We start from the raw sequence: 121,896 nt of genomic DNA, 5'->3' as shown, positions 1-121,896 counted from the left end.
ACTGAGAATGTACAAGACTACACTACACTACTTCATTTACACTCATCATCCTCTGAAGAATTATCTAAACGGTAGTGTTACCGGAGGCCTAAACAGGAAAAAGAAAGGAAAGGAATAATTAGAGACGTTGTAAAATGTGTTACGCAGAAGCATCTAAGATGGACTGCCATAAATAAATAACTGAATTTATTTTAAGTACAAACGTAAGAGACAATCTTATTTAATAAGATAAGCAAAAATAAAATATTTGTGAATAAACACCGGTGATCTCAAGACCTTGCGATTATTTAGTATTATTGTCTGAGGGGCCATGAGGAGGATCACAGATTCAGATCTCATATTTTGATGTAATAACATACATACACACATCTATTAGTAACAGCCCCTAGGGAATAATTCATCTGGTAATAATTTTGAACTATGAGTATTTAACTAATTAATTACATATCCCGTAGTTAATCAGGTATAGATATAAATGATGTTAATTTTAGATTAGGTGGGCCGGTCCCGGCGGTACTGCAATACCGGGTCAACCCGCGACAGAGGTGGAGCAAGCCCCTAGCACTCCGTCATTTTCCAAAAATCAGTTTAATATTCTGGCCCAGCGATGCCGGGCGTATCAGATATTAAGCTGATAAGAACAGATACTACACTTTGATCTTAGCCAAGAGGCCGAGAAGCGATAACGTTAACTTTAACCACCGACAAACCCGTCTCAAAAGTTTACAAACTAAGATTCGAGTAGTTACAATATTTTTAATGTTATTTTGATTTTAATTTAATAAAAATAATTTTTAAATAAAAAAAACTACAGGAAATTATTTTATCGTTATAATAATTTAAAAGAATTAGATTAAAACATTAAAAATACAATAAAAATATATGATTTTTAATAAATAATGAAATGTACAGCAGTGCGATCTGTATTGATTTTACAAACTAAGTTCTAAAACCTATTATACAAAGTACTACTACTTATAATTCTGCTTTTAAAAATTTTATTACCTCATAAATAGAAATATCCTTCACTGACCTTTTTTAAATTTTTATTATTCTTTTACTTACATTGAATTCAACAAAATTATTATTTCACAACTTTCTGCGTTAAATACAAATTTATTTAAAAAATTTAACAAAAATGTTAGTATTTCACAGATTAATCCAATTTATAAAAGATACACATTACGATTTTATTTTATTGTTAATTTTTTTTCTCAATTTGGATTATATAATTGAAAACAAATTATGTTTATTACTTATAGGTGATTAGTCTGTTCACTCATTCTTTTCTTTATTTCTTAGAATTTGTTACTAAAATTTATTCTATTATGATAACTGCAGTAATACATTAAAAAACTAAATCATTTCTTTTTATTACTGATAAAAAATAAACGTTGTTTAGTTTTGGCAGGATGTTAGTATGTATGTAACAGCAATATGTGAGAAACAGAAAGATTTTAAATTCATAAATATAAATAAAAAGTAAAACAATATTTTTAATTATTCTAAATATTCTACATGACTGATAAATTTTGATTTACCATATATCATTATAATGTAAGTAAAATTATACTTAATTAATATCTTATAACTGATTTTAAAAAAACATTAGTTTATTAATATAAACAATTTTTTATGCTTAATTAAGAAAAACAAAATATTACGACGCCTAGTTTATTTAGTCAACGCCTAACTTTATTAGTTAAAAAAAAAAAACTATTAAAACAAAAAAGCAGGTCTTGGGGTTGAATACCAGTCAGGCATTTTTCATACGCTACAAAAATTACATTTCATATTTCTGTACACAAGCTTTGAGTTTCTGTATTGAATCTCATCAAGCAAAAAATGGCCCACACTCTTACCGAATTGTTTATTTGATTTTAAATATTTAAATATGTAATATAATTATTTTAAAAATTTCTTTTATGTTAAATAAAAATTGAAAAAGAAACTATAATACTTACTTCCAGTTTTGTTACAACAAGGATTAGGCATAACGAATCAAATGCTGTACTGTATTCCAATTAAATAGAATAATGTAGTTCGATTAAATATAACCTAACTAAGCAGAACAATGTCTAGTTTTCTTCCTATGGTTTTATATTTTTATATTGAATTTAAAATTTAAGTAGTGGAGATAATAATAACATTATTGTCACCCGAAACTACAACAAGAAAACGTGAGCACTGACGTTGCACACGGTATTGTTATCACAAGCTTTCTATAATTTAATGCATCATTACCTATATTATTAAATACTTATCTTCTTGTCAAATTTATGCTGATAAACCACATTTTATTCTTATTATTTTCACCTAATGTTGCACACAAATTATTTTCAAGTAGAAAAAATCTTTTAATAACTGTGTAATTATAAATGTTATCTATTTAAATATATTTTTTATTTCAATCTCAAATTAATAATTTTGTTTATTAATTAATTAAAATTTAATTTTTACTATTCCATATTTAAAAAAAATAATATAATGATATTTTAAAGATAAATTAGGGTGTTCTTTTTTTTATTGTGATACAATTTTTGATGCACTGTCATTTCTAAATTATGGTTTGTGCAATTTTACCGCCTCTTTCCACAAACATGGATGGCATCTATAAAAAGTCTGTCACAAATTCTTTTGTACAGTACATAAAAAATTGTTACTATTACATATTAGATGTATTATAAAAATAATAAATATAGTAAAAATTATATACTGAAATTATAAAATATTTAAGAGATTCTATAAAATGTACAGTAACAAATAAAATATTAAATATGAACTCTAATATAACAAAAAGAAGAAATAAAACAAAGTTAATACCGTATTAAAAGCATAGAACTGGTGCTGATGAACTAGTGCGTGGACACTCAAGTCCATGCTTCAAGTGTCTCAGAAGTAATAACGCTCAAAATATGTGGCAAAATATGTAACCACATGTTCTTGTATGCATGCTTGACATATACCTTTCCAAACTAGCACACAAACATCAGTGCTAGCGGTTTGTTATTATCAACAAAACTGAGAATTTATAAAACCATGTTATATGCTGCCAAAACTAAAGTACTCTTTCAAAAACGAACATTTAAAAATACTTTACTGTATAAGAGTTTGCAAACATTTTTTAGACTGGTAAGAGGAGGCGGATACATGGAAAAAAAACAGGAAATTAGAGCTTATAGATTTTGAAATTATTGCCAAAATCAAGCATAGAATGTTGATTTGGACAGGACATGTCTCTTCTATACAGAAGTGAGGGAAATAAAAAGGAGATATGCTGAAGCAAAGTAACTACACTATTGGTTGAAGTGAACAAATATGAGGTGGAATGACCGAATGAAGAAGTATATATATGAACTTATATGAGAAAATATAGTCTCAAACATTTATTCTGTTACAACAATATATAATGCTATAAAATTTACACCTATTTTTCTTTTGACTTGAGATTTGTTCTGGAGTTGAAATATATGCTATTAAAACAACATAGTTGTTGTTATGTTTAAAGATTTAAGATTTTAAGTTTTATACACGTACATCTATGTTTTAACATTTATGGTGTGGGCATTGTAGTAGTTTGAAAATTAATGCATTAACCATAATTCACAAAGTAAAATTGTACTTGTATGTTTTCTACATCTACTTTATTATAATACAATAATATTCAGTGTTAGAAAATAAATAGTCTAATAAAAAAACCAGAAATACAAATGTACATACCACCAATAACAGTATAGTTTGAAATTTCTTGGCATAATCATAAATTCAACTTTAATCTGTAATCAATTTTTTATGCAATAAATGTACATTTATTGACCAGTTCATATGAAAAATAGCATCATTATAAATATATGTAACATGACAAAACCAAAACGATTCTTGGAAATCTAACATGAGATACAAGTCATTCCTGAAATTGGCATTCCCAATACAATATAATTTAATAGTAACATGTATTACCATTTAAGTAAAGAATATGTACATAAATCTCTGGATCTTCTATATTATAATAAACTTTTATAATTATTTTCTGGCACGAGAAATCAATTTAAATATATAAATAATTTGATGAAAGGGGTAAATTAGTAAAAATTATAAAGTATAACAGAACCGTTCTAGCAAGGTGCTTTTTCCTCTACCTAGAGCTGTACACTAATATTGGCCACAGGTAAAAAGGAACTATATCTGTAAATGGATTTCTATAATCTGTGAATAAAATAATTCAAACTCTGTAAAATAAATTAACTAAAAAAATTTTTTTAAATCATTCTTTTTGACTCAAGTTTCAAATAGATTTCCTGCATTTATATTTTTGACTAGCATAATTTTTGTACAGTGATACTACAATTTAAGAATTTTTTTTTCATATGCAGTTTTCTGTATTTAGTTTTCCTAGTACAAATACTTTTTTTACTTGTGGGTAAATAGGAAAGCTAAATGCAACAAAATTGTGAACTTGCATTTTTTATGACATTTAAGTAAAAATATCATTGTTTTAAATAGTTTAGTAATTTTTAAATAAAAATAATTACACATCTTTTCACATTTGTCTGTCTCTTTATCAAATCTATTTTATTCAAACATCTTGAATGCTAAATTTAACTGAGGTAGCCTAATAAATTTAAGTTTAAATTTTAATAATTGTAATAAGAGCTGTAATGAGAACCTTGAATTATGAATAGTTAAAAATCGTTATGTATAAACATCTTTTAATGAATTCAAAAATTAATCAGTAGATGCAATAAATAGACGTAGGGGCTAATATATTTTTAGCACAGGGTCATTAAAAAAAATTATGTGTTTAACACATGAAGTAAATAAAAACAAAAAACTTGTTACAGTTATATTGTTTTATTTGCTTATTCTTCAACTTAAATAGTTTTACTAAAACTATTTTGAAATATTTTAATATGTGTGCCATTCGTCACTTGGCAAATGTCCAGTTGATATTAACTTTATTATGCCCATACAGCTTTGATTTTTATTATAGCAGACCACAAGAATCTACAGCCTATAGGTGGCTGACTACATGAATATTTTATGAAAAATGCACATTCATTTTGATGTTTTCATTGATGAGAAGAAAACCTTATGTTGTTTTTCACATCAAAACAAATTTCATGTGAAAGGATCATTTTTTGATTTCTCCCAAAAAGCAGTACTGGTTCAACGTTCCAGCACCAATGTATTCCTGATGATGTATCAAATGTTCTGTTATAGTTATAACAATTTTCGTAATTTTTCCTTTTAATGATTCAAATCATGTAATATTTGTTAGTAAACAATGTTTTTAATGTGTCTCCACAAAAAAAAAAAATCACAATGAATTACGTTTGGCATTTTGGAAGCCAGAGTAATAAGGAGGCTTTAAAAATTTTTTAGGTTTATCATAAGAATAGCATGACAGTTTGAGTTAAATTATTTATTACCAGTGGGTTTCATAGTTCTAGGAACACCCTGGGGAAAATGTGTGAGATTAGGAATGTCAACATGCAGAAATGCATTTAGTAAACTTATTTTCTGTATATAAATACACTCAAACAATATTAAATACAATTTTCCTGGATGCTGTTGTTATGAACAATCGGCTAATCACTAAAACCAATGCTATTTAAATGCTTAAACTAAAAATACTAATATTTTAGCTTAATAGAATTATTTGAAGTTACTTATGTATAAATAGTTTAATAAGAATATTAAGTATGTACGGATAAAATAAATGTTAAGTTATAATTCAACTTTTTTTTTCATTGTAAATATTTGTATTTATTTTTTCCACTATGCAAGATTACCACAGTTGTTTCTACTTCATTTTAAAATATTTTTAATTCTGAATAAACATTTTGGTTTAATAATTCAATATATTAAGTCAACAATAGGTAAAAAAATACATTTATTTGGTAGTTCCTTCCTGTACGAAAACTTTTTCAAATGTTATTTACCTATGGTGATCTACTGCAATGGTGACTGACCCTTTTGTTTCCTTTGATGTTTTTTCTAACATTTTCTTGGTTTAGTAGAGAAAAGTATGCAGTTTTTTACTGTTTTGCCAAGGATGATATTATTTCTATATTTTATGTAAATTTTATTCTAAACAATTTTTTTTTGTAACCCTTCTTCAACAGTATTATTCAGATGTCTGATAAACTTTCTATATTAATTCACAGAGGAAAACCTACAGTTTCTATTAAACCACAGATCTACAGTTTTGATTATTGTATGATTTATTGGCATATTACTCAACATCTTTTTTATCAGGCTATTTAGTACATTCAATATGCATAATGACTGGCTGAGAAGTAGTTTCATAACATGACTGTTCAGGTATGTCTAACCATTATACATTATAAATTATAACTTACAAGTACTTTGACATGACCTCTCTGATTGTAGTAGTAGTAAATATTTTTTTCAAACTTCTTAAACCACGAATCAATAATTAATTTATATAAATCTACAATAACAACTAGTTGGGTTCAGAAAAAACGAGTACTACTATTTATAGTATTCACATGGTAATTTCCACATTTGCTAATAATTTTACCAATTATACGTTTTGTGAGTTATATTTTTTGTCAAATTTATTTAAAACTTCATTATTAACATGATACATTATTATTTTTATTTATAGAAAAAAAAAACAACAACAATATAATAGAAATAGACATATTAAAAAACACATTACAATTATATAAAAATACAAATAGTAAACAACAAACAAAATAATGACAGTGATATAATTAAAAATTGGCAGAACTGCACATTAGGAAAAAAACAATAAATTTTGAATTTCAGTCGAAATAATACTGTATAATATTCGTACTCTTTAAAATTTTCATATCATTTAAATCCATTTATTACACATAATACATGTACATTATCGACACTACAGTCTGTATAGGACTCTAGCCTCCTTAACAACACCTCTCCAAATGTCTTTAACATCTGGTCCATTCCAAGACTGTTGTTTATACTGGACACTGTAAAATGCAGTATACAGTTGTCAACACATTATGTCTAATCTTCAACCTGGAAGACAAATGATTTTTTATGTTTTCTCTCCTTTGCAAAACAAACTACTAATATAAGGCAACAGTACCACTTTTCATCAGCCCCTTGTATTTTGTTTCCCTATTAATAAAATTTTGTTTAGTATGTTATTTCAAAATTTTATATTTTTAATTAATTTTTTATGCATTATTTCAGAGAAAAGGTTTTAAATAAATTTGACGAAAGAAAAATTAAAATGATTGTTAACTAATAATAATATATAAATATGCCTAAGCATCTGTTTCTTTTTTAATTCATATAAATTAATTTTATTAGAAATTTGTGATAATTATCAAGTATTAGAATATTATAAAGAAGCCAGAACCACATCTGTTTAATAAGTAAATTATATTTAATTACAATATTTTAAGTATTTTTGGAAAAAAAAATAAAAAATATATATATATATATATGTGTGTGTAGAGTAGCAGTATAAATAAAGTAAATAAACATTCTGTGTAATTTTTTCTTTTATTGAAATTACCTTTACAAAAAAAAAATCCTACAAATTTTAAGTATAATATAAAAACTAAAATGAACTTTAAAAAAATTACAACATAAAATAATTACAAACCATTAACTTAACATATAAGAAATATTTTAATGATTTCTACTAATAAATATGTAAAATAATTTATTTTAAAATAAATATATCAGTTAAGAAGTCAACAAAGGTAAATATCACATATTTCCAGATAATGAAAGCAGACAAAGCTTAAAAAAATACTTCTAAGCAAACTATTTATCTCAACTTCTAGCGATATTTTAATTATAGAAATTGTATTTGCAGCTTAACTCAATGGAAATCTTTATCACCTAATATTAAAGTACCAATTTTTATATTTTCACAGTTGTATAAAATGTTGCTGAATCTTTTTGTAATGCAGTAAATATAGTAATCCTAATTGATGTAATTTCAAACTAATCTTCACTGTATCTGCTAAATATATGAGGTAATGATCTTAATTATTGGCTCTTAAGGATCTATCTAAACGATGAAAAACATTTACTTTTTCTAATTTAGAAAATTAAGATAAGAATAGTCATTTATTATCAGCTCCATTTTAAAAAAAACTATTTCAGTAATTATTTATAGTTTTTCTAATCCTGCATTGTTTGTATCAAACATAAGATCATTCATTCATACATTAATAAACATAGAGTAATATCAAAGAAGACATAATGTTCCATCTACTATTCAATCTTAAATTTGATTTATAAACATCCCTTTTTTACTACGTTTTCCTATGACATTTAACGGTAAGTATTATTTAACCTAACCAAACGATAAAACCAAACTTTTAAAAATAATGTTTTTAGCTTTATGATCATTTTCAGTGATTCCTTATTGGTATATCAATCACTCTTTACTTTAGTCACCGAAAAAATCTTTTGAAGTTATTAACAAAATATATTATAAAATTTGGTGCAGTTTAATAAAAGTTTATATTTTAAAATAAAATGTATTTACGTTTACTCAGTAATGATTTGTATCAAGATAACTTTATTATCTGTTACAATACACATGAAACAAGCTGAAACATTAATAATTTAGTATAATAAGGGATGTATAACGAGGGATGACAAAATGTGAGGGAACTCAGAATAAATAATCTTGTGAGGGACTGCATATGTGATTACTTCCAATGTAAAAGATAAACATAAAAAAGTATTAAAAGTAAGAAAAAAGTAATTATTTGCAGCTTATTGATCCAATTATTTGTAAATTTAAAATCCAAATCAGTTGGAGAAAACAAGAAAACCAGTCGGAAAAATTTAATTCAAATAAAAACTATAATAATTAAAAAATCTGAAATGACGTTGACAAGTTCATCATTTTTACTAAAATTGCTATCAGAAAAAAAACACAAATTATTATTTTGATTTTATAAAAAAATATAAATAGGATAGATTGGGTTAATATATTTAAATATGTTTTGACAGTGAAAAGCAAGTGCTGTTGTTTTGACATACATAACAATAAATTGGTGTACTTACATCATCAATAAATTTTATTTAAATATGAATTTGGTAGCTATAAATCTAAAGTAAAATAATTTACCAAAAACCACAGAATACAATTTAATTTGGCAACTTGAGGCAATAGAAAATAACCTGTAAATAAAAATTGTTAAAATTCTAGTTTGATTATTATTACAGTTTGGATAAATAACTAAAATATAGAAAATTGTTACCAATGTTCAATTTTGAAAATGTTTTCTTGAAAAAAAGCAATCTCTAAATCGAATGTATAAAAATCTAAAATGATCAATAAAGAATGGATTTTTAGATGCTAACAAATACAATATACTCATATATATTCTAAAATCTAAACCATATTTATTAAAAAATTAAAAATATAATTTAAATATCAAACTGCTAGTTTTTTCTTTGAATGTAAATCAGTGTCATTCACTTGTTGATCACATCTCATTGCTTCTTGATAATTTTTTTGATATTCCAAAGCACATTAATAATAATTCCATGTTTTCTGAAGTAAAATTTCAGTCGTTACAATATTGAGAAAAGGATCACCATACATCACAAGATCCCAGTCTAATACATTTTAGAAGGTTTATAAAATAGTCATAATACTAATAACACTCAGTGACAACAAGTGAAAACTTTACATTTGTTTTGTTTTGAAAGTAATACAACATAAAAATTTTAAGCAGTAGATAAAAAACCAGTCCACAATTCTATGAAATATGAATTCAACTTAAGGTATAACTTAAAAAAACCCAAAAGAGTGATGAAAAACTTTGCAAATGATTCTTTTTGTTACCTTCCACTGAGCTGAACGTATTTTATTATACAAGTGCGATCCAAAAAATAACCAGAATGGTATTGTGAAGGGTGGAGGAAGGTCATAGTTCATAATTCTACTGCTGGAAGAGTTTAAGTTCTTGATTCAATATGCAAGAATCCCTTCTGAGTCAATAAGAAAGACGACACTGTCCTGAGAGATTCTGTGTTAGTGTAGTGAATTTTTAATGCAGAGTTATTTTCTAACTGGGCAAAAATATAATGGCTGAAAATAATGAATAACATGCAAACATCAAGTTTTGTTTCCTTTTAGGAAAAACGTGGTGGAAACACCTCAAATGATTAAGAAAGCTTACAAAGAACCTGCGATGAGCAAAAAATGTGTTAATGAGTGCTTTTAACTCTTTAAAATAGGAGAAATGTCAATTGAAGATCATCAATTTTCTGGGCGTCCTATAAAGTTTGAACCATCATAAATGTACAAAAAAAATTCATGACACTATTCACAAAGATCATGGATGAATCAATAATTTTACTCAGAAGTTCTCAAAAGATTGCATGTTTCTGTATGGAAAAAATGACCAGAATAGTCACAAACAGGTTTTCCTTTTGGTTTTTCCATCACAACAATGCCCCTGTTCACGCAAAGTTCACTGTGCAGCAGTTTTTGATAAGAAATGGAATGATCTCTCTGCTCCAACCTCCATATTCACCCATCTCATACCTTGTAACTTCTTTTTATTTAAAAAGTTGAAAAGGGATCTCAAGCAAAACCAATTTAGCACGACAGAAGAAGTGAGACAAAGAACAGTCGATGCCTTGAAATGCATAAACAAGTGAGGAATTCAAAAATTATTTTAAGTAATTGAAAAAACATTTGGAGAAGTGTATTGGATGCAATGGAGAGTTCTTTAGGGGTGATTATTGAATTTTCAAAATATAAATATAAATACATGATTTTTAAAAAAATAATTCCTATTATTCTTGGGTACCCCCGTTGTTTACTGTCAAGTTGTGTTAATGTACCTGGAAGGAATGGTGATATCATGATTTGATAAATAACCAGGGTGTATTATACTGCAAGAATACTAGTAACGGCATTCTTTTGATTAAAATTAGTTTTTTTGCCTCCTATTTTCCATGAAAGACATCCGTGAATTAAACAATATTTTTAATACAAACCAACAAAATTTTTGAAAATATTTATGAACAAAAATTTGCATAATATGTGTTTATACTACAAAATATTTTAATAGCAGCAGTAGTTTCAAACAGTACTCAATAAAGTAGTTCATTAATTTATGCAGGAATTCCATACCAGTAAAACTCCAGATAGATGAAAAGTAAAAAAATTCAGGCTTAAATTCTGACTAAAAAATTGCTGTTTAAACAAACTTTAAGAATATACTTTATTGCTATCCTTTAATTTAAAATAAGTAGGTATAACTGAAAAAAAACCTAAAAGAGAAGCTTTATACCACATTAGGAACCAAAGAAGTACTCACATTTAAATTTACTTTTTCACACAACAAAAACTGGTAACTGTATGTTTTATAAAAATTATCTTTCTTTTTTGTATGGTAACAAAGCAACTACTACCATTTCCAAGTTCTAAATTTTTTACATTGCTCACATTTTGGATCTTGAATGGAAATGATTCCAGTGAACTTCTAAGTTACTGAAAACTTTATAATGACTTTAAGATAATGCTGGCATAAAACAGTCAGTTTCTTCATTTATTTTGTCTCATTTTCACTGATGGATTTCTTTTCTGTTAGTTCTAAAACATCTTCATCGTCCATTTTAATCCCATCTTGCAATAACAATTCATCTTCTATCTCTTCTGTTTGTAAATTACAAAACTTATCTCTTGATAATTTGTTTTTCTATCTCATACATTTTTTCAAAGGGAATCTTTACGTAGAAGATTCGTAATTGATAAAACAAGATTTTTCTTTTTTAATCACATCTAGCCCAATTTTTTTCCAATATGCTGTAAATATTTGTAGCATTTTATTTCTACAATGTTATCAGCTATTGAAAAATTCTTTCCATACTTGCTTAATGTTAAATTTTTATAATTATCTGCACTGTTGAACAATCTGCATGAAAATAAAAAATAAATTTACTGTAAGGAAGAAAATAATACACAAATAAACTTCCTTTTGCTTAAAACATTAAAAAAATATTACAGTATAAATTTCCTATTTTGTATAAGAAAATTTTATCCACACATACTAAATAAATACTGTGACCTAATAAACGTGGGTAATAAAATTATATCACACCCAATAAATTTTATATCATGTAAAATAAAGCTGCACAAATTAATCGACATGTAATATTCATTGCATAAATAACAAAATGTTTACACTATACATGATAGTAATTCACCAATTACTGAACTTCTGTTTCCCTACTATTTCTTAATTCACTTGTTTCATCAATTCCATTGTTACGTTCAGGTATGGTACTGGATTTCTTGAGCTCTACTGGTCTTGTACTTCTGTAATACACATAAATAAATAAATAAAGATTTTTTTTAACTGTAAGAAGTATAACCAGAAAAAAATAAAATTAAAGCTGATATTAATTTATTTTAATTTTGTATTATTAATCCTAGAACATTAATTTATGTACTTTTTCTAAGAATTACATCCATTAATTTGCATATCTAATTCCATGAGTTATGAGTACTACCTTAACACTTTTGCTTGAACAGCAGTAGCTCAAACCTATTATATCTGCATAGACTCATTGACAGCTTGTTTGCACTGGTCTCCAAGGTCAACTGATCCAACCTATAAAGATTTTTCCCTTTGGGATTTTATAAAGGATCTTGTGTATATGCTTCTGCTACCTACTGATCTATCCGATTTGAGGCACAGGATTGAAGCAGTTATCGTTTCCAGTATTCCAGACATGCTGGTTAAAGTACAGTATGAACTCTCCTCTCGATTGGATGTATCCTACATGACGAAAGATCCTCACATTGAATGCTTGTAGGAAAAACTGTAAGAGTTAATCGTTCATTTTATTTGTGATTCATCACTGTAAGTCAAAATTAATTGATATTAAATTGGTTTAAAACTTCAATATTTTTTTTGTACAACCTGTAGAAAAATTTATAAAGGCCCAGTTTTAAAAACTGTAGCTGATTTCAGTACTGGAAGAAATAAGAGAAGAAAAGCAATGAATATTTTGTTGATTTAACAAGTGGAATAAGTACTTCATTAAAAAATTAAAGCAAGAAAGCCAAGTCAGGCTTGATCCTCAAAACATATGGGAACTGGTGTATACATGTTATTCTGGGAAAAATTTCTAGAAAAAAATACATAATACATAAAAGATCATCATGCAGGGAACATTGGGGAAAGTGAATGACAAATTTAAAAATAAAACTTCAACTATTATTTTCTAGGGTCTACACTATTTTTAGTAATTATTTAAAATTAAATAAAAAATTTCTATTTGAATTTTTGTATTTTAGAGCTGTATTTTTATTGGTTACTAAGAAAAGAAAATTTATCAGCCTAAATGAATTTTAATAAATACACTGAATAAAAATCAGAAGTAGCCAAATAAAAAAATATCCACTACTATAACACAAACATCACATAAAAATTTACTTATCGGTAATAATTTCCACATTACCAACCATGTTAACATTCTATGAATAATATAAAAATTACAGTATTAATAATAATGAATACGATTACACACATGATTAGAAATGTATATTTATTAAAATATTTAGTTTCACCTGTTTGGAACAACAAATACACCACTTTCTTTACGACTAGCTACAACCAGTCTATAAGCAACACATATAAGAATCAACAATATTGGTAAAATGAACAAAAGAATAATCGCCCAGGTTACTCCAGCTGACCTCATTGAGTATTCCTCTTCACCTAAAAGAAAAAAAATTAAACAAAAGAGATATATTATTCAAGTAAATCAAATTCTTTTGAAAAACTTATGGGAAATAAGAAAATAAATAAATGGAGCTGAGGAAAATTTGTATATAGTTAAAAATCATTGGTTACAAGTACGTAAGTTTTTGTTTGAAAGATTATGTTGTTCATAGTACAAAAGCAAATGGTTCTCATAAATTTAAATAAACACAGGAAATAATATAGTCATCAAACAAAACATAAACAAAGCACAATGTTCCTAGAATATATAAACTGAACTGGACAATGTCCTTTATGGCATGAATGAAAAACAGCTTGAAATGAAGAATAACATCTTACAACACAGACCTTACAATTTCTACCCACCTCGTAGAAACAAATCACAAATTTACCGACAACATTGTGATATAAACAATGAAAGGATCATATCTTACATTTGAATAATATCAATTCTACAAACATCCAATACTGATAAACTGTAAGGGACATAAACCATTAAAATCTAAAATACTTTTCAACCACTTCCTAAAATTATGCATTCCCCAAAATCCAAAAAAAAAAATTGTAATTACATCAGTTGATATTAGAGTAAGCTGTAGTAGCACCTGACAATGAAGATAACTATGAGAGCAATTGTTAGTATTATGATAAAAAACCTTACAATGCCATTACAAGTATAGAAAACAATATAAAAATAAATTTTCATTACGCTATTTCAGATTTAGATAACTATTTTTTTTTCTTGCTATGAAAAACTAAAAAAAAAAAACAGAAAGAAAAAGATTTTCAAAATACTTAAAATTTATGAGCTGATAAATTTGAAATGAAAAGGTAAAGACAAGTGGAAGAAGAGAAAGACTTGTGGCAGAATCTAGTTAAAGTGTAGGTTGGCCATTACGATATCAATAGTTACTAAATTTGGTAAAGTAGGGATGTATAAAAGATAAAAATTATAGAGGAAAATAAAGATTGAAATATCTAAAACAGATAACTTAGGACATACTATATTGTACTTAGTAACTATATTGAAGTTCAAAGAGAAGCACAGAACAAAATGGAATGAGAAATAACATCAACTGATTAATGACTCAAAAGAAAAAAATAATAAACAGAAACAAAAAAGCTTACAAGATGTTTTGCTGTTATTCATTTTTCTTTTAGTCTTAAAGAAAAAAAAAACTAATGATGATTGGAAATTAAAGAAGAATGACAAACTTTACCAGAAGATGAATAGAATGACGGAAGCAGCAATACATGAGCAAAAACTGGCATTCCACAGACATCTGACAAGAATGGATTTGAGCAGGCTAACGAAGAGAATTTTTGACAAATGTAATGGTGACAAGACAAACATAAAGTGGTTCAAGCAAGTTAGAGAGGATCTAAGGGTAGCAAAAATAAATGTGACAGATTTAAAATCAGAAGGGTGCTAATCTAAAGTGGTTAGAAAAAAAGAAGGAAACACCACAGTGAAAGAATGAAGGCGTATTGGAAAGCAAAAAAACTAGCCAGACATTAAATATTCTATGTGGTCCTATACAGTGATTGGTTTCAAAAAAAGATCCAAATTGAAAAACAAAAAATTTTACACACCATTTTTAAAACAATAATCTTATTGTTCTATAATTTTAGTCACTCATATTATATCACTTTTTAAACTACAGTACTTAGAAAGACTACAATTATTTTGCTTGCCATTCTTCTAGGAAATTGGCCATATATTTTGTAAGCTTTTCTATACCACTTAATTACCATTTAAGTTATAAATAAGTAACCTTGTAGCATTTATTTTTTTAGTTTGTCTACTGAATAAAACTGAGACAGATTGAAATCTGAGAAAAAATTAATTTTAACATTACATGTTTAGAGTTAACACATTTTAATTAATTTGTTTTTGTTATCAATTCTCAATTCTTTATTCAACAAGAAGTAAAATCTGAGTAAAGCCACTGATAAATATAACAAATGAGGGACATTATGGCACGGTACTGGCATATACATGATACTTGATGGCTGATATTATACTGCAACAGATTCTAGAGAGGATATGATTGAATAGTTTATATATAGTTTACCTGGATGATACTCTGACATGCTACATAATTCTGGGAATTGGAGAAAGTATTTCAAATGGAAAACTTAGCCTTACTTCAGGAGACTATTATCTAGAGTAGAAGTAGTTTCTTGCAGCATATATTTAAGCTGATTTATGCAAATTCATATCAGTAAATTGATGTTCCTCCTGGATAAACATATTCTGATTTCCTTATGGACTGTGGGTGGAATGGATGTGCACTACCTAAACAAGATTGACAAACTTCTTTACAACATGTTATTAGTTATGTTTTGTGATGAGTGTATAGAAAAATAAATTGTTCCTTCTTATCTTTGATCCTTTCTTCTTTAGTGGTTTTCTGAAGTATTTTTTTTTCTACCCACTGTATCAGTATAAAGGATGTGAGCTTTTGTGTTACATCCTTTATATTTCAGTGATTAGATTGAGATAGTCTCTGTTGATGTATCTATCTAAAGACTGTTTGCTATCTGGTTATTGTACAAAAAGCCCAACCTGGGACTAAGGTGCTTATCAAACTAAACCAAGCCTCCTAATCATTCCTAAAACTAGTGAAGCTCCACTGATATGGGATAACTAATATTTTTATCTGATATATTTAATATTATTACAGAACACATATTTGTATTCCAAGTTTGAACAATCTTTTTGTTGGAGCAGGGAAATACTAATTTTTGTCAGATCAAGCATATATGATAATCCTATCAATAAATTATACATATAAAGTATGAATCATCTACTAATACTATATGATATATGCAATACAGATGTAATGTTAAAAGTTCTGAATCTGACTAGCAACCAAAATGTAATAATAAAACATGACGTTTGAAGTAATACAGATATGAGTTGGAATCACCTTTAAAAAAGAATACAGTATCTTCATATTGCTCCATAATAAAATATTTGTATAAATAAGTCTGTAATACAATAATAACTTTTAATTGAAATTATAATGTTTTTTAGATATGTTTGTTAATTGAAATAATGAAATATACATATACCATAATAGTATAATTAAAATTATACTATCAATTAAAATTGATTATTACTAAACAATTTTTGTTTTTGTCATAATTCTATAGATTTTTTCAAATAAATCACAACTATCGACCATAAAGAATACAAAAAACCAGTTTTAATATATGGTTAAAACTTCATTTTTTCAGTCGTAAGATATAAATATTCAAACCAAACTTTTGCTTCCCTGTTTTTTGCAACATTGACAGCAGTGATTAAAAAAAAAATATATTATAAATATATCAACTCAAAAGTAATACTTAATAAAATAACCATACAAGATGGTAAAACCGTTGTGTAAGCTTGAATCAAAACATAACATTAATAAAGAAAGATTAAGGTTATAATAATAAGAATAAAAAAATAATCATTTTGTGGAATGGACATTTATTTACAATAACATATAAACAAAAAATAACTTTAAGATTATTAATTAAAAACAGTAATTCCTTAATTTTTATACATTTTAAAAAACATTATAATTATTTTTTTTTAAATAAAATAAAAACAATAAAACTGTTAACATTATTGAAATAAAATATCCATTCCACAAGATAATAATATATAAGTTAACAGTACAAAAAAATTATACAAGTATGATTTTGTTGCCATTAAATAAATTAACTACTTAATAAAAAAATATGTCAAAAAATAAATATTAACAGATCACCACTAAAAAAAGTATATTTAATTAAATATACTAGTATATTAAAATAATATACTAAGTTTAAATTTGTAAGTGTAAGTTTAAAATAAGAGAAAATAAAATAAAAAAAATAGAAAATAGAAACAATTCTTGTGGAATAGAAATTATTCATTTTATAAAAGAAATTTCAACATAATATATATATATATAAAATTACATCATCTTTTTCTATTCTTCATAAAGAAATTATAATGAATGAAAATAAGATGAAACTTTAGAATTCAACAATAATATAAGACAAGACACAATAATTATTTATTAATCATATAATTTTTTATCAATCAAACACAACAGAACCTTTTACATTCAAAATATTTTTTTTACAAAAAAAAAATTATTCAAAAATCAAAATCTATTCTTTAATAAGAAATAAATAATAAAATCACAAATTTAATACTATATCCCTCAAAAAAATAAAATAAAGTAAAAAAAATTAAATTAATTGTATGAAATTTTCTGAAAAATAGTTTTTTTTAAAAAAATCAGTCCTATTACAGAAATGCAAGCAAGTGTTTGTAAAATAATACAGATTTAAAAATATGGCAGTGTAAGATGAAAATAAATTTTATCATCAGTACCTGCAAATGTTGGACAAGTAACAAGAAAAAATGGTTTCGTCTTGATTATAGTACCTGAGCAAAATAAAACTTAATATATTATGTAATCATAAAATATCTTAATATAAAATATTTGGCTTACTTAAGAACAATTAAATTTTAAAAATAAATTTTCTCTGGCAACAACTGATAAGGTCATACTTGCAGTTGATAAATGTCAACAATATATAATTAAACTGCATCCAATGATTTTAATTTTGATAATCAAAAGTTTATTAAAATCTGGCTTTGGTTATGTGCATTTTATTCTTATATCAGGAACATCAATTCCAGAACTGTAATTTCTGAGATATCCAAGGAGTTACAGAACCATTAAGTTCCAAGGTGAAATTTACAAAGAGCTGCTGTTTATTATTATTTTCTTTTATCCAAATATCTTTGAAAATTCTCTTTTATCAAAAGAAGAAAATGCATTTATAAACATACATGTATTTATATGAAATTATCATTAAGTAAACAAAATATCACTTCAAGAGTGTAAATAAAAATAATATTTAAAATATATGATACTAAAATGGATAAATGATACACCTGAGCACTTTTAAGTATTACACCATCAGGAGAATAAAAAACACTCTTTGTTAATAATTAAATATTTTAGTCTGTCTTTATTAGAGTTATCAAACATAGTAAGAGATACTAAAATGTTTAAATAATAATAATATACATAAAAATTTCTTTTTGTTTTTTGTTTATCGTTCTCCAGGGAACTACATTATACTGAAAGTAGTAGACAGATTTTTTGCCCGACTATGTCCATAGGAGGAAAGGTAATGTATTTAACTGCTTAGTTGTTCTCTTCTGTAACTTCATAGATCAACCAATTACAAACAACGTTTGGTTAGTAACAGGTGTTCAGTCTGGAAGTAACACAAGCTATTCTTAAATTGTCTTTTTTAAAGGAGGGGGCACTATACAGATACAAAATTAAAAAATTATGTTATTTTCAAATTTAATCATGGTATTCCATAAAACAATAAAAAAGAAATGCTTTTTGCTTCTTGTGATTTTTCAAAAATTCATAGTTTTCAAAATATAACCAAATATGCTCAAAAAAGGAAATGAATACATTGCGGCTAGCACATACCTAGATTACATACATGTACTTTAGCATTCAAATTTTTATTTATATAACACATTCTAAAAAAAAAAAAAATAATATAACAGTATCGCATCTAAATGACTACTGTATTGAATGCTGAAGTTATGGAAACAACAAAAAAGCGCTAAACAGAATAATTATTAAAAAAACCAACAATTGTACACATCTACCAAGAATAATTATAAAAAACAAACAAAATATTGTTAAACAAGTTTTTCTTTCTTTTCTTACAGGCATTTTTACAGGATACAGTAATTTTAGGCAGCAATATAAAATATAATATTACTTCTATATTTTATGTTGTAGTCAAGTAGGCCACATGAGGTAGACTTTAATGGCCTCCACTTTGCTTAAAAGAATAACAGGCACCTGAATACAAAAAAAATGTAGATGTAATATTAAATTTCACATTAAATCTAACTTAATCTATCCCCAAAAAAAATGCCAGTAAGAAAAGAAAGAAAAACCTTTTTACAAACTTTTGTTCATTTTTCATAGTTATTTTAGGTAGATGTATATAATTAGTAGTTGGGTTTTTTGTTTTATAATAATTATTTTATTTTATGAGTTTCATAAAGAGGTCAGTTTAAATCTATTTTTATAAATAGAAATAAGTTCAATTAATAATTTACAATAAATAACCAGACCCGAAAAACTAGTCATTTGTTTTAGTATTTTTGTAACTGTGAATTACATTTGAAGTATAATATTTTTTTTTTTTAATTTTATTTTATGCATAATCCTCTGCACTGTTATATATGTGAATATGTTATACTTTGCTGTCAGTAATTGTTTTCAAACTGATAAAAATTATTATTTACATTTACTCATAAATAATATTAATATAACTTAGTAATTTCATTTTAGTACAATGAATTAATTAGTTGAAAATCATAACAAAGAAAATTTTTTATGTAACAATTAATTGTAGTTAATTAAATAGATACAGAGAAAGAGCAAATAATTATTGAAATAAAATAAAAAATAACCAAAAATTGAATTATACATATGTTTTAGCAACACTTAAACTAAAAAAAAATATAAAAGAAATATTGACAAAAGAAAAAAGAAAAATAGATATTGAGTAAAGTGTACAAAAAATGTTTTAGACAGAACTAACTTACGAGTGGAAAATTCATTTAAAAATGATTTGACTACTTAAACTCCCACTTTGGGCAGTCCAACATTCAAACTGACAAAAATATCAGGGTCAAAATCTCAATATTGAATATTTTTTACAATTATTGAAAGAGCATGTGTATCATAAAAACAAAATTAACAAGAATGAATATGAGCTAATTATAAATTGGGAGATAGACAAATCTAGGGCGATGGATTTATTTTAGATATAATAAATTAAGCTATGAGTTAAAGGAAATGAATAGGAAAAAGACAAATTCAAAAAGAAAACCATTCCATAAGAATAACTGGATTTCATAGAAATGTAATTTATATCAAAGCTGAACTTACACAACCTTATCAACTGATTGTTATTTACTTTCTTTTGATTATTATTGGCATTTAAACAAAAAAAAAAGAAAAGATTAATGTTATATATCTTTTAATACTCTGGACTATAAATGTAAATAGCCAATTAAAATAACATAACTAAAAGAACTTCTCTAGCCATTATAAATGTCTTTTCCAGGTCAACAAATTAGACTCCATTCCTAATACCTTTTCTTCCCCTCTCAACAGCCTCAGTTACCCATTCTGTTATGACTGATTAAATAACCTAATAAAAATTATTCAAAAAATATCAGTTTCAACACTCTGAGAACCAGGTCTCCTTTTCACTGGTTCTAAATAATCATGGGAATTATTCCTACCTTGTGGCGGCGATGTATTTTGTTTTTTAAATTTGTTTGGTTTTGAATATAATTGTTCAATGTTTTTTGAATGTGCATTCTGTGTAACAGATGAAGGTGATGATAATTTACTCTGACTTGAAAATACATCATCTTCTGTGATATCCCAAACTTTTGGTTCAAATTCAACCATCGGTTTGTTCGCTAATGGTTCATGGGTAAAATATACACCATCATAAACCAACGGTATACGATTATCAGATGGTACTGAACTAGTCGGGCTGCTGGCACCAGAAAGTACATGTCTTTCAGTTTCATTTTTGTTAGACTTTAATGGTGCTGCTAATCCAGCGGAGTCTAATCTCAATAAAGAAGCTCTCCTACTGTTTGTTGTGTAATTCCAAGAAGGTGGAGAACCATTTTTACGTATTCTTCGTAATACATGACCTCCGATACAAAAAACTAACAATAATAATGGCAACAAAATCAATAATATAACTAAAAATGTACTTCCAATCGCTCTCATGTCATATTCTTCTTCACCTGTTAAAAACATTACAAAAAATGATATTAATGTATGCAAAATTAATTAAAACAAAAAACTAACAGTATTTAGGTTTTTGTAAAAATAAACTGTTCATGCATCCTAAATGAACTGATGTGTAAACATACATTTTGTAGTTTTTATCAGTACAATTTATTGAATAGACTAGAAACTATTAATTTATACATATTTAGTCATCCCCTTCAACATACACCCCTCCTCTATCCCTACAATGCTACATGCAAATTTTCCATTGTTCGAAGCTGTGCTGGAATACTTCTTCCATGAGCTCTTTCATGATGTGTGCCACTTTTGCTTCACAGCTTCAAAGGTCTGAAATCTTGTTCCTTTTAATGCAATTTTGACCTTGAAACAGATAAAAATCACATGGTGCCAGGTCAGGCGAATAAGGCGAATGGTCTAACACTGGGATGTTATACTTGGCTAGAAAAGTCTTGACAAACAATGCAGTGTGAGCTGGTGTGTTATCCTGATAAAGAACCCATGACTTGTTCTTCCACAATTTGATGTTTTTTTATTTTTTCATGGAGTTGAGCAAGGACCTTAAATAAAGACAAGAATAATTAACCGACGGTCAGAGATCAGATCAGATTATCAATTTTTTCAATATTTTTATCCGTTTTTGATGTGGAAAGGCCACCTGGACGAACATCTTCTTGCTCACCTTGGAAATGTTTAAACCACTCAAAAACCCACGCATGTAATAGACATTCATTACCATATACTTTTAATAAAAGATAAGTTTCAAAAGCGGTTTTTCCAGGTTTCATATGAAATTTCACAACACTTCTTTACTCTAATAAATCACTTATCATTTTTTCAGCAAAAAACAGATGTTATCCAAACAAAGGCCACGTCCAGACTAATATGTCTACAGAAGCTGGAGTGGCAACAATCGAAAGAGAAGGCTTCACACTACACAGCTGTTGGTCATACGAATTTGGGGCATGCACAGTTCTTCTGTAGCAGCATTAGTCTCGTTCTTTAATACCTCGTATATGGGAAAGTACTTACGACAAATGGGTGAGGAGAAGGATACGTCAATAAAGTGTTTTCTTTTTGCATGACTTATATCAAGAAAATAAAAAAAAAACAAGGGCGAAAAAACCACTGAAAAAAGAAAGGTTGACAGTTATGACACATTCAGTTCCATTTTTTCATCAAATTCAAAGTACTTTAAAAAGAAAAAAAATTAATGGGAAATTGTGAATGAAAGAATTATTAACTGACTGAAGATCTTAGACAAGGCAGTAGATAACTCCGATCTATTCTGAACAGAGGTCCTCTATGACTGATCATCTTCTTCCTCTTCCCTAACGATAATTTTCATTTCTTCTTCCTAGAATTAGTTAAATGAAATTGGGTTAACAGCTATCCTGTTTCCACCTGAATATTTTCTTGTACTTTCTAGCAGAAAGTCATCATCATCTGATATTCTGCTTGGTGACAGACCTCTTATGACATCATACTATTTCCATCCATTTCTCTCCCATGCCTTCACCTTCATCCCCATGCAGTTTCCAATCTTTAACTCATGTATTAGTTTTATCCTTCTTCTTTCTTGTTTTCTTTCTTTTCTACTGATCCTTCCAACACAATTGTCAAGATTACATTCCCTCTAACTACACGTCCTCACCGGCTTTCTTTTCTTTTTTTTGTACTTCTGCATAAAAGCTCTTTCTTTTTTAAACCTTTTCATTACTTCATCATTTCTTTCTTTATATGTCCATCTTACTTTCTCTATAACCATATCTTGAAAATCTCCAGTCCCTCTTCCCTCATCATCCATGCTTCACTTTTATCTTCACCTCTACTACAACATTTGACTAACCTCCAATTAACAGCCCAGACTTTAACTACATAATAATTTCCTCTGTAAGAGTAGTAGTTTCTTTATTGGCGCTCAGCATGAAACTAACCTCTGCGCATGTGAAACTGTTCAAAACTATAATGTTGCAATAAGTTGTCATTAAAACTTCAGGTAAGATCCATGGTTTTATTTTATTTGTTAATAAAAAAAAAAAAAAAAAACTATTTCTTATATTAAGAGAGTTTGAACAATACTTAACTTTTAACAATTACTTAATAAGGTAAACTTTCTAAAAGCATTTTTGAAAATTAATTAAAGTTGTTTTTTTTTTAACATTTTTATTAAATTATTATTAATGACACTTAAGTTTTTTAATTAAAAAATTATACTAATTTGTTTTAAAAAAATTATTTTTTAAGTGTATGTCTCACTCAGCTCCTTTGTTTTTGGTAATGAAAAGTTTGTTAATGGGAGTAATTATTTATTTCATATATTGAATAAATCTGTGCAATGTTATTCAACAAAACTAAAAATATTTGGGTAATGTGATCCACCTTATCTGCTGGAGTCAAAAATCAAGCCAAAGCTGGGACATATAGGCCCAAATATTTATGTAAATTTTTGAGATAATTTTTTTTTTTTTTTTTTTAAATAATGTTGAACATCCCCCACCACTAAATCTGATTGACTTAAAACTTTTGATTTTAAATAACTTAATATATTTCAAATAACTTCATCATGGTAATGCTCATTTTTCTAACGCCACTATATGAAAAGTCAAAAATTAAAAATGGCGAAAGTTACTCCTCCTCCTTTTTTAATTTTGTTCAAAAGTTAATATCATCAATGTTCCTAAACGTAGAAATTATTTGAGCATTTTCAAAGAATTTATGGTGAGCCATTTTAATATTAATCAAAATACAGGCCATTATAGATATGTGGATAAGAACATCTTTTCAAAATTTCTATAACTAATTTATTGTTTTTTGGACTAACAGCATTTTTTTGAAATGTTAACATTTGTAAATGATGTAAGTGATGCCCAAAATTTTGGTCAATTGCTGTACTATAAATTTTTTGTACTGCTGCAGCAGCAATAGAGCTATAGTTGGCAAAGTAAAAGCCCATTTTCTAGAAACTGAACAGTTTATGTTGTCAGATTTTTTAGCATGCTTTAATATATATGAGAAGAATCTAACGATTAAGATGGATAAAAAAATTGTTAACTGCAGGAAAAATATTTTCTCTTTTATTTTCATTTATTTGCAATAAATCTTTGAAAAAAAAACTTTTTAAAATATTTATTTTTTACTCAATTAAAATAATCCTGTTTTTTTAAAAATCATTCCGTATGAATAAATGTAATACATTTCAGTTTTATACAATTCAAGCAATTTTTAGAGAAATTTATATAAAATAATTAAAAATTTATAATACAAGGTCTTCAACTCCGAAACAACCCAATATGTAATAAAATAAATTAGAAAAAAATACATATCCCTTCCAACAGTTTTTTTATTATAAAACAGTCATGTAATAAAACCAGGTTTCTGTTCTATTTTGTTCTGTATAATGTAATTTAATCATATCATACATTTCAAATTATAATTATCATAGTCAGCAGATTAATAGTATTATTACAGATGCTGCTTAAATAACTACTGTAGGGCGGCAAATATATAATTAAATGAGTTAACGATGTTAACAAGTTAACAATCCGGGAAAAATGTGCACAAAAGTGAAAGAAGATTAATCTAAGCTACATACTTATCATCATGAAAAACAATTATAATACCTTTTCTCTTGAACTAGAAAACAAAATTAACAATACTAAAATAAATACCATTTCTCACCAATGTAAAAAATAAAACAAAACATAAATAGATTTCATTAAAATTATTTATTTATTAACAATCAACAACTCGCCAAGTCGTGAAAAGTCCAGCACAATTTTCTAAAAAAAAAAATTCAATCTGCATTGGTTAATATAAATAGGAAAGATATAAACTCTAAAAGAAAACTATAACAGAAATTTTTATTCACAATTACAGTGTTGAAATAATGAAAGAAACAACTGCTGTTTAGTAGTTTAAGATTAAGATAACAAAGGAAAAATAAAAATAATAAAAATTATATAGGAAAAAAGTGCTGTTAACATATCATTGAAAACAATACGGAATTAATCATTTAAGAACTTGGGAAGTTTGATGACTCAGAACAAAAGCAAAAGTTAGCTAAGAAATAATAGCAAATATTAGGAGGGATGGGAAAGAACTTTTGAAAATGTGAAAAGTTTACTGATTAGCAATAAGGATTCTGATTGAACTAGTAACAATAAGGTTTATCAAATGCTTTACGTTGAGTGTTTTTTAACAGTTTATTTTTTTAAAATTTTTCTTTAAAAATAAACTTTATAAAATTTTCTCCTATTCTAGCCTATCTTTTAGCTATTTGTATATATTATTTTAATACTAATTATTTGGAGTATATTTTATCATTATTCTGGTTAACATTGAAATTAATAAAAATCTAAAATTTTAAAAATTAAAAAAAAATAGCACTTTTTTTCTTTTCAAAAAAAGAGAGCACACATTACTTGTCTTTACAGGTATAAAAAGTATCAGTTAAATGTGGGGCTAATGTTTAACACCTACATTTACTTTTATAGAGGGTTAAAATATCTGAAATCAAATAATAAAAAAAAATCTTTATGAGCTCCAATTTATCAGAATATTTTAGAATTAAAAAACATAAATTCAGCCATTTATAGCGTTAACAATGGGAAAATTTTTAATTTAAAATAATGAAGAAGAGAGATTAAGATTTTATAAATGCAATATAAAAACTAAATAAATCTCTAATAAACAACCTAAACATTAAATGACATAATTAAGTACACAAGTCAATACATGGATAAATCTATATGTGACTGTTGTAGAAAATTCCTCTCTATATCTGTAAAGTAATTAATTAAGAACTAATAAATAGATTTAATAAAACCAAATGAAAAACCTACGTAAACATTCAGTGTATCCATGTTCAGGGATGTCCCATCTACCGCTGGAAGTGCATGTTCGCCTCTGGTCACCAACTAAGATGAATCCTTGATTACATTCAAATGTTACTTTAGTACCAGGTACGAACAGGAAATTACTTTTCCTACCAAATCTTGGCGTTTCCAACACACCACACGTAATAACTGAAATTAAATATAATGTAAATTAGATATATGAAATTTAGCATTAAATTTAACACTACTGATTAAAAGATAACTATAATTTCATTCTTAAGAGATCGGTAATGCGACTAAATACATTTTTTTTTTTAAATTTATTCATACCAAAAGCACTGAAGTAATTTATTTTTAAAGTAATTACATCAGAATACTTAATGGAATTATTTTTTAAGATTTTTTGTAACTAACTTTTCAAAAATTGTTAGGGTTATATGTTTACATACTCTAGATCAACTGTTATTCATTTCAGTTCAATTTTAAAATTTGTTGGCAGTTGTTTTTCAGAACTATTCTACTGATTACTCTGAAAAAATCTTTGTTTAAAAACAATTCTATTTCCTTCTAATTTCTTTTACGATAATCAGGAAAAAAAGGAGTTTAATTTTATGTTTTGTAAAATACTTGCATAATTAATTTTATTTTAAGCCAATTGACACAGAAGTATTTGCTTATTGCTTAATGTAAGATATGTTTAAAACAACATTTAAAAACAGTAATCATTTCTCTATTTGAATGCCTTTTTGTTTACAATCAATCATCCTTTGTTGCATAATTTTATACAACCAATTAATTTCCAATCCTTGTAAATTAGATGGATCATAAATGTAAAACATTTTAGAATAAATAAAAAATTATGTAATGGAACTATACCCTACGTCTAAATTTATAGGTTTGATACAAAACAAATCAAATACTTCTTAAAAAGATATAGTCAATGATGGAAGCCAGCGTAATTTCATCCAGTAACTGATTTGATGTTACATGAAATTTCATATACCTTAGTTTAATACTTAATTTTTCTTTTTTTTTCAGAGTTAAATATTTCTTTTTATTATATTTTTTAAATTATTAATTTGTCTTTTTAGTTTCAGTTTTTGTTCACATGTAGAGTTTTAAACTATAAATAATATTAAATTATTATTTTTATATTCCAAAAACACATTTACTTTAACGCATGGAATAAATATATTGGCTGCAATAACAGTTACATATGTCTTAAATAAGCATTTACAATGAAACTTTCTATTCACCTCTCGATTTACCTTATTTATGGAAGGTGTATTTTTCATCTCTTCACCTCATTTATTTTTTTATGCTGAACTAAGTAATTCTAAAGATTAAATCTGTAACAGATGTTGGTGACCAATCCCATAATTTGAGTATAAAATTCACAAAGAGTTCTATCAAAGACTGACAGATAGCATTAGAAGAGGTGGAAGCTTACAAGATACAGGCGTCCTAGGGGAAGAGATACTGGCCTTATGATGATTCCACTCTCCACACCATCCTCTCCATTCTTAGCCATGACGGGCTTTATTGGAGATCATCTTTCAGACACTGATTACACATTGCAGTCATCGGTTAGGTAATGCAGGTGTTCAGTAATCCACCGGTGGAAATATGAATATAAAACAACGGGGATTTGCAACACATGTAGATTACATGTATTAAGAAAATACCATGGCCATCGTGTTAATATTACTAAAAACCATTTGTTTGTTCTTATCTATAATATATTATGAGATATTAAATGTTTATATTTCATGAATATTTTTATTATACTTTGTTTATTATTCTTCATTTTAATGTTTATACTATTTATCAAAATAAACCCAAACAGAAATAAATAATCCCTAAATATAGTTTAGGAATTCTTTCCAGAACACCTACGTAAAATCAAAAATTTATTTTTTATACAAATTAAATAAAAATAGTAATACAGAAGTTAACTGATGAAATATAAATTCAAATATCCATTAAAAACAATGCATATGAAGTTACATGCATGTAAGGTATTACAAAAGTTTATTCTAAAATGATCTTTTAAAACCTGCATAAAAATGTAACTTTACATTACTTTAACAAGCACATGGAAATGATTTTACATAAATCGTAAAAAAAAAGAAAACAATATTAACGACCAAGATGGATATATTTCAAACAGAACGACTAAAGTACAGGTGTTCAAGATGACCAGTCAGAAACCACAACTTTTTAATCTCAGCATACACATGTATAATGTTTTGGGAGATTCTAGCATTTAAAGAATATTATTATTTATTTTTATGTAATATAAATTAAATAATTGGAAAAAATTAATTGGCACATACAAAAGTATTGTGTTAGATTTTGTTATCATCAAAAGTGTGAAAAATCAGTTTTTGAATTATTGGTAAAAATAATCTTAGCAACTTGTACCAAACATCTTGGCAAATCTGACTGAAATTACAGTTCGTTTTTGGCTTTTTTTTAACAAATGAAAACAACAAAATGTTCAAAATATAAATTCTTTATGATTACAGCACTTTATTTTTTATTGTACAAAAGTAAAATTAAAAACAACTCTAATTATTGATTAAGTAATCCCTTACCTCTTTCCTTTGTTTTGGCTTGGATGCTAGTAAATGAAGATAAATATTGTAAAGTATAAAATGCAAGATCCCTATTCAGTGAAACTGAGTAATCATACTGACACTGATATGATTCACCACACAAAGCATATGCAATTTGAATATCCTTAGTTCTGAAAAAAAAATAAAAAATAAAATAAAACCCAAACACACACACACACATCGTTTGTTTTAAATTAAGAGGGTTAAATTTTTTAACAAGGATGGATAGTGTGATATGGAAAAAAAGGCCAACTGATAAATTTTTGTTCCATCATGATTGTAATAAAATGATACAAGGAAAGATAAAAAGATATTGTTCAAATTATATTTGAAATTTGGTGTAATGAAGGTGGTTAAACCTTAACCAAAAAATCTGATGTGGAGACCACATTACTTCCTTGTACGCCTATTAAATTAGATAAACATATTTTTTTTAAATGAAAAGTACATAAAATTTTACTTCATTAATAACTTCTAATGTATTTTTTTATTGTTATTATTGAAATATTATTTATCATAAAACTTTTTACAATCAGAGGTTAATAATTATAAATAAATCAATATATTTAAATTAAAAAAAAAAAAGTTAAAAAAGGAGGCAAGGTCTGATTTGAAGCAATATGCTTATAAGCATTATAATCCTGATTCTTATAAGATCCAAATATTTCATTAACTAAAATCTCATTTGGCTATAACTCTGGAACCAATGAAAATAAGTATTACTTATGATATATCGTTGAAAAGATTTCAATGTGGGCATAATACTATGGTTGAAAAAAAGTCTAAAATCCAAATTTTTTTTGGATTTTGGACTTTTTTGGACACTGGTTCAGTCAACTGTAATCAAAAGGGGATGTGCACAACTAGATGCTACACCAGTCCTAAATCCAAAATTTCAACATCCTATGGCTAATCGTTTTTGAGTTATGTGAGATACATACATACATACATACAGACGTCATGCCGAAACTAGTCAAAATGGATTCAGGGATGGTCAAAATGGATATTTCCATTGAAATCTGAAAACCAACATTTTTCGCAACCACAATAATTCCTTTTTCTTTGTACAAGGAAATAAAAAGACATTTTCCATTACATTCAAAAATAAAACTCATGTAATTTACTTTCTGAAAATATTATTTTCCCATATATTTCCCCATATAGATTTAATTTCAAATGATATGATTATTAATTAATTTATTTTAACTCCCATCCATCTAACAATGGTAAATTTTCATACAACTAAAAATAATTAAAACCCAATATTTAATTCCCTTCACATGGAAGTGCGGTTACAAAAATATTATTGAATATTTACATCTCGCGTAGACTAGTCATATTCCAAACAAGCACAATAAAGGAATGCAACTGGGTAACAATGTTAATGATTAAAAATAAACACAAATTAAAAAACAATTAAAAATAATTACTAATCATAAACAAGGTTGATAAGATGATAATAATATGGTATGACAAAGAAATAAATCATATATTAATTTAAAAAACAATAATAATTGAAAAGTGTTTAGAAATGAAATACATACAGTGTAATTTATTTTAAGATAAAAGTTATAAAACTACTCTTGTCTGAGCTAGCTTGTTTTTGCTCCTAATTAAGCTTCTTCAGAGATTGCTGCTGAAAGTCCTGAGAGTTGTGACGCCCAACTATATCCAACGGATATAGAACTGATTTTTGAATGAGGTTTTGAGGGATGTTTGTAGTTCACAGCATTATCGAAAAAGTATATGTGATTTAAACTGCATTTTTTCATTCAGAAAATAGTTTTTATATATCCTTGCAAGTTTCTACATTTTAGAAAAACATAAAATCCAATGACCTTACAATATACAACCAGAGACAGTCTTTGAAGAAATTTGAAAGGATTAGAAAGGATTTTAGAAAGGATTTTTACAACTTTCACCTTAAAATAATATATACTTCATCAAATTTTAAAAACTTTTCAATTAAAAAAATAAACCTTGTAATACTCTAATCTGATGTCAGTACAAACCGATTGCAAATTTGAACAATTACTGTTGCAGATATTGAACTATTCTTAATAATATTAATAATTCAGCTCAGTAGTTTCCTTCAAAAATCAGGATTCAAGAATTGACTCTTGACTCACTGCGAGTAGTCAAATTTCTGATTCTTAAAGTCTTCTGATAACTGTAATTGCACATATCAATATTTCTCAATTTTATTATAAATAAAATATTAGGTTCTTCTGTCACAGCTTTACATGACAATACTAATGTAACAAAACAGAACAAACATTTTTGTTCCTGGTCGGTAACTGTACCCATATTATTAACGTATAAGCATCATTTTCAATAATGCAGTATATCAATTTTCAAAATTATGTCTACACATCATCATGTTAGGGTCATGAGTTAGTCTTTGAGGATTTAAAAAAAAGTTACAAAAATAAAACAATTTCTTCATTATAAAAATCTCTATCGTAAGTTATCAATTTGTTTAAAAATTAAGTTTACTGAACATCATTACCTATTCTTTGGTGTTAAAATATCTTCAGGAGTAGATTGCCATTCGGGTTGAAAAGTTTCATTGGCATAATAACTTGCCGTACGACCATATTCTCTGACAAATAGTGGAGAACCTAAGTTTTTCTTCACTTTATCTTCTAGAAGCCCTATATCACATCAAACTATTAACAACATATACCTAAGCTAAGAATAATTGAACGACCAATTATCTTAATAACACCAACAAATTTCACAGTAAAAAAAAAAATAAAAAAAAACTTTAAAAAACACTACAAAAAAAAACTTTCTTCCAAAAATAAATGTAATATTATGTTAACATATTCACCTTCTTTAACATAAATACATAAATTACATCTGAAAACAAGTCATTCCTAAAAACAGATAATGCATAATTATTATTGCTAAGAATTCATCTTAATTGTTTAACTGTTATTATAAATTAATTTTCCATAAGATATTTAGAATGATTAACAATATAAAAGTATTTTAATTGAATTTAGCCAATAATTCAATAGATCTATTCATGAGATTTATAATAACAGTATGAATTACTTGATTAAAAATAAATGTTATGAGTTGTATTAGGCTGATTTCATAGCCTAAATTAAGGTATTATAGTTAAAAAATTGTGAAAATAATTTATTACACACGATTGATGTGGTTTTATTTCTGCTTCATAATTTCTTTTTCATTTATAATTAGTGTTATTTATAACTCATTAGTTTAAAATAATTATTAATTAAAATTATCACTGATCTTTCTATTTTTATCAAAACATTAAGCATAAAATATGCTGAGTTTCTATTATAATAAATAAATATACAGATGAGTAAATAAATTAATAAATAATGAATCAAGAATCTAATCAAAACTGTGTAAATAGAATGAATTTAAGCTGAACAATACTGTATACTGTAAACAAAGTCAAATATGATTTATTCAAGACAGGTGTATACCTGTGACTGATAGCCCCATGATTAACAGGAAAAAAACCACTTCAATTATAGAAATAACAAAACAAATCATCTACTCATATACTTTGTGCTAATTGTCTTAAACATAGTAATAGGCAAGAAATAATCCTTAATAACCAGAAAACTTTTAAAAAAAAAATTAATGAATAACTTTTTTTAAGTTGTAAGTTACACCTCATTTACATATCATATATAACATTCTAATCTCATTGGTCCATAGGATTGATTATTGTTCACAAGTTGAACAGAGAGAAATGTACACATTAAAAATAGAAAATAAATAAGTTGCTGTCAAAAAATTAATGACAAAACAACATTTTTATCATTTTACTTCATTAGGTGATATATATGTGATGATTTGATAACAAAAACTCAAGGCAGATGTTGTTTTCTCTACGCCAAAAATCAAAACTTAAACAAATGGGGTTCTCAAACAAAAGACTTGAAAAAAAGATTTTAAAAACATGTAAAAGGATTGCATAACAATATTATCAGTGAAAAATAATCATATAAGTTTAAAATCAAGTAAAATAAACAAATAATGAGAATCGTAATTTTTTTCAAAAAGAATTTACTTATTTTTCGATATTGATATTGCCCCTTTAATATAGTCCTCAGAGGTGCAACACATTTATGCCAATGTTTTTTTCAGTCCTCAAAATTTGTGGAAAGCATTTTTTGGTAGAGTCTAAAATTTAGTCAGCAATTTTTTCTTTATTTCATCTGTCATCATAAATTGTTATCCTTTTAATGCTTGTTTAATCAGTGAGAACAAGAAAAGATTACAGGGTGCCATATCTGGAGAATATGGAGTCTCCTTAGAATAAAACAATTGATTTGAATCATTCAGTTCAAACCCAGCAACAAAGTTCAAACACAGAAATAAAGGCTCACAGTTCACAGTTCATTAATTAAATTCATTAAAGTTTGTGCTTCAACCAGCAAATCCCCATTACTACATATATGTATACTTATACATATTTATATAGCCTATGACACTTCTACAAACATAAGAATTCCAATGGAATGTCATACATCTAAATCGGTTCAGCCATTGAGCTGCTAAAGTGGAACATACTTACATACATACACCATAAAAACATTACACTTCTTTTTGGGTAGTCATATAAAAAATAAATATAAATATACAAAATTAAAATAGAATAGATTATTAATTAATGAATATTAAAGTGAATAATGTCATGGATATTAATATTATTAAATTATTACAATAACAGCTGATATAAAGCAGCCAATAGGGACTCATTAATTTTACCGATAATGTGAAATTTATCGAACAATAGCATCCACTTAGACTAACTATTACTCAAATCAATTCTGTGCACTAACTTTGCCAGTCACCCGTCTTTGCAATTCAAAAGTTATAAGAGAATATGCTTGCTGGCCAGACCAAGCCATTGTTGTAGAGACCCAGATGATATTATGGAAAGAAAAAAGAGGAACATAGATAAGACACTTAAAACTCAATGCAAAAGAGCTCGACTGCTTTATCATTTAGCACTGAAGACAAAACAGCCTGGTCTGACTTCCAACTCTAGTTGTTCTTTCTTTTTCTGTTTAACCTCCAGAACTACTGTAACGTATTACTTCAGAGGATGATACGTACAAATGTAAATGAAGTGAAGTCTTGTTCAGTCTCAGGTTGAAATTCTTGGGATGTGTGGTTAATTGAACCCCAACCACCAAAGAATACCAGTATCAATGATCTAGTATTCAAATCTATATAAAAGTAACTGCATGACAAGCCAAAATGTTTTTCTTAATAATCACTATGAGATTAATACCAATAGCTATCTTTTCAGAGCCAACTAAAGTTGATGCGGTATTACTGCTGACTGCCTAACAATCTAATACAGCCCTTTTCAGCACCAACAATAATTACTGTGACTCTAGTTACTTTCTGGTAAATAAATCATTATTCAATAACTTGAAAAAGAGAAATAGCTGAAAATTAATATTGAATAACTGCAAAAAAAAGAAGCATTTTATGTTATATTTTGAATAATAGTGTAAGTTTGAATGAATATTGATTAAAATAAAAAATCCTGAATTTTCACAAATAACAAATTGTTGTGAATGAATCCAAGCATAAACAAACTGAAAAAGAATTAACATAAAAAAATAATAATCCTGGCAAAGCCACTTCTGGTCTGGAAATAGTTGATCATCATTAATAATCTCATTGTTTTTTTTTTTCATAATACTGTTTTTACACTGAACACCCATATAGTGGAATGAATGATTGCTGGTCTGCCTTTCATCCAAAAGATCTGAATACAAATTCCAGCCAGGCTCAGCATTTATAAAATATTTAAAAAAACCACAATATTAAAAAAGAAAAGTAACATTACTGTAATTCAGTATCAGTCTATTTTTATTTTAGTATAATGACCTAAAAAAAAATAAAAATAGATCATTTTAAGCCCTGGGATAAGTAAAAATAAATAATAACTTACATTTAATTGCAAACGTTTGATGAATAGTTTGAAAATTATTTACAGAAGGAATATATGATACAGAACCATCTGGTGTTGTAAAATCATCGCTTAAATCGAAATTCCAAGTTCCAAGTAGGCCTTTAGTCTGATTCTATAAACAAGAACACACTATATGGAATGTACATGTTAACTAAACGAATAGCAAATAACAACAAATTTATTAAATTAAATTAGGTGGTTACAAGACTTGTTCAACAATACTTTGAAAATTATTTTATTGCACTGACATTTGTCTTAAACCATTCGGCTACACCAGCTTCATAAACTGACGTTTGTCTGCAGAAATCAAATAAAATAATTATTAATTAATTTTGAATAAATTTATGGAAAAAGAAAAGGAACTGCATGAAACAGGTCAAGGAAAGCCATAAAAAAATTTTGAGCAGCAGTTTCACATATTATTAAACTAATTAAAAATAAAAAGTAGTTAAGTATAAACAGTTTAAGGGTTTAAGTTTATTTAGTTGAATATTATAATTTTTTAAGAATAATTATTTGTTTTAGTAAAAAGGTTACACAATTGCATCCATTTCAATTCATTGTAGGGGTAGAAGCTTTTTTATGCTAAAAACTTGTTCTAAAGTTAACTTTCTAAAGTAGTCCTGAAAGATAATATGTTTTAGACAGAAGTATATGTACTGTAATGAATATTAAATAATGACAAATTTAAAGAATCATTGACATACTTTGAAGTGTAACAATGTCTAATTTTGTTGCAAATAAAATCGGTTTGATCACATAATGAAAAGTTATCCTCTAACATGACAAATATAGGGTATTTCTTTTACTCTATAAGCTCCAGAAATACTATTATTATTGTTAATGGAATATTACCAATGCATAGCTATGAGATCTAAATTACATGAGTTAAAAAGTTATATTTCACACTTTTATGAAAAATTCTAAGTAAACAGACTTTCAGTGAAAAAAATAATCACAGCCTGTTTTTTTGTGAAAAGTCAAAGTATATATAAAAAGATTAATTCTAAAAAGAGAAATTTATAGCTCAACTGTTTGTGTAATTTGTAAAAATCATGAATTTAAGTACATTTTTAAAATTATAGATTTTTTAAATTGTGAAATCAAGTAACATTATCTAATTATAAGCAAATTACATTCCCTCTTGCAATGAATTTGAACAAATACCAGCAATATTTGTTGGTCAGAATAAATAAACAAATTTTTTATTCTGATTATTACAAAATGAAATGTTATATAGGTCATGCCAGAAAAGGTACGTTAATTCATTATTAGCTAACCTAAGTCAATCTGTTAATTCAGAACAGACTTTTTAATTTGAATGATTCACTCAACATAGACTAATAATGCATACAAGTGGTGGTGGTGATGAAACTATCCCATATTCTATGTAACATACTTCTCTATAATATCTAATGATTTCATAATGTCTAACTGTGCCGCTAGATTAAAATAACATTCTGACTAATGAATATATATATATAAAACAAAACACACAGTGACATTTGTCACAAATTTTAATTTTAAATAAATGAGGTGAAAGATTTTTTACATGGTTAGGTAATTTATTAAAAACAGAGAGTGAAACAGAATAAGGTCTTTCTTGTAGACCAAAATATTACATTGTATAACATGATAAATCTTATGTTGTCTGCTTGATACATGTGAATACTGTTATTTTTTCTGGAATACATAATTCATTAAAAAAAAATTAGCAAGCATTGTAATTTGTAAATATAAACATGTAAAAATTTTGGAAATTCTAATTTACTAAAAATTGCTCTACATGAATTATATTTATTGGCACAAAAGATCTAACTCTCCATTTTTGTAATCTAGAAACTCATTTTGATTTTTTGTCCCAACTGTAACTCACATTTTAGATTAAAATATACATAGATATAATATGTTTTTAACAATAATGTCAAGCTTAGCAGTTGATAAGGTACTTCAAAGCAAAACAATGTAGTTTGATCTTGGTATAAACAAACTTAATTTGGCATTCCTATGACAATTCATTACCTAAAAACATGTCCAAAATGTTTATACTATTTGACAACAGAAATAATATTCATAGATTATTAATACTACTATGTCTATCTGAGAAGTACATTGAAATTGGTTCTATTCTTATTTAAAGTTAGATACTTGCAACCTATCATGTGAATGAATTGTTGGAACTGTTAATTTGTAATTTTTTAATCCTATTTGTAATTATATTTTAACAGAAAAAACCTATATTCACAGTAAAGAACTTAAAAATGAATGGTATCATATCTTGAGGTAAGTTCATTTATAAGCATTAAGGATAGCAAAATTGTTAGATTTTAATCTTAAATTGTTAAAAAACTATTTCAATATATATAAAACAGAATTATGGAATTAATAGCTTCAAATAATAATGTTAATATTTTAGATAAAGTAACTGGAAGGTAAAAAAAATGAATAGTTCAGCAATATTAAGATAGACTTACAATAAACTGCCACGGAAGGTAAACTCTTGCTGTCATATACCCTTCATTTTCAATTACTTGTACACCAGCACCAGATTCAAACATAATTATCACTTCAGACTGATTCAATATATATAATGGTGTATACACAGTAACTCCTGAAACATTTTCACAGTAACAGAAATAATAATTATAATGTAACAAATATTTTACACCGAAACAATTATATTTATCTAGCCATGAGTTATATGGAAGGGCATCCCAAAGAAGCAAACCTGGAATGCAATGCTGGAAAGGTGGCAAAAGAGATGAGATGAGACTAAATCTGGTCGTTGGATGTATGGGATCATCCCAGATGTATGTAGGTGGGTTTGTTGGGGACATGAGGAGGTCAACTTTTGGCTCACCCAGCTGTTGACAGTCCATGGAGCAGCCTACCTGGCTTTCCTTACATACCTGGTGAGCAGGAAAAGAAGAGAAGACGCCGGGTGTGTACACTGTGGCCTGGAGGATACATTCAGGCACACTTTTTTTGAGTGCAACAGGTGGGCAGAAAACAGACAGATGTCTGTCTGTATGGTCACTGGAAGCTTGGCTACTGACAATTTGGACTATTTACTTGTCTGTAATGAAGAAAACTGTAACGCTCCTGCAGAAATGGGCAGGGCAATACTGCAGCAGGAGATAATGGATAAGAGAGAAGAAGAAGATTGTAGAATATAACATTTTTGATATGCTATTTTCTATCTTCTTTATCGATTTTCTTTTTTTATGCTGTGTATTATGTGAAATATTATATATCATCATAAGTATATCTTGTTTACTACAGAGAGGAAGTATAAGCAAAGATGGGAGAGGCCTTGCATGTTAAGGTTGAATGGGGAGAGGACAGCCAGGGCAAAGATGCAGTTGGAGGCCCTTAGAGGTCATCCTACTGCTGATGTGTTCAAGACTCTTCGACCCACCAAAGGAGTCCCACAATACAGCATGCTCTGAGTAATGCCAAAACATGGGCATATTGTATAAGGGGGAAGGGTTCAATCGGTGAGAGCCCAACACTTGCCATTTGTACAGGGAGGCAGTGGCTGGGAAAGCCTTCTCCTCCTCCAATGTAAAAAACCATGATTATTATGGTGTGCAATTTTTAATTAGTATGGGGGAATACCCAAAAATAACCGAAATTGTTAAAAAAAGATGTTTTAATAATTTTCACTTACTGAAACTACAATCTCCTTCAACATACTCCATAGGATTGAATCCACTTGCCCTGATGGTTTTCCCCACAGCTGGAAAAGGAGTTTATCTTTTTCTTTAGCTCATATGTTAAGAAAAATTGCCTACTCCAAAAACCATCTGTTTCATGTCTGTTAGATGTCCAACATCTTTAAAACCCAAGCATTTATTTTCTTTGTAAGTACCCACAAAATCTTTCCAAGGCGCTTATACTTACTATATTACTAACTTATTATTTGATCCTTGATTTTCATTTTATGAAAATAATAATTACATTTTTTTATCAAGTTCTGTAATTATATATTTATATTTACATAAATATTTTTTGAAAGAAAAGGGAGAATTTGTTACTCTCTCTCTCTCTCTCTCTCTCTATTTTGTAGGTTTGATCATACTGTATTTAAGTACATAAAAAGGTATCAAATTCCCACAGGCTTTCTACACTATGTAAATAAATATATAATTACATACAATCAAAGAAACAATGGAACTCTGCCTTAATACTACATATTTCTATATTTAGTGTTAATTATATCCTAAATCTGTAACAACTGATATGTTTCGATCACTATCAACTTCTTATGGTTCTAAGTGCATGTAGAAGCTCTAACCAATTTAATAATTTTTTTAAGTTTAAAAAAAATATTAAAAATTGAATATTAGTAACATAAAAAAAGGTAAGTGTAATTATATTAACAATATTAGCATATCATTTAAAATTTTTAAAATAACATACCTGGAAAATGCTGGGTTCTTAGAGCTGGCCTATCAAAATAAATTCTTTTCTCATTGGCAAATACATCCAATCTGTATCTCCACTGAGCATAAGGTGGTCTTATTCGCACTTCAATAATTGCTGAAGTATTATCTCTAGCTGAAAATACAAATGATGAAAAATTTATGTTATTTTATTATATGCAAGTCATTTAAATAATAATATTTACTAAAATCTTTAATAAGTTAATTCTAAACCTGTAAGTAGTACATCAACTGGCCAGAAGACAAATGAGTAATTAATAAATTAAAATTATTTTTTTAAATAGTAATTTTATTGGAACCTATTTCAATCTGAATTTCTATGTGGAGTAATTTTTTTAGCTGTTGATGTTTTTGGCATTCCAGTTCTAAGGTGGATTAGCTTTGTTGAAATGGCGATAACAGATTTTTAGACTTCATCGTGAAACCTGTATTTTTGCATGTAAAAACCATTAATTACTTTTTTAATTTTATTTTAACTTCATTCATTATTGATCATGCTATTTATTAATATTACAAATTAGTTGGTTGATCATCTGTTCCATTATGTTAGTAAAATTATTTATGTTATTGACTGGCTTATTCTGTCTGCTTAAAAGGTCAGAACAAAAAAGTTCCTGAACTTTGCAAGCAGTGCATTAATACAAACTTGTAGCACTGACTAACAAGTGTTAATGCATAGTGATATCTTTCATCACTAATGACTGCATAATGCGTTGAGCTGTATGCTTTCTGTGATTAATCATAGAAAGATGAATCATACGAATTATTATGAATAATTAATTTAAGTGCTTTATACTTCATCAATCAAGAAATGATGAACCACATTCAAGAAGACTTTCAGTATAACATAACAACAAACATGTTACATGTATTTGTAAAACTGTACATCTTAATTATTAATTTGACTATTCAGGAATAAACAGAAGTAACAATAGTATTACATAACAATACTCTTACAAAAAAAAAATTAGAAATACATCGTGTAGATGTAAAGTTTATTCCACATCATGCGCGTCAATAACAAGAGCTCATGTGTTGCTCTTGTTTCATGTTTTTTTTTTTTTTAACAAACCTATGATAAATACCCTAATCCATCCTATTTAATTGATCTGGCTCCAACAGACCTTTTTCATTTCCCTGCCAGAACCTTTTAAATATACATAAATAACCATAATAACAAGAATTTCACAAACAAATATCATCATTTAATAGATCTAATTAGTAACAAAACAACAGCAATTATTTATTTTTTTGTAATTTTCAATAGATATTCCAATAAAGCAGATAAATCAGTAAAATAATGTTAAATATAAGTGGCAAGATCTAAATAATAATTAATCATCTAATGGAAACTGATCCTTATATGAATGTTGACTCTCCTTGCATAAAATGAAAATTACAGTTAGGATAATGATAAGACAGATAGATGACTTTGTAAAAATACTGCTGCAAAATTAGCACAGTTGATATGTTTAATTAAAATAGTAATAATTTAATAATTAGTTTAATAATAATTTATAAAATATTCAACAATAACACACACACATGCACATGCACAAACGTGATCATGTATACACATTTGCACAGAGAGAAATGGATAAACTAAATTACCTGCAACAGACGTTAGCTGAGTGGCTCTGACAGGTCCATCTGCATTATCCGACAACTGTTCAAAGCGTCCTTGAACATCAAATTTAAACTTTTCTGAATCTGCATGAACTAACACAAATTCTCCTTTTCCATTAAATGTATATGCCAAGTTATCAAATGTTATTACATGTGGATCCCCAAAAACAGTAGCTATAAACAACCAACAAACATTATTACAGTCTTTTAATAACTACTATTAAAAAGAGATAAGCGAATTAAACATTATTATTACTAACACATGCTTGTTGATTATTTTTAACAGTAAATTCTGGAACATTAAGTAATTTTTCAGTTCTTCAGATAACAAATTCTTTCCATTTTGCTTAAAAAAAAACATTCAAAAATCTTTGTTTTATATTTAATCTTGTTAATCTCCAGAAATTATTCTTGTTTTTTTTAAGAATTCCTTTAGTTACAATATATTTGTTGTTATGAAAAAGGCTTAATGTGACAATTTTACTATTAATAGGTATTTCATTTGTTATTTATTTTTATAGAAATAAAATCTATAAAGAAATGTTGTAAATTAAGTGACTAATTCAATCTGATTTATATCCATTTTTCTTCTTAAAAATAAGGCTTCAACCTTTATATTACACCATTATAAATTTATAAGAGATTTAGTATGAATTAAAGATGTAAATGCCAATAAATGTACATCCCTCTTTATTTTTCTTAATATAAATTTACTGATACTGTTTGGATACATACCTTCCTTTTATCTTTTCAGGGAATTCTAGAAAAGAGCCTTTTAATTATTCATGGAGTAACATATGTACTATTCCAAATGAAATTTACATTACATTTTTCTGATCCAAGTAAAGCCTCTATTTATTAGAAATGAACTCTATTATGTCTTAACCAATGTGATCATTTGTAAAACTTTTTGGGAGTGTTGGGTAGCTTTGTTTTTTAATCACAAATACCAAAAATTCAATCGGATAAAAACAGCATTTAATTCATAAACTTAACATTTATGCTCAGAATTATTAGAAAACAGAATGATGAATAGAAATAATGAAACAATTTCAATAAATAAACACAAGTTAATTAAAAATATAATCATAAGTAAATACTGAGAGACAGGAATTTGAATAATTATTTGTGGTGCAATTCAAAAATTCTAAAACTAGGTTGATAAAAAACCAAATTTAAATTTGGTAACTATCCTGTTTGAAGTAGTCCCATTATGAAATGAAACATTTTTTCTTATACTTCTCCCAAGATTGGAATGCTCTGAGGACATTTTGTTTGAAGTAAATTAATCATCTTGTTTGAAGTATGTTACTGTTACTGCAACTTAACTTGCATCTTCTACATAGTGTCAAAACAGTAAAACTTCAATTGTATCTTTATCTTGGAAAGAAGAAGAAGTTGCAGAGGGCCGAATATAACAAGTAGCAACAATAAAACATGTTGCAGCAGTCAGAAATCTCATTTTTTACGAAGTACAAGGTGACCAAAAATTATTAACATATTTTAGATGTTAATAAAAAAATAACAAACCAATGTTTTATAGTTGAACAAGATATTTCAAACAATTTTGTTTACAACACTTATTAACTTCAAAAACATTCCACAAAAACATCTTTTGTGGTGCATAAAATGTCTAGAAAACATTCAGTTTCATGCAACACATTATGAAAAATATCTGGAGTTATTCTATTAATTAAACCTTTGGCTGTTCTTTTTAGTTCATTGATGTTGACAACTTTCACTGTGTATACCCTGTCTTTGACAAACCCCCAAAGAAAGGAATAAAGTGGCATAATGTCAGGGATAGAGGTGGCCAGAGAACAGGTCCATCACCGCCAATTCAACATTGAGGAAATTTTTCATGTACGTAATCCCCAACATGTAAATCCCAGAGTGGTGGTGTGCTGTCTTATTGACAGTAAACGTAAGGTTGCCGAAGTTTAATTTGTAGTACTACAACTACTACTACTGTACTACTACTAGTACTACTACTTTGTAGTACTACTGTAACATGTCTAGATAAGTAGCACTCGTAACCACTGGCCCAGCAAAGAAGAATGATCACTTCAAAAAGAAGAAGTTATGATCACTTCATAAGCAGTCAACAAACACTAAACGATAATTTTTGGGCGAACACATTGTGTTTATTGAACTGCTGTTCAATAAACACAATTAATTGTGTTTAGTTAGATTTGGGGTAGTGAGAAACCTCTTGCTAGAGGTTTCTCACTACCCCAAATCTGAAAATTACTATGGTTAACATGGCCAAGATGGAAGGTAGCATTATAAGAGAAGATTACTTTTTAAAAAATGCATTACCTTTGTTTACTTTTTCAATAATGTTCACAGAAAAATTGTAATGTCATGGTTTATTGCCATCTTCAATTGCATGCACTCATTGAATTTTGCATGCAGGAAGTTTTAGGCACTTGGGTAGAACCTTCATAATTGTCCATTGTGGTATTCCCAGTTCTAAAGTTTATTTACCCGGAGTTCTCTGAAAAGTTTCTCTTGCTTGATTTGCATCTTTCTCAGAGACAGGAGGTCGGCCAGCACCTTTTTTGTGTTCTACACTTCCTGTATCCTTAAACTGCTGATACCAACATTTAATAGAGCCTTTATTAGGAGGATCATGGCCACACTCTAAACAAAAACGTCTACTAACAGTAATAACAGCTCCATCTTCATAAAACCATAATATGTACATTGCTTTCTCCTGCACATTAGCCACTGCTTAATTGACGATCCCCTGTTGTTAAATCTCACTGGTGTATTCATTCAATCATCAGTAATTTTAGTGCCTATACTAATATTTTAAAAAAATCAACATGCGCTACAATGTATTGTCCATTTTTATTAACCCTTAAAATGCGCTGAATAATTAATGTTCACCTTATATTTTGTAAGCTGTGTAATAGAATTACCATGATACTGAATCCAATTTTTCTTTTCTCAGAATCAGATTCTTTACATTAAATGTCCTTCCTCAGATTCATCAAAATATTTTAATAGAACTTGACATTAACAATCTGATCCTCAAGAAATAATTAAAGAATTCATGGTGTACAACCAATAAAATAAAAACCCAATAAAGAAATATTTGTTCACTCTTTTGCTCACTTTCTTTGATAACTACTAAAAATATGCTGCCCAGATTATTTTTTCATTAGCCTGCTCAGTCATTTCAACATTCACCAAAATAGATTTCCTGAATATGATGTAGAATTTGATGTTACCTCTCTGTTCAATCACCTTGCAGTCCATACTGAGATCAAGATATGCACATGAATGTGGTCACAAAAGTGGATGTAACAGATTCAGTACTGTTCAACTTAATAACTCATGAAGGTCACTGCTTACCTTGTACTCTTATATTTTTTGTAATAAATCTATTTATTACAATCTATTTATATTTTTTATAAATCTATTTAATCAGCTTTAAACATGATTTAACAATAAGTAAAAATAAAATGATAACAATTCAATTACTTAATGATGTGATATTATACACACCTACATAAGGAGGTTGGTAAGCTACACAATCTTGAGATGGACGTCTTTCAAATCTAAAAGTTTCACATCCGACTGCTTGTTCTTCTTGCCATAAACAACAAAAATAAAATGGACTAATATCATGAAACCACTGAGAAAGAGTTGGTACCTAAAACATAAAACTAAACATGTTAATACAATTGATGATTTTAAATAAATAAAAACAATATAGTTAATATATATATATATATATTACAATAATATTAATTAAAAAATATAACTTACGATATTCAATTGCTCTTTTTGTGCAATAATTTCATACTATGTACAGTATGGTATGTTTTGACAATCATTAAATCTGATCATTAAGTGACACTATTGTATTGCTGATACAAATCTTAATAGATTTATCAAACTTTCAGTTCTATGGTAGTTATGCACATATTTGACCTTACAATTAAAATAAATATAATTTCTTGTTCCCATCATTTATTATTTCTAAATATGGTAAAAATGCTCATGTCCATTTCTATGTTTTTATACATGCAAAGTTTATTGTTATCTAAAAATAAACAAGGAAGAAAAATTAAAGGAGTTATGGCATATTTTTTTTTTTTTAATGGTAACAAACCATAAGGAAAAGTTTCTTCCTTTTTCCTGTTTAGCCTCTGGTAATTACCATCAGGAATTACTGCAGAGGATGATATGTATGAGTATATGAGTATAAGTGAAGTGTAGTCTTGTACACTCTCAGGTCGACTATTTCTGAGATGTGTGGTTAATTTAAACCCAACCACCAAAAAAACACCGGTATCCACTATCTAGTATTCAATCCGTATAAAAGTAACTGCCTTTACTAGGACTTGAATGCTGGAACTCTTGACTTCGAAATCAGCTGATTTGGGAAGATGTGTTCACCACTAGACCAACCCAGAGGGTTCTAAGGAAAAGTTTAAATAGCAAATTATTAACAAGAAAAGAGAATGAAAAACCAATGTATTGATACAAATTAAATAAGGAATGTAGAGAAACAACATAAAAAGAAACTGTTACTGAACATGAGCACAGTCTCTGAAGTATAGGAATATGTTTTACTTTTTTACCCTTAAATTATCAATTCATTTTTCAAAATGTTTGCATAAAAATGCTTTGAGGATACCACTGTGCTTTATTAATCCAATACTATGTAATAATGATTAAATATACAGATTAACAAAAAAGGTTGCAACAATTTAAAAAAATCGTTATCTCAGAAACTACTACAGATAATTAAAGAAGTATTTTTTTTTAAATTCAAAAAGTTTTTTTACATTCCTCAGAATGTTTCAATATCAGCTTCTTATCTCTGACATAGTCAATAATTTCACTGGGTTGCTGAGATCCCCATATCCTACAATTATGCTGGTTGACACAACTACTGACATGGAAAATCATTTCATCCGTAAATACAACACGTTTTAAAAATGTTTTGTCATGTCAATGTTATTAAGAATTTTACTTGTGAATTTAACATGTTTGATGATCTATAGATTTAATTTGATGTTTAAGCTGAATTTTTTAAGTATGAAGTCGTAAACACTTATGCAACATTTTAAATAGTTATCTTTGGAATTCTTAACTGTAAACTTCACCCAGAAATTGATTTTTTAGGGCTTCTTAAACAACTTTGACATTATGCTCAACTGCTTCATCACTCATTTTGGGCCAACTGGGGGACTTTTTTCACTCCCACATTACCAGATTCCTTAAACTGCTCATACACCGTCTAATAATGTTTGCACAAGGGAGGATCACTGCTATAAACATGCCACAAAGTCTGTTAAACAAACTGATTTATATTTTGGTCACCACTAAAAGCACTGAGCTTTCTGCTGAACTGTCGCCATTGCATTGACTTATAGTTGGGCAGAAGTGTTGTGCGCATCCGCCCAAGGTCATGGCCAGTCACGTCTAAAAAAGCTTGATGATATCCCAATTATTTTGCAGTTCCAATTAATACTTTATCTCAATTACATAGGGATGTATGATTTTTTTTACTGCTGCAACCTTTTTTGATGGTCCTGTACATTCAAATTGTTTATGTAGATAATTTAATTTTGAAAAGGTTCACTTAAGTAACTAGAATTACTTAGAATAAAACTACCACAGTACTTCTTCAAATAAATTTAAAAGCAAACAAATAATCAAAATTAGTCCATCTGATTAAAATAAAGCAAAAGCACACCAAAAAAAAAAAAAAAAACTTATATATAAGTCAAATTGAGAATTTTCTTTTCTTAATGATTAAAATAAAAATCAGCAATATTGTCAGAAAAATTCAAGCAGGCAAAAATTAATAACTTGTCAATGTATGCCCCATTCCACTAATCTATATACAATTATATTGAAAAAATTGTGACTGAAAAATGGAGATAAAAATAAATTTACATCAGAGCAGAGTAAAAATTGTGGAAGTTAACCTCCACACAAGCTGAATATACATGTTTGCATTATTAAAAATGCTCCTTGTTAATAAAAAAAATCCTGGATTTCAAGTACAGCAAACAGTTGATAAATATTTCAATTTTTAATTACAACTTACCTTATTGGCTTCATTCCATGGTATGTAACCAAGATTATGCGATCTTCGTGGTCTTGAACCCCATTGCTGATCATATGACAACATGAGATAGTGATTTTTATCATAACAACATTGCTGTTCTGAGCCTTCCAAACTATAAAATAAACCACAAGAAAAACAATTTTTTTTAAAATTTATTCACTCAAGCTGATATACTATATACTATCACTCACACTACTGTATATAGAACTGATAAAAAAATATAATCTTGTACTTTCATGCAGTGCATATTAATTATTATTATTCATATTTAGAAATCACAATTTTTCAAAAAATAATTTAAATAATCTACTGAGAACATAAATTAAATAAAAATTTATCTACAATTTCTTTTCAATTACTTTAACTAATGAAGCTAAATGATTCATTGTTATTAAAATAGAGAAATAAAGAAAAGGTAATATCTGAATTAATAATTAAGCCTGGTAAACAATAATAATAAATCTCATACAATATGTTATTACATATACATAATTTTTTTTATTCGTTATTTTTAAGTTCGTAAGTGACTAAAATGAGATTGACTCTTAAATAAAATGATGATTCATGATTAAACTATTCTATTATAAACTATATTGGAAGACAGGTCCTGAAAATAATGACTAATTTACAAATCAATGCACTACTAGCTAACCACTTTAAAAAATTCAAACTTCCTTCATTACCTAGCAGTCTAACTCTTGTACCTAATGATTTCCACATCTCTCTAGCTCAAAGATGGGTTTGTATCTTAATATTCCAATACAAATTAAAAATAATAATGCTATATTATTAAATTTATATAGAAATGAATTTCTATATAAAAGGTATAAAAATGCTTTTTTTATATGAAAAATGCTTACAAAAACAATGCTACAATTTAAATGATTAAAAATCATAAATTACTAGTTTTCAAATTATTCAAATACTGTAGTTCAATTGGAATTTTAATACTAATTTTGGAATTCTTCCTTCTGTGAAATTGCTGGCAGCATTGCTGTTAATGACAATTAAAAAGGTTAGAAAAAACATCTCTAGTATATAAAATTGAATAATTTGTTTGATCTATGCTGTATTTTACGTTTTTCCTTTAAAATATATTTTAATATGTTACTAAATTTAATATCATTCAAGTAAATCTAGATCTTGATTTATTGTACTACGTATAATTTACATGTTCATTTACATTCTACAAAGTGATTTATAAAAGTTGATTCTCTTATGTTTAGAACCTGTTTTATGTAACTTGTATCTGAGGGTAAATACACATACAATTTCTCTGAGCCAGTATTTAGTCCAATTATTATACTTTAAATTGTATTCCCCTGAATTGTTGCTTTTGTATTTCATTAGTTTGCTGAATGACATTCAAGCATTTTGTTTTTTTTTTAATAATCTTCTTTCCAGAAAATGTGGATAATTTTACACAAATATAAGCTGATATATACTGATGCTACCTTTTTTTCTCTAGATGTGTTGTATTTTTACTTTGTATTGTATATTTAAATGGCATGTTGACTCTAAGCATGTAACCACTAACCTGTGTCAGATATTTTAAATTTTATTGTATTGAGTTCTTCAAAGGTAGTTTTTGGCTGACAAAGGAGTATACATTGTAATTATTATGTTATATATTGAATCTGGCTAATTTGTAAATTTTTTGTAAATTCAAAATTTTATTATTTTTTAATATTTTATTGTAGGGGCTAGGTTTTAGATTAATCATTTGTTTATATATTCTGTGTTTTTGTACAAATTATACAGTTATAAAAAGACACTGAAGATTCTTAAAATATTCTGTATTATATATGAAGCAAATATGGCAGTTAATTTAATCATTATTTAAAAATCTGTTTGTCAAGGTATATATGTAAGTTACTTAACTATTTATGATGAGTGTACATAAATTAATATAATTTAAATAAGTGAATAGAAAATAAATATTTTATTTGTTTACTCACCTCGGAGCTCCACTTCTAACACACTGAATAGCTCCTTTGTGATAATCACAATCAGGGTTTGAATCTCTATCACAATCGTAATCTGGCATAAATCTTCCTTTATCAATAAGCGCTTGTTCTAATGTACAAGGACATTGTGGAATTTCAGCGGCAAAATTTTTTAAATAACGATCATTCATAATCCAATCATCGCACATCTTATCTGCCCATTTACTTCCATATTTTCTTCCCCACTGTGGTGAAAAATACCAACCGAGTGGTATCGGTCGACTCCACAGCACACTACACAACATAAAAAATATAACTTAAGAAAACACAAATATATCCATATGAAAAACATTAAAATACTTTTCAGTGAAAGAATATCTTGCTTGTGAAAGATAACAAAAGAAAAAATATTTTTTTAATTACTATGCATTAGACATAATGATGTCAGTCATGTGCATAACAGTTTATATTTGAGCTTAACCTTACACAAAACATACTTGTCATTGTGATTTGGCATAGGCTACATATATTAAAATGATGGTGTTATTTTAAATTAACTTCTTAATTCTTGATATTTTTTTATGTAGCTATTCCATTCTAAACCTGTAAAGATAATCATGTTGCCATCAATTAATTAATATTATCCTTCCATATTTTTCTGAGATGGCATCATTTCATGACAACTGTCAGTAATTTATTTTACTTCATACAGCATACGTAGTTAAATCAAACAATACTTAAAATACCTCTACAATACATCTAAAATACCCACGTCTATCTTCATCCTCTCATGTATCAGAGAATTTCTTATTTTATTGTAGTATTTTGCAAATGTTAGCAAAAATAAATCGGTTTTTTACACCATCAAGTTATCTTTACAACAGTTACCCTTATCCTAAAGTCAAATAACCCTAAATAGCTTCACAAGGTCACACACATCCTTTTCTTTAACACGATCTTCATTCCTTTGCAATATTAAGAATGGGTTACCCCATTAAAAGCTACAGAATATTTTAGGATTTCCTAATATATCACACTGATTGCAAGATAGTAAGTACGCAATGGCCAGTACAGTTCCAACATTTTTAATGCAATCATCTATCAAGACAAAGTTTTAACGTAATATAGTCATTTAGAATAATCTAAAATATAAGCACTTTCTAACGTTCAAATCCTAATAAAAGTAGTTATTTTTATACAGATGAACCTATTTTATTAGAGTTTTCACGTCAAAAATCTTAAGAAATCACTAATTTCACCCCTTAATTAACGTCCTAAAGATTTCAGTATAACCTCATTTCACCAGAGAAGCTGAATTCCAGGTAAATCTTTCACTAGCTGTAACTCGCTAACGAAGCATTTCCAGACCTATGTTTAGTGAAATGTTTTGGTTGTGAAGTATATTGGTTTTCTCATGGGACTCCCTGTGTGTATGTATGTATGTATAAACACATACATATATACACATACACACACACACACACAAACTACTGTTATCAATGTAAAGACAAGCTTTTTCTTCATGTTAAACCATATTTTCATGAATTTCCTAGAAATAATTAATAAAATAAATTATCTATATTATTGAAAACATTTTCTTAGATTTTAATTTTTTTATATTTATTCTTTTTTTCTTTGATAATATTGTACTCTACTAGTTATTGTAACAATTGAAACAACATTTGTAAATAAATTTTATATTTTTAATAACTTTATAAATAACTATAAATTTGTTTTCCTTAAATCTAAGTAGTTACATCTATCCTAAACACAATTTTACAGGAGAAGGGTATATTTACCCAACATTTCTGTTACATTTCTGATCAAAAATATTTTGTTCATTCCTGCATCAAACTATTTTACACATACTGCTCACAGTACACAATACTAGTACCCTACATACTAGTCACTGAAAACATGCAGTGAATATCTAAGGAACATTCACACCAACAGTTAGAATTATAAAGTGTGTATATAAATGTACCACTGAACTACACACAATTCCACCAAATCCACAATGGAAGTTTTATAAGATTTCATAAATCAGTTAAGTTACTAAAAAAATTTTTTTTGTAATATAGCATTTCAGTTGAAGACAAGATTTATAATTTTATTGACTTCATAAATGATTTATATAAATATAACACAAAAGATGTTACTTACGGTGATACTGTTAAATCTCCAAACTGCACTGGATTCGTGAGATTAATTTGTATGAAGCCAACTCTCAGGTCATTAACTCGTTCATTATTTCGACTCTGATAAAAGCTTGGAATAATTTTGTATCTCCCAACATTATTTATACTATCCTAAAAATACAAATTTAAAAAAATAATAATAATTAACCCATTAAACATTAACATTAATCCTATTAAACTCTTAACATTAATTAACCTTAATCAAATCATAAATATTACTTTTATAAAAAAAATTATACTCATTTTGTAAAATACCTGAGAATATATTTCTAGATCTTTTAAAAATTATAATTTAGTCTCTTTTTCAGTATTATTATATGCCTTGTTTTTATTGATACGATAGAATATAATTTAACCAAATTTGATAAATCCTGATTTTTAGTAATAAGAAATTTTTTTGTATATCTCTCACGGCCCACAAGGCAACACTGATTAGTGAAATGCATAATTCACCTACTGCAGCAGTTCCATTCAGGGATATGGTATAGTTCTCTTATGTTAAAAAATAATACACAAAGGTAAAATATGAAAATTCATTTGGTTAACCAGTACATGAACACAAAAATATAATTATTACAATGACATTAAAAAAAATTTAGGACAAAACTACTTTGATGTTTTTCCTACTTTTCTTTCATTCACAAACGGGACAAAATTCTACCCTTATAATCAGCAATAATAGTTTCAATTTATCAATCTAAAAAAAACTCAGCCTTTTCTGTATGTTGATGCATTTTCTACAACCTTGATCTCTTTTATTGAAATTTCAATATGTTTCCCAAGTAAAAACAAACGTATCAAACAGAAATGAGACATATACAGAAGCAATTATAGAGACAACATATAAAATACAGAAATGAGGAATTATGTTAATCACCACATAAGTAGTAGGACTCATGCAACAGGTATAAATATGCACTAAAGATATTAACATAATTTATTCATTTCTTGTAAACAAAACACGTATTTTTAAATCCTTTTTAGTTCTGATGAATGCAATATAATGCTATATGATTACAAGAGTCAGTACTAGGGTCGTTTGGAAAGTTCTTAGCCTAACAAAGAAAACACAAGATTTCCCAGACTTTTTTTTATAATTCAACATTGTCACCTTACAATTCAATACATTTATATAATTTAAGAAAAGTGATGTATCTGTGGTGGAAATTAGTACCACCCACTGATTCTAGTCTCTACTATTAACTGAAAATAATACACCAAGCAATCAAGACTAAGCAAACAAAATCAAGTGATAGGAAACATGTCATTTTCCATCAAGACAATGCCAGACCCTACACATCTTTGGTGACCCATAAAAAATTGAGAGAGCTTGGTTGGAAAATTCTGATGCATCCACTGTACTTCCAGTGTCAGACTACCATTTGTTTCAGTCTCAGAAACAAAATTCTCTTAATGGCAAAAAGTTGGCTTCAAAAGAGGCCTATGAAAATCAATTATGAAAGGTTTTCTTCTAGAAAACATAGCAGTTCTACTTGATGGAATTATGATTTTACCTCAAAATTGCAAAGAAAGTCTACCAAAATGGCATATATTTCATTTAATAAACTTCATCTGAAATACAAAATCTTTATTTTAATTTTTCATGAAAATACAAAGAAATGTTTTCCCCAATCCTTTATTTTTCTGCTTGAATATGTTTTACTTCATGATGGGTTAAGGAAATAAAAAAGTTTGAATAATCATGATTTTCAAGTTAACAAAGTCTGAGTTAATAAGGTTTGACTGAAGTATAAATTAGATTATTATAATTATTTTATACAGTTCTATCAAAAATATGATATTCTAACTTTGAGGTCCTTCAAAAATCCAGAATGAGTCTTCACGATATGAAAATGGGTGGTTAAGTCAATCACTCGCTATGAGTAAGTATCACTCAAGTACTTTGATAGTTAATAAATAAAGTTCTAAAGTTTTAAGTTTTCTTAGTACTCAATTTGTACTAAGAAGAAACAAAATTCACTTTCATTCAACCACATTACAAAGCTGTTTTCATTTTAATCAATGTAATTTACTTTGACCTATGAGAAAGGGTCTTAATATATTTCCATTTAATAAATGCTAGTACCTAATAATCTAAAAGATGAAGCAGTCACAGTATTAAGAAATCATTATCAGATTGTATAAAATGAATGAACTTTGTCTTATAGGAATTGACTGTTACCCAGAGACTACCAGTCAAACAGATGTTAAAAATAATTATTGAATTTTACTTAATTATTACAATTTAATTATGTCATTTTACTTAATTATAAAAATAAAAAAAACTGAATATATAATTATAAATATTATTTGTTTTATAGCAAAATTGAATAATTATACATACGCATATAAGCAAATCTGATCATATAGCATGCGTTCATACATAGACATACTTCTAGACATTTTTAAGAAATTTTCTTAAGAGGTAACTAATTAAAAACATTGGTTTAACAACATTTCTTCAACTGCCAATTTTTTCAACCAAAACCCAGAATCTTTTCTATATAATGCTACTATTAATTTGTTAAATCAGTTTATAACATTAAATAAAATTAAAAAACAAACTAAAATTAAATTTGACGGTTGTTACAAGACCAATTAAATGTCTAAATGAAAAAATAATTTACTTTCTTAAAAAATTAAATGACAAATTATGAAAAAAATTAATAAAATTACAAATAAACAAGTAATTAGAAAACACAAATCAATTTACCTCTAACAAATCAATGTACATAAGTTGTGGCCTGATTGTGGTTTCCTTATAACCCCATAATGAAATTTGTATTGGTGCATTTGAAGAATTTGTCAAGTTGTATACATCCCAAGTCATAGCAATTTCTGGTGGAAATCTTTCATGTATTGCTTTTGATTCAAAGAATATTTTTTGTGCTGCTGTAGCTGGAGTTTCTATAAATAAAAAATATAAAAGAATATATAAAAATGGATTACAAAAATAAATCATTAAGAAAAAAAAATACTTATATATATATCTGAAGGAAATTGGCCTTACACCAGAAGATACCACAGATAAAATAAAATTAAACAAGAAAATCAAGAACAAAAACATTTACTTCACACTCACAAGAAAAAACTCACCAGATATAAATTTTTAACACTAGAAAGGGCACAAAGACTGGAATGTATAAAAAAGTACTGGGAGGATCGCAAGGCCCAAACACTTCCATCGAAGAGAGTTGGGTAATGGATTGATTAAAGTGATCCTGTGTGATCATAAAAGATAATAATGGATACTCATATATAAATTATTTAAAGGAAATTAATTTTTTAAGATTCATATTATTCCCTTTGACAGTTAAATTATGTTTACATTTTATTAAATAAACAATCTAGTACAGAATATTGAGATAAGCTGTATTTTACCTTAACTTTTCATGAATACTTTTGCAGGATCCCGCATCCTCAACCATGATTAAAATAATTTTGTATCACATAATAAAAATTTAAAAATAAAAATATTAAAACAATGAAAATTGCATATTAATTTATTATTAAGTGCTGTTGTTTGTTGCAATTTTTATAAGGCCGTCTCTCTCAAACACTGTATGATGGTTTATCAAAGTGAAATTATTTTTGTACTTATATATTTAATGTTTTTCTAATATATTTAATTTTATATCATCTTTATTAATTACTAATATATCTAAACTTATGTTAATATCAGAAATAGAATGTCTATCGTTTATTAGGTGGTCTGCCATATTAGATAACCTAATTTATTATTTTTGTAATTTATATAATGTTCAAGAAATCTAATTTTAAAGGATCTATTTGTTTTAGTATTTTTATTTTTAAATTTTTATTATGCAATAACAGAATTATTTCAATCATGACCGAGGATGTGAGATCCTGTGAAAGTACTCCCATTAAAAATTAAGGAATGATATGTGTATTTCAATATTTTGTACTAGTTGGTTTATTTAAAAGAATTTAAATTTATTGATTGGTGCATGGGTTAGAATAATTAGTGAATTGATTTCAAACTACTACTATATACTGATATAATTTTGTAGAAAATGTTCTGGCAGTCAAAGAAAAGCAAATTCACCAGACTCCTTACTCATCAGAAATGGCTCCTTGTGGTTTCTGGTTATTCCTGAAGCTGAAGATCTCTAAAAGGGTTCTGATTTGATAGCCAGGAGGATATAATGATGAAAGTAAGGAAATAAACAAAATATGTTATTTATTTTCATAAAATTTATTTAAATAATCACAACAGCTGTTTTGGTACACAGTACCTTCCTTAAGTGTTGTAAACAGAACACAAAAAAGTATTCTTTTTGAATTTTGATGTTTATCAACATGGTTTTCCACAGGCTATTTTCAAAGAAGTACTATTTCAGTCAGTAATATTCTTTGAATCTGTTTGCAATACCTGAGGAAGGTACTATATACCGAAACAGCTGTTGTGATCTTTTAAATAAATTTTGTGAAAATCAAATAACATATTTTTTATTATAAATATCTTCTTATGTTACTCGATTTTCATCAAGTAATGGCTTCATTTGTTGATTAGAGCGATAAATGTGACAGTACAAGTTGTATCCATTCTAAAGGGCTACAAAAACATTTTCCAACAATGGAAGGACTACTGGGTTAAATATGTGAAATCACAAGGGAACTGTTTAAAAGAAGACTAAAAGATTTCACAAAATAATAAATAATAAGATATCAACTTGAGAAAAAAAATTACATACCGACAAAATATTTTCCTTTCCAGTTATATGCTCCATCACCAATAGCTATATCAAATAAAACATAGCCTTCAGCCATCAGAAACGGTTGAACACAGATTGCTCTGTTTCTATCAACAACTGTTCCAACAACACTTTCTACATCAAACCTAGAAATGAACAATAAATAAAAGACGTTAAAAAAGGGTAAAAGTATTAACTTATTACAAATACGGTTTTAAATTTTTCACTAAAACCAATTACCATTTTAAATTTAATAAGCTTCATGTGAATCCATTAATGTGTGAAGAACACAATTAATCTGGAAATGTAATAGAAAATTTATAAGTATTATTAAGTTTTTATCTATACATTAATTATCGACAACATCGATTATACTTGTCATACTGCACCTTTGCCAATGCGTTTTAAATTTACTAACTTTCTTCATAACAGCAATAAAAAATTACAAATAGTATTACTTTACTTTCCAACACTTTTCTGTTAAGTTATACAAATTTTTCTTCATAAAGCTTTAGAAAAAATGAAGAAAAATATCCTTTTTTTAATTTGGATGTTTTTTACAGTGGTTTTCCACATACAGACCACTGTTCAAGAAGTATTATTTCAGTCAATAATATATTTTTTTAATTTAAAAAATTGATAATTTTATTTCCATGAACTCTCAGTAAGAAATTAAATAAATAAATTGTGTTTGGTGTATAGTAATACATTACATAGATCATATCAGTAATATATAGATATGCTATTCTATAAATAAAAAAAGAAACTGCTGCAGCATTTACTTGGATGGATCAAGTGAAACCATGATAAAACTTTGATCAGAGCAACATCACAAAATACACAATTAATTATAAAATAAAAAGTGTATGTGATTAAAGCTCATTTTAAATATAAACATATGAATTAATAAAAAGATAAATACAAGTGAAGATACTAAATATAAAAAAATAACCAAAAAATTCAAAAGAAGTTAATCAAAATTATTTGAGGACATATTATTTACTCAATGAATAGGATGCAGAAGATTTTTAATTAGTACTATTTAAAAATTCAAAAGAGTAATACTGTTTCTGTAAAAGAATAACTTATAATTGTATTTTTAAATAAATTGTTGAAAAAAATGTTTAAGTGGTTTGATAATTTATTAATAAAGGTCAATGGAAGCACAAGGTCCCTTTCTCATAAGCTGAAGTACATGAAAACAGTTCCATTGCCTGATTTACTTGAGATGGATATTATTATTTTTTTAAAGAATAAGTACTCTATTATTTTTAGCATTTATTGGGCATTCACAAGTAAAATTTTAATTAATATTTTGTGGTAAAATGGGTAACGTATATCAACTCTTGTAAAAATGTAATTAGTTAATGCTTTTCCTTACAAGCAACAAACAGTATGCGATAGCACTTACAAGACCATGCTACGGCATGATTGTTATACTTTATTCTCTACTATGTGGGAAGTCCTTTTACATTTTAATAAATCCAACTTAATACTGCTTCCAATAATTCCAATAATTTAATAATAATTCAATAATAAATACTCTACTGCTGCCAATTTTTCCACTAATATCGCTTAATGATGCTGGAAAAGATGAGAAAGATAAGCCGTGGTGGAGATCGTCTAGTGTGTCATGTTGGGATGACCTTAAGTCGTAGTCGAGTGTGGAATGATGAGGGATACAAGTGTGTTTACTGTCAAAGACGATTTGTTAGTTTATGTGTGGGTCCATGAACATCCACACCCTGGTAAAACATTAGAGAACATTACGAACGACTTCTTTGTACATTTGGTAAATCATCGCCAATACAGTAAATGCTGACATGAGAAAAAAAAGCTTTTGCAACAAGAAGCGTTATTGACGCGCCATGCAATGGGTGGCCAACCACATGAGCTAAGACATGTACTGCTGTGGAAGCATCAATTCAACAATACTCGTTTTCCGAGAGCAAATGATAAAAACGTCATGTTTTTAGATAAGTGTGCAATTTATCAAAGCTCTTGTAACCGAAATGTTTTTGTCTGGGTGAAAGACAGTCCTAATTTTTTGAGGAAATCGAACACCATCTGCCTCATGCTATGATTTTGACTAGGATGACAGCTGAACATCCCCTTGGTCCTTATTTTTTGATGGTGCAGTTAATCAACACAGTTATCTGAGAATGATCGACGAGTGATTGCTTCCATAATTATTAACTAAAGGGATGACTGATATCATTATGTTTCAGCAAGATAGTGCTCCAGCATGTTTGCTTTGAATATCCACAGATGCCTCAATGAGATTTTTCTGAATCGTTGGATCGGACGTGAGTCGGAAGAGTTACCAGCTCCATTATCTTAGCCAGCAAGAAACCCTGACCTCACCACACCTGACAATGTACTCTGGAGTTTTGTAAAAAAAGAAACTCGAAAAAACACATATACAACAATAACGAGCAGCTCCAAGATGTTGTTCAGTCAGCATTTGAAGTAAGATCGTTCATCACATGCTGTTGCAGATGAACAACTGGACATGAGAGAGCAAATGCTTTGAACATGGTGGAACCCACACAGATGTTTTAGATCCATAGAAAGTAAGAAGCTGCACCTATACTAATAATTTCATAACTAATAAAGGGACTTCCCACCCATCCAGTATAGCAGATAGTTAAAAAGGTTTTTTAAGTAATGTATCCTTTCTCTGTAGTAATAATGCTTACTTCTTATTAATTTACACAATTTTTATGTTGATTTTTAAAACTAACATAGAAATTCTTTTAATTTTTAAAATAAATATCCTTTATAACCTTATATATTATTGTTGAATATTTTTTAAAGAATGGAAAATCACTGATTGATAAATTCTCAAATAAGATTAAGACAGGGAGAAATTTTAGTTTAATGAAAAGTAATGTTAACTCATTAGTTCATGAGTGATAATAACTCATGAGTTACTTTTAATTTTTCTGATTTAATGAAAATTTTAGTTTTCAGTTTAATGAAAAGTAATCATTTTAATTATTCTTCGATTAAAAGGGCATATTTTAGCATTTTTGGCCGTAAAGTTGAGTGAAATAAAAAAAAGTAGTCTAGATGTAGTAAGCACTTTTCTTTACCTATCAGTTTTTTTTTAAGAAAAATTTCAATAATGAAATGAAACTGAATCATTAAGTGACTGTACACTAAAATAAGATCAACGTTAAATCTTACTGTTATTATAAAATTAGTTATCAGGTTTCAAACTCATCAGAGAAAACGCACACCTAATATAGGAGTTTTCTTGAAAACACTGTCTTCAAAATAATGTACTAAGATCCTAAGAGATCCTCATTGGCTTGTTTTTTTTTTTTTTTGTTTCAGTTTTTTTTGTTTTAATATAACTACAAATTATATAAGTATTACTTAAAGTGAAAATTAAATTTCACTTAAACTATAAAATAAAGCCAACTAATGAGCATTGGTAACGATACAAAATCTTACAGTACTTGATAAATATCTATGGATTCAATCAATTAACATTAGATTGTTACAGTACTTAAAAAAACAATTAATTTAATTTTTTTTTTTACTGTTTTAATTATTATTTTGTTTGTTACTATTATTTATAATACAGTCTTTTCAATTCCAATAATTATAAGGACTTAGATAAATAAATAGAAGAAACATTGATACATTATACATCATACCTGCATCTAACTTTCATGCTTTCATTGAAACATGGTCCTGTAATATTGACAACAGTTCCACCTAACATATTACCACTTTCTGGTGCAAATGATAACTGCAAATTAGCTCCAGCTGAAACATATAACGAGAATAAAACATACTGTAGCTCTTTTTATAGCAACAAAATTAACACAGTAATAAGTATGACTCTTTTTTCTGTTCAGCCTCCACAACCACCATATGGTATTACTTCAGAGCCTGAATGAGGATCATATCTATGAATGTAAATGAAGTTTAGTCTTGTACATTCTCAGGTCAACTATCCCTGAGATGTGTAATTAATTGAAATCCAACCATGAAAGAACACCAGTATCCATAATATAGTATTCAAATTCGTATAAAAGTAACTGCCTTTTCTAGGATTTGAACCTTAGAACTTTCCGCTTCAAAATCAGCTGATTTGCAATGACGAGTTCACTGCTAGACCAGCCCAGTGAGCAATTAATATGACTAGCTACAATACTGATCCCCGGTCCATATATAAGGACTCTTTTACATAACATACTATCATGAAAATTATTACTAATAAATTATTTACTTACTTATACAGCAATTTTATTTAAATATTTATACAGAAAGTTATTAATGTTAGCACAATAATAGTTACTGATGATTAATAAAGAATTTTATAGCAAGTGCCTAATCTGACCAGGTCTCAAACCTGGAAGCTCTAAATGAAAGGCGGAAATGTTACTACTCTGCCATGTTGATAGGCAATAATCTAGTACAATCATCTTACCTATATCTTTGTTACACGTTCCAAGAAGAATATTTTCATCTATACGGAATATATGTCGTCCAGGTAAACCATTTGCCCATCCACGACTAGTCAGATCACGTATAGTTGATGCTTGAGAATATGGCTTATATTCAAAACTTCTAGTACCATTTCCAGCATTAAAACCGACCTAAAAATAAGGAAATTTGTTAAAATGAAATAATTTTACCTATTATAGAAAATTTAAAACCTAAAACTACTGCATTAAAAGAAACATATAAATAATGTTCATTTCTGTGCAAAAAATATAAATTTGACTTTTAATTTAGCAAAAGCCAAAGCAGAATCATGTAACAATAAAAAAATAATATTTTTATGAAATTAAATTACATAAAACATATATAATACTGAACTTTTGGCTTCACTTTTTATAACGAAAAAAGACTAACCATCAATAATTTTGAGACATGAACCTTCTTTCATGAGCAAATAAAATGAAATAATTATTTATTTTGGGATGAAGAAGGATAAATCTACAGAACACTTCATCATAGGCCTTAATAAGCATTTCAAAAGGAACTAAGCTACTAATTCCTCCAGCTTCATATCTCATGTAAATTTTAAAACTTTTTCAACTACATTATAAATATCCATAATTTCCAAGAGATAGTTCTACTGAATGATATAGGAATGCTTCCTCCTAAGGGTACTCAAATTCAAGAACTATTGTTTTCTAGGAGTCTGAAGACAAACCCTACGTATTATGACAATCTGCAGTAAATCCATAAAGTATAGATAACTCCAGAATGTCCACATCCATTAATGAAAGTAGAACCTACTGTAAGCTACCCCAAAACCAACTGAAGTTTGAGAGGGACCTATTAGTTTGTAAATTAATATCTTCCCAAAATTTTATCCAAGATATTCTTACCAATACTAGGATGCTCATTGATTATTCACTGAAGAACAGCTATTCTTATTATCACAGTTCATTTATTCCGCAACCTAGCTTGGATTTTATAAATTTAAGAAATATTCCTTTTTTAATAGTGCATCAACTCTTTTGTTGCCATCTACATCCCAGTACCAAAGCATCTGTACTCTATTATGGGTAAATAGAGTACATAAAGCCTAAATTTTTATTCCAGCTCAGGATTAAATTAATGTAAGCCCATTGTTCCAAAAATATCCTGACTTAATATAGATGAAGATTCAACTGCCTCTGCAGGCCATCTGTATACAATAAGACTGCAATATGCTCTCCAAGGCTTAATTACAAGGAAGTCCTTGAATAGATGCCGCATACATAGATGCTACTTGTAATTCTTGCCTGGTCATTTAACATGGAATTGTGTACAAAAATAAAAGATATCACTTGTCCTGGCCACCTGATCACTTCAGTAGTAAAAACTTTCATTCCACCCACCCTCCAGTGGCAACAGTGAATGGACAAAGCCAAAGACTGTGATTTTTTGTCAGATCAGAAATAGTATTAAGTACAAAGGAAATAAATAAACAAAAGTAATAAATAAATAAAGAGAAAATGAAAATTTAAAATAGCAAAAATTAATTAATAAACAATATTAATAATTAAAGTAAGTAATAAGATAATTAAAAATTAATAAATAAAATAAGTAGATATTGATTTAGCATTACAAAATGCTTATAATGCTCACTCTTTCTGTTATTTGAAATAACGAGTGTACAAAAAAGTAAATCGGGGATTTAATTTGTTGTAATATTTCTTATATGATGTGTACAGCGTTCATTGAAAGCTAGGATCAAAAAACAAAAAGTGGACAAATTTCATTCTGCGCATGGCCATAGATAGATTGCTTATCTTTCTGCTTTATAGCACTACTAGCAAAGACAGTGAATTCCTGAACAAAAAAGCCTTCTGCGTTTTGCAGTTTGTTAAATGTGAATTTGTAGTTACAGTTCTATAAGGATTCCATAGAAAGTTTATTTGTGATCTTTCAAGTGACAATTACATTCATCTATTGCCTAATTGGTTTGAAATGACTGGATGTTGTGTAAAGGGAAGAGTACGGGATGACTAAAGTGGTATAAAGAAAATGTTGTATGTGTCAGAAGTCTTTCCTGTGTAATCCAAAAAAATCTGTTGGAAGACCAGCCATGAACTAGTAGTAATCCTGATGATGACAAAGTGGAATGTTTTAGGGGAATGCTTACATAAGCATCCATAATGTTTACAGCCAGGCTTTGAACCCTACCTAACAACTGCAACTGCACGTTTTTTTCGCGATCAAAATGTTGTACCATGAAGATGACTTTCTTAAATCGTATTGTATTTAGTGGTGAATTCAATATTTAATCTTTGTATAAAAGTTAAAATTAAGTTACAGTATATTAGTGTTAAAGTTAAAATTTAATTTGAACCGTTAAATTGTATTAAAGTTAAGTATTAAGTTAAATTAATGATTTAAAGTCCATATCTGGGGGTTGAAAAATCTCCATGAACTTTTATAATGTGAAAGGCAATCCCAAGATTAAATTTCCCTGTACAATATCCCACAGTAAGTTTACAGGCCATTCTTTTTCACAAAAGCAAGAACAACAGGAGTTGCTTAATTGGATAAACTGTGATTATTTCAACTGCAAGACAGACCAGAGAATTTTATTTGACAACAAGATGGTTTACCCCCTCACTGGCGTAACTCTATAGATGATCACTCTTGAATGATTTTTCCCTTACCACTGATCTGCATGGATAGAATAATGAAGCATGTTTGAGGTAGCCTGCAAGATCACCAAATCTTACCCAATGTGATTTTTTTTCTTTGGAGTTTTATAAAGGATCGTGTGTATGTGCCTCTGTTACCTACTGATCTACATAACAGCTGAAGCAGCTGTTATTTCTGTTATTCCAAATATGCTAGTTAAACTATGGAATGAACTCTCATATTAGGCTGGATGTGTGCAGCATAACAGAAGGTGCTCACATTAAACACTTATAAGAAAACTGAAAGAACTGTTCTTTGATTGTATTTGTAATTCATGGTGTAAGTCAGTTTTAAGAGATATTAAATAGTAAAACCCTGATTTTTCTTTTATACCCTGTACTTTGAATGCTACGGAAACAAAAGATTAAATACATAAAAATTCTAGATAAAAAAATAAATTGGACTTACAAATGCAGGTATACCACCCTCTCCACCAGTAGTATCCCCTCCAGCCTCAGTATGGGTTGTCCAAGTAATTGAAGCATAATTAAATATTGCATAAGTAAAAACTTCATCTGTCGCTAAAACTATTTGAAATGTATTTGTCTGCAATCCAAAAAGTACAAAAATTTAAAAATAATGATAACCAAACAATAGACCAGATATAATTCTTAAGTAAAGTAAAAAAATGAATCTATAAAATTATTTTTCTGTAAATAAAATTAGTATTAAAATAGTCAATATAGTACAATCAAAAATGCAAACAATCCAGCCTGCCTATACAATAAGACATCATACTTTCTGTATTCTGTTTATTCCCAATAACTAATAATAATAATATTAATAAATGATTCATCTAACTGTTTAATTTATATTCTCAATTCAAAAAATTTTGCCATCTTTAGCATCATTAAATACAGATGTTATATGTTAACGGTTTTCTTTTATTTCATATTAAAATGAGGAAAATTATTAATAAATTTCACTTTCAAATTACACTGTTCTTGTAAAGAACTTTTCAAAGCAAATTTTATAGCTAGTTTCTTTATCAATGGAGTTACTAATAATGTTTTATTAGTTCCCATCTTTAACTGATTTAAAAAGACTCATTAGTAAGTAATAAAACATTTTGTTATACAATGTGGGGATTGTTTAATGTTGTTTTTGTCAAATTTCATACTGTTCAAATGTATGGACACTAATTTTACTATTAGTCTAATACTACTTCAAAAATCAGGCAATTACATTTTTCTTTTGTTTTTTTAATTTTTCTGTAACTGTAATTAAATACCATAAATAATAATTACAATTTATTCAAAAGTTTTAGATATTAGAGGTAACTTATTCACTTCATAAGACAGTTCAACCACTCACATTCACTTTCGTGTAAACAGAAAATCTCAGAAGTAGTTGAAAGAAACAAGAATCAAAATAATAAGAAATTGCAGAACACAAAATAGGAACAAAAAAATGGTTACCATCCCAGAGAACTCCAATAAAGAAGTTGTTGCACCCTGCTTACTACTCGTAAGTACCAGCATGGATGGGAAACTGTAGTAAGAGCTAAAATAATTTTTCAATTGAAATCTGCAGATATCTGATTGCAAAATACCATTCAGTTGTGATAAAAATACTCAATATTATAATGGAAACAAAAAAAATAATAAATAAGGTAACAAATTTTATAAAGAAACAAGATAAAATGGTGCAATTTACATTAAAAAGGTCTTTCATAAAATTAGATTAAGTATTGTAATTATTTATAAAGAATATTCCTAAATGATAGTTTAAAAAATTTTAAAAAACAAGAAAACTCTTATCACCATTCACAAAAAAATTTACTTAATATCTAAAATCAGATTACCCTTTTGATTTGTTAACAATCATCATCAGTATACTGAAGGAAATATAAATAAAAAATTAATAAATAACAAAATTATAATGATGAATTAATAATAAATATTGATTAACAGTTAATTAATATTTACAACATACTAAAAAACTATTTTCTTTCACCAGTTTTTAATTAATTAATTTACAAATACCCACTCTTTCAACAAGTTTAGTTTTAAATTTTTAAGTAAATAGTTTTTGAGCATTTTCCTGTTTTCCAATTAGTGCTTTAAAAACCTCACTTTTACCTTATAAAGAGAATTATCAATTCCACCACCAAAAGACATATTTTTCCATGTTATAATAGCTACGTGCTTTGGATAAAATGTATCGGTTCCAACTACGCCTTCCCTCAAATCCCATTTAACACGTTCTCTGACTTCGACACCTAATCTATCTCTTCTTCTATGAAGATCTCTTTCTAATCTAAAAATAAAATCATTAATATCAATTAAAAATAATATAAATTAAACACAATATAGCTTCAAAATGTATATGTTTAGTTTACAAAATTATTTATACTAAATACATTTTTTCTATCAGTTTTCTTAAGGAACTAAAAACTTTGTCAGTTTTATAAATTTATTGTAAACATTTTTGGAATACATACTTAGAAACCCACTATAGCTCTTTCACATCAGAAATAACAATTTTTGTCATCCTTGTATCACTTTAATTTCAAGCAAAGAATAAAAATCAGCGTCGGAGGGTGCAGGGCCGGACAGGCATGCGATTGAGAGCCTAGGAGGTTCCCCATATGTGTGGGGATCACCTGGGTGCGATGAGGTCGTGGGCACTCTGCTCCTACGTCCCAATGGTGACCCGTGAGGTAAGTATACTATAGTGTTCGATTGTCTGTGAGGTGTTTGTTTATGTGAATGGATGTGACTGGCTTTGATGTGATGTGTGCGGCATGAGGTATGTTTTCTGAGTGATGACTGGATGTTGTGGAGTGTGTGGTGAGATTTAGTCTGATGTTTGGTATCCTGTGGGTGTGAGGTCCGTATCTATTCATTGTGGTGTCTGAATGTATGTGAGAGCGTACTCTCCCCTTACTGAAGTAATGCACACCAGCTGTACCAGGAAGGGTGGGTAGCCAGGGATGGAGGTTTAGTCAGTATTGCACAGGAACACATGCACATTTAATAACATCTTGCGAAACCTGTTAGTGAACCCGACACTGCTGCCCAGGCGCCTGTAAACTGAATACTAGATCGTGGATACCGGTGTTCTTTGGTGGTTGGGTTTCAATTAACCACACATCTCAGGAATGGTCGAACTGAGAATGTACAAGACTACACACTTCATTTACACTCATACATATCATCTTCATTCATCCTCTGAAGAATTATCTAAACGGTAGTTACCGGAGGCTAAACAGGAAAAAGAAGGCGCCTGTAAATGGAGTTCCTCCATCTCTTTAAAAAAAAGTTATAATGAACAGAATCAACATGCTTAAAAACAAGAAAAATTCCCATAGAAACAATTATTTCACTCATAAATAAAGGTTATTCTTTCACCATGTTTTTTCAAGCATTATTTATATCTCTGAGAATATTTAAAAAACTACACAAAAAAAATTGATAGTTCTCATCAATTCAGTGACAGATATTTTGAATTGTGATGTCACATCCATATTTTACAAATATATGGCTGTGGCTGTCATTGGGAAAAGTAATAAAAAAGAAATGTCAGCCTTATTACGCACGATGAACAATGCCATCTTACAAAACAATAACTTTCCTATAATAATTTCTTTTTCTAATGGAATGTAAATTCTGGTAACTTTTTGAAACTATCTCTGTAACTAACTAAAATTAATTTATCAGATTACTGCAAGCAAAAAACACAGAGATAAACAAACAATGAATATACAAGTACACAGAAATTAACTGTGTAAATTTAAAGGATTCATAAAATAAAAACCTTGATAAATATATGTAAATAATTATGTAATCAAACTGAAATTTTATACGATTTATAATAATATACTGATGTAATATTTTGCAAGTTCAAGTCATAAAAACATTTTTCTTCTACTCACATAGACAAAAATATAATAATATTTTAAGAAATTAGTGGAAGAAATTATGGTATATAACTTTAAAACTTATTAATCCATTAACAAAATATTTAACTTTATCTGAAGCTTACAGACTATTTGTATTAATGACAGTAAATTTCTCAAATGCCTCTCTACTCTTAGAGTAACATAATTTATAAATGGTTCATTACACCTCTTGTTTCTTATTGTTACTATTAAAAATAATTCCACAATATTTTTTTCTTTCACATGGCCTTCATTTCTTTCTTTATACTCTCAAAATTCAGTGAAGGAATAGTTTTTAGAAATAATTATACTAGGACAGTAAAATAATATTTTATATTTAATATAAAGGAAAAATAAATTTGATAAAAAGAATAACTGTTAACATGGTTTAAAATTATAAAATCGAAAATTTAAGTAATCTGTAATACATGTTATCACATATGCTTAATAACCTTGATTAATGCTCAATTTCATAGTTTTTACTGTGACTCATTAATTTTATATATATATATATATATATATACATATATTTAATATTCTTTATAAATTTATTATTATTATTTATTATTAAATTATCATTATTGTTATTATTTATTATTATTGCTTTCTTTAGTTGCCATTCACCATAGTCAACCTTGTTATCTTACTGCTCAAGCATCTCAGCAATGTAAATAATTATTTATTAATTTTTTTTAATTTGTTACTAAATAAATCAATATCCAATGCAATAATTTCATAGTTAATAATACTAATAATAAGGATAACCAGTTGAATTTGGATTAAATTAATTATTTATACTGATTTTAAAGAAAGAAATTAACAGCTGCAATTCTAAAACATATTGGAATAGTATTCATAACAATTATTCCAATAATAACCTTAAATATTACTTGTCAAAGTATTTAAAAAGCTCAGTTGATGCACAAGATGGGATAGATTTTTGGAACGGCAATTGGCTTTTTGCTATGTATCCAGTAAAGCTATAGTGTTGTGCACTAATCCCCTACTCTGTACTATTAATAATGCTAATACCCCAGGTAGAATTATTAGGTACCTATATGTATTTATACTTTATAAACTTTGACATATGATACTAATCTGACATTCTGTATGGCTTTTCCTCTTTTCAATGTTGCAAATTGCCACTGAAAGCTCTCTACTTCATAGCTCAAAAGTAAATGTGAACAAAAATAGTAATGAGGTTAGGAAATAATCTATATAAAAGGACTGAAAAAGTATAGCATAGGTATTTTAAAATCATTTCTTCTAAAAGCATATCGCAGTAAAAGGGAAAATGAAATAAAATTAAAATAGGAATGGCTAAGAAAGAAGTGATTGTTTTGGAAAAAATGTTTTGAGAATGGTATTATATTAGGAGAAGATTTCTATATGAATTTAAACATTAATACTTTGGAAAAGAATTAAAAAGCTGATGGCAATTGAAATTTAGGTAAACAAATGATTGTTAAGGCAGAATCAAAAATTGCTGAGGAAAGTGAGTAAGAACAAATGCTTTATCAAAACAAGAAAGTCAATTAGTTGGAATTTATCAAAAGAGAAGATTAAAATAATGCATGAAGGCACAACAAAGTAAGGAGGGAAAAAGGGAAGAATTAAGATGTTTGGAAAGGAAATGGACCTATAGAAACTGAAAACATTTATAAATAAAAAAGAATGGAGATAGATGTGAAGCAAGAGGTCTGCTTTGAAGCAAATATTTGAAGATGATGATGAGGGTCACCAGATCTCTCTCATATGTAACTATAAACTATTGTCATTTGAATTACCTCTATTTTCTGATCTGTGAATGCTTTCTTATGAATCCAAATTCTTTAGCAATAGTGTAAGATGGATAACACATTTGTTTGGTATACCTGCATAACTGATCTTACGAGTTGAAAATTGTACCTCGCATAATATCAAACTGCCTTGCCTTAGAGACTACATTATATGCAAGTATAGTGAAAAATTTCTGATTGGCTTCCTCATTAAAAAAAAGTACCATGATCACTTATAGTTTATTAATTTTTGTTCTACAAAGTAATTAATTTTCCTTCTATTGTCTTCACAGACAGTCGTCAGCAAAGTTGTTTTGTAAAGATTAAGTGGCACAAAGTTACTTACAGGCTATTCATAAGCAACCTCATAATCCATAAGTAGCATACCTTTATCCAAGTTACTTTGGCATAAATCACCAGCAAATTCAAGTATTCTGATTAGAATGTTCTTAAAAAATTAATTAAAAATATAATGACAAAGAAAGGTCTGTATTTCATATTCCTGTTACTTATCACAGTACCTCCCAGTAAAGTACTCTCATAATCAACCAATTAGGGCAGATTATTAAATGACAACACCCCAGAATTCGTGTACTGTATTACATGAAACAAATAACGGTATTATAATACATAAAATTTTAATTAAGTAGATTATCAACTGATTCTACAAATTTGTCGGAACACTTTTTTCTGTTAATTAAAATGATTAAGCAGTCATGACTGCTTAAAATCCCCATGACTGCATAAATCTAGTCCCATTTTAATTTGATGACTTTATTTTATTCTCCTGACGATGATCTTAAGAACTGAAATATCTAGAGAAACATTTAATTTGCTGGTAGGGTGGATTTTCACTTTTTTGAATCGCAAAAAAAGCTATACTGAATAAAAATAATTCTATAACTGTACAGAGCGAAATACCTGAAATAAAGTCCAGCTTTTCTTTGATCTTGATCAGTTCTGCGAACCATTCCAATACGACATTTACTAAAGAAAATACCGATAAATGATGGATCATTCTTTTTTGGCCAATCTCGATTCGGGAATTTGACTGGATAAGTATAATGCTCTGGTGGATCACTAAATTCCAGGTAGCCATTCATTGAAACCTGTTGGACAAATACAAATTATCTAAAATTATAGAGCACATTTTACTAGTAAAACAGATATCATTACAATATGAGGGATGCTGAAAAGTCTCAGGCTCACAAAAAAAAAGAATGATCTGAAGACATGAAACTTATATTAGTAAGAATTCAGAGTAATCGATAGATGACGTAACAAGTGAAAATTATTTTACTAATTTTTTGTAAAGTGATTTAATTGTCATAATGAAAATAATAACTTATGAATGACATAAAAATTAACTCGGATTTATTGTTAACTATTATTAACGTATTTCATTCAATCTTCAAGCTCCGTAATTTATCTATTTATCCTACTCATATCTCGGGTAATTACGCCCATTTACAGCTTCCCTGCTCTATCTTTCATGACTAGAAATGAGCTTTCTAGCGTATGTAGTCTTAGTGTGTGAAAAATGATCACGATTTGAAGTCGAACCATCCGAATGAAAGACAGAACACTAAGGGACTCCGACGAAGTGTTTTTACTTTAATACATAATCGCATGTTTTATACTGTACTGCCTTTCTAGTTAGATTAAAAAGGAGTAGTCGGGACTTCTACGAATTTTGCTTCGGATTTTATTCTACAAACAGTTTAATATTCAACACCTAGTAGTCTTAACTGTTCTTTCTTGTAACAGAAAAATTTATAATAACGTTTGATCTTATGTTTCATTTTCTACTAAATTTTACTGGTATTTTAGTTAATATCTGGAGGTAGGCATTAACTCTTAAAACCCCTTAGTAAAGAATATTGTAGTATAATTAAAAATTAATCTACGAGTAAATAAAAATAAGCCGACAACTTAAATAATAACTTATAACAAAGCTCAATAGTTTTTTTTCATATATGAACCCAAGTGAGATGTGAGAGAATAATATCATTTCAATGGCTTGATATATATATATATATATATATATATATATTTTGCAGCGTATACGAGTTGAGACGGAGATTTATCGGTAGTTTATAATCACAAACTCACAGCATATATCTTTTACATCCACTCATTTTATAAAATAATGTATGTAAAAATTTCTGAATTTTTGGTCATAAGAACAGTTTGACAATATGAATATTCACAATATATAATTGGTTTAAATTACCAGAGTCATAACCAATTAATTACTGTAAATCAAACACTTTTTGATTATTTACTAATGTTTATTACTAATTAATTAAATCTTTAACTTCATTTTTAATTTAAAAAAACAAAAAAAAACTTATAATTAGAGTACATCTGTCATTTACAATAGAATTAAGGGAACATTAATTCTATAAATATACTTACACGAGTATAATTGAAACGAAAACCAAAGAAAGGTAATTGAAAATTAAAATTTTTATGTATTTGAGGAGATGAATCATGGATATTTTTCTGATAATCACCATTTCCATCAGAACCACCTTTATCAAAAAACCAGTATAACAAATCCTTACGTATTCTTTTTAAACGATCCTCTGTTATTACGTAAGGCTCAGCACCTGGATCCTCATTAACTGGTGCAGTTCTGTAGTCATCTTGATCAAAATCTGAAATGAAAAATAGGAACATAGATTAAAAAATATTTTTATCTTTTTATTAATTTTATAAAAATCAACTTATGTTATTATTAAACTGCAACAGTTTGTATTTTTCAGCCACAATAAAATTATTACAGCATTTTTCAGCATTGGTACTATAAGAGAGCAGGTTTATTAAACTTATAAATGTTTATTTAACACTGGTGTTGAACCATGTTCAACATAATATACAATATTACATATTAATCATAATATATAATCTTAAATATAAGTGTATGACAATGATGAAGCAAAACAAAAAACACACAATGTTATCATTCAAATTCAACATTGGCAAAAAAAATCTAAGGAAATTCACCCAGTAAAAGAGATGATAAACATTGTTTTTTTCAAAAAAAAACATTTTCTTTATTAACAAAAACGATATTAAAAAATAATTATTATTATTGATATTTAAAAATAATAAATAAATGAAATAATAATAATAAAGTAAGTACATAAATATTCTAGATAAATAATATAAATGAAAATAAATAATAATTTAGGAATCATTAATAAAATTATTTGGGCATGTTATTATACAGTGTATAATATGTTATTCATTGAAAGAAGAATCAGAAATCCAGGTTATATTTATTTTATTTTGAATTAAATTAAAAAAATGTACTATTACATTTTAATTATTTAAAAATTTATCAAAAGAGTAATAGTTTTCTATAACATTTTTTAAATTTCATTTGAAATAAATGAGGGAGATCTTTTAAATTGGTACATAATTAAAAAAATAGTAAATAAATAAATGAGAAAAGAACAATAAAACCTTTCTCATACAATGAAATATTGTACTGTATTATCTGAAAGCAGTTCTATTATCTGGTTTAGTAGATTTGGTTATTATAAATTTTTAGAAATTAATTTCTTTTTCTTAAACACCAAACAATAGTATATAGTTAACCACTTGGTTCAACCATGTCCTCAAATCTTGCAACCTTAAACTCATTTCCCGACATTTTACAGTGGTGAAATTTTAGACAGCAATGTAAGTCAAGGTGACAATACAAATATTACATATATATATATATATATATATATATATATATATATATATATATATATGAATTTGTCTATATATAATATAAGGGGAACATCTTGAGAAAGGGAACTGAATCAATAAGATGTAGCTATCGATCTAATTAATTTTGCCAATTGATTCAGTATAAGTAGTTCAGGTCGTTGTTGAAGTGGATTATTATATAACTAGTCTAAAATTCATATACATTAATCACCTGATTTATTTATAAATAATAATCATTAATATCATCACCATTAATATCTAATGGAAACTAATTCTCCAGGTTATATTATAGAAATAAAACCGCATATAAATATATTTTTGTCTGCTAAAGAATTAAAATAACTAAAACTAAAAATTTATTTTACAGTTAAATATTTACACAATTAAAAAAAAAAAAACAAAATAGTGGTAAAATTAAAAATACTTTATGAAGAGATTTTATAACTTAAGAAAAGCCACTTTGTTCAAATATGTTTTCAAACAACTCAGTTCTGTGGAGGTAATAAAATATATGTGTAATATACATAATGAGCAAGTCTTTCACGCGCTCTCATGTACAATCACTTTATAATTAGAGCTCATCTCATGCTTTTCTTTTTATTCATGCATAGATAGAAATTTTTTTTAAAGTAATTTTCTTGAAAACAAAATTATTTTTTACTTTTTGGAGGATAATGTATTTTGTAATATGTGAAAAATGTCTGACCAAGACTTGAATCCAGTATTTCAAGGGAAGTCAGAAATGCTCATGAAGATTGGTGAGTTCAGTGTTTTATAAGACATTTTAAAACAAAACAGTGTGGTTTCTTTTTCATTAAAAATTAAATCAATTTAATCGTTATTTAATTAGAATTTCTCAACTAATAAGACATCCAGAATTTTTATACTATAGGTAACAGAAATAGTATCGTTATTTATATGCAATTAAGTAATTTTGTTAATACACTTGAATAGAAGTGTTACATCTATTTGAGAAGTGCAATAAGAGTTTTAGGCAAATTTAAAGTTAGATATTTACAATCCATCTAGTGAATAACTAACTAAACCTTAACGTATGACTAACTAGCCTAATTTGTCTATTTAAAAAGATTCTGTAGATGATATAGTTTGTAAACATCTGGAATTGTTGCTGTCCAAAATAATGGATATCCAACATACTTCATTAGATACAACAATTTTAACTAGAACGTTTAATCAGTCTTATAACTCAAACATCTAGTGATTTCCTTGTATTCCTTCAATGAGTGGTTGTTTCTCAATAGTTCAGGGGCATCAGTTAAAATGGCAGAGATGAACTTATTAAGATCACAGACAGTGAATCTCATGAAGAGCATATAAACTTTGTTTCTTTGTTTCATAAAAAATTTGTTTCAACTTTGTATGAAATGAATTTAAAGAACGATGGTGTCATTTAGAAAAGTATAGTAAATAAGGTGCTTTCAAATATTAAATAAGTAATAAAAAACTTTTTTTTTCTTAGTATTTTGCTTAATAATCAGTTGGCTCTTACTCTTAATATTCAGATTATTTTAATGGTTAGTATTAAATTAAAAATAGAAAAATTGGCATATGTTAATAATTTATTCAACACTTTAAATTAATAGTTCTTTTAGAAATTAGGTATTTATTTTTTTGTACATGTTCCTTTCATTGTCTGCAAAAAAAGAGGAATAATATGTGAATTAACTATTTTATCATAAATGAGAAAGATAACAGAACGAGCACAAGCACTCTTTGTATGTTTAATGAAATAAACAAGGTTAGGCCTAGTCATTATTGATAATCAATTCCATTACATGAAGCAATAATAACAATATAAATAAAAATATATATTAAGAGGTGTGATTAAATAACCGCACCCAAATTTTGTCATACTAAATTTGTCAACTTATCTTATTTCATGGAATTATTATTCTAATATTAATCTCTATTTTATTAAAATTAACATTCCTGTAATGTAAAAACTATTACTACTATTTATTATTGTGCAAGTTAAACTAGCACTGAATAATTAAATACTTTTTTTCATTCTTTGCAGCATTTTGCCATTTACTTACTTCTACATTTTGTTAAAACTATTGTATTTAAAAATGGAGGTTTTCATTTAACCTGTACATATATTTTATTATATGCCCAAGCCCTCTCCAAACAAATTGATTTTGATGATTTTTTTTGTAGACAAAGTTCCTCTGATGGTCCAGATGTTAGTTTTCTCTGCATTATTTAGATAGAAGGATTTTTTTTTAAGCAAAAGTAACATGTATATATCATTTTGCACAGTTTTAACAAAATTATACATCAGCTAAAGTCATATCCTGATATCAAAATTATCACACCCAAAAAATAAATAGAATCAGTTGGAAAACACAGGGTTAAATTATAGTATTTTCCAGAGAGCATGCCCTGTGGTAAGTCTACTAGTGGAAAGTGGTGAACCATCCCTTTGGATAGATGGAAACAGATGATCTGCACTGATGTAGCTTGCATTAAAGCGCAATGAAATCATCCAGCCTTTTGATGCAATGTCCTCTAACCAACAACTGAATTGATACCAGGAACAGCTGAGGTCTACTATTTCGCTAGACATCAGAGCTCAGTGCCTTTTTGTAGTACTTAACATACAATTATATCTAGTTCTTACTCCATGATATTACCCCCCCCCCCCCCTTGCACCCTTTTCTCATTAATTACTGCTTTGGTTTTTGTCAGTATCACAAAAACAACATAAATCCAGTTAAATTACAAGAAAAATTCTGTAATATTTTAAAAAAGTACATCCTATCCTGATGCTATAGTTTTTACGGATGACTTTAAAAATGTTAATTCTGTCAGTTGTGCTTTTGTGGTTGGCAATAGAACATAGAGGTTTGGCCTTCCCAGCATCGTAAGTATTTTCATTGTGGAGCTGTATGCTATTAATAAGGCCTTAAATATAATTAACCCATCTTTCAACACATACTTGTCTTCTCATCATGAGTGCCTTACAGGTGATTAGTGACATATACTCCAGATACCCAATTCTCTGTAAGATTCAGTGTGCTATTTTGCAAATGACTCAGCATAATACAACTGTGAGCTTCTACTGGATCCCCAGACATATTGGAATTTCAGGCAATGAGTGCACTGATAGTGCGGCAAAGAGGCTTGTTTCCAGCCTCCTTTCACCAATCGTGTTGTTTTGAATGATTTTGTCTGTTTTCTGAAGAGGGAGGTTCATGATGCATGGCAAAGTGAATGAAACGCTACCATCAATAATAAACTTCATCCAGTTATGAACACTGTGTCACCGTGAAGTTTCTCACGCAGAAATAACCATCAAGAAGAGGTTATTATTTTCTGTTTCAAAATTAGAGCATACTAGGCTCACTTATGGATATCTGATGACTCAAACAGATGCACCTGTTTGTGCTCACTGTGACTGCCTACTAACAGTGTACCGCATCCTTGTGGATTGTATCTGCTATGCATCTTTGCATCACAAGTTTAAACTAGGGGCTGGAATGCAAAGTATGTTGGTAAACAATGTTATCTAATCTTTTACGGTTTTTCTCAGGGACGTCCATTTATATTCAAACATTTCAGTATTCAGTAGTAGTTTTCAGCTATTTATACCATTTTGCATATGGCAGATGGTAAGTTTTACTGTTTTAATTTAGATTATTGATGTAATACTTCATTGTGGATTAATCTTGCTTTTTGGGTTTTTAGTTTTAATTTATTTTTTAATTGTTAACTTTTAATATTATTTGCGTAATAAATAAATAACATTGCTGGGCGTTGATAATGACATTTCTTGGTGTGCCCAGGAAAAAATCCCAAGAGCATGAATTCAAGCTCAACAATTTTTCTCTCTATGCTCCTTTAGATATTTTTATCAATTCAGATTTTTTTGAATAGATTTTTTTACAGACGTACTATTTTTTGTAGGTCTATTCATAACTTAAATAAAAATTAAACTAAACATTCCTAAAATAAAATGACCTTTCTTTAAAACAATATAACATTAAAAGAATAACATTTTTACAATTTTTCTTTAGGATTAAAAAAATGCTTTGAGGAATAGAGCAACAAAATGTTTTGTTGTAGTGTGGCACACTATACAAAACAGAAAAATAAGCTGAAGATATATGAAATGAAAAAAAAATCTGGAACATAAAGGATATGAACGTGCAAGAGAACAGAGAATATAAAACGGATCACATGAAGTGACAAATGAAGAATTGCTGAACAATGCTGGAGAACAAAGAAAGATAATTAAAGTGACAAAAATTAAAAAAAGAACTAGATAGGAGACTGACTGAAAACCCACCGGGTTGGTCTAGTGGTTAACGCGTCTTCCCAAATCAGCTGATTTGGAAGTCGAGAGTTCCAGCGCTCAAGTCCTAGTAAAGCCAGCTATTTTTACACGGACTTGAATACTAGATCGTGGATACTGGTGTTCTTTGGTGGTTGGGTTTTAATTAACCACACATCTCAGGTATGGTCGAACTGAGAATGTACAAGACTACACTTCATTCACACTCATACATATCATCCTCATTCATCCTCTGAAGTATTATCTAAACGGTAGTTACCGGAGGCTAAACAGGAAAAAGAAAGAAAGGAGACTGACTGAAAAGTAAATGTTACTAATAAAGACTTAGAAGGCATGGTAGAATGAAGGAAAGGAAGGTTTGAATTAATTAACAGTTTAGTTAATTAATTAATTGATAGAAGGTTTAGTTAACAAATTCAAAAGGATCAATTGGCTTGTTGGTAGGTTATGTGCTAAGACCAACCAAGTAGCTGAACATCAATTCTTCATAGGAAATTAATAATGTCTAGTTATCCTATATTCATATTAATGAATGTGTAACCTTTGCTAAAATGAATAGCCATTTATTCTTTAAAAAAAAAAAAGAAAATACTACTCTACCAAATTGAACAACAGAACAGTTTTTGTGTCTCAAACAATATTTTGACTTAAAGAAAGGGCCATTCTATTATGTTCTGCCACCACTTTAAATAAATTAGCAAACAGTTTAAAAATTTCCGCTAATTTGTTTAAAATAAAATAATTTTCTTTTATAGAGACCAATCTGCTTCGTAGGTAAATTTTAAAATAATACTAATAAAAAAGAAGAATTTTCATATATTTATAGTTTCTTCACCTATTTACTTTATTATTATTTCATGTATATTTTAATTTATTAACATGGAATTTAATCACCACTTTTTTTTTACTTTATAATTAAATGTATGTATTTTGTGATGCTGCTTTTAACAAGCCTTTTTGTTATTCAGGAAGCACCATCATTAACAATAATAAATGTGCCACAGAAGTAAAAAGAAGAATAGCACTGGCTAAACGAGCTTTCCAGGATAAAAAGAATATACTGACTGATAATCATATGAGTATGCAAATAAGGAAACAGTTCACTAAAACTTATGTCTGGGGTGTTCTAACAAATGGGTGTGAAACATTGACGCTTGGGAAAGCAGAAAGAAGACTGGAAGGAATAAAAATGTGGATTTGGAGGAGAATAATAAGAACAAGCTGGTTGGATAGGAAAAGAAATGATCAAGTGTTAGCAGAAGTGAATGAGAGGAGGTCCTTGCTAAATGTTGAACAAAGAAGAAGAGTGAAATTGATAGGACATATAGTACGACATGCCCAGTTCTTGATGATTATATTTGAGGGCAAGGTTTTGGGTAAAAAACCTAGAGGTAGACTGAGAGAAACCATCATCAATAATCTTAAAGAAGAGATAGCCTTGATTCATATAATGACTTGAAGAGAGAAGTGGAGATGAGAGTGATGTGACTAAATTGAAAAACCCACCGGGTTGGTTAGTGGTGAACGCGTCTTCCCAAATCAGCTGATTTGAAAGTCGAGAGTTCCAGCGTTCAAGTCCTAGTAAAGTCAGTTATTTTTTTACATGGATTTGAATACAAGACCGTGGATAGCGGTATTATTTGGTGGTTAGGTTACAATTAACCACACATCTCAGAAATGGTTGAACTGAGACTGTACAAGACTACACCCATACATATCATCCTCATCCATCCTCTGAAGTATTATCTGAATGGTAATTACTGGAGGCTAAACAGGAAAAAGAAAGGCTAAATTGACAAGGCGTAGCCTTAGTGATGATTGCCACAATATCCCTTGATAAGGCAGTTTTTTTATCTGTTGATTCTTGATGTAATGATTATAATATATTACTTACTGATCAGAATAAAAGATTTATTTTTTCATTTTGATTTTTTAGATCAATAAAAAGTTAAGGGTTAATAAGTTGAGGTAGTAAATTCTTTAATTTGGAACTGAATTCTAAAAATCAAAATTAAACAAGAATTTATAAAAACAAATTTTTTTTTTAGTTTTTAGATCAGCAAATATATACTATATAGTATATATATATACTATATCAAATATATACTATATCATCAGCAAATCGTAGATTTGCTGATGATATAGTAATTCTAGCCGAGAGTAAAAAGGATTTAGAAGAAACAATGAACGGCATAGATGAAGTCCTACGCAAGAACTATCACATGAAAATAAACAAGAACAAAACTAAAGTAATGAAATGTAGTAGAAATGACAAAGATGGACCACTGAATGTGAAAATAGGGGGAGAAAAGATTACGGAGGTAGAAGAATTTTGTTATTTGGGAAGTAGAATTACTAAAGATGGACGAAGCAGGAGCGATATAAAATGCCGAATAGCACAAGCTAAACGAGCCTTCAGTAAGAAATATAATTTGTTTACATCAAAAATTAATTTAAATGGCAGGAAAAGATTTTTAAAGTGTATGTTTGGAGTGTCGCTTTATATGGAAGTGAAACTTGGAAAATCGGAGTATCTGAGAAGAAAAGATTAGAAGCTTTTGAAATGTGGTGCTATAGGAGAATGTTAAAAATCAGATGGGTGGATAAAGTGACAAATGAAGAGGTATTGCGGCAAATAGATGAAGAAAGAAGCATTTGGAAAAATATAGTTAAAAGAAGAGACAGACTTATAGGCCACATACTAAGGCATCCTGGAATAGTCGCTTTATTATTGGAAGGACAGGTAGAAGGAAAAAATTGTGTAGGCAGGCCACGTTTGGAATATGTAAAAGAAATTGTTAGGGATGTTGGATGTAGAGGGTATACTGAAATGAAACGACTAGCATTAGGTAGGGAATCTTGGAGAGCTGCATCAAACCAGTCAAATGACTGAAGACAAAAAAAAAGATCAATTTTATATCTTCTAATAAGCCATTGGGGCAGTTTCATTATTAAAGCTCAGTTCAAAGATTGTTTCTTGTTCAAAGATTACATAAAATCCTGATTCACAAGCACCTGTTGGATGTAGTTAGATATTTTACTCCTCGTAAAATTTAATATTCCTAAAGAATGAAAAAACTAAATGACGAGTAATAGTTTTCATAAAAACAATAGATCTTTGATGCAAACAAAAATGAAAACTAATAAATTTCATTTCATTTATGTTCACATTCATTCATAGTTTATCAATAATTGCTCAGTCTTTTTCAATTAATAAATAATAATAATTTATGTACATACTTAATATCGGTTACAAGCAGACAAACAAATATTAAAAGATAACTGAATCAACATAAATCAACTTGAATAAATAAATATAATATTTATACAGTACTAGGAAACAGATATCAAACCATACACTGTTGTTTTATATCATTTTTAAATAAAAATGATTTATTTTAATTTTTTATTTATTACATAATAATAACATTAATAATAATTTTAAGCTATTAGTGGTTATACCAGCGTTACAGTAGTATTATCTGAAATAATAATTACGAGTATAATAAAATATATTAATTATAAAAACCTATGATAATCTCATCTATTAGCAGTAAAGTCAAATATTTACAGTAAACACCTGACTACCTCTCACATTTTTTTTCTCTCTCTCTGTATGTGTGTTATTCAAACATCTTTTTAACCATTCCTCTAAAATTATTTCTAAGAATACATTTATCATCATCACAAGACTTTACAACATAATTTTATTTCTTTATACTTCTCATTGAACAACACGAAGAAATATGTTAAAACATTAATACAGTAAAACCTCCCCAAAATTGAATCTGACAGGACCGAGTAAGAATTCCGTTTTGAAGAGGTTTCTGTCTTGCAGAATTTTAAAAAAATTGAGCTAATTTATTCCTGAGGTGTGCTATGAATTATACAAATGTAAAATGAAGTTAGACAAGGATAAAAGTTTGGAATAATCCAGAAATTATACTGCATGTAGAGAACATTAACCAATAAATCTAAAAAATTGTTCAGTTACACTAAAAGAGGGCTTTTTTTACTTTTACAAGTTAATAATTTTTTCATTTAAAAGTTATGTTTAATTAGGAGAAATATACTTAGACTATAACACAACATGATCTAACCCTAATTCTAAAATAAAATTCTTATCTTTTAGTTCATTACTCTTCTGATATTGTCGGGCAATATTCTCCCTAAGTGGAGTTCATTAATTCGTTTATTTGTTTTTTATTGCTAATCATTTAATCGCTCTTTGGTTCGATGTAATTGTTCTAATCTTAATTTGTGTACACGTTCTCTAATTTTAAAATTTTCTCTCTCTTTATATTCATCATCCTTTCTTAATATTTTTATTCTTTCCTTGGTTTTAACGTTTTCTTCCCCTTCATATCATCTTCTTGTCGATTTTACAGATATATTTCTTCAAGTTATCCTACTTTTTCCTGTATGATTGTTACTTTTTCATTTCTGATTATTCACCAAATAATCCAATAATAAAAACTTATATTTTACACCGTTACACCGAAATTAACATATGTAAGCATTATTACAGGAGTTCACTAAACATAACTTTCCTTTTTCCTGTTTAGCCTCCGGTAACACTACCGTTTAGATAATTCTTCAGAGGATGAATGAGGATGATATGTATGAGTGTAAATGAAGTGTAGTCTTGTACATTCTCAGTTCGACCATTCCTGAGATGTGTGGTTAATTGAAAAACCCAACCACCAAAGAACACCTGTATCCACGATCTGGTATTCAAATCCATGTAAAAATATCTGGCTTTACTAGGACTTGAACGCTGTAACTCTCGACTTCCAATTCAGGTGATTTGGGAAGACGCGTTAACCCCAACCCGGTGGGTTCACTAAACATAACTGTTTAATTATTATTAACTTTTGTTTATATGACACACCAGAAATCTAAAACTTTTGTTAATCAGCAACTCATGAACATACGAATAATTCTGATCTAGTAATACGAGTAATAAAGGAACTTTTACTTTATCCTAATATTTCATGTAAGATTGTCGAATTAATAATTGTATAAATATTTCAGCCACTTGTAACTGTTCACTTTATTACAGAATTGGAGGATCGTATCTCAGTTTCAAATGAAATGCAACAAAAAATGTGTATATGTAATTTAATAGGCGTAAAAGGAAGTCGTGTAGTGTCCACATCAGATTTTTTATGTTTGACGCACAATAACTTTGTGCGTTTTTTTTTTTTTTTTTTTTTTTTTTTTTTTTAAACATAACTGTTTAATTATTATTAACTTTTGTTTATATGACACACCAGAAATCTAAAACTTTTGTTAATCAGCAACTCATGAACATACGAATAATTCTGATCTAGTAATACGAGTAATAAAGGAACTTTTACTTTATCCTAATATTTCATGTAAGATTGTCGAATTAATAATTGTATAAATATTTCAGCCACTTGTAACTGTTCACTTTATTACAGAATTGGAGGATCGTATCTCAGTTTCAAATGAAATGCAACAAAAAATGTGTATATGTAATTTAATAGGCGTAAAAGGAAGTCGTGTAGTGTCCACATCAGATTTTTTATGTTTGACGCACAATAACTTTGTTAAATGGGTAAGAAACATGTAAAACTTGTAAAGATTTTAAATTGAATAAAACTGCGTAAGATAAGTTGAATAAAACAAAGAAAAGTTAGAAAAATTCGAATTTTATTTAGTAAACAGTACTTGGTAACATTTGACAGAAAATTACAACTTTGTTGTCAGCTTTTTTTGTAACTTTGTATTCATCCGAAATTTTAGACAAATTAGTCAGTAATTAAAATATCTACAGTCAATTAAGGACCTAAACCGCTTTTATTTTCCACTTTAACTTATTTATTAATTTTTACATTGTTTTATGAAAGACGTTTTAAAAAGTAAATAACTAACGAAAGATAAAATTTTTTCTTAAAATATTGAATTTATATTAACATTTTTCATCATTTGTACGGTAAATTCAAAATAAATATAACAGAAAGAAAGACATTTAGCGTCTATTGTTTTAATACGAAAGTTTAGTGTTAAAGTTCCGATCAGACATGATATTTTTCACACGCTATAAAGTTCCCAAGTTCATTAAACATTTACAATATTAATTGTTACTGGGATACGCCTGTTGTTATTATAATACGATTAATATTATGCAAAGAATATTTTTACAATAAAAGTAAATATTTTAAATTTGTTTTCCTATTGTAAAAGTAATTATCATTGCGAGTTTTAAATATATAATATACCAACGTAATTCTTTAGTAAAAAATTTACCAGAGATCGCTTTCTTCTTATATTTGTTTTAAAATATTTTAATATTGAAAAATTTTTTTTAAATTTAAATATTTTATAACATATAAAATATTTGAAAAGTACACTACTTAGATATTGAAATTAAAATAGACAAATCCAACATTATAGAAACAACCGTTTATTTTTAAAAAAACCCACAATGATTGACATCACAATACACAAAAACTCTAAATTTTTAGAGCATTAGAATATACGAAACACAACGAAGATAAACTCAAAAATAAAATAAATATCATAAAACAAATAGCAATATCTAATGGTTTTAATAATGGAATTATTGAAAAATATATAAAACAAACAAACAAATAAATATCAAAATAATTTTACAATATTACAGAAAGATAATAATAATAAAGAACATGCTACTAATAATTTCTTCATACAATACACATATACAAATAAAATAATAGAAAAAATGACTGACTTTTACAATAAAGATAAATATAAAAAATCCTATAAACCTAACAAACACATTTAAAAATATTTAAGAAATAATAATAATAATAATAATAATAATGGAGAAAATCTAAATGGGATATATAAAATTAAATGTAATGATTGTAATCATATAAAAAAACAGGTAAAACAGAAAAAAGATAAAACAAACAGGTCCTTCAAAAAAAGATTCTCAGGAGATTATAATATCGATAAGAATAAGAAAAAATGTGATGTGGACACCTTGTACGCTTATTAAATTATAAATACACTTTTTTTTTTCTGCACTGTATTTAAAATTATTTTATTTGAAAGTGAGATACGATCCTCCAGTTCTTTAATAAAGTGGACAGTTACACAGTCTCTTTGTGGTTGACAGCACATTGCATCACATTTTTTTGTGATTCCGTATCAGTATTTTATATTAATTTTGTTTCACGTTGCTCAAGTGGTTATGTGGTGTGAGAACGTGTCGAATCCGTAACCATGCATATATCGGTTTGAACTCAACTTCAAATACGTATAATTTTTTAACTTTTTTTTCTAATTTAAATATATAGATTTATTAATAATTAATTATTAACCTCTGTAAACATTTTTGAATTAAAATGAAAAGGACATAAAATTTTATTTTACTAATAAACTCTGATTTTTTCTACTTTTTTGTTATTATTGAATTATTATTTATTGTAAAGATTTTTTTTACAATCAGAAGTTAATAATTATTAATAAATCAATGTATTTAAATTAAAAAAAAAAAAAAAAAAAAAAAAAAAACGTTAAAAAAAGGAGATGAAATCGGAATCAAACCGACGTTCCTTCCCCTTGTAAGATCCAAATATTTCATTAATTAAACTTTTATTTGGCTATAACTCTGGAACCAATGATAATAAGTACCACTTATGGTATATCGTTGAAATCTCTCGATTAGGGCTTATGAGTGCAATTAAGAAAAAGTCCAAAATCAGAAATATTTAGGGTTTTAGGTTTTTTGGACGCTTTTTATCCAGTCAATTGCAATCAAAAGGGGAGGGACACAACTAGATGTTACAACAGACCTAAATAAAAAATGTCAACATCCTTCCAAATCGTTTTTGAGTTGTGCGAGATACATACGTACGTACGTACAGAAATCAGGCCGAAACTAGTCTAAATGGATTCAGAAGTGGTAAAAATGGATGTTTCCGTTCAAATCTGAAAACCGAAATTTTTTGCGTAACAATACTTCCTTTACTTCGTACAAGGAAGTTCTGTTTTTTACACAGTACCAGGTTACTTCAAAAAATTTAATATTATCATATATATTTTTATGCTAGAAGAGTTGTTGATAATTTTTAACCTTTACTTTCAATTTTCATTTTTTTGGGTTCTATGTCTTTAATTTTATTATCCGAGAAGGGAGCCTTTTGCACAACCCATCGAAATTAGGTAAGTTTTATATAGTTTCTTTATTCGATTATTTTAACTTTTATATGTCTGCGGTATTAGTTTTGAGTTTTATTTTGCCTTCTTGACTCTTGTTTTAATAAATCTTTATTATATGATTTATATTAATTTTATACCTTATAAGTTTTATTATTTTGGAGTTATTTTACCCTTTTATTAATAAAATTCTGGGCGATGATAACGCCCAGGCGTTTTTCGCCCACAAACAAAAAAAAAGAAGAAAAAAGCATATCTAATATGGCTGACCGTTTTTTTTTAACCTCCGGGACCATCGTTAGGTATTGCTTCAGAGGATGAGATGAATGATTTTGTAGCATGTGTAAAAATGCTATGCCTGACCCTGATTCGATAACAAAATTCTTCTACCGCCGTAATCTTTTCTCTTTCTATTCTTATAACAAATATTTAAGGATTGTAAAGATTTTTTTTTTTGTCTTCAGTCATTTGACTGGTTTGATGCAGCTCTCCAAGATTCCCTATCTAGTGCTACTCGTTTCATTTCAGTATACCCTCTACATCCTACATCCCTAACAATTTGTTTTACATATTCCAAATGTGGCCTGCCTACACAATTTTTTCCTTCTACCTGTCTTTCCAATATTAAAGCGACTATTCCAGGATGCCTTAGTATGTGGCCTATAAGTCTGTCTCTTCTTTTAACTATATTTTTCCAAATGATTCTTTCTTCATCTATTTGCCGCAAAACCTCTTCAATTGTCACTTTATCCACCCATCTGATTTTTAACACTCTCCTATAGCACCACATTTAAAAAGCTTCTAATCTTTTCTTCTCAGATACTCCGATTGTCCAAGTTTCACTTCCATATAAAACGACATTCCAAACATATACTTTCAAAAATCTTTTCCTGACATTTAAATTAATTTTTGATGTAAACAAATTATATTTCTTACTGAAGGCTCGTTTCGCTTGTGCTATTCGGCATTTTATATCGCTCCTGCTTCGTCCATCTTTAGTAATTCTACTTCCCAAATAACAAAATTCTTCTACCTCCGTAATCTTTTCTCCTCCTATTTTCACATTCAATGGTCAAGAATTGTAAAAGATACAATTTCTAAATACTAACATATATTCAATTATGATAACAAATTAAACTAATAGTCAATATTATATCAATTTATATCATCACCACCAAAACTTACTGTATTATCGAAACTATATAAAATAATTTATCTAATAAGACCTATAGTAAATTTTAAAACAGTAACTGCATATTTCATAGCAAAAATAATCGGTAAAATTCTTAGAATAAAAATGAACCTTGAATACAAATATTGAGTTAAAAATGATTACGACGTGATAAATAGATTAAACAATATTAAAACTAATTACAACACTAAAATAGTAAGCTACGATATATCCAGCATGTATACTAGTATACCAATTAATAAAACAACTGAAATAATAAATTACAACTTCAAAGAAACACACAAATTTACAAATGTATTAATCACAATTATAAGAAATATTTGCAACCAAAATTATTTTGAATATGAAAATAAATGTTATTTCTTGACAAAAAATATTGCCTATGGGATACCTATATGAAATGGAATGCAAAAGTGGCGGGAGTTTTACAAATTCTCCCTTCGAATCGCAGAGCCTGGACAGTGTCCCTTGCTGCTGTATGATTCTGTAATCGGGCGTGTATAAGGATTTATTTTAATGACTAGTCTAAGTTTCAAGTTTTATTATATTTTACGGACGGATTTATGATTAGCAATCAATATCCGTTTGGACCAGCGTTCTTAAACCCATTCCTGGGTCCGACCGCGGAAGGCTAGGCTTTTAAAACCTGTGCCCCCGACGTAATTCCCCTTCAGACCGTCCGCTGAAGTCTTTTCGGTGCTAGCGCTTCATAGGCTAGCAGGAATACGCCACAAAGGGGCCCTAGTTTTGGAGGGAGCAATGCGCCCCCTTTTCCGGAGGGAGTCGCAATTGCTGGTTTAATTAATTGTTAAGTATTAAGATATTTTAAGGTATGGGGATACCTATATCTAGAATTATGTCTTAATTTTCATACAACATTTTCAAAGCTTCATAATTCAGGGGGATATAGTGAACACACCAGATACTATAATGGATTAGCTATATAGACGATATATTAGTCATGTATAATCCGACTATAAATGATGAACATATAACAACGATTTTGAATAAACTTAATAATTATAACGATGACTTAAAATTCACATGTGAAATGGAAGACAACAGAAAAATACACTACTTAGATATTGAAATTGAAATAAATAAATCTAACATCATAGAAAAAACAATTTTTATAACAATGCTATGGTGTTTTCTTCATTATATTTTATTAATATACTAGCTGCACGGTGTGCCTACGGCACGCCTCCGCAGCTAGGCCCAACGGGCGGGTTGCCCTGGCGGGTGGCGTCTCGGAATGCTATTATTAGGTGTCCAAAATTGATTACCTCTTCTGTAAAAATGTTTTTGTTTTTTTTGAATGATGAAAACTGATGAAGGAAAAGTGAAAAAAAGGGTTGGTCATCATCGTTCACCGTTTTTCCTCATTAAGAAATAACTTAATTTAAGCTATAATAAGTTAATCTGTGACGTGAGTGTTAGTGTCTCGGCCTATCATACGGAGGTCCCGGGTTCGAATCCCGGTCAGGCATGGCATTTTCACACGCTACAAACCATTCATCTCATCTTCTGAAGCAATACCTTTTTTTTTCTTTTTCATAGTTTAGCCTTCGGGAATTACCGTTCAGGTATTACTTCAGAGGATGATATGTACGAATGTAAATCAAGTGTAGTCTTATACAGTCTCAGTTCGACCATTCCTAAGATGTGTGGTTAATTGAAACCCAACCACCAAATGATATCGATATCCACGGTCTAGTATTCAAATCCGTATAAAAGTAACTGTCTTTACTAGGACTTGAACGCTGGAACTCTCGACTTCCAAATCAGCTGATTTGGGAAGACTCGTTTACCACTAGATCTTCTAGCTATACAAAACGGTGGAACGGTGGTCGCAGAAGGGAAAAAAATAAAAAAAGTTAATCTAAATCGATAATCGATAGTATTTTCCATTATCGATTTATTTATATAGAAAATAGTTTGTGTTTTAACATCTGCTTACGATATTGAATGAATTACGATAGTAAAATTTATTATTATTATAATTTTTTATAATTATTATTACTGTTTTATTTATTGTTTATAAACATTTAAGTAAAACAATTTATGATTTTTTTGACGGGCAGTATGTTCGATCATTTAAGTATGTTCTCAGCTAAGGAGGACGCACACACATACAAATGCCTTTTAGAAGGGTAGGATATATATTTATATATAAATATATATATATCGAAAGTACATTTTAGGTGAATGGTATTTTCATACTCTTCATGCCTCAAAAAGTAAAAATTCATTTTCACACCCCAATCCCACCGGGTAACCGAAAGTAATAGCGACTTTTCGAAGAGTCGTTAAAAAGTTTAAAATTCATTAGAGAAACCAATTATAATAATCGATTTAATAGAATATTATGATTTAAACAAAGAATATAAGATCAAACATATATTTCGGCTCGAGTAGCAACAAAATAGAAGTAAAAGACGGAAGTAAAAGAACATTAGTCGAGCAAAGAGATGTAACAATAAAAGGAGGTTCACTTTTGTATTACGTATAAAAAACAGTTTTTTTTTTAGGGAAAGTTTTGATTCTATTTACTGTAATACGTAATCCCAAGTGGGTTTGACGTGCTGACACGCAACAGTATTTTTTGCTCAGCGAAGAAGACAAAGAGAAACAATTTCACTTTCCTCTCACCTACTAAGTCTGGCATAAGTTATTTATTATTTTAAAAGATAGCTAAATAATTTTTAGGAGTAACTTCTGACCTGTAAAAAACCATACAGAAAACTTACGTAATACATTGTTTCTTATGAAAAGAGGTTGTTTTACACTATCTATCACATGACATGTTAAATCATCTAAGTTTTAAAAATCAGTAGTCAAGGTTGTTTCTCTGAAAGTAATGATGTTTATTATATTCCCTTAGATAAACGGATTAAAAATGTCATTCTGATGATCAACAATATATTCGCTCAGTAAAAAAAATAATAAATAAAAATATTTTCCTTAATAATCCTGCATGAAATTCTTGAAAATAATGGTAGAATTTACACGACTGCCCAAAAAGGAATATAATGTATTTAGGGTGTATGTATGTATGTTTGTTCTACCGTAGCAGCTCAACTGCTGAACCAATTTAGCTGTATGACCTCGCGTTGGAATCCTTACGTTACCGGGAGTATCATGGGCTATATATATATATATATATATAAATAATTTGAAAAAAATTGAAAAAAAATATATACTATATACAAAATTATAACCCGCACGCTCTTTAATTATTCTATATTAAAAAACAATGTTTTTTTTTTTTTTGGCAGACGTGTTTTTTAATGTTTAATATTTATTTCTTTGTTAGAGAGAAAGTCAGGTTGCCTATAATCGATAAAATTAATTATACGTTCATCGTATCTTAAAAGAATTAATAAATTACTTTAAAAAAATAACAATAAATGCAAAAATAGATGTAAACTAAAAAGGAGAAACAGTTTTCTGGATTTGATATAACCAGAGAGAATTTTGCAAAATATACAACTTATCGCCAAATTATAAGATTATATGTCAATGATATTCTCCGTGTAAAAATGCTTTAAAATAATAAAATTATTATTAAATTTAGAATCTAAGAATACAGATTAATAGTATTTACACCATTTTTTGTTAGTTTAAATTTTTTAAATATTCTTGTATTTATTTTTAGGATTTTTCTTTCAAAGAAAAACCTAAAAAAATCCAATTGATAAAATATTAAGTTATTTCACTAGTAATGAAATAAAATAAAATTAAAAGTAAATACCTGCTCCATAATTTGTTCTTGGATCTGATGCCCAAACACCGACAGGTCTTCTTGGTCCGTTAATCCAACGACGATCGTAATATTGTAACCCAGGTTTCTGATAATTAGAATTCTGTCGGTCAATAATATCAAAATTCTCTAAAGGTTCTCTTGTATCAGGTAAAGCAATATATTTTTCATTAGTTTTATCATTAGATGTTTTCGATAATGAAGGATTCACAAATACATTACGCATAACATCTAACGTCGTTGATTTTTGTAATCCAGTAATTAACCGTATTTTGATAAAGAAAAACCATAAAAAAATATATATAATTACACTATTATTACATGACATTTTTATAAAAATAAAAATAAAAAACACACTAAATTTATAAGTTAAAATGAATTAACCTTAACCACTAGCAAACTCGTCATATAAAAACTAAAAACAAAACCGTCACATCAAGTTACAAGGTAAACTCGTTCTCTCACACCTGTTTATTAGGAAACAGGTCGTTCATATTTAGTTATCTTGTTTCTTATCATTAATTGAGTAAGCAGCATACACACCCAGATTGGGTGACGAATTTTTTTGTGAGTTAATACTGTAATAACACACACTAAATGAACGCAATTTATGATAATGTCTCATAAAGTAAAAATTCGCGCGCGCGCACGCACACACGCCCATGCATGCGTGTATTTGCGTGCATATATATGTATATAGTGATATTTAAGTATGGAAACAGTTTTATACTGCATATCTGACAGGTAATTAAAGGCAGAAAGAAATGGTGTTCTATGTAGTTTAAAAAAAATTTACATTTTGATGGGTTTTTAATTTTTGACCGTCATATTAAATCAAACTTAATTATTTTAAATAGGAACGTTTTAAATATGACATATGATTTCGATTTTAAATTCTACAAGAAAGATAATGGTGAAGCCCGTTTTTCTTTTAATGCCTTTGTTATCGAGTTATAAGCATTGAAAGTTGTAATGGCGAGAAAATCGTGTAAATAACAAAACGAGGTAAAACATGCTGCATAAAAAAATTTATTGCATATAGACAGATTTCATAAGAAAGCTGTAATGGGTACCATGATTCGACTTCCGGAAAACTTCGACATATCTTCGCGTTTCACATCCCCCCAGACCCCAAAACCACTGTCAGCTCAAAACTTTATTTATATACAGAGTGATTCAAAGAAACGGGAAATTTTAAAAATTAAATAACGTTAATGAAAAATTTTTTTTTAGAAAATGAAATTTATTTCATGTAATTGTACAAATGTTGCTATTTTAGGATACATACTACATTTTAGTTTATTTTTTAAAGAAGACATCTTGCAGGTGACACCTATTCTACGTAAACACTCACGAAGTCTCTTCGTTAAATTGTTCATGGTTTGACGTAACATCTCAATTGGAATTTCCGCAATTGCTTCACGGATCTTTGCCTTCAGTTCTTCCGTTGTAGCAGGTCTACTGTGGAACACTTTGCTTTTAAGGTGACCACACAAAAAGTAATCGCAAGCTGAGAGATCAGGCGATCTGGGAGGCCATCTAATGTCACCATTTCGTGAAATGACACGTTGTCCAAACAATCGGCGTACAGCTGCCATCGATATTCGTGCAGTATGTGACGTAGCTCCGTCTTGTTGAAATCAGGCTGTGTTAAGAATCGGTGGAAATCTCTTTTGTTGTTCCACAACAAAGGTTTCAAGCACGGCTACGTAACGAGCCGACGTCACTGTAGCGCAAGACCGTTGTCATCCTCAAAAAAATAAGGGCCTATAACACCGTAAGATGACATAGCACACCACACGGTCCCTTTCTGGCTGTACAACGGACGGTGGTGTAGCTGCGTAGGATTTTCTTGTTCCAGTATCTGAAATTTTGCTCGTTAACAAATCCACAGAGGTGGAAATGCGCTTCGTCTCACATCCACAGTTCGTGAACAAACTCTTCGTTATCATTTATCTTCTGAAGCATTACATTACAGAATTGTGCTCGCACAACTGCATCGTTCGGTTTCAGTTCCTGGACGATCTGCAACTTGTACGGTTGAATTGCAAGTCCTTCACTAACATTCTTCGAACACTTGAACTATGCAATTGTAAAGATGCTGAGAGACGACGGATAGACCGATGTGGACTTCGTGTGACAGCATCTTGTAAAGCTTGAACATTCTGTGGTGTACGGACGGTTCGCTCACGGCCTGGAGGTTTCTTTTTCATTGCCGAACCGGTTTCCTCAAAATTAGATATCCATGTTTTAATTGCATGTGCTGATGGAACACGGTCGTGCCGTCTCAGATTAAAATGACGGCGAAATTCTCTACGCGCTCCCTCCACACTGTCATTGTTTTTGTAAAACGCTTTGATAGCAAATGTACGTTGCGTACCACTCCAAGGATCCATGACAACTAAATGGCAGGTTACGTAAGAGAGGCTGGCGCCACTTATTAAGTGGTACCAATCGCCCACGGCTACCAACACAACTTTCAAAATTTCCCGTTTCTTTTAATCATTCTGTATATATATATATATATATATATATATTTCACTTTATTGTGGACACGATAACTGCCGTATTTTTTGTGCCAATCACTTTAAAATTGTTTCTTAAAAATATCTCGTCCTAAAATCTCAGTCGAGTTCATTAGCGGCCAAAATCGGACCATGGAAGTAGAAATGGGAGGCTTTTTAGAAAAAACAAAATATCGCTATAACTTTCTTATTAAGTAAAATATCAAAATCTTATAAAGTTCCTACTATTCTTTCTATAGGGACCTAAAACTTATCTAAGTAAAGTTTTTTGATATCATCAACCATTAGACCAGTGGGTGGAAAAAATGGGGTTTCAAAGACAAAAAATCATACCTTCCTTAATAGGCACAGTATCGAATCGGTTTAGTCCTCTAAACATTACCTAAAACTTTTGTCTGTAACAATTTTTGATATGACCAACCCTTGCGGCAAGGGATGATCAAAATATTGCTGGAATTGTAATAAGATGGGGCTTGTCGCATTGAGTAAATTTGAAGTTTTTCTTAACTTCAAAGTGGAAATCTTTTTTATCCCCAACTTAGCACCGGTGAAATCTACCTCCGCCTTCCGACGTGCCTAAAGGGATTTTCAAACACAATAACGAACTTTAAGCAATACCATAATATAGATAATAAATAATAAGTAATAATTAACGACACAACATTTAAATGGCTATATCAACTGATACTATTTACTTTAAATATTACAATATTTATTTTAAAATTTTAAATAAATATTTTCGAACGAAAATTGTTAATGAAATAAATCTTGAAAGAATACCATTCTACAACAAATATTCAAATCGCTTCCCCTCTACAGCTTGGCAGTTCTCAAGTAATATCAGTTTATAGTGTATATAATAAATAGTCTTTGACAATCCCTGTAATGTAAGGATTCCAACGCGGGGTCATACATCTTAATCGGTTCAGCCGTTATGCTACTACGGTGAAATAAACATATATATGTATCCTAAATACAATACACTCCTTTTCAAAAACACGGTTGCCCGAAAATAATAATAATAATAATAATATATAAGGTTTCCGAATCGTCCAGAATAAAGCGTTGAGATGCGAGTTATTTAAAACCACTCATTCAGCTGATAGATTTTTTCAAATATTTTAAATATATTTAAACATATATATATATATATATCATGTGACACTCCCGATAACGTACGGATTCCAACGCAGTCATAAGCCGTTGAGCTGCTACGGTAGAACTAATACATATACATACATACATATACCCTAAATACATTGCACTCTATTTTCGGCAGTCGTTTAAAAAAAAATCTGATGTGGACACCACATGACTTCCTTGTACGCCTATTAAATTACATATATACATTTTTTAAATGAAAAGTACATAAAATTTTATTTCATTAATAACTTCTGATATTTTTTCATATTTTTTTTTGTCTTTATTGTTATTGATTATTGAATTATTATTTATCGTAAAACCTTTTACAATGAGAGGTTAATAATTATTAATAAATCAATATATTTAAATTTAAAAAAAAAGGAGATGAAGTCTAATTCAAACCGATGTGCCTTCCCCTTGTAAGATCCAAATATTTCATTAATTAAAATTTTATTCGGCTATTCTGGAACCGATGAAAATAAGTACCACTTATGATATATCGTTGAAAAACTCTCAATGAGGGCTTATTACTGCAGTTAAGAAAAATTCTAAATTTGTTTGGATTTTGGACTTTTTTGGACAATTTTAGTTCAGACGATTGCAATCAGAAGGGTTGCACAATTAGAGTTTACAACAGTTCTAAATCCAAAATTTCAATATCCTACAGTTAATCGTTTTTGAGTTATACGAGATACGTACAGACGTCACGCTGAAACTAGTCAAAACGGATTCAGGGATGGTCAAAATGGATATTTCTGTTGAAATCTGAAACCGAAATTTTTCGTATTTTTATTTAAATTCTATTTCTAAGGAAATTAGTATTTAATTTATGAATGAATTCTAAGTTCAAGCAATTTTCTGCCACTCTTAGAATTTTGAAATCTTGTTAACTCATTAAATGAGTGTTCAGGTGGAGGTGTAATTGAAAATCATTCACTTGATGACAACTTATTATTTTTAAAGATTATGGTGATTTAAATATCAATGATCACAATTCTTACTTTACTACGAACAAGGAAGTAAAAAATAGAAAGAAAATGGTGCTATGGTATTAAAAGTACCTAATCAATATTATATATATATATGTACATAATAATCGATATTATATATATATATATATAATATATAATATCGATATACTACTTTTATATTCTGAGTCAGAGTTTACGGTGAAACGTAAAGATAAAAGATACGGCAAAATACGGCTTAAAAGTATATTTCAATTCTATATCTGTGTTTTTTTATGTGTTTGTGTGTTCTATTATTACTAAAAATAAAATTATTATTAATTATTTACTTTTAATTTAATTAGTGACGTGAAAAATGCAATATTGCCCTCTACATAATTTTTGCTATCCACTTCAATTTCAGCCATATCACAGATGTTATCTACCTAGTTGAAACAAGTACGATGTCATTTTTTTCGCAGTAAAAGGCTGAACTCTTTACTTAATAAAAACTAATCCGACAAAAATAATACTTACGAAAAAATTGATAATTTAAAAATTTATGCCCCATTTTGGAATTTTTTTTTGTCTTCAGTCATTTGACTGGTTTGATGCAGCTCTCCAAGATTCCCTATTTAGTGCTAGTCGTTTCATTTCAGTATACCCTCTACATCCTACATCCCTAACAATTTGTTTTACATATTCCAAACGTGGCCTGCCTACACAATTTTATCCTTCTACCTGTCCTTCCAATATTAAAGCGACTATTCCAGGATGCCTTAGTATGTGGCCTATAAGTCTGTCACTTCTTTTAACTATATTTTTTCAAATGCTTCTTTCTTCATCTATTTGCCGCAATACCTCTTCATTTGTCACTTTATCCACCCATCTGATTTTTAACATTCTCCTATAGCACCGCATTTCAAAAGCTTCTAATCTTTTCTTCTCAGATACTCCGATCGTCCAAGTTTCACTTCCATATAAAGCAACACTCCAAACATACACTTTCAAAAATCTTTTCCTGACATTTAAATTAATTTTTGATCTGAACAAATTATATTTCTTACTGAAGGCTCGTTTAGCTTGTGCTATTCGGCATTTTTAAAAATGATATTTTCAGACTTACTTATTTAATAAATGTTGTATTTATGAACAAAAAATCTCATTAAAATATCTCAATCCGTTAGTAAAATATAAATTTTTATTTCAAAAACACAAAATGGTAGAATGAAAGAAAATAAAACGAAATAGGATATTTGTCAGCGTGATTTGTTATTTGTTTATTTTTATGTCTTGAATCAGTCAGTTAAGTTTGGCCAGCACTTTCCGGGACACTCTATATATTGTCGCCGAATGGCTTCCACGGCACGTTGTACTTAATAACCTTGTAGTAGCCCTGAGAAGGGCCGTTTTTTGCGTTAGCTCTGAGAAGAGCTGTTGGGTCTGGAAGCTGGTCTCCGGCGAAGTCGGGAAGTTGCGGCTCGTCCATTGAAATCAGACTGGGCTTCCCCTCAGCGGCAGTTGGATCCCCATTACAGCGTGGCAGTGGTGGCCCCCAGACCCCCGCAGTGTCGGATAGCCGTCGGTCTCGTCCTTCGCCGGCGCGGCCGAGGTGGTTCTCCCCAAGAGATCCTACGCTGGGCTGGCTCCTGCTGCTGCTGCTGATTCCGCCGGCCAGGGCGATTGAAGCCCGGTGAGCTGGAGCGGAAAGGTAGCGTCCGCGTCCAGCGGTAACCCCCGCAGGGTCGGCCAGGCCTGCTGCTCTGGCTGGGATGTTGGTATCACGTTGGAGGCTTCACGTTGAGGCGGCCAGGGAATTTCTTCTGTCTTCTTCCATCTTCTTCTTCTTCTTTTTGGTCTTCTCCAGGTAGTGGTTGACGATGAATTAAAAATTTACTCTCGCGCACGCTCTTTTATTGGAGTCTGAGAGTGGTGGGTCCGCAGCACCGCTATTGGGGGAGAATTGCGCGGCGGGAGTGACGCTTGTACCAGGGCGTGCTACAGATGACATCTGAGCTGCTACCGTTGTCGTCTGCCGATATTAAATTATGTATGTATATATATATATATATATATATATATATATATATATATATATATATATATATATGAGTCATGAAGAATGTAACAAACTTTTATGTTCTATTATTGAAAGTAAAGAAAAAAAGTTCATATAAACATAGATTCTGGTACGCTTCTTTAGTTACTATCGGCTGGCGAAAGATTTCACCCTAATTTCTGCTGCTACGATAAAATTAAGCTAGATTGGAATTTTTGGGACCCAAATTAAGGGATAGATTTAGTGGTTTTATATGAAATCTGACCTGAAAAATTAAAAAAAAAAAGTCCCAGAACTATCTGTTAATATTTTTTGAAATATTTGTTTTTTTAAATCAAAAGATTGGGTCGAAAAAATTATTTTATATTTTACGTAAAATAACTTTGTTAAATAGGTGATAAACTTCTGTTATCCAAAGCACCGTAATGGTGTAGGGATGAACAGACTGACATCTAGTCCTGTGAAACCCGGCCTTTATCTTTCCGGACACTTCGGCTTGTTAAATGTCAAGACATGCAACGCGGAGGGTAAAACTTCTCAGTTGCGTCGGTTGTTCAATCGTCGACATGCTATAACTCTTTGCTCATTGAGTTTTTCTACGATTTCGTCTTCGGTGCAATTCAGCAAGTCCCTGTACACAATACACAACTTGAAGTATTTAGGGAAATATGGGTAACACCTCAATGTCTAATAGTCCGTTCTTCTTCAGCAGACGTAAAAATTATATATCGTTGACGATTTCAACGAACAATCCCACAGCAGTCTTCCTCACGTCTTTTACTGGTCCTCTAGCAGCTTCCGTGATTCCTCGGACTATTACGAAAGGACTTATCTTGTTAAAATCTTCTTCCTTCCTTTTGATGACCAAATATTTTGGTTTCGCTGCGCTGCCTTTAGGTCGAAACTTGGTTCGATCTGTCTTCTCAATGTTCAAGAATTCAACACTCTTCCTCCTTTTCGCCTGTGAAGGCAGAGGCTCTCCAAGATGAGGGTTTTTTACGTGGAACCTCTACCACGAAAGTTATGGATATTTAATTATCCATGAACCTACATTTAAACCAGTCAATATGACACAAGGTGCGAGCGGAGAGACGATTGAGCGAGCGTTCTCCGGACACTGATCTTGCCTCGGATCCCCAGTCAGCCGTCTCCCATAGATTTAACCCGGGCTGAGGAGTCAGGTATTGCCTGACCTACGAATCGTAAGGGCTCCGATATCCTTACCTATGGGGCAATTAATTTTTTTTTCCTGCCAAGGGCGGAATTAACTGACTCACAACGGGTGGCGAAGGGCTTCGACAGAGCAAGCTCATAGCAACCACCCTCAACCCGGTCCCACAACCGCACAACCGGGAAAAGGGATGGGCGCTCTCCGTTGGACTCCGCCCAGCGTCGGCAAAACAGATCGAGGTCATGCTTACCGCCACCACTGTAAACAGCGAAACCGAGAAGCATAACTGCAACCAGCTCGGACAGCTCAGGACCGTCAATCCTATACTGCACAAGAACTTCCTGATCAAATCCAATGCCTCGTTGGGTGATATCACCGAAAGTACCGAAGTACCTTGTCGTTGCTCGCCCCCAGACGTGTGCAAAAATGTTATTGCACGGGCGTAGAGTTGGATTTGTTCGGAACATTATTATTACATACATATTCTTGTCGAATGTTATTTACGTTATTCTTTTAACACCTCATTAAGGTGTTAATTCCTAAACCTCAGGTGTTAATTAAGGTGTATTCCTAAACCTCATTAAGGTTTAGGATAATTTTGTATGCATGTATACGTACATGCATACAAAATTAATTTTTCCATTTTTTTTTGTTTCATTCTCGTGAGAAACATATCGGCTTATGATCTTGTAATTTATAATAATTTACTAGAAATGAAGTTCATTACTACAGTAAGTCAAAGATGAAAGAAATTATCATTAAGAAATTTTTCTAGTTTTAATATTGTGTATATTTGCTTATGACAACTTAATCAATAAGCTTTCATAAAATATACAGAAAGCTCTTACAGATAACAATTATTGTAAATAAATAATAAAACACACATATATATAAGTATAAATGAAGAATAGAAATCTCTTTTTACTTTCTAAATGCGAAGCAAATTTTGGGAAATTTATTTATAAAATTTTTAGACTTTGTCTCTATAAAAAAAACTTAGACAATGACTAATACAGGAGAAACATATTAACATTTTGTTTGACTTAAAAATAATTATTAATTTATTAGTTTTCAAAATGAAATACGTACATTTGATGCAGAAAATACAATTATTAAGATACATAATCTTACTTTGATAATCATGCTGTCACCATTGTTATTCACTTTTTTTTTGTAGGTGATTAATTCACCGTATAAAATCAATGCTTATATGTGGGAATATGAAATTTTTTAGCGTATGAAAAATTATGTGTCTGATCAAGATTCATACCTAGTTTCATACGGATGAATGCCTGAACCGCTACCATTCCACTACAAAAATTGACAAATATTATTTAAATTACAGTACAATATGTATAGAATTGTTTCTAGTCTTCGTTTATCCATTAATATAAATCATGAAAAAATTATTTAAATTGTCATTTTTTTTTTTTAAATATAATATAAACAGACATCCTGAAAGGAAATAAACAAATGAAATCACGAAATTTCTTAAAACGAAAATTGTACAATTTAATATTAGCCAAAGTATCTCTTCTACCGTTAAAACCAACAAATAATAACCGTTAACAACTTACTAAATGGTCAACAAAACACTAACTGTACTTTTTCATATTCTGTTAATCTATTTAAATAAAAACGTAAATGTTCGTTTGTTCAAAATCTTAAATCTCCGACATTTCTTCACCGATTGCTTTGAAATTTTGATACAACGTTGCATTCGAATACGCGCGTGTTTTTATACACCTAATACTTATATATCTAAGATGTCACAGCAGTGACAGGTAAATACATGATTTTTTTTTAAAAACAACGCTATCTGTTGGACGTAAAAGCAACACACACTGTACTAAATATTTTATGATTCCATTTCAATATTTCCGATATGTGTGTATACTTAAATTAATATATGAATATTTTTCGATGAGTATATGAACGAAAATTAGAAACAATTTGGGTGTGGGTGCCCGCGCGCGTGCGTGTTTGTGTGGAGGGATAACGCACATCCATTCAGAAGCGGCTTTATTATACATAATATAGATTCGCTATTTTCAGTTATGTTTAAACTAGGAAATCATTTTATACATTACTTTTTACTTAACTCATTTTAAACAACGTATACGTTTGCTCATTCATTGCGATGAAGTAGCGGCTTCGTTTGATAACAAGAATATAATACAGATACAAGTACTTTCAGGCGAGAGTAATCAATAATAGACCATTTTTACGTGGTCCAATAAAAAACCTTTTAAAACTAAATAAATATTAATTAATTTAAACATATATCAGTATTAAATAATTTAAATATAGATCATAAATACTACGGGTGGATTTTATTTAATACTCTTAAAAAATCCTTTCACTGATGATGTACTTGCGTCATGTGGAAGTGATACGTGGCGCTGCCTCGTAGCCAAAACAAAAATCATGGTTATTACACTCAGTAGTACCAATGAATGCTCGAGAGAAGGCGTGCAAGATGTGGTTCAACATACAATGGTTCAACGTAAGTTTAAAACGCGTTATAATAGATCATTAGCGTCATTCGTCCACGATATAAAAAGTTTAAAACTACGGAAAGTGTTGAACAAAAGAAAAATTATGGGTGGCCGAGTATATCCAACAGAAATTTCGAACAAGTTCAACAGACATTTATTCTCACTCCCTCCTGACCATAAGGCGGGAAAGAGAATAGCCTTGTAACCTTCGCCAATCACATCTTCCGTTCCTGACTGATGAACTTTACCGGAGCTCGTATTTTAAACTCTCTATTCCTCAGTCATCAGTGTGCCCTCTGTCAGGATGCCACGGATGCAAAATTATTATTAAACATAATTATTCGTGAAGGCATTTTGAGCCTGGCGTAACTGGCACGTCCAACTTATTGGGAGACAATGAATATTCTCTGCTGTATTGTTTAATCCGTTTCTCCTCAATTAAACAACCAACAAAAGAAGGAAACCTTTTTCCATAAAGTTGAGTCACTTTCTGAATACTCTGTATATAATATAACCGTAGAATCAGGCAATTAAAAACAATAATAATAATAATATTTTTTTTAGATATAAATAATACAACAAACGATTTTAATCCTTTCATTACAAAAAGATTATTATAAAATTATAAGTTAAAGAGCTGTGTCTGTTCAATAATACTTCGTGACAACGAAATAATATGTAAGCTTAGTACCTATTCCTCTGTGTTTCTTTTGCGAAGTCTAGCAATTTACTCTACCTTGAGAGTTATGGAGAGTCGTAATTAGGACAGCTTCCTGATATTAATTGACTATGAGTGTACTTAAGAACTTGAGCTGCAGACGATCTGAACCCATCGTCCACATAATCTATAACACCCTCTCAAGATTAAACAAGACAGTGGCATTTGTGTAAGTCCCGAGCCGTTGCGACATCCTCGGGAACGAACGGGCAGATTAGGCTGCCAAGAAAGCGTCAATAAATGGCCTCCGATTAGAATTAACATGTGAGAGCGAATTCATGAAGACAGTCCGTGTTAAACTACGTACTCAGTGGTATAAGTTCTGGCGGCTGAGTCTTCCCATGGCCTTACATGGGAGAATTTCTTCGAGAAACCGTTTATCCCAAACAACGTAAGAGACAAAGTCATCCTAACTCAGCTGAGGGTTGACACACAAAGCTAACCCAAGCCCGTCTATTTGGCTCTCCTCGACAGAACTGTGAGATGTGCAATGTAAAACGGTTCGTAAACCACTTAATCATAGATTGTTCGAGTCTATTCGACAATAATTAAACCTGGGTTCAATGGACCCAGGTTTGATATTTTTCAACCGGAAGAAATACATCAGCAAAACTGTTGTGGTTTCTATGTGACAGTGGGATGAAAAACTTAAGTAGCGGTTTTTCTTAGGGAAGATTGAGATCTCTTACGGATTACTGTGTGGACAGTGAAAATAGACTAGTGTTGTTAGACGGTAACAGACCTTTACGTTGTTATTGATAATAGACGTTTGGTGTTTATTGATTTATTATTCATGATCATATAGTTTAATTTAAGTGACTAATGACTATTTTCGTTGATTCGATTATAAACAAACGATGGAAAAAAGTATTATATTTTTTAAGACAAATATTAAAACCAGTATTTTAAAATACATTGTATCAGAAGGAACTAAATAGCGGAGAAAGTTATTTGCCTCTGGTCACACCAGATGTTTCTTATATTTTGCACTTTTTTTCTTTTTAGATTAAAAAACTAGTAGTCCTATAATTTGACAAGGAAAAAGAAAACAACACTGGTGAGTAGAATCACAATGCCTGAGGTGATAGAATGCTTGTGGCATTACGTTGTCTACGTTACAACATCCTGTTACAATATAATATTAGCTTGTAGTAATAACAATCAGTAAGAAAATTTTAACCTGTTATATTATCCGTGCTGTAGAACGCGCGCATGCGCATGCGCACAGCTATAGAGAAAAAGAGATGAGAAACAATTACCGTGTCACATTATAACTTTCAAAATAAAAAAAACAATGCGGTAGAAATGTTTTTTACAAATAAACCAATCAGATACAAGCACAGTGTTGCCAAATGTATTTCTTCACATTATTATTATAACGGTCTCTCACAGCTCTAGAGCTATGCTGCAACAAGGGGAGTATGATAATCAGTCAAAAAATTGACCCAGGGACCCAAAAAAAAACAAAAAAAATGGGCATAATTTACGTAAGAAAGTTTATGTACTTGTGTTGCCTTTGAAGCTTAATAACGTTTGACTGGATAAACCGATTTTGATGAAATTTTGTACAAAGACTCATGTATATGGGGTAATTTGTTGGTAAAATTTTTAGATCAATATTTCCATTCGATGGGATAGACAGTTTCTTCGGGATCCATTTTCTCAAACTTTTCCAAACATAATACCATTTTATATTAATCTCAGACATGCGTACATCTTATCATTTAAAAAAAAAATTGCTTTCAAATTCTCCCCTTTTCCAAAAAATTTAAACAAGCTATATTTTTATTTATTAGATATTTTTTAACCGAACTTTTTTTTATGTCTTCTTAAGGATAGTTGCAGTACAACCAACGACCTAAAAGAAATACTTCGGGGAAGCCCATCAGAGTTTTAAAACATTGATTTTTTTACATTTGGAAAAATTTTATTTTCAGTTATTTCAAATTTTAATAATATTCTTACGGTAAAATTTCATCATAATTCACCCATCACTTCTAAAAAATAAAATTTAGATAACTTTTTATTGGTTTTACGTTTTCAATGGATTTTTTTTTTTTTTAATTTCTTCCATTTAACGTAAAAATAGACAAATCAAAATACTTTCTTGGAAGGTGATTTTAGGCTTGGATGAGTAGAAAATGTAAAATTTTTTTTTTTTTACATTTTTTCATATATCATTATTTTTCCACTATAATCCAGTCAATGGAGGGAAAGATAAATTTTTGAAGAAAATTAGTAGAGTTTAGGGAAGTACATGGGGTTGAAGATAAGAGTAAGTATAACTTTTTTATATGTAACTGGACAAAATGGCGGCCCTTCAAAGGTGGTGAAAATCGGGTTTTCAATCTTGTAGAACAAAGTAAACTTCCTAGGCGAAAAATTTCTTCTCCGCGAATTTTGGACGGATCGAGACGGTTTTTTTATTTTTTAAATTTAAAAAATTAGCAAAAACTTTCTTTTTAAATTACCTTAAAATTAATGTACTTTTTTGAAGCAGAATTTATGAACGTATATAATAGTTTATTTATGTATATAAATTTATGAACGTACATAAAAGTAATATTAATTGAAATCAGTCAACGTATAATAATTGAACCAGATATTACATAAACATAACAGTTTTTAAAAGTAATATTCTGTCTGTGTTTAAACAGACGGATTTTATACAGACAGAAATATAATTATAGAGTACCCTCATATTCATGAGTCATTTATATGAGTCATGATTCATATATAGTATAGAGTATATAGAGTCATGAGTTATATTCATGAGTCATAATGACACAATGATTACACCGTTAGACAAAAAAAAGTTTTTCATGTTTCTCAAAGTGTGATACCATTTCTTGAATTGCTTTTTTGCGTACATTACAAATCTGTAAATACAATTTTTCTATCACTCTTAGTTTTAAATAAATTACGCTTCAAAAAAAATTAAGGAAAAATATAGTTAAAATTTGTAAAATTTATAATTTTGCATGGCCATACCTGTGTTAGAATGTTTTCGCTGATGCTTTTCTTTTATAAATAGCCTGAGGCACATCCCGAATTAATGTCCAAAAGTAATCGGCTAGCAAGTTAGTATTCCATTTCCTTTTATAGCGGCTTTCCATCACCGAAATGTCTTGGTGGAAACGTTCACCGTGTTCATCTTTGAGGTTGACCGGGAAAAAATCCAGATGTGAGTGGAGGAAATATATTTTCAAAGACGTATTATATCCCGTAGCTCTGTATGAAGTAAGAAGTTGATTAACAATATCGTGGTAATTTTCGGATTTTTGTTTGCCAAGAAAATTTTTGAAAATTTTTGCCAAGAAATTTTTCACTGTCTTTAAATGAAGCCCAAGCTGCACTTTCTACATTATTTAACATCGAGTTAAATACATCATCTTTGACCAACTCTCTTTTTGAGGATCAACAAATATTCCTTCTTTAATTTTTTCTTCACTTACATTCAGAAATTTCTGCCTGATGTACAAAAATCCAGGACTGTCTTTCTTCATTGCTTTTATAAATTTTTCATTAGTCATAACTTGATATGGAGAGGGGGTGAAAATATTTTTTTTTGGGTAAGTTAAGGGCTCATAAATAATAATTTTCCCATTTGGAGTTAAGTTGTCTCGTTTCTTCCACTCTTTGGTAACATAATGTTTATTCCTAGCTCGACTGTTCCATTCGCAAAGAAAACACATGTACTTAGTAAAGCCTAACTGCATGCCTAACAAAACAGCTATAACTTCCAAATCACCACATATGTTTCAGTTGTTTTTTATAATTTATTTTTTCAAGAACGTCTTTTATCACATCATAGGTCTCTTTCAAATTAATACCATAAGCAATTGGTATCGAAGGATATTTGTTACCGTTGTGTAGTAGAACCACTGTTAAATTACCCTTGGATGAATCAATGAAAAGGCGCCAGTTCTCAGGTTTATAAACTTATTCTAAGTGCAACATAAGCTCATCAATATTTGTGTAATAAACCAAATTATTTTCATCAATAAAGTACTGAGAAAGTTCTTTTTTTCGGCTTCGAAAGCACAAAATTTTTGTATTTTTTAAAGTAAATTCCAACCTTCCAGTCTTGATCCGAACAGTTCAGCTTGATTTTTTGATAAATTTAAATCCCTAACCAAGTCATTTAATTCACCTTGTGATATAAGATGTGGCTTATTGAGAGATAATTCAAAATCAAAATCATTGTTGTCTTCATCAGTACTGCTCGATTATTCAACGCTGCTTTCGAAACATACATTCACAGGTGGCTCAACAACTAGAATAATTTCACTGTGAGATACAGGCCTGATTGCAGATTGCAATGAAGGATATTTTACAGTATGTTTAGATTTTTTAGAAATTCCAGATACACTTGTTAAACAAAAGTAACAATCGGTTACATGATCCTTTGGTTCACGCCAAACCATAGGTACATATGGTATAATATGTGACTATGATATGATTTGATTATTTGTCTGGTATTATTTATTTATAGCTTAAAAATTATGTTATCTAAGTTAAACAATAAAAAATGAGCTAACAAAATACATTATAGGAGCTTAAAGTGCTAACTATACGTTGAAAAATGAAAAACTCCTTTTATTAAAATTTACATTTTTTTTCAAAAATTGTGGTTGATAGAAAGATTCTGAGTTCATATTCGTTTTTAGCTTGAAAAACAGATTAAAATCACGTATAGCATGTTAGGAAACAAAACTTATGTTTATCAGTGTTATTATTTAATTTTATCAGTCTTTTCATCTTATAAAACGAACAGCATGGAACTACATCTGAAATAATATGTAAAAAAGGGCAGCACGATAATTTTTTTTTTTTTTTGAGCTACCCCACTTAAAAAAAACTGGTTTCCATCCGTCCAAAATTCGCGAAGATAGAGCGATTTTTTCGCACTCCGCCAATTTGAAGTTACAAATTCAGGTTTATTCGTGTGCGACTGCCACAAACCGCTTCCCCCTCTGCAACTACCACCAATTTTCGCAAAAATTTTTTCGAAGAAGTTTAATAAACAAGTTTTACATTAATTTTTGGTCTAAAGCTTTTCACAATTTAAAATACAAGTCATGAAGAATAGATTGCACTTGAAATGGAGACAAAAACGTTCTTATAAGCCAAAATAATTACAATTGCTTGAAGTCTTTTTATAAACAAATTACAATATCTCAGCAACGAATAACCAATTTTTTTCTGAAACCACTCATTAAATTCGGAATTCCAAGAGCCATCCATTTTAACCATCCCTGAATCCATTTTGACTAGTTTCGGCGTGACGTCTATACGTACGTATAACTCAAAAACGATGATTAGTCATAGCATGTTGAAATTTTGAATTTCAATAGGACTGTTGTAACATCTAGTAGTGCACCTCCCCTTTAGATTGCAATTGACTGAACCAAAAGTGTCCAAAAATCACAAAATCCAAACAAATTTAGATTTTGGACTTTTTCTTAATTACAGTAATAAGCCCTCATTGACAGCTTTTCAACGATATATCATAAGTGGTACTTATTTTCATCGGTTCCAGAGTTACAGTCAAATAAAAGTTTAGTTAATGAAATAAGTGGATCTTACAAGGGAAAGATACATCGGTACAAATTCGGCTTCATTTTCTTCTTTTTTTTTATTTAAATAATTGATTTTTTAATAATTATTAACCTCTGATTGTAACAAGGAAATCATGTAGTGTCTACATCAGATTTTTTTATTTTATTTTTCAAAATGATGAATTTGTTTAGTCCTTCTTCACAAAATAAAAAAAAGGATGCATGATACATCCTGATCATATATTTCAAAACAAAAAATAATTGCATTAATACAGTTGTATTTCAGAAGGGACTATGAGAGAAAGCTTAACGTAAAAAGAAATCAACAGAAGACTTTTAATAATTGATTTTTTTATTTTCAGTTGGTTATTTGACTGTTTTTTTCTTATCCTTTATTTTTTTTCTTTCAGGTTTTTTTATTATTATGCATATAACAGATAAAAAATAAAGAGTCCATACTTCAGTCTACATGCAGACCACTCTAAGCGTTGACTGGGTCTACAAGTTCTAGCATCAAGATTTACTTCAACACGATAAAAAGGGATAAAAGTAAAACGGAAAGCAGGTGATTGCAGCATTTTTACCCTGACCCGTACCCCTTGCTATCATATGACTTTTTCCAACCTCGATCACATATTATATCTGAAAACCCTCAACTATCATATTAACCAATTCGCGGTTAATATGAGTGGCAAATTTCTTTGCTGTTTTTGTCAGTTATCGTTTTGGCTGATATCTTCTGACTGGATTAATAAAATTTTATAAAATAATATGGATTATTGATCTCATTTAATTTTGGTATAATTAATTATCTCAAATCCCTTATTTTTCCTTTTTTTTTAGATAATTCCAATAATGTTGAACATCAATAAAATAAATACTGCATTTCACCGGTTAAGTTATACAATAGTTTGTTTTTTTTTTTTAATTTAAAATATGCAGTAGTCTACAGGGCTAGTCTAGTGGTTAACTTTTCGCAAATTAATTGTTTAACAGCTGATTTTCAAAGTTGAAGATTCTGAGGTTCAAATCCTAGTAAAGGTTAGTTGCTTTTATATGGATTTGAATGCTAGACAATGGATAACGTTGTACTTTTGTGGTTGGGGTTAAATTAACCACACGTCTCAGGAGTGGTCGGCCTGAGTCTGTACAAGACCTCATCTACATATCATCCTCATTTCATTGAGCCGGTGGTGGGGACGGGGGTGTTTGCTTATTTTTCACTCTCTCTTCTTTTGTTTAGCTCTTACATCTCCAGAACTACTGGACCGATTTTTACCAAACTTGATCAGGTAATTTATTGGCATTGATGCCAATAAATTTTCAATTTAAAAGGTCAAGGGTCAAGGCTGTAGAGCAAGGTCACCTTCAGTATCTCAAGATGTACCCTAATTAAGGTCTAATTTTTCATAGGCATATTTGTTAACGATTAAAAAATAAAAATATTTCCAAAAACAATTTTGCAAAATCGCACCCCTACCCCAAAAAATGCACTAAATAAACAAGTGGCTAAGTGGGTATACTGCGTCAAAAGTACCCTCTTTCAACACAAGGAGCGCTAGTGTAGCACTGACCTACAGCTACTGTAGTCGTCTGATATGTTGTGATGTCACAGGTGAGCGGTAGAATTAAATAAATGAATAATATTTAAACTGACTGCTAGTACCACTATACCCGCGCGAGTGAATTACGGTATGCGTGCGCGCGCTTTAGTTAGAATCATTGAATTAAATAAACAAAAAATATTGTATTTAAATGAAATTATAAACATTTTAAATTAAGTTTTGCATGTCCGTGTGTGTAAGCCGTACATCAGAAAAAAGCCGCCTGGCGGGAAAGTCATACAACTGTGTTTTCAGCTTTTTTTTGTAAAATATATATATAACAGAGCATGTTTTTATTAACATATTTAGATTAAAAAGATATTGCAAACATTTTCTTGTAGAAACACTATATATAGATATATATATTTTTTTAATATAATTGATTTTCATTAACAATGAATTTTTACCAGGGTATTATACGCATCGTGATAAAATTAATTTATTTTATATTGAATTGTAAAAGCAAATTAAGTGAGAAAAAAAAATAATACTGTTCTCTTTATGATCTTTGGATCGTATAATATTTATTTTAAAACAAATTACACCAATCAATAGATAATATGTATACGCTGTTGATTTAGTTTCTTAATATAAAACAATAAATACAAAAGTAAATATTGACAATGTAGAAATTCAAAAATAAATTAAAACAAAATTCTAGAAAATTTTTATCTGGTACTTATAAGAATTCTCTCTCTCTCTCTCTCTCTCGCTCTCTCTCTCGCTCTCTCTCTCTCTCTCTCTCTCTCTCTCTCTCTCTCTCTCTCTCTCTCTCTCTCTCTCTCTCTCACTCTCTCTCTCTCTCTCTCTCTCTCACTCTCTCACTCTCTCTCTCTCTAGCACTTTAATAATACAGTTGAAGGCAATTTACCGTAACCCAAAACGCTAACGATCTCTAACGTAAATATCTTCATCTCGAAATTCTCGCTGAATTAAAGCGGTCACAACATCACTCATAAAGCCCCACCGCTGACCCTTTTTTCTAGCAGGATCCAATATTCTGATGTACCCTACCCCCGACCATATGTCTCAGGTGACCGTACCATATCGGTTTTTCCCATTTTAACCAATAAATGTAATTTTATTTAAAAAAATCAATTAATAAATATCAAATAAAATGTAGAGTATTAGTAAAGTATAGAAAATAACTTTTCAATCGAAAAATATAAAAAATTAGTAAATTTAGTGAATGTTCCTACGTCGAAATCATTTCAAGATTACCAAACCCCCAAAGATTTTTAATAAAAAGGCTAAGTTATAATACATCATTTTAAAAGACATTGAGAAAGAAAAATTTTAACCTAAGAAAATGTAAGCTGTGAGTAGGAAAAAGGCGATCATTTAATCATTTTCACTGCTAATTTTAAAAGTTACCTAAATTTTATCCCAAGCATTGTTTTTATACTGAACAAAAATCGATCGTTTTGAGATAGAAGCAGGAGTGCTAAATTTTATTTTTTTAGTATTTCATTGTCGAATAATTATTTAAGAGTATTGAAAATTAGCTATGAAAAATATTAAATGGTTGCCATTTTGGGTAAGATTATCGTCATCCATTGTTTTACTTCAAAATTATTCTTTTTCAATGCTTTTTAAAATGATTTATCATAATATTGATCTATCATATTTAATTTTTTCGAATTTAAAAACCCCCTGGGTTGACTTTAAAGCCCCGCCGTGGGGAGATTATTGTATGACAGCCTCACACTGAAAAAAAAGATCGTTTCAAGATAAACGATCTATTTGCTAAATTTAATTTTTCTGGTTTAATGATTAAAAGTTATTTTAAAGTCCCGTGATTTATTAAGAAAAAAAAAATATATATATATAAACAAAACATTATTTCATAAGAAATATAGGTATATTAATTTATTGCTTCACCCTACAACTCCCAGTTTTTGTTTATGGCTGTGCAACATGTTAAACACCATTAGTCCACCACGTCCAATCCAATTTAAAAGATTAGCATTCAAGTGATTTCTAGCTATTAAAAAAAATGTTGGACCATCGTGCTACAAAATCATTTGTAGTCTATTTTGTGAAATTTTTTTCCCTGTTTAGCCTCCGAGAATTACCGTTAAGGTATTACTTCAGAGGATGAATGAGGATGAAATGTATTAATGTAAATGAAGTGTAGTCTTGTACAGTCTCTGTTCGATCATTCCTGAGATGTGTGGTTAATTGAAACTCAACCACCAAAGAACACCACGATCTAGTTATTCAAATCCATATAAAAATAACTGACTTTATTAGGACTTGAACGCTAGAACGCTTTCGACTTCCAAATCAGCTGATTTGAGAAGACGTGTTCACCACTAGACTAACCCGGTAGTTAGTTAGTTAAAATAGTTTGTGAAATTACATCATCCAAAAGAGCCGGCATATTATTTTTAAAGAAACGAACGTTTGCATCACCCGTGAGGTTTTCATTGAGAACAAATGGTCCCAGAATCTTGTCGTAAATAATGCGATAGATTTCACATTAGTGTGAAATCTATGATGGAAATTAGTTTTCACAATACCCATATGAATTGTCTTCGTTCCATAAATGGCTATTTTTAGAATTGAAAATTCCGTTTCTCGTAAAAGTGGTTTCATCAGTAGATAAAATTAAATTTACCTTAATTAAATTAAATAATTTAATTTAATTTAATTTAATTTAATCTAATTTAATTTAGTTTTAACCAATGACAAAAGTTTCTTTCAGCTTCAATAAAAAATCGATTTTTAAAAGTTTTTTATTTACTTTTTATTGGCTGTATTTACATTAATTTTCTCAGAATTAAATTCTCTACAAGTTTTATTACTAATTATTTCACATTTATTAATCATTTAACAAAGCTACTGTGCTACAAACCTAAAAAAAAACTCGTTTTTCGTCACCGAAATTTTCTGTTTTCGGATATCATAAAAACTACTGGAGTTACAGTTCCGGGACCTATTTTATCCTATTTCCCAGCTCAACTTGATAAAAAACCACCAAGTTTACTCCTTAATTTAGGTTCCAAAAATTAGAGTAGAAACTTATTCTACGAGGGTTATATTTTTCAAGGTCCGATAAGTCGCAAAATAAAAAGCTGCGAAAAAATCGGATAAACCTTTGCACATATGTGTTGCACAACATCTGTAGTATGGCCTTCAATCACGCCGCGTCACTTCGTTTAGTTCTGAACACGCAACCAGCACGTAAACATGTTTACAACAATAGCATCTCCCGCCAAGTGTGAAGTGCGTGCGGTAATTCGATTTCTTCAGGCTGAGGGGTGTAATACGGCGGAATTTCATCGACGAATAAGTAATGTGTACGGTGAAACTTCAATGAGTGACAGCAAAGTGCGACAATGGTGCAGGAACTTTAAAGCAGGACGTACAGATGTTCATGATGCAGACGGTCAGGGAAGGAAGCGAGTGTCAACCGATGATCTCGTTGAGCGAGTGGATGAGGCAATTCGAGAAAATCGTCGGTTCACAATTTCTGTATTGAGCGATTCGTTTCCTGAAATTTCAAGGTCAGCTCTCTACACCATTGCGAGTGAGAGACTTCAGTACCGCAAACTGTGTGAGAGATGTGTTCCCAAGATGCTGTTCGACCATCACAAAACAATGAGAATGGACGCATCCCTAACGTTTCTCCAGCGCTACCACAATGAAGGAGAAGATTTTTTGAACAAAATTGTCACAGGGGACAAGACACGGGTCCATTTCGAAACTGAAGAAATAATCCAAACAGTGGATGCATTCTCATTCTCCCAGTAAACCAAAGAAGTTAAAGCGAACCTTCTCCAACAGAAAGTGTATGGCTACTGTGTTCTGGGACCGGAATGAAGTTCTCTTGGTGGAATTCATGGAACGTGGCACGATCATCACTGCAGCCTCATACTGCGTGACTCTTCAACGTCTACGAAGGGCAATTCAGAATAAGCGGAGAGGAATGTTGTCATCAGGCACTGTCTTTCTCCATGACAATGCTCGGCTGCACACTGCAGCTGTAACAAAGAAGCTCCTGCAGCGTTTTCGTTGGGAAATGTTTGATCACCCACCATACAGCCCGGACTTGGCTCCATCCGATTTTCACCTCTTCGCTCACATGAAACGGTGGCTAAGAGGACAACATTTTGGCACAGACATCGAGATGCAGACCAGCGTAGAAACATGGCTGAAAACACGGTCGGCTACGTTCTATAACGAGGATATTGGAAAGTTGGTACCACGCTACGACAAATGTCTAAATCGGAGTGGCGACTATGTAGAGAAATAACAGAACTATGTAAGTACTTGTTATAAATAAAAATATTTTTATTTTCACTGTGGTTTTATATATATAATTTCGTGACCGATCGGACCTTGAAAAAAAAAATAAGCCTCGTATGAAATTAGTATATGATTATGAAATTGGAATTACCATATTCAAAACAAATTTAGTTTATTTTTATCAAAATTGAATCATAAAATATATAGGGATTATGAAATCTACCAAAATCCATTTTGATTCTTTTAGGTGTGGTTTAAAGAAGATACCCCAAGATGTACTTTCATACAATACCGGTGTTATCTGTGCTGACTTTCAAATCTCTTTTATTATAACAGGAACATAAGATATAAAGAGTTTAGGGGATAAAAGATGTTATCCTCTTAGGGGTGGATTTATGGGAAGTTCATAAAATTGAAGTAAATATTACTTGACAGTCTTGTATCTCAACTACAAGATTTGCGAGTTCTGAAAAATTGGATTATATCCTCTGTCCCCTACCTTAGAGTTGAAAGAGAAAAAAATCCCTTCTTTAATGGTTTCTAAGAAGGGTTACTTATCACAACACAGACACACACACACACACACACACACACACACACACACACACACACACACACACACACACACATTTACCAGAATTTAACATAAAATCAACGGATATTATTGAATGTAAAAAACAGTTGGCTATAATAGACTGTCATGTTTCCAGATGTATCTAGATCATTGAGTCCCAAAGTGGTCCAGGTGGACCCCCAGGGGTCCACGGGAGACTCGACGGGGGTCTACGTTGGCGTGTAAAAAAAATGGGGATTCACAATTCGTAAGCGGGGGTCCACGAAAATTCATCTGGTTTCGATAGTGAAGAACTAAAATGTTGGGTCAATAGGGGAATTATATCAGAGGTAACTGCAATTTACTGTGTCATCCACCGACAACACCTAGTAGCGAAAAATCTGAGTGATAGATTGCACCAATCGCTTCAACTTGTAATTAATGCTGTTAACAAGATAAGAAGCAATGCATTGAATACGCGTTTATTTGCCCAATTGTGCGATGAAAATGATGAAGACTTCCAACGATTGCTCTTACATACTGAAGTACGCTGGTTGTCGAAAGGTGCATGTTTAACAAGATTTTACTCACTTTTTGAATCAGTTTTAGAGTTTCTGGAAGGTAAAGATTCAGATTTAAAAGAAAACCTGATCACTTTGAAAGCTGATATCGCGTATTTGACAGATTTGTTCAAAAAATTTAATGACATTAACTTACAATTACAAGGGGACAGTCTCAATTTAATAAAAACAAAGGGTGTAATTTCAGCTTTTCTTGGAAAATTGAAATTTATGTAGCAAAATATTAGTCGGCGCGTATTTTCCCAGTTTTCAAACTTGTCACTGGTAGAATACCTTGATGAGGATATTGAGACATACGTTCAACATTTAATTGCCCTGCATGAAGACTTCAAAATCAGATTTGAAGATATTCTGACGATGGAAATACCACCACGGATCATAAATCCATTTGATGAAACGGAAGTGGATAATGTGATATTACAAGAGGAGCTACTCGAGCTTAGCACTAATGAGGAGCTGAAGGTGAAATTTAAAAGAGGGTATCAAACATTTTGGCTGCAGGCAGAAATACCAGAAAAATATCCTGGACTGTGGGGAATTGCGAGAAAGCTTTTGATAGCGGTTTCCCTCGTCATATCTTGTCGAAAAAAGTTTTAGTGTCGTTAAAAACCTTTTATCAAAAAAAATGAGCAGATTCAATATCACAGAACGGGGAGATTTGCGCTTATTCCTAACAAAACTGAAGCCAAATATTGAAAATTTGCTGTCAATCCATCCAGTACATCCCTCCCATTAAAATTGTAACTATTTTGTGATTGTCATTATAGAAGTTACATTACGCTATTAATGTTTAATTTTAATTATATTACGACAATTTTATTATATTACATTGCAATATTATAACAATAATAATTAATAGTGTAATGATTACATATTTGAATAAATGCAACACAAAAAAATATACTATTTTTCTTTTGCTTTTTACCACTCTGAATGGGAAGTTTTCTAAATAAAATAAGTGAGAATCGATTGCTTTCTTGCGCTGTGAGTAGATGTCAAAAATGTAAAGTTGGATGGAAGCATTTTTTTTGATCGGCCAACTTTACTTTTTTGACATCCACTCACAGCACAAAAAAAAAAAAAAAAAAAGTCAATCAAAAATTAACCAATCAATTCTCTTTTTTTTTTCGGAAGCTGTTAGTTCGTGGAACTCAGCCGTAACGCAAATTTTCATAGTTAGATCTAATCTTCACATTTTCCGTCGACTGGAAATATGGTAGAAATGTAGTTGCAGGGGGTCCACCGGAACCAGCAAAATTATGAAAGTGGTCTATGAGAAAAATAAGTTTGGGAACCTCTGCTCTAGATATTCATTTATTATATGATTATGAAATAGGAGTTCAGACTACAGATTTTTTTGATTATATAAACAGCCACGTAATAAATATAATTAGCCTTATGCATGAATGAACAAGCAGTATTTAATACTAACTGCTGACATAAGCTGCATCATTGAATACAATATTTGAAAGAGTAACTAATATTTGTTAGTCTATTTTTTAAATTTTATACACATATAACTGTAAAAAGCTATTTAGAAAATAGCTTTTAAAAAAACTCACAAGCTGCACAGTTAAAAGTTCCTCAAAAATATACATAAACCAAGTCTGAACAAAAAATAGCAAATCTGGAAGGAGTTGAAAATTCTGATTAATTTTTTTTATATTTTTGAGCAGTGGAAAATATTTTATAAGATAAGATCTTCATCTTTTTAAAAAAACTCAAAACTTATATGAGTAAAATTATTATTAACTCCACTCCCAACTGAAATATCCTGAATCGCTGTCTAACACCCAATACTTGGCAACACCTTGGCATCCGACTCCAAAGTTTAATAATATAAATGGCAACATACTGAAGTCACTACAACAAATTTAAAGATATTTGGTCCAGTCAATCCTGAGTTATTAACTTAAATGGATTTCAATACATACACACACAAATATGAGTGTATATATATATTGTGTGAGTGTAATGGGTAAATGTACCAATCCATTGATAAAAAATGAGCTGTATTTACCTGAATTACTTTTTCCTACAGGAAAAAGGTAAAAGCTGATCAGAACAGCATCATAATAAAATTAACAACTAATTATAAATTTAAAAAAATAGTTGTGGTTAAACAATAATAAAAAATAATAAATTCATGAAATAATAGTTAACCAAATATATTAAAATACTACATCGAGCTGCAGACCAGCGTAGAAACATGGCTGAAAACACAGGCGGCTCCGTTCTATGACGAGGGTATTGGAAAGTTGGTACCACGCTACGACAAATGTCTAAATCCGAGTAGGGACTATGTACAGAAATAGCGTAACTATGTAAGTACTTATTACAAATATAAATTTTTTATTTTCACTGTGGTTTTAATTTTGTGACCGATCGGACCTTAAAAAAAAATAACCCTCGTATTAGAACTGAAATCCAGGGGAAATCTTTCGCTTGTCGTAATTAAAAAACAAACCGTTTCCAGACCTATATTTATACAGATTTTTTTTTTTCATTATTTTCACCGGTTGAACATCTCCTAAAAGTTTCTTCATTTCTTTTTCGGGCACTGTATAAAAAAATTTATCCGAAAACTGGAATATTATTTTATATTTTATAGTAATCATCCGTAGGAAATTTCATTAGTTTATAAATAAATTACAAGAAGCTAAAGATATATTGGTTATTATGTCGATGTAATATAAAATTTATAATAAAAAGACTTAATTAATTTATCTTAAAATATTAAATCATTTAAAAAAATATGGAATAGCAGAAATAAAGTTTTAATTAATTAATAAGCAAAAGTTTGAGATTACTATATATATTAAATAAATTAAACTTTTAATTCTGCAGCGTGTAACAAGTTTTTTACTTTATAATAATATCCGTGTGCAACATTAGGAGTAAATAATAAAGATTAAATGCTGTTAGTAAGCGTAAATTTGAGAAAGAAATAGTATTCTCAATTCAGATTCAGATAATATTACATTACGGAGAGCTTGTGATAACAATACCGTGTGCAACTTCAGCGCTCACGTTTCCTCGTTGTAGTGACGGGTGAACAATAATTCAATTATTTTCCCCACTACTTCAATTTTAAACTTAGTATAAAAGTATAGCCATAGGAAGAAAACTGGACATTGTTCTATTTAGTTACGTTACATTAAATCGAACTACAAAATTCTGTTTACTTGTAATACAGTACAGCATTTGATTCAATATGCCTGATCCTTGTTGTGACAAATCTGGCAGTAAGTATTTTTTATCTGTATTTTTATTTAATATAAAAGAATTTTTTTAAATAATTATATTACGTATTTAAATATTTAAAATCAAATAAACAATTCGGTAACACTATGGGTATTTTTTTGCTTGATGAGTTTCACTACAGAAACTCAAAACTTGTGCAGAGGAATATGAAATATAATTTTTATAGCGTATGAAAGACGGCTATGCCTGACTGGGATTCGAACCCGGTACCTTCTTTTTTGTTTTAATAGTTTTTTTTTAATTTGTTTAACTAATAAAGTAGTAACCCAGGCGTAATATTTTGTTTTTCTTAATTAAACATAAAAAATTGTAACTAATGTTTCTTTAACATCAGTTATAAGATATCAATTTCGTATAATTTTACTTACATTTTAGTGATATATGGTAAATTAAAATTTATTAATCATGCAAAATGATATTTAGAATAATTACAAATATCGTTTTACTTTTTATTTATATTTATGAATTTTAAATCTTTGTTAAAAAGGATAATCACTTATTTTTCAAAAGAAATGATAATGATAAAATCCACTTCGGTCAAACTAGATAACAAAACTGTTTTCATTTAACTAAATGCTTTGGGTTACGATAAAAAAAATATATCTACAAATAAAGGCCTAAATAAAATATATTCCGGTAATTACGTATTAACGCCACCGCAGCTACAGCTTTATTTAAAAACAAAGTAGTCAGTCGGATTTCGGTGGAAAATGGGCCGATATAGAGTTCAACATAAATAAATAAATATTTTTTTTATAAATATAATTTAACCAAACTTAACCTACCCTCGCTTCGCTCGCTAACCTTGACTAATTAACAGGAGTGTTTTGATTATTTAAATAATAAATAATTGCAATAATTACTGAATTTATTAAATAAATACTCAAAAAATTACGGTGTTAATTAGTTAAGGTTAGCGAGCGAAGCGAGCGTAGGTTAAGTTTGGTTGGTTAAATTATATTTACAAAATAAATAAATATAAATAACCATTTATTAAAATTAATAGAGACTGTTCATTTTCCACCGAAATCCGAATGACTACTTTGTTTTTTAAATAAAGCTGTAGCTGCGGTGGCGTTAATACGTAAGTACCGATATTCCCACTAATTTATTTACAATAAAATAAAATTAAAAAATAATTTTTTTTTTTTAAAAACAATGTTGTGTTATTTTATGATTATGATTAAATAATTCCATGATGATAATGATGAGTTCCTGTGGGATAATAAAATTAATTTCTTTTATAATAAAATCAAATTATTTTGAATCGTTTAAATAAAAGGAAAAGCTAATCATTATTCTCATATATGTTGCGGTTCTCTCAAAAAGTCAGAACCAGTTTTTAAGATTCAAAAATTGGCTAAAAGATCATTATTTGGTGTAAAAACATGAATTCTGCAGACTTCTATTAAGAAAATTAAATGTAATGTTTTATGTAAAATTAAATGCTTTCTTAAATTAAATTTAAGAAAATTAAATGTTAATTTTGATTTATATTTAATTATTTTAGGTTTATTTATGATTTTCTTTTCTGGAAACAATTCTTTTAATGAATTTTTGAATTTTCACGTCCAGAACATACCACCAACGTTCCACGTCTAGGACGGCAACAGCTGTACACGAGTACAATAAATAGCTGGCTAAAGGGACTTCGAGTATTTTCCTCGGAAATATGATCATTTTTGACCTGTCTTCCACCTTAAAGTATTAAGTTGGATTGTTTTTTTTTTTACTACCTGCATATCATATACTTAGGAAATAGTCTTATATCATATTTAGAGTTGGCAATGTAGCGGCCAGGGTAGATTAGATACCCACCGGGTTGGTCTAGTGGTGAACGCGTCTTCCCAAATCAGCTGATTTGGAAGCCGAGAGTTCCAGTGTTCAAGTCCTAGTAAAGCCAGTTATTTTTACACGGATTTGAATACTAGATCGTGGATACCGGTGTTCTTTGGTGGTTGGGTTTCAATTAACCACACATCTCATGAATAGTCGAACTGAGAATGTACAAGACTACACTTCATTTACACTCATACATATCATCCTCATTCATCCTCTGAAGTATTATCTAAACGGTAGTTACCGGAGGCTAAACAGGAGAAAAAGAGGAGGGTAGATTAGATGTTCGACATTCATCTCTTGAATAATAATTTGCCGGCTCTTTTGGAAGATATAACTTTACAAATTAGATTGTAAATGATTTTCCAGCACGATGGTGCAACGCCCCATTTTTCTTTAATAGCTATATATCACTTGAATGCTAATAATTTCTTAAACTGGATTGGATAAATTGAACAATCGATTGGAATCCTCTAATGCAAATATTGATTTTTATTTAATTATTTTATGTTAATTTATGATCTTTTATGGAAAGAATTCTTTTAATGAATTTTTAAATAATAATAATAGCTCTGAGATAGATAGTCCTCTTACTGGTGGTATGTTCTGGACGTATACAATATAACTTATCTGCTCTAGTGATTTACCACGATCACCTGACTTAACGCCATTAAATTTCTTCGTTGGGGCCAAATGAAAACGATAGTATACCTACAAAGAGTTAATTCTAAAGAAGTGTTATCATTAAAATACGAATTGCTATTATAAAGCGACATTCCAAACATATTCTTTCAAAAACCTTTTCCTGACATTTAAATTAAGTTTTGATGTAAACAAATTATATTTCTGACTGAAGGCTCGTTTCGTCTGTGCTATTCGGCATTTTATATCGCACCTGCTTTGTCCATCTTTAGTAATTCTACTTCCCAAATACAAAATTCTTCTACCTCCATAATCTTTTCTCCTCCTATTTTTACTTTCAGTGGTCCATCTTTGTTATTTCTACTACATTTCATTACTTCCGTTTTGTTCTTGTTTATTTTCATGCAGTAGTTCTTGCGTAGGACTTCATCCATGCCGTTCATTGTTTCTTCTAAATCCTTTTTACTCTCGGCTAGAATTACTATATCATCAGCAAATCGTAGCATCTTTATCTTTTCACCTTGTACTGTTACTCCGAACCTAAATTGTTCTTTAACGTCATTAACTGCTAGTTCCATGTAAAGATTAAAAAGTAACGGGGATAGGGAACATCCTTGTCGGACTCCCTTTCTTATTACGGCTTCTTTCTTATGTTCTTCAATTATTACTGTTGTTGTTTAGTTCCTGTAAATGATAGCAATCGTTCTTCTATCTCTATATTTAAACCCTAATTTTTTTAAAACGCTGAACATTTTATTCCAGTCTACGTTATCGAATGTTTTGCTGTATTTAGAATAATATTTATTAGGTACAGAAAGAATAATACGATTTTCTGTCTATTTTTCGTTTGCTTTTGTTGAATAAAAAACCAATTTTTAAGTTTTTATTGGCTATATTTACATTAATTTTCTCAGAATTAAATTTAATTTAGTTATTTAACATAGCTATGGTACTATAAACCTAAATTCGGTGTTTTTATTCCGAATTTTATGTTTTACGTCGGACATCATAAAACTACTGGAGTTCCAATTATGGGAACTGTTTTATCCTATTTCCCAGCTCACATTACATAAGAAACCATCAACTTTACCCCTTAATTTGGATCCCAAAAATTACAGTAGGGCTTATTTTTATTAGAAGAACTAAAATCCACGCGAAATCTTTCGCTAGCCGTAACTCGAAAACAAAGCGTTTCCAGATCTCTAGGTTATATGTATTTTTTTTATTATTTTCACCAGTGGAACATGTCCTGAAAGTTTCTTCAGTGGTTCCGGAGGCTAAACAGAAAAGAAAAAGTACTTGGAAGATGACCGCTTAGGTTTTACAAAACGTAGAAAAAATAATGTTGTTGGCAGGTAAACATCTTGTCAACGGCCACACCACATTGCACTTACTTACCGATCACCGAATTTATGCAACATATAATTCTGTTTGTTTAAATTTTATTAAAATTTCAACAGAATAGTTAGTAGAAGTTACAATTAGAATTCCAGTCCGTATGAACGAGCCGTTGCTAAATTTCAAAAGTTAAACTTAGGTCTAAACGAGTCTAAATATTCATTTGTGAAGCAGTTTTTTAACACCGCTATGGGTAGGTCATCCCAATCCCGTAGGGGGAAGATACCCACCTTGTGATGTTACCGGTTGCCACACCATCCATTCCGTTCCGAGCCCTGAGGGGCTTAACCAGAGATCGTCTTTAGACCCACTAACTAATTAGATCTCAGTCATCAACCAGGCCTCGGACGGGATTCCACCGATGTAAATGCCTCGGCAGACATTTGCATCAATAAAATACAAATCAAATTATGCCTTCACATAGGCCTCAAACGGATAACTTCACATCCAACTACGGGTAGTCCAGTTAAACTTAAATTTCAGCACGATTTGTCGAGCATTTTCTCACATATCGCTGTTAAATACATACAAACATTTTTTTTTGGGGGGGGGGCAAAAAACGCCTGTGCGTTATCATCGCCCGGAATTTTCTTTCATAAAAAGGTAAAATTCCTCAAAAATAATAAAACTAGGTTTAAAATTAATATAAATCATATAATAAAAATTTATTAAAACAAAAGTCAAAAAAGTGAAATAAAATTCAAAACTAATATCGCAGACGGAGTCTAAAATAAAAAAGTTAAAATAATAGAAAAAGAAACTATATAAAACTTACCTAATTCTGATAGGTTGTGCAAATGGCTCCCTTCTCGGATAATAAAATTAAAGACATAGAACAAAAAAAAAACATTTAGACAAACCTAAACAAGATCTATTTTTTATCAATAATAAAAAGAAATAATTTAGTTTTTTAATGTATTACTGTAGATGTCATAATAGAATAAATTTAGTAAAAAATTCTAAGAAATACAGAAAAGAATGAGTGAACAGACCAATAATCTATAACTAACAAACATAATCTATTTTCAATTATATAATCAAAATTGAGAAATTGACAAATAAAATCGTAAATGTATGTATAC

The 121,896-nt window shown here is 29.1% G+C and overlaps 1 protein-coding gene, 1 long non-coding RNA gene and 1 other non-coding gene across 4 annotated transcripts in view; 1 reads left to right on the top strand and 2 right to left on the bottom strand.

Moving 5' to 3' along the window:
• Window positions 1-491: 491 nt before the first annotated feature.
• LOC142332679 (U2 spliceosomal RNA) lies at window positions 492-684 on the bottom strand. The gene has a single exon (XR_012758390.1). It is a non-coding gene; the product is annotated as a U2 spliceosomal RNA (small nuclear RNA).
• A 6,808-nt stretch (window positions 685-7,492) lies between these two features.
• mesh (sushi domain containing 2 mesh) lies at window positions 7,493-90,517 on the bottom strand. Of its 2 annotated transcripts, XM_075379119.1 has the most exons (22): window positions 90,052-90,517; window positions 71,314-71,555; window positions 69,817-70,004; window positions 65,316-65,493; window positions 63,643-63,780; window positions 60,512-60,680; window positions 59,733-59,844; window positions 56,068-56,213; window positions 54,066-54,259; window positions 51,318-51,463; window positions 49,167-49,448; window positions 47,188-47,320; window positions 44,628-44,775; window positions 41,100-41,288; window positions 39,466-39,603; window positions 37,518-37,654; window positions 35,023-35,155; window positions 31,573-31,717; window positions 29,043-29,194; window positions 26,452-26,634; window positions 13,580-13,730; window positions 7,493-12,322 (listed from the first exon to the last, which is right to left on the bottom strand). In XM_075379119.1, the coding sequence occupies exons 1-22, from the start codon at window positions 90,386-90,388 to the stop codon at window positions 12,214-12,216; spliced, it is 3,750 nt and encodes a 1,249-aa protein (XP_075235234.1). In that variant the 5' UTR covers window positions 90,389-90,517; the 3' UTR covers window positions 7,493-12,213. The 2 variants fall into 2 exon arrangements, with proteins under 2 accessions (XP_075235234.1, XP_075235233.1); XM_075379118.1 differs by lacking the exons at window positions 7,493-12,322; window positions 13,580-13,730 and adding an exon at window positions 17,626-21,603.
• A 26,141-nt stretch (window positions 90,518-116,658) lies between these two features.
• Window positions 116,659-121,896, top strand: part of LOC142332268 (uncharacterized) — an 8,834-nt gene continuing 3,596 nt past the window's right edge. Inside the window, exon 1 of the long non-coding RNA XR_012758242.1 lies at window positions 116,659-116,916. This is a non-coding gene — a long non-coding RNA (uncharacterized LOC142332268). The remainder of the gene's footprint in view (window positions 116,917-121,896) is intronic.

This window comes from Lycorma delicatula, chromosome 11, assembly GCF_047948215.1.
Source record: "Lycorma delicatula isolate Av1 chromosome 11, ASM4794821v1, whole genome shotgun sequence".
NCBI classification, from domain to species: Eukaryota; Metazoa; Arthropoda; class Insecta; order Hemiptera; family Fulgoridae; genus Lycorma; species Lycorma delicatula.
Note: the sequence above shows the minus strand (reverse complement) of the source record. Positions and strands in the feature narration are given on the sequence as shown.

Excerpts from the sequence above, each read along its gene's own strand:
- mesh (XM_075379118.1), bottom strand. The coding sequence starts at position 90,388 with ATGTCATGTAATAATAGTGTAATTATATATATTTTTTTATGGTTTTTC. Across the intron at positions 71,556-90,051 it reads AAGAACAAATTATGGAGCAG|ATTTTGATCAAGATGACTAC; the intron begins GTATTTACTTTT and ends TTTTCATTTCAG. Across the intron at positions 29,195-31,572 it reads ATTTTAACACCAAAGAATAG|AACTAAGGATATTCAAATTG; the intron begins GTAATGATGTTC and ends TTTTTTTTTCAG.